Consider the following 144,179-nt stretch of genomic DNA (forward strand, 5'->3'; position numbering starts at 1 on the left):
ATTAACTCATAGGCATCCCGGGGGGGGGGGACATAGAAGAAGGATGCACCAGACAGTTCAAATTATTACTTCCACCTCGACCACCATCTACCTGCTGGAAATTATTATTTTATATTATATTGATAACTCATTTTTTTAAATCCTCATTCAGGGACTAGCCTGTGTAGGTCGGTTGGCCAATTTGTGAAGGACATGGTTGGTAGAAGCAATTGATTGCTCAGAACCTCCAAGTACATGCTCCTAGATCTTGGGCAGGACCTCACCCAATTAAGAGACCTTATTATTATTTTAAATATAAACAGATTCTGTTCTAGACAAATTCTTGTGCTGAAGGAATAAGTTCATGTCCTTGCAACCCTTCTTTGGTGTTCAGGGTGACACAGCTCGTGAGGGAGAAAATAATGGTTCAAATAGAGATGGATTTCCCTATCTTGATAGATAGGGACCTAGATAGATTGAGACCTGAGTCTCAAGGTCAAACCATGTTCCCAGCAGGAGATGCTGAAGATATTTGGCTACCTCCTCATTTAAAGGTGCACCACTCAGGGCTGATTTCTCCTATAAGGGACAATCAAATATTCAAAAAATTTCCAAAAAATTCAAAAAGAAAATTAGTGCATTCAGTATCTCAATTAGGTGTTGTTGTTGTTGTTTTACCAAGAAAAATTACCAACCATCAATTTGTTGAGTATTAATTAGCTTAATTAATAAATTGGGTGTTATTACCCAGAAGCTCTGTCTCTTGGGTTTTTCCATTCATCTCACTTCAAACCCTTAATGGAGATAGTCCAGGCTCTGAGCCCAAGAGCCTTGACAATAGCTACGCTTCCCCTCATGCCCTCAACCATCCTCCTGAGTGGCAGCTCCTGTGGAGATGTAGGCTGCCACTTCAAGCACCTCCACTGAAGATGTGGGCATTTAATGAGCTAAACACAAGAAATGGATATGATTTTATCAGTGAAAATGATGTTCTAGAAAAGGTATTACCAACTTCTTTGCCTTTGTAACTGTCTTGTAACTGAAACCTCCCATATGTTATCTCTTCCATTAGAATATGAGCTTCCTAAGAGCAGAAAATGTCTTCCTTTCCCATTTCCCCCCCAGTGTTTCTCACATACTAAATACTTTTATAATAAATGATTTTTCATTCATTTGTTCATTAATGTTAATGGCTTAATCCCCTATTCTGGCTTGTTCTCCTCTATATCAATTACCACTGATTAGTGCCTCAGTATCATTTAACAAATGAATATCAATTAACTTTTAGAAAAGCGATATTCACTGTGAATATGTAGCAAGAATAGAGACACAATCACATTCTTCCAAAGCAGGACATATAAGCTTTTCTATACCACCTCAGTCTCTGCAGATAATAGGCTCAAATTTGAAGCAAATTGCATAAAACATTTCCTCCCACCAAGGTTACTTCTAAATGTAGAAGAGCAGGGAGATGAGTAAACATTACTCCCCTTTGACAACTTTTCTTTCACTGTCATTCTAGATGAAGCAGATCACCTAATTCAACTGTATTTTGTTTTGTTGGCAATTGGAGTTAAGTGACTTGACTGGGATCACATAGCTAACAAGTGTTCTTAATAGGCAATTGGAATTAAATGGCTTGACCAGTGTCACATAGCTAGGAAGTATTAAATGTTTGAAACTGTATTTGAATTCAGGTCCTCCTGACTCCAAGATAGGTGCTCAATCCACTTCCCCATCTAGCTGCACCCCCTCTATACTCCAGCTCTGGGATCTCTGCAGGCTCCCAAGATACGAGGCTTGCCAAATACTCTTTCACCTATGACTAAGAGAGAACAAAATGCAGAGACAGAAAAATCCACGCCATGTCCATAGTCACGTGTTTGTATAGGGAGAAAAATGTCTAAAATCCTTCTCCCTATCCAGAGGCTTACAGCATTCCTACCTCAAATGCAGCTGGGAAATAGATGAAATCAGTTGGCCAGTTCCTTTTGTTAGCATTTTCAGTTCAAGCACTTACCAGACATCTTTTATGTATCAGGCTTGGTCTTTGGCAATTAGGCTACAAATATCAAAATGAGAATCTCTTTCCTCAAGGAGCTTACATTCTACCCATTGCTCCTCATGGCTATGATCAACTTAATTCTTTTATGTAGGAGTTGGAAGAGCAGATTTGAAATAGAAGTTTCCATATCATTTATACAATAGATATATACCCAAATAAGGCAGACTTGGAGTTGGACCAGAAGTGATGAATTGAAAGCTAGATTTGCCTCATTCCCTGTATGATATTGAATGAGCTACTCTGGGCTTCAGTTTCCTTCTCTGTAAAATGAGAATGCTGGACTTCAAAGATCTCTTCCAAATCTAAATCTAGGCTTGATTTATGGCGGGTGGGAATGGGTATGGCCTAACCTTACCTTGTAAATATTAGATTACAATAACTTCTGCTTTTCCTTATAACTGTTAAATATTGGATTAAAACACTGATTTTCCCAAGTGGTGTAATCAATATCACTAAACTTTCACCACACATGAGCTATTTGAATTTTAATCAGAGGAAAACTGTATTAAAATAATTTTAGAATTCTTTTTGCTACAACACCTTCTTCTGATTTTCCTCCTATGAATACTCTATCTTCTTTGCTGGATCCTCTTCCAGAATAGTTTATTTCATTTGGTGACCACATCAGTTCCCATGATCCTCAGATCTACTTTTCCTGCCTCACTCTTTCTTCTGACCTCCAATTTTGCAGTTCCAACATCCCTTTAGGTATGTCAAACTGGATGACCAATAGATATCTGAAAACACAATAAGAGCAGAGCTCATTATCTTCCCCCCTATATCTTTTTTTTTACATCCTTCACTATTACTATAGAGAGCAACTCCATCCTTCCAGTCCTTCAGGCTCACAATCCAAGAATCATTTTTGATTCTTCACTATCTCTTACCCGCCATATTTAAGCTGTTGCCAAGGCCTGTTGATTTCCTTTACAATATCTCTCCAGTAAGCCTCCTTCTCTCCTCTGACACTATGACCCTACTATTGCAGGCCCTCATTATCTCACACCTTGTTTATTTCAATAGCCTGCTGGAGGATCTACATGCTTCAAGCCCAATCCAATCCATTCTGCCACTAAAGTGACTTTTCCCTAAAGTGCAGGTCCAATCTTGTAATTCTCCTACTCAACAAACTCCAGTGGCTCCTTATTGCCTCCTGGGACAAATACAAATCACTCTGTTTGGCATTCAAACTGCTGTTTTATGAACCGGACACTCCATATTTCAGTTCCAGGTATTTTTTTTTCCAGCTTTCTGTGTTGCCTGGGATATTCTCTTCCCCCCTCCAATGACTGACCTTTCTGGCTTGCCTTCAGTCTTAACCAAAATCCCACTTTCTACAGGAAGTCTTCCACAATCCTTCTTAACTCCAGTGTCTTTCTTCTCTTATTTCCTATTTATCTTGCGTATAATTTCCTTTATACATATTTGTTTGTATAATGTTTTTCCCATTTTATTCTGAGCTCCTCGAAAATAGGGACTATTTTATGCCTCTTTTTGTATCCCCATCACCCAGCATAGTGCCTGGAACATAGCAGCTGCTTAATAAATGTTTATTTATTCATTAATTGATGATGAAGGGGAGTATGAGCCATTAAGAAAAGTACTGAATTCATAGCAAGAACATGGGATTTTCTAATCTTTTCTTATACTGAGCAATGAGAACTTATTGATTCTTTATAATTTATAAAAGAGATTCAGGAGTCATTTTACACAGTGTATACAAAAGTGCCTCTAGCGACTGCACAGAATGAGCTAATATTGTCAGCCATACTTTTATCCCTCCTGAAACTTCCTTTGTAATTAACAGTTGGTGTGTACACAGAAGGCAAGTATACACTGAATTTTGTGTCAGGAAACGCTGGCTTCGACTCCTACCTCTGATATGTTCTAACTGGGTGACCCAATGCACCTATCAATTCCCTCATTTATAAAGTGGGGATAGCAATACATGCAAATTTCTTTTGAGGCCCAATGAGAAAACGAGACACAATATTTTGCTCAAATGAATGAATGTATGACTATGAAGTGCTTTGCAAACCTTAAAGCCACATATAAATGCCTTTTATAATATTATTCAGTAGAGATTCATGTGCAGGTGAAGATGAAGGAAGCAGATTGTGTCTCCCATGGAAAAAAATGTTTTGCTCACACTTTAGTATGAGCACACCCAGCTCTGGGAAAATTCAATCTCCCTCTCAAAGTTCTCTTTTCAATAGGACAATACAGAAGAAAACAATTCTCTGACTGAGGGAAACACAGGGTTATGTGTTATGAGTCATATAAAAAAAAAGCCAATAGCCCCAAACCCCAAATCCTAGTATTCAGTTAAGTAGACATCCAACCAATCCAGAGCTTTATTAAACACAACATTGACACCGGGAGAAAGTGCAAACCTTGCCCAGGAAGGAAAGCTGCCAGGAGCGCAGTAATTTTCTGGCATTTTTCTCTGGTATTTATAAGTTTTCTTCTCCACGAATGTCAGCAAACCTCGGAATGGCTGTCGAAATTCAGAATTGGGAATATTCACAGCTGGGTGGTGAAATAGACTAGGAGATACCAGATGTTGACTAGGCACACTCCATTATAACCCCATTCACATCTGTCGACCTTTTTGGAGGCAAAATGATGCATCGCCCTTTTCTCTCCATCATTTTGTTCAGTTTGTACTGAATCCCCAGTGCAACATTGTGAAAGACTCGGGAACCAAAAATAAAGTGAGAAATAGGTCCTGTCCTCAAGGAACTTATGTTCTTCCAAGGTGGAAAAAGAGTGGGCCAAGTGAAATGTCTTGCCAATGTGGAGAATAATTAAGTGACAAAGGAAGGACTCAAAGCCAGAGTCTCTCACTCTATAATTCCATGTGCTTTCAATCACTCCTTTTTTGCAGGGGGGTTCAGATTTGCAGAGTTTAGTTGTCTATGAAAAGTAAGGGTCCTTTTTGTCCTTTTTTTTGTTTTGTTTTGTTCAAAGCAATAGGGGTTAAATGCTTGCTAAGGGCCACCCAGCAAGTAGGTGTTAGGTGTTAAGTGTCTGAGGCTGTATTTGAACTCAGATCCTCCTGACTTCAGGGCTAGTGCTCTATCCACTTTGCCATCTAACTGCCTGCCTCCCTCCCACCCACCCAATTTAAAAAAGAAAACCAAAACCTGAACCTGAGAATTTTATAAATTTTATTTTCATTCTATATCATCCATTTCCAGATATATCCTCCCCTAGTTAGAGAATCATTTCTTATAGCCAAGAATAAAAAAAAGTAAAAGAAAAAAGTCAGACAAATTCACTGAAAACATTTTTTTTACATGATAGGATATGCAGTCTTTCATACTGGCCTTTATACCATCTCTGCCAAGAATTACATTTTCACCTTTTTTTCTTGTGAAACCTTTGTCATTCTAAATAGAATTTTGAAGGTTTTAAATGTCACTATTGTCATTTCCATTTCCATTGTTATAGTTGTGAATATCATTTTCCAGATTCTGCTGACTTAATTCTGCTTCTGTTCATATAAGTCTTCCCATACTTCTCTGCATTTTTAACCTTTATTGTTTCTCATAGTATGGAAATAAAGGAAGATTTCCATACTATGAGAAACAATAAAGATTAAATATATATATATGTTATCATATTATATATATATGTGTATATATATATAATATATGTATGTATGCATCACAATTAGTTTCAGCATTCTCCATGAATGGGACTCCATTTTGTTTCTAGATTAATTTTATTTCATATATAATCTTAGATTGTGGTGAAGCCTCAACATCAGAATATCTACCCCTCAGCTGGATCCTATGATTATAAAACCCCAACTCCTTCTAGAGAATGAATTCAAGGACAAGATGATGACACAAGAACTTTGGTACCATACCAAAGAACAATAGGCAGAAGTCTCTTTTTCAGTCATTTTCTTTTCTTATATTAAATATTCTTTTCTCCCACGACCCACTTTTTCTGTTTCCTCAAAATCTTCTCAAACCAAGTCCAGCCTTCCCTCTCTGGCATCTATTCTAAGGAAGAAATAAATGATAGGAGATTTTTGTAACTGGGGAATAAAAGTGAAAGAATTCATTTTTACAGAGGCAGGGGACAATGAGTGTGGAACATTGTTTATGCTGTCAGATATGGTTAATAAGCTGGTCAGTTTTTACTGAAGTGTGTTATGTTCACTTTCTGTGTCTTTGTCCATGTCTCTGTTTCTCTGTTTCTCTGTCTGTCTCTTTCTTCAGTACAAAGAATGACTTAGTGTGCAGAGGATAGAAGAGCAATGCATTTAGAAATGAAAAGGATACAAAATTAAAAGATATAAGTATATCATTAAAGGAACAATAAAAAGAAAGTGGAGAGACCCAACAAACCCTTTTGCAAGAGTATCAAATCATATTCCAGTATATTATCTCATGTTATATTACTTTATCTTGTTGTGGTATAGCATAATATATTGTATTAAATTATTTCATTTGTATTACTTTGGATGTTTTATATATAATTTTAAGTTATTATTTTATCAATATATTTTGCTTTTATACCACTTTCATTAAAAAGAAAATCCACACCTCTTCCCTTTTATAAGTTATTGTATAAAATACATTTTTAATGTGGGGAGAATAGTTCAATTATACCAGCCACCCATCAATTAAGCCTAAAGAATTTGTATTATTGCAAATCCATAGTCCCTACCCTGACCAAAAAAAATGTACCTTTACTACATAAAACCAACTCATTGCTGTTGTATCTACTTACATTATTTTAGTCATTGTATACATTGTTTTCCTCCCTCTCCTTATAGTTATTCTATATCAGATTATCTTTCCACTTAGTGTTCTTTTCTTTCATCATTTTTTCATGACAGGAATATTTTGTTACATTCCTACTATACAGAGTGCTACTGTGATTATTTTGGCATATAAGGGACCATTTCCACCCAATTCCTGTCTATGGGATCACTGAATAAAACTTTAAAAATATTTCTTTTCAAAATTCCAAATTGTTTTCCAGAATGATTGAACATTACAACTTCACCAAGAGTGGATTATGGAGCCAGCCTTTCCACAGTGCCTCCAGCATTTACTTTTCCTATCTTTACCAATGTGCTAGGTTTCCCAAGAAACACTTTATTGTGCTTCACTTATTTATGTTGATTTTGTAACAACTGGTTGTTGATAGGATACAACTTTTCCTTTGAGAATTCTCTGTTTATAGTTTTTGATCACTTCTCCATTGGAAAAAAGCAGCCCCAAGATGCTTCTCTGTTGAGATCTCCTCAGTCAGTTAGCAATCCTTGTTGTTGTTATTTCTTGATCCTTGGTCCTTCTGAAAGAGGACCATTACATTACATCAGGGAGGTGATATCATGATATGCAATAAATAGGATTTAAGTGAAGGAGGCTTCTGCAAGGTCACCTGCTTTACTTTCCCCTCCAGAGTCATCTGGGTTCAGTGGTCAGATATAGATCAGGATGACTGGAGATGGCCTTGGATGAAATGGGAGACCTTGGCCTTTTTAAGCTAAACAGGTCTCAATTTGACCGAAGTTGCATTCAATCAGTGATTAATTAATATAGTACAAAAACAACTGTTTGGAATATATACATATATTGGGTTTAACATATACTTTAATATATTTAACATGCATTGGTCTACCCACCATTTGGGGGAGGGGATAGGGGGAAGGAGGGGAAAAATTGGAATAAAAGAGTTTGCAAATGTCAATGCTGAAAAATTACTTATGCATATATCTTGTAAATAAAAAGCTATAAATAATTTTTAAAAGGCTATATAGCACCCAAAGAAAGAACACTGGGAGATGAATATAAACTGCTTGCATTTTTGCTTTTCTTCCCGGATTATTTATACCTTCTGAATTCAATTCTCCCTGTGCAACAAGAAAACTGTTCGGTTCTGCACACGTATATTGTATCCAGGATATACTGTAACCTATTCAACATGTAAAGGATTGCTTGCCATCTGGGGGAGGGGGTGGAGGGAAGGAGGGGAAAAATCAGAACAGAAGTGAATGCAAGGGATAATGTTGTAAAAAATTACCCTGCAAGAGTTCTATCAATAAAAAGTTATTTTAAAAAAAAGGGTACATAGCACAGTATATACCATAGTCTTAACCAAGTGCTGGGAAAACAAAGTCAGGGGGAGGGTGATCTCTGAACTCAAGAAGCTCACATTGAAATGGGGGAAATAACTTACAAACAACTTTGTACGTAAAGATGCAGAAACTGGAAATTAATCTCAGGGGAAAGGTGTTAATAATGGGTGAGATGGAGAAAGACCTCCTGTTGAAGGTAAGATTTGTACTGTCTCAAAAGGAACAAGGAAAGTCAGAAGGGAAATGATTCTAGGCATGAGGAGCAGCCTGTAAAACTGAACAGAATTGGCAGATGAAGTGTCTTGTGCGAGGAACAGCCAGAAGACAATGTCATTGGATCTGAGAGAACATGGAGGGTATCATGATGGAAGATGAATAGAAAGGTAAGAAATGGTCAACTTTTAAAGAATTTTAAATACCAAACAAAGGAATTGATCTTAGAGGTAATAAGGAATCAATGGCATTTATTCAGCAGGGGAGTGACATCGTCAGATCTGTGCTTTAGGAAATTGACTGCTGCTAAAGCAAGATTGGATTGGAAAGACCAGACTTAAAGCCAATCAGCAAGCTAGTCCAACTGGCATAAGGAGATGGGGACCTGGTAGCTGTATTAGGTCAGAGCAAAGGACTGAGAAGAGAAGTGCTGTGGAGATAGAATAGACAAAGTTTGCCATCAAACTGAATATGTGTGCTGAGTGAATCATATTTTAAGCCTGAGTCACTGGGAGGGTGAGGGCATCCTGGGCAGTAACAGGAAAGTTTGGGAGAAAAGAAAATGAATTTTGCTTCAGATGTATTGTGTTCAAGTTGAGTTGTCCAAAAGACAAATGGTGGTACAAGCCAGGACCTCAAGGAAAAATAATAGGGCTGATCTATAGATCTGAGTCCCTCTGCATAGCAATGATCATTTAACTCATGTGAACTGAAACAATTACTGAAAAAGAGAGAGACTTAGAATATAGGAGAGATCCTTAACTTTGGGCAGTGTGGTGAAGTCTGTGGCTATCTTCTCAGAGTCATGTTCATAAATATATAAAATAAAATATATAGGGTTATAAAGAAAATAAATCATATCAAATTAGAGATACCAAAAAATGTTCCCAGATCCCAGGTTGAGAGCTGCTGGTATGGAAGGAAAAGAGGAGAGGAGAAGACTCATAGGACTGAATTTTGGAGAATACCTTAATGAGCCATCTTAATGAAGATATAAGAACGACTGAGAAATAATGGTTAGATAGTAGGAGGAAAAACAGGGGAGAACATTGTCACATAAACCTAGAGAGAAGAGAGTATCCTGGAGGAGGTGATCAACAATATTCATAGTTATAGAGAGATTAAAACAGAGAAAGGCCAAGAAAAGAACATTGAAGTCAGCGATTAAGAGATTGTTAGTAACTTAGAGAGTCATTTTAGTTAAATGAGGAAGATAGGGAGAAGGGAGGAAGCGAAGGTACTAATTGTAGAATATTTTCTTTGTGTTTAGCCAAAAAGAGGAGGAGAAATAGACAGGACCATAGCTGGCCATCTCTGAATTAAGTAAAGGGAACATTTCTAAACTTAATATTAGGAAGCTTTTCTATAGACAGGGTCTTTTTTCATCACCAAATATATATGTTTTTAGAATTGTATCACTACTACTAGAGACAGAAAAGGTGCAGAGGTCTTCTGAGTCCAGAAGACCTGAGTTCAGATTTATCCATTTTGCATGCGTTAATAGAGCATAAAACAAGGCCCTGAGGTTAAAGGTCATTTAGTCCAACCTACACCAAAGGCCATCTAGTCTCTGAAAAAGAAAGCAAATTTCCTGGAAAATAGCCACAAGTTGACCCTATGGCCTCTGGCCCTAAATCTAACATTTTTTTCAATGCTCCATGCTGCTAAGCATGGATGAGTCATGTAACTTCAGTTCTTTCATCTGAGGAATGAGCAGAGAAATATATTTATCATTTACAAGAGATATAGCATTCACAAATCTTGAAGGGTTATGAAGCTGGGAGTTACAATTAATGAATAAAAATATCTTCTAGAAGCAGTGAGGGGATGCAGTGGCTAGAGTGCTGGACCCATAATCAGGAAGATTTGAGTTCAGTTCTGGCCCTAGACAGCTTTATGACCCTGACCAACTTACTTAATGTCATCTCCATTTCCTTAGCTGTTAAATGAAGAATATCATAATGGCCCCTACCTCCTAGAGTTGTCATCAAATAAGATAATATTTGTTACAGTCCTTGGCATATAGTAGGTGCTAAATAAAGGTTTCTTTCCTTCTTTATTTTTTCAACATAGGATTAATAATGTCAATCAACAAGTATTTAGTAAATGCTTATTGCATAAGACCCTCCAGGGATTGGGAATACCAAGCAAAAGTCAAACAGCCTCTGCCATTTAGGCACTTGAATGATGAGAGGAGACCAAATATGTGTTTATAGGAATATTGAAATTGATATAAAATCTATATAAAATAATGGGGTGGAAGCACAAGTAGCTTGAATAATCAAGTAGATTGAGCTTCTTCAATAGATTCTTGAGGGAACCTAGGAGTAATAAGAGTATGGATAGATGCAAATGACTTGTTGGGTTTCTTGGATTTCAGTGGTTGGATTGAATGAGTGAGTCCATATTGGAGAGGTGAATTGATGGATCTGGTGATTAGAAGACCTAGACAGCTGAATTGAATAAATAAGTTGATCAATGGCATAAATGAAGTAGAAGCAGGTCTGAAATCAACTCAAACAAAAAATCTGTTTTGATCACTAAATAAAGACAGATGATGATACATAGGAAATATTATGATTGGTTGAAAGAATCAGACACACCTCTGCATCTATGTACAAGCATAACAAACTGGTCTTTTGTTTGAGGAGATTCAACCAAACCCTGAAAAGAACGCCATAGACAGAGAGACTATGTGATTTTGGAACACTCAACAAAGTCATTGGAAGTCCCACCAGGGACTGGAAAAAATAGCAGTGGCAACCAGAGGGGCAGACGCTGAAAACAGAGATGTCTGTAGATAAATAATGTTCAGAAAGGGAGGACCCTTTTGGCAGGGTAGGGACACTAGAAAGACTAGTTTGGACCCTAACAGAAAGCTACCCTGAGGAAGAGTTTCATGAGGCCTCTCTGTGTGCACGATTCATGTGTACTTCAATATAATCTTATAATAAATTTAATCCCAGTCTCCCTATAATCGCTTTGTGTGGAAAAAGAAGGTATGTCCCTGTTTGGGAAAGTGGAATGGGGGAGAGAATTGTTTCTGTAGCAATTGATATCCTTTCTACAAGCCATAAAAGTCTGATTTATATAATCACTGGGAAGAACACTAGTGGGGACTTATGAACAAAAGTGTGAGAAGTCCCATCTACTCTTGAGATTACTCCAGGAATATCAAGGAGTGGTAGTTATTCACCACCAGGGGACATGGTGCACCAAAGAGAGTGAGTTGTGGAAGTAGCCCTGGGGGACAGGGTCTGTCCAAACTTGTTGCGTCGTCATTACATATGGAATATTTTGGCAGAGGCATTGGAGTGGTTTGCCATTTCCTTCTCAAGCTCATTTTATAGATTCAGAATTTAGGCAAATAGAGGAAAGTGATAAATCAGAGTCAAAACATCTGAAAGTGAATGGCTGAGGAAGAATTTGAACTCTGCTTGCAGTCTCAGTGTTCTATCTAATGACCACCAAGCTACCCATGTTGAAACTGCACTATACCAAGAAACAAGTATAATTTGCTTATTTGCTTTTCAAACTCTTATATTGTATAGTTGTTTTTTTTTTTTTTTTTGAGAGACTAATATGGTTCAAATGATAGAGAGTTGGCCTTTGGTCTTAAGGACCTGACTTCAGGTCACAACTCTGATTCATTCTAGCTGTGGAACCCTATGCAAATCACCATACCTCTCAATGACCCAGACCATTCTAAGAGTAGCTGTTGATATACATAGGTGAAGAGAATTTTCATGCCAGGAGTTCCTTCACTGATGCAATCACAGTCTCAGACTGAAAAAAAAAAAGCAAGAAGTCAAAAAGAAAATCCTTCCAAACAAGCAAAAACCCAACAAAACAAAACAAAATAACCAACGTTTATTTTGCTACAGCTCTGTCTCTCCTTTGATTCTTAACCAGTCCTTTTCAAAGCTCACTCAAAGGGCAAAGTTTACCCTGTCAAAAAATTACAACCATAGTTGATAAAATGATCTTTTTCCCTTTTGAAAACAGAATGAAGACTTCTTTTCAGTGTCACCTTCTCTCACTTTTCAACAATACAGTAGGAAAGATTTAGTTACTGCCCCTTCTGGAAAGAAACTTAGTTGAAGGTGGTGAAAAGTGCTTAACAGCAGAAATGGACACTGTCCCTCTGAGACTTCTGGAGAAGTTGATAAAAAAAAAAAACCCTAAGTTACCAGATAATAAGAAGAATGGATAAGATCTATAGTTTCCATAAGTATTTGATGAAGGGTTTAAGGCAGGATTGAGGGGAAAAAGAAAGGAAAAAAAAAAAAACAAATCCTGAAAGTGATTTTTTTTTTTTTTTTTTTTTTTTTTTTTTGCCATGCTTTGTTTCCCTGAATTGCAGAGTGAAATTCTTTGGCACAAGATACTCTCAGTTTTGGGGGGAAGATCTCAAACCCTCTTTTTTGTTTTATCTCTAACCTTTGAAGAGGGTTGTGGACTTGGGCGTGTATTACCTTTGCTTTCTTTCTCATTCTCATCAAGCCATTTTTTTTTTTTCAAAGATTTGCAAAACCCTGCAGTGGAGTGAAATTCCTTGAAAGCTTCCAAAGAGGATCATAGCACCTTAGAGAACATGAAAGCAAGCCCAATGTTTTAGAGGTCAGGAAAGTGAAACTTCCTAAATCATGGGTATAGAATTGTAAGGCAATCGTGGACAACACCTAACCAGTTCTCTTATTTTTCAAAAAAGAAAGGTCAGACGGGTTAACTGAATGGACTGATTGTCCCATTTGTTGTTCATTTGCTAAGTATCTATTTTGGGACAGAGTCCGGTACTAGGCGCCTGGGGTATAAAAACAGACCTTACCTTTAACGTAATACAATTTGCCAGTAGCATTTCTCCCTCTAACCCCAGCCTCCAGCTGTTACAGCTGTTTCAGTTTTAGTCCCAGCTCCTTTCAATGACTCCAGTTCCTTGCACCGTGCCTGGAACACATATAACAGCACCTTAGTCACTGATTGTTGATTGATTGTGTGTAGTAGCAGATCTGGGATTCCAGTTCCAGTTCTGGGACTTCAAATCCCGCGGTACTTCCCCTATACTCACTCTGTGTAGTTTAGGGAGGAAATAACATCCCAAAGGATCTGAGAGCTGTCGGCTGTGGGACAGTGAAACTCCCCTGGAGACAACTTGTCGTGTCCCAAAGGAAATTTTGAGGTTTTGGACTAAGAGTGAAGGCAGAAGTACTTGGAGCAAACCAAAGCTCGGAGGGCTGGACGACCTCCCCTCTCTCTGTCACTCCCCCTACCCCCCAATTCCCTGTCCAAGCTGATGCTGGGTGTACTACCCTGTGCGGTAAGTGAGTGAATGAATGAATGAGTGTCATGATGGGCTGTGAGAGTTAGAGGGGAAACAAGAAGGGTCCGGGATCCAAACCCATTGCTGGTGGCGGCAGTGTTCTAGATCCCCACTGCTCAGGCTGGTTCCCGGGCTCTGGGATGATCCAGAGCAGCAGCAGCAGCAGCAGCAGCAGCAGCAGCAGCAGCAGCAGCAGCAGCAGCAGCAGCAGCAGCAGCAGCAGCAGCAGCAGTACTAATAGCATCTACAATAGCAGCAGCACTAATAGGATCTATAACAGCAGCAGCAGCAGCAGCTGGCTCTGAGCTCCGGGGTGGGGTACAAGAGCGGGGTGAGCCATCACTCCTCCCTCGCGCCTTGGAAAGGCTCCATTCAGATTGTCCCATGTGTGCATGTGTGTGTGTGCGTGTCTCCGAGCCTCCCTGTGTGTGAGTGTGTGTATTTTACTGGCTCCCAAAGAGTTGTCAGGAAGTTTGGGGGGAGGGGCGAACAGCGCGGATGGGACTTATAACCGGCCGTCGGGGGCGGTGGAGGCGGCTGCGGTGGGGAAGGGGGCTGCTGTCCGGGTCTGGGCCGTGGCATCCCGAGCGTCAGGACCGCCCTCGCGGAAGGCAGGCAGGTAGGTGGCGGGCCCGGGGGCAGCCCTAGGCCTCCGCGGACTGGACCGCCCCGTCGGGGCTCCCACCGGTCTGTCCAGCCCTCTGTCCCCGGGTGAGGAGCGCGTCCGTCGGTAGCGGGCTCCTGGCTTGCCGGGCCATGGAGCCGCTGGTGCTGTTCAATGCTCTGGCCACGCGGCTGCTCTTCGCGCTTCACTCGCTGGTGGGCGTCTGGCGGGTGACCGAGGTGAAGAAGGAGCCCCGCTTCTGGCTGCTGGCGCTGCTGCATCTCCCGCTCGCTCTGGAGACGGTGCTCACTCTGAAGAAGCGCCGCGGCCGAGGCTACCCCGGGTGAGTCCACGCCACCCCCAGCCCCGTACCTCCCGCTGCCCCTCGCAGCTCCCATTGCCCCATAGAAGCCCCCGCCCCGCCACTGGGCCCTGAGGACCATTCCGACCCTCTCGGGTGGAAGCCCCCGTGGTCATTCCGAGAAGACAACGGGGCGCAGAGACGGGGCTGACCCGGGGCTGGTGTTCCGCATCTCTGGCCCCCTCCACACACACACACACACACACACACACACACACACACACACACTTCCCTCTGGCATATCTGCGGGGTGAGAAGTGCTGGCCACCAGGCGCGGGATGGAACTTCTGGTCTCAGGTCTGCGAATGCTCTCAGGAGGCGACAAAGGGGCAGCCGTGACTCTGCTGTGGGGGGAGGGTCTCCTTCTGTCCCGGGTGCATGAAGAGGAGGGGTTGTGTGTGCTTGTTTGTTAAGTTTAGAGCGATGCATTCTAGCTGTCTCTCTCTCTCTCTCTCTCTGTCTCTCTCTCTCTCTCTCTCTCTCTCTCTCTCTCTCTCTCTCTCTCTCTCTCTTTCCTTCTCTTCTCTTTTCTCTTCTCTTCTGTCTCCTTTCTGTCATTAATTTCCGAACTTCCTTTCCCCCTCCTCTCTTTCTCTTCTTTGACTCTTCCTCTTTTCCTCTTCCTTTCTTCCCTCTTTCTCCTCCCCTCTTTTTCTTTTCCTCTTTCCCTTTTCTCTTTCCTTCCCGACTCTCACTTTCTCATTTTCCTTTTAACTTTTTTCACAATCTATTCTTTTTTCCTTTTGCCTTTTTCCTCAAGCTCTTTCTCGAATCCCTCTTCTTTCCCCTTTGAACTCTTGCACATTAGCTTGGTTTCAGGAAAACACAAAAGAAAACCATGTGCTTGGGGGAAATTGCTAGGATTAGGAAGCCCAGTCAGAGCAGAAGCAGACTCTTCTGCGGGGTACTGGGATTCCCTGGCTTTCCTGCAACTTTCTGGGGATCAGTCATCTGGTTCTTGAGGACATTACTCAGGATTTGTATTTGGCTTTCTCCCAGTCAGTCATAGCAGAGTGTGCCAAACCTACCCTTTCCTGTCCTCCCTGGGGAGCTTGTGTCTCCTTCCCTACCATGAGACTTCTTCCCATCATATAGTCTGCTTCTTCCAACTTTACCCAAATGCTTGAATGGCAGTGAATAGGCTAAGAGCAAATTCTGTGGCTATTTGCATGCTCCTTACCCTCAATCTTCATTTTCATCCCAAACATTTTGAGGGTTTAAAGTGGCTACCGTTTCAAAGATTTTTTATTTATATTTTTAAACTTAGAAAAGTCATATAGTTATATGCCTATAATACAGATAATATTTAAGAACTAAAAAATCCAAAAACTAGGGAAGTAGGGAGAAGAGTAAAATAAATTCCCAATTTTGGGAATTCCCTGACAATCCATCTATGACTTTTACATTTGAAATGTTTTGCAAAGTAAATATTTAAAAGTCAATCCATATGACAGAAAGAAAATAGAAGTGAATGACTGGAGCATTTATTCATTTGGTTCATAGGGATAGCAGGCATGATGTGGTGGAAAGCAGGTAGTGGCCGGGATTTGAAATTACAAGACTTGGATTTGAATTCTCTTTTTGCTCCATACTAGTTGTGCTTCTGAGTAGATTCCTGGGTTTTTCTGAACCTCTTATTCCCTTGTGTAAATAGTGGGGCTAGACTGGATAATCTCTCCTGCTGTACCCGGCAGCTTGGAATCAATCATTTTACTTTCTGTGGTCTTATTTTTCACAATGAAGTGCCATCCCAGGCCATTTTCAAGGTTTAAAGTTGACAATACTGTGGTGATTAGAATGTCCTTTCTAAGGGAGATATCATGTTCCCTGTTGGGTGTCCCTGGATGATTGTAAAGGATGTATCACAAGCATAGTTCCCAGAGGAGTCAGAGGATTCATCCAGTTCAGCCTTTACATTTTGTTAGTAAGAAAACTTGGATCTCCAACAGAAAAGTATCTAATCTCAGAATCCTAGCACATTCTAGATTTAGAGCTGGATAGGTCAGTTCTTAAAGCCATCTAATAATATACACCTGCCTCATTTTGTAGATATGAACTCAAAAACATTAAGTGATTTAACCAAAATCACACAAGTATAAGTTGCAGAGTTGAGAGTTGAATTCAGGTTTTTTGATTCCAAATCTAAGATTGTCACTATAACACAAAGTCTTGCAGAACCCACATTTGGAATCCTCAAAGAGAAATGTAATTAGCTGCACAAACAATTTGTAGAATTAAAAAAAAAAACAAAACAAAGGGAAAGGGGTGTGTGTGTGTATGTTTGTGTATGTGTATGTGTGTGTATATATGTGTTCTCACCTGGCTCATGTAATGTTGAATTTGTTTTTGCAAACCAATTGATTAAAAACAGAGGAGAAATATTACCAGCAAGAAGAAAACTAAATCTTTACCAGAAGCCTATACAGTGTAGAAATAATCTATTGACAATAATCAGTTGATATTGGAAGAGGTGAAAAGGACATTCTCAGTGACTGATGGTTCTTTCATGGAAAAGAATTTGAATGCTAATTGATACCACTTACTACCAAGGTGTCCATAGACACATTTCTACAACTACCTGGGTCTCGATTTTCCCTTCTGTAAAAATGCTAGGGCTGGGCTAGTTGATATGTGATGCCCCTTCTAAATCGATGCTCTTGAATGCTGTGTTCTTATCTCATTTACACCTAAAAGTTATCATTCAGGAAAGTCTTTTTGAACTGTTTCCATCCAATGTGTCAATATTGATAGCTCGTTCAGACCAATGTCCCCATTCACAGTCTACCAAGGAGTCAAGGATGGGAGACAGAAGTGGTGACCAAGTTGCTGGCTAGCACTGGGGTGCACTTGAAGGAAGTTTCTATTTCCCCATCTATCACATGTCAATGGTCTGTGAGTTAGGCCACTTTACTTTCATTTTAACATCTACTCATATTTTTCTCTTTATGTATCAAATTTAACACATTGTCTTTTGAAGCAAGTAGAGAAACCTCCTGGAGTCAACAAAAGTCACACACTGGAATAAAGTGGGAAAATGAAGCTAGTCACTTTCACTTGAGTGGAAAGGTTTCTATAGTAGAATTTTATATTGCAGAAATAAAGAGTATAATTTTCTTGTCTTAGGGAGTGTCCAAACTAATTATTCAGAGTGACCAAGCACAACAGATTGAATTAGCACAGATATATAAGCTTTAAGACTCTTTTAAAGTTTTTTAAAATTTGAGGTTTTATTGATATATTTTCTTTTTTAAATTCTTAGTTAATTCTAATTTAGCACAAACCTCCCTCAATCTACACAAAACACACAGAACTTCCCTTTAAAAAAAAAAGGAAAAAATGAAGCAAAACTGCTGATGGGATAAAGATGGTTTTTAGAATCAAAGGTCTCAGATGTAGATCTCAACTGTAACTTCCAATCTTGCTATGTGACATTGGTCAAGTCATAGCTTCCTTGCCCTCAATTTCTTTATCTATAAAATGAGGGGGTGTAGCGATGAATATTTTGCTTCCATTGGTTTACTGTATTTTCCCTGGAAAGATGATTGGTCATTACAATTAATCTGAATTCCAATACCTTTCAATGCCTTTTTTGGTTTGCAATTCATTGTACTGGTGACGTATACTGTGGCCTTCTAGTTAATGGAAGAAGTTTTACAAATAGTTTTAAAATGGCCTGTTTAATGTCTTCTAGTTCTACTCATTTTGATAAGTACAACTAAATCTATAAAAGCAGTACTTTGTTAACTGGAAGTTTATTTCACACTCTGCTAAATTCTTATTAAAAATCATGATGGGGGGGAGGGAAGCATACCTGAGCACATGCTGCAGCAATATGAAAAATCATTGGATAAAAGCCATATCCAAGATTATTTGAATGTGTTTGTTACTTTTATTTAGCTTTTTTTCCATTATATAAGCCCATTCATGTCCTACTTGAATGCATTCTAATGGCTTGGAAGTAACTCTGAGTTTTTGAAGATTGTGCCAGCAGATTACCTGTTTCTAGGAAGGTAGGAAGACTTTGATTATATAACCTGTGATGGACTGTTTGTCTGCTGGGTGGAGATCCACTTGATTAATTTTCTATGGGCTTCTGAGTCAAAGGACAGTCAATAAGCAGGTGGTGAAATTTTGGGGCACAACAATTCATAGAAATTGTCTGCTAAGATCTAAAACATGGGTTATGAACCTGAGATTCAGAGAATATCAACAAATTTATGGACATATTTCAGGAGGACCATGAATTTTGATGGGAAAAATTACATTTTTCTTTTCTTTAATCCCTAACTGAAATTTAGCATCTGCCCAATTTTAAGCAGTACCCAGGACTTTTTTTTTTTAATTAATAAAAATCACAGATATTTTCATATTATATTACAGGTGTTGCAGCTATCTCCAAATATCATTTATGCTCATTTACTTTGAAATTACTATAGATATTTAACCTGCCATTAAATATTATTCTATATTATATTATCTATAATATTTTATAGATAAAATGTTTTGATAGCTATTTCAATATAATTGCTTTCTTCTGTTGCTTTCTGTACTTTATTTTAGTTGGGCTATTGAAAGGATTGTCCACATTTATGAAATTCAAGTTTCTAGAAGGACAAATGTACCAATTTTAAAAGCAAACAAAGAGGGCTATAGAACAAAGTCTGCAAACCAATGACTTTGCTTTTGATCCCTGAGAAAATTTCAGAATAGAATTTTAAAGAGGACGGAAGATGGTGGCATATCAGCTCTCTCCTTATCAAGAACAGATTATTCCAGACTTAATTCATTTCTATTTTTTTGACAGGATTACTACTATACCAAGTAAGAGGACTCCTATGGATAAAGTTTACCTAGATTTTAGCAAAGTTTTTCATAAAGTATTTGATATGGTTCAAATGATGAAGATGGTGAAAGATAGATGAGATGAGAGTCCCATCAGATATATTCCAGAAATGTTAGTTTTTAATGATTCCATGTCAACATATCCAGAAGTCTCTAGTGAATTTCCCCAAGGATCTGTTATTATATAGCCTCATGTGTATTTTAGCTTTTTTTTTAAATCAGCAACTTGGATAAAGGCATAGATGGGGTGCTCTCATATCTGTGGATGACACTAAGTTGGAAGGGTTAGCTAACATAGGACATGACAGTGTCAGGATCTAAAACAATCTTGACAGGCTCAAGTAATGAGCTGAATGTATTAAGATGAAATTCAGCAGAGAAAAATATAGTCTTGTACTTGGAAACAAAAAAAAGCCCTACTTGACAAATATAATATGGCAGAGCCATGGAGAGATAACAGTTGTAGGGGAAACAAAAGGATCTGGGGGTTTGAGTGGACTTCAAGCTCAATATGAGTCAGTAGTACAATGCAGTTGACAGTGGACTTCATGAGATCTTGGACTACATTAGGAGGAACTAAGACAGGGAGAACCTCACCATACTTTGCCTTCATGATACTTTATCTAGGGTCTGGGTTCAGTTTTGAGTTCTACAGTTTGGGAAAGCTACTGAAAAATTGGATGATGGCCAGAGGGGAATAATTAGGTTGGGGAAAAGGATTAAGTCTATGACAAGTGAAAACTGTTTGAAGGAACTGGTATATTTAGTCTGGAGATAAGATGATTCAGGAGGGTCAGGATGGGTTTTTTCAAACATTTGAAGGTCTGTTTTGTGGAAGAGGAGTTGGTTATTGCTGTTGTTGTTTAGTTCATTAGTTATGCCTGACCCTGACCCTATTTGGGATTTTCTTGTCAAAGATCCTGAGGTGGTTTGCTATTTCCTTCTCTAGCTCCTTTTTTTTTTTAATTTCCGAATACATGCAAAGATAGTTTTCAACATTCACCTTTGCAAAATCTTGTGTTCCAATTTTTTTCTTCCTCTCTCCTCCCCTCTTTCCTCCCCAAGACAGCAAATAATCCAATATAGGTTAAACATGCAAGAATTCGAAATATATTTCCATACTCATCATCCTGTGCAAGAAACATCCGATCAAAAATGAAAAAAAAAATAACAAGCAAATAAATAAGTAACAACAAAAGGTGAAAACATTATTCCTTGATGTACATTCAGTCTCCACAGCTCTCTCTCTCTGTAGGCTGATGGCTCTCTCCATCAAAATGCTATTGTAATTGCATCCACTTCATTGTTGAAAAGAGCCATGGCCATCAGAGTTGATCATCACACATTCTTGTTGTTGCCATATACAATATTCTCTTGCTTCTACTTACTTCACTTAATATCAGTTCATGTAAGTCTTTCCAGGTCTTTCTGAAATCCTCCTTGTAATGTCTGGACTAGTTCTCTGGTGGACCTCCGGATCAGCCCGAGTCCTTAGTTTTAGTGGAGCAGTGAAGGAGGCAGGAGCCCCACGAGGCTGGTCAAAGATGTAGTCTAGAATCGGGCATCTTCTTTTGTGTCCATGGCTGAGAGCTGTGGCTGAGAGGGCTGTGGCTAAGAGCTGCTACTAAGAGAGAGTTCTGAATCTGAGAATCCCTTTAAATAGTCCAGAACCATTACATCACTACCTCACACTGAGCATGTGCAATTGTAAGACCATATTACCCTAAGTATATCTCAACTAGATTGATTACATCATTACTATTACATTAAGTATGTGCTTAGAGAACCATTGCCTCACATTGCTTAGGTACTTAACTATAAATACCCTGCTGTCCTAGATTTAAGTACACCTTTTCATAATTCCTGTCCTCTACACTCCTAATGATCATTTTTTAGAGAACAATAATATTCCATTGCATTCGTATTCCACAATTTATTCAACCATTCTCCAACTGATGGGCATCCACTCAATTTCCACTTCTTTAACATTACAAAAGGGCTACTTTTGTACATGTGGGCCCTTTTTAGGATACAGGCCCAGTAGAGACTCTATTCTCCAATTCCTTTTACAGATGAGAAAACTGAAGCAAAAGGAAGAAGTGGTTTGTCCAGGGTGACGCAGCTAGGAACTATCTGAGCCCAAATTTGAACTTTGACTTTTCTGACTCCATGTATCACCTAGTTGTTTTTGAGTTCAAATAGAAGAAGCAATTCCATGCAAATGACTTCATGCTGTTTGGCTCAGTTTCTTTATCTGTAAGAGTTACAGAAAGAAATGGGAAACCCCTTCAGTATTTTTGACCAAAAAACCCCAAAGGGTCACAAAAAGGTGAATTCAGTTGAAATGAAACAATAAAAATTCTAACTCAGAGGGTAGCACCAGGAATTAATAGGCAGAAGTTGACAAAACTTGATTTTAAGAAAATATTCTAACAATTTAAGTAGAATGAGCTGCCTCAAGACATATAAGTTTCTGTCTCCATGATGTCTTGAATTAAAGGCCAGAGGATGACTTGGACTTATTTTATAGAGAAAGTTTTATTGTATCAGTTGAACTACCAATGCCTATTCCAACTCATATTCTGAGTCTGTGGTTCTAAGTATTGATCTACAAGTAAGCAATTTGTCCCAGTAAAATGGACCATCATTTTTATTTACTGCTTGTCAAAAGAAGTTTTGCTTTTTTCTTTTAAAAAAAAATGGACTTATTATAGAGAGAGCTATTTGCATCCAGAGAGAGGACTATGGAGAATGAATGTGGGTCACAATATAGTATTTTCAAAAAACTGTATTATTGTTTGCTTGCTTGTTTTTTTCTTTCTTATTTTTCCTTTTTTGATGTGATTTTTCTTGTACAGGATGATAAATGGCAGAAGAATTGCACATGTTTAACCTAAATTTGCTCCATGGGGGAAGGGAGAGGGAGAAAAATTTGGAATACGAGATTTTGCAAGGATGAATGTTGAAAACTATTTTTGCATGTATTTTGAAAAATAAAAAAGGTATTATTATAAGAATCTAAATGAATCAAAACCATGTACAAACCAAAAAGAATAAATATTACAGCTGCCTTGGTGTGATGTAATATGGTCCTTTGGCAAGACTACAGAATCTGATGTCTGGGTTTGAATTTGAGCTTTGACATTGACTACTTGTGTCATGTGAGGAAAGTCCCTTGATCTCATTCAGTTTCAGTATTCCCACTTCTAAAATGAAAGGGTTGAACTAGATGGCCTTGGAGATTTCTTCTATATCTACAAATATGATTCTATGAAGTATGGGGTCAAAATACTGACAGAGATTATAATAATTGCTAATTGCTGTGATCAGATATAAAAATCTGGCTCTCTCAATTTTTCAAGGCTAAAAGTTTGTTCATCAGCTTTAGCAGAAAAGAATTTCGGTGTACTACAAAATCAAAATGATTTAATTCATAACTTCTCTATACTTGTAAGAATGATATTCCTCACTATTGCTTTTCTATCCTCATTTACCAGCTTGGATGAGATAAATCTAACTTGTTTTAAAGCTACATAAAAATAGCCTTTTTCAGTTCTATGTACCCGAAGAAAAAGAAAAATATCCCCTTCCCTTGATCCAAGAATCCATTGGCTTTCTCCATATAATAAGCATTAAATAAATGTTTCTTAACTTGACTTGACTTCTCTGAATTGCTCCTTTTCATTGAAGACAAAGGGAATTCTGTTGGGTTACTGCTGACCCCTGATCATAGAGCAAGCAAGTATATAAGGAACAGATGAGAGAACTAGAGAGGAAAGTGTTACTGAAATCCCTTGAAACCCCCAAATATATTATAGTCATCCAAGAAAAGTTCCTCCCACTTTTCTTTGGAAAGAAAAAGATGGAACTAAAGATGCTGAGCTCAGCTGGCTGAAGACAGGCCATATTACATCAACCCTACTAACATGCCAGATGGTTGAGATTTAACATGCTGGGATCCTATAATACAGAGAGATTCTGAGTGAATGCCTTACCTGGCTAAGCTCAAGAAATTTATGCGAGGGAATCTTACTTTTGCTTCTGCAGTTTTGTTCGTGGACCCTCATATTTATGAACTGGAAGTTGGTATCTCCCTGCCATATTTTTCTTGTTTTTCCTTTTCTCTTCTCTGGGCAAAAATCCAATGGATCTGTGACATACCATTTGAGTAAAGTCAAATAGAAGACAATATTTCAGTTGTTTCACAGCCAACAGTGGTAAAATATTCCTTGGGGGATAAAAAAATTACCAAGATTTTGACAAGTTTGAAGTGTGTTCTCTTGAAAGTATGTGGGAATGAAGGAGATGCAATAATCTAACCTGACTTTACTGGCAAGAGGAAGGTATTGAGGCCCTGGAGCCTTCTTCACACCCCAGAACTTTCAGAACCTTAAAACCATGGAAAGTGTAGAATTATAACAAGATCCACCCTGTTTTCTCACCTTACTTCATCTTGTATTTCTCTCTCCCTCTCTCCCCATCTCTCTCTACCTCTCTATCTGTCTCTCCCTCTCCCTCTCTCTGTCCCTTTCCCTCTCTCTCTCCCTCTTCCTTTCCTCTCTTTTCCTTTCCCACTCTCCTTTTTCCCCTTCTCTCCCTTTCCCCCATCTCTTTCCTCTCATCTGCCTCTGTTTCTTTCCTCTCTTGTTTATTTGCTGAACAAAAATACTCTGAGTAGGCTTTACAAATTTTGGGGGGGACAAAGTGCAGTACTTTGTTTATAGCTTGAACTCTTCATTTAATTTTTTACCTCTCTAATTTACTCTCCTCTAACTTATTAAGCTTCCTAGTGGTATGAGGCTCATATTAAGTGAGGGAGGGTTTCAATAGTCTTTTTACAATTGACAGCATCAGGGACTAATCTATCTACATCTATAGTTATCTTTCTATCTATCTATCTACTCTCTCTCTCTCTCTCTCTCTCTCTCTCTGTATATATATATATATATATATATATATATATATATATATGTGTGTGTGTGTGTGTGTGTGTGTGTGTGTGTGTGTGTGTGTGTATCTTCATCTACCTATCATCATGCAATAGATAGAGAAGTAAGCTTGGACTCAGGAAGATGCCCCCTTAAATCTAGCCTCAGACACTTAACTAACTGTGTGATCTTGGTTAAGTTACTTAACTCTATTAAGTGACCTTGTTTAGTTTTGCCTCACTTTTCTTATCTGTAAAATGAGCTGGAAAAGCAAATAACAAAAAAATCCAGTATTTTTGCCAAGAAAACCCCAAATAGGGCCAGTTGTTCCTGGCATGTCTAACTCTGTGGCTCCATTTGAAGTTTTCTTGGCCCCATGCATACATACACACAGTACACACACAGATACACATCCACATAAACATATACACATACATTTGTGTGTACACACACACACACACACACACACACACACACATAAACACATATTCCTGGACCTCAAATAATTTACATTTTATGGAGAGGACGCAGCATGTAAATGGCAACAATAAATGGAAGGTAATTACAAAGTAGGAGATCAGCAGCAACAAGGAAAGCTTTGTGGAAGAGGAGGAGGCTCTGAGCTAAGCCTTAAAGAAATACAAGGATTCTGAGAGTTGAAGTTGAAAAGGGAGAGGTCACAGAAGACTTGGAGGGAGGGAGGATAGCTCTGTGCCATTTCAGACATCCATGGATTTGGTGCACTAACATTCATAATGGGGAAAAAGACAATCATGTTATATGAAAAGAGGATGTAAAGGAAGAAGGTGAAAATGAGGGAACTTTAGTTCATGTTGTTTATTTTCAGTTACAGAACACACACACACACACACACAAAAAAACCAGTTTCCTTTCCTAAAAATCAAAGAATATAGGATTTGTTGGTATTGCTGGCTTCCTTCAAATCTCAACTAAAATCTTTCCCTTTATTGAAGGTTTTCCTAATCCTTCTTGATTCTAATGCCTTCTTTCTATTGTTACCTGTTTATTATGTATATAGCTATTTGCATTTGTCTCCATCATTAGAGTGTGAGCTTATTGAGAGCACATAGCATAGTCCCTGAACACACACATCATAGACCCTTAATAAATGTTTATTGCTTGACCTATTAGTGACTTTTTTTTAGTATGATATGGTCTGGTAGCTTTCAAAATTTGGACTGTCCCAATAAAAATGTAGATTTCTTTTTGATATCAGTTTTGTCTTTCCCATGGATATTTCCCCCTTTTTCCTTAAAATCTCTTCCATTAGACTATACCTTCCCACCCTTTGCATTCACTTTCCCCCCAGGAGTTCTGATTCACTTTTTTTTTTTTTTTGAGTCAAGATGAATTTTTTCTTTATGCCTCCAATAGTTATAGACTCTACCTTTTGCAAGTCCTCATCCCCCTTTATAGAATACTTTTCTTCTCCCATGAGAGAAATTTTAAGACATTTTCTCTATTTCTTTAACTTTCTTTCAATCTCCACATTTGTCTTCTTGTCTATACTCCTTTAGACTCTCTTCTTCCTGAAAAATTACAAGAGTAATTTTGCCTTTATTATGATTCTGTTTTCATTAAGATACATCCTTTTTTCCTTTCTATTTTTTTCCTCCTTTCTTATTTTTTATTTCATCTCATTCTGTAATTTACTCCCCAAAAAGTATTGATTCTTCGCTATCAGATATTGTGAAATTTACTGCATACTATTTCAGGTCTGTTTTTCCAACATGATTTCTATTTGACTTCTGCTTTCACGTTTGTCTCCTTGTGTGCCTTTAGAAAGAAATCTTTTCATAATGTCTCTATTGTTATTTTGTTGCTGTTGTCCTTTATTACAGCATTTGTTTACTTTTCATGTATGTCTATTTTATGACGTGTTTTTAAAACAAAAAAAAGTGAGCCAAAATGTTCTTTTTGTGAATTTTTAAATTTGAATATCCATTTTCATTAATGGTTAAACATAGATTTGGGTTGTGTCTTGAGCTCCATAGAGTTTTTTTTTTAATTTAATTTTATTTAATAATAACTTTGTATTGACAGAATCCATGCCAGGATAATTTTTACACAGCATTATCCCTTGCAATCACTTATGTTTCGTTTTTTCCCCTCCCTCCTTCCTCCCCCCCCAAGATGGCAAGCAGTCCTATATATGTTAAATATGTTGCAGTATATCCTAGATACAATACATATTTGCAGAACCGAACAGTTCTCCCGCTGCACAGGGAGAATTGGATTCAGAAGGTAAAAATAACTCGGGAAGAAAATCAAAAATCAAATAGTTCACATTCATTTCCCAGTGTTCCTTCTTTGGGTGTAGCTGTTTCTGTCCATCATTTATCCAATGAAATTCAGTTAAGTCTCTTTGTCAGAGAAATCCACTTCCATCAGAATACATCCTCATACAATATCGTTGTCGAAGTGTATAATGATCTCCTGGTTCTGCTCATCTCACTTAGCATCAGTCCATGTAGGTCTCTCCAAGCCTCTCTGTATTCATCCTGCTGGTCATTCCTTACAGAGCAATACTATTCCATAACATTCATATACCACAATTTACCCAGCCATTCTCCAATTGATGGGCATCCATTCATTTTCCAGTTTCTAGCCACTACAAACAGGGCTGCTACAAACATTTTGGCACATACAGGTCCCTTTCTTTTTTTTAGTATCTCTTTGGGGTATAAGCCCAATAGAAACACTGCTGGATCAAAGGGTATGCACAGTTTGATAACTTTTTGGGCATAATTCCAGATTGCTCTCCAGCATTGGCTGGATTCGTTCACAACTCCACCAACAATGCATCAGTGTCCCTGTTTTCCCGCATCCCCTCCAACATTCATCATTATTTTTTCCTGTCATCTTAGCCAATCTGACAGGTGTGTAGTGATATCTCAGAGTTGTCTTAATCTGCATTTCTCTGATCAATAGTGATTTGGAACACTCTTTCATGTGAGTGGTAATAGTTTCAATTTCTTCATCTGAAAATTGTCTGTTCATATCCTTTGACTATTTATCAATTGGAGATCCATAGAGTTTTGAAGCACATTATTTCATTCCCTTCTGTGGTTTCTAGTGGGTGTGTAATAGTCTTGTTCCCCTCTACCCCTCCAATTTTTCTTTCCTTTATTTTCAAAGGTCTTTCCCTTGGTTACTTATAGAATATATGCCTTGTCATTGAAATGGTTAAATTTAACTACTGTAGTACACCAAAAAGTAGTACTTATAAAAAAATTTGGTCCTAGTTAAAAATTCAAGAAATCAATCCATGAAACAAATCAGGTAACCAGCATACAAAAGCAAATGAACCCTAAATGTCTAATCTTCAATAAACCCCAAACAATTTTTTGTGACCAAAAGTTGCTGGGAAGATTGGAAAACACTCTGTCAGAAACTATGCATGGATCGACATTTCATTCTATTTAGAGATAAGTTCCAAATAAAAGGTGATATGAAAACATTAGAAGAATGAGGAATAAACTGCTTTTCAGGATAATGGATAGAAGAATACTTGATGACCAAACAGGAAGAGGTGATAGACTGTGGGTATAGAATAAAACATACCTTTTCAGACAGGTCCAATACAACACAAATTTGGTTTGTTTAATTATGTCTATTTTATTTTTTTCAAGGAAGAGTTCTTATTTATTTGGGGGAATAGTTCTGGAGACAAAGTGAGAGCGATAATAATAATGAGCAAAAATAAAGAAAACATTATTAAAATAAATAGAAGAGAACAGAAGAGGGTTCAGAAAGACACATCCAGGGAAAATGTGGATTCTCAAGTAATATTTAGTGTCTGTTAAAGGATTATCTGTATAACAGAGTAACTATTTTGTATATAAATTCTCTTTTTTTTGTTTTGTATATGGAGATGGTTATATTTGTGGTTCATAGTTCATATTTTTTAAGAAAAAGCGATGTCACGAAGAGCTAAGTTGTAGCAGAGAAGTGATGAGTTGGATTTTGGACATGTTGAATTCAAAGTGCCAGTAGACCATCCATGTAATGGATATGATAGATTTCTAACATTGTTGGAAATGCTGTTCTGGATTTCATAAGAAATCCTGAGGCTAGGAATATAAATTGGATAGCTTTCCACATGACCCAACATATAGGGGAACCCACGAGTAACAGCTCTGAGGTTCATATTCTCCCTTTGTTGATGCTTAGTTTATGTACATGGCATTCTCTAGATCCCTTGAAAGTAAAGTTAATAGGAAAAACAGGTCAAGCAGATGGCTCTTGCACACTTATTAGTATATGTAGACTCTAATCAAATACACTTTGCAGTTGAGTATGTCTCAGAATTCTTGAGAGATCATGGAATGAGGGCATCCTCTTTAGCATTTCTCCACCTCACAACTGATGTTACCGTTGATTGGCGTTTCCACATTAGCTCCTGCCTGGTCTATTGCCATAGCTTTATAAATGGTCTTTCTAGTCATTCCACTGTGATATACTTAGCTAGTAACAAAAGACACCAGCTGCATGCTAGTTTCTTCATCAGTAAAATAATGTGGTTTTACTTTTAAGATGTTTAAGATTTCTGCCCATAATTAGCATGTTGATTTTAATGATAACATATAGAAGCAAAGATGATTGTGCAAATCATCAGGAAAAAGAGTAAGAACAAATATTAGAAACTTAAGTCAAAGAAGGATTCATTTTCTAGCTCCTTTTCTTGACGATCAATAAAAATGGGGAGAATGATCACTAATTTCCAGGTGATGGTGAAGAAAACTCAATGATTATGAAGGATGGCAGAAATATAGTTGAAATTAAGAGTCTATTGTTGTTTTGAAGTGCCAATCCTGGTTGTGTGGTACAAGGTCACTGAGAAATGAAAAACCATATTGTCAGAAATGGAAAATACATCAAAATATGGAAGACTCATCTGAAACAATACAGAATGACAAGAGTAAAATCAAAACAGTTTACACATTGATTATAATTATCATTAAAATGATGATACACAAAGAATCTGTGATTTTTCTAGCGTGATGAATTTTATCTACTAGGGTAGATTGCAGATGGTCTATGATAGCTAGTAGAACAATTCCAGAACAAGAGTTTCTAATCTGGATCCCAGGAATATGTACATATATGTATGTATATACATGTGTTTTATATGCATATGTATACATCCCCATACATATACATGTATGTGTGTACATATATAATGTGTGTGTGTAAATATATATATATATATATATCCACACATACACATACATACAACTATTTCACTATAATCAGTTTCCTTTGTAGTCCTGTGTATTTTATTTAATGTATTTGATAACATTTCAGAAGGGCTTCACAAAACCATCAAATACATTCAAAATACCCAAAAGGCCAAAGATTTTTGTCCTAAAGGATTATATGGGAGTATATCATAGTTAAATGATTTCCATGGCATGAAACAATTATTGACAGAGGGAGTATGTGAAGCTATATATTCCTGGCTTCAACAGCATCAACAATGGTAGTAAAAACACAAAAATGATTTATTTGGTTTAGACTTTTAGTTTTAGTGGCATAGGAAATTTCATCTACCCATGAAGATCTGCACCTTTTCTACAATTTAGAAACTTAAGAGAGTTCTTAGGCCCAATGAAAGATTTGTCTTGTCTAGCCACCGTTCAGCCACCATGTCTCAAAGGTGAGGCTTGAATATGGGTCTTCATGATGTGCAAGACTGGACAGCTTATCACCATTTCAGGTACCTCTGAGGGGGAAAATACACACAAAGAAAAGAAAGAAAGAAGGCAGAAATAGCAGGGAAAGAAAAAATAGATTAAAAAAAAACATTTTCTTAAAAGACACTTTTTTAAAAAAAAACACATAAAAATGTTAAAAGGCAAATAGTAAATTATTTGGAGTTTCACATTTTTGCATGATCCTTTATAGTTTATGTGAATATTTTGTTGATGGTTACTAGACTTAGAATAGAAATATTTTTAGGGGACAAAAAAGAAATAATTCCTAAACACTTTGTGGCGAGAGGTAGAAAGGTAGCATATGCCTCAAAAATAATTTACTGAGTGTCGTGAGATTCATGTTGGCTAGATTGTAATTTACTGAAATGTTGTTTCATATTATAAATGCATTTTTGCATTTGGTCATAGCCATAATCTAAACTGACAAATTCCCAGATGTCCCCTTTGTTTGATGCAGTTTTGACCAAGAGGGGGCACTGCAGAAAGAAAGCAGAGATTGGTAGGGAGCAGCTTGTGCTAAAGTCTAGTAGCTATAAAGTAGGGAATATCTTTGAATAAAGAGAGGCTGATTTCAATTTATAAAGGGAACATTTCTAAATTATTGAATATTAATGGAGAAATAATTTGGTGTTAGGTCATACTGCTTTGTGACAAGACATCTGTTGTGATTGTGACACAAGGATCAGGCAGCTTTCCCATTTTGATCAGATGATTACAATTGTGATTAAAACACCACTGATGGTCACTTATTCTAAAGGATGATTATTTCTTACACCTCCCCCATAGGACTTAGAGATGCAAGGCTCTTTATTCAACATATAGGCTACTCCTCCCACACTGTGTTACAGAAGGGAAGCATGAAATGAAATGGCCTCTGTGGTTCTTTTTATCTTCTTTTCTCTGGGAGATAATTGGATAATTGGATTGGATTGGATGATCCAATGACTTGTCCAATGTCACACAATCAATAAGAGGCAGAATTTGGCTACAAACCCTATTCATCTGCTTTTACACCTTGTGTTCTTTCTATTTCATAGTGTATACATTAAAAGTGACCTCCTGGCAAGACACACATATACAAACACACAGACACACACACACATATACATTCCACACAATCCCCCAGACACTCATATACCCCCCATACATACACACACCGCAAACTACAAACTTTTACTCAGCTGATCATCATACATTTGATTATGTGATTGCTCTTTGATTTTCATGAATCATAATCGAAAGAGAAGTCAACAGGACCCCGACTCATAGTGTTTTTTTATTTTTTTAAATAATGCCATTGGTATGCATGGCTAGTTAGTTGTTCATCTGAATTTTGAAAAAATCAGTGGGTTTCATTTGATTTCAGAAAATGTAAGTCAAATATATAAGGCAGCAGAAGATGAGCAGTTGGGTGGTATAGTGGAGAGAGTGTGAGACCTGGAGTTAGGATGTCTTAGTTTCTTGAGTTCAAATCTGGCTGCAGATACTTACTAGCTGTGTGACCCAGAATTAGTCACTTAATCCCATTTGCCTCAGTTTCTTCATCTGTAAAATGAGCTAGAGAAGGAAATTGTAAACCAAAACCCCAAATAGAGTCATTAAGACTTGGACATGACTGAAATGACTGAACTACAGCAAAAACGAAAATCTAAAAAAAGTAAATGAGCATTTATTAAGAGCTTACTATGCATCAGGCACTCTACCAAGCAGTAATTTTTTTAAACAAACATTATCTTATTTAATACTCATAACAACCATGAGAAGTGGGTATTATTTTCCCCATTTCACAAATTAAGAAACTTAAACAGATAGATGTTAACTCACCAGCTCAAGGTCACACAGCTAGGAACTGTCTGAGGTAGGATTTGAACTCAAGTCATCTAACTGTAAGCCCAGCACTCTATCCATTGTGGCGCACCTTGCTACCTGGTATATTAGGCTGTATTAAGGGAGGTATGGTACTCACGACTAGTCGGGTGGTAATCTTATTCTCCCTTGCCCTCCCTGGAGAGCACATTGGCTGATTGTGCACAGTGCTGGGTACTATATATTATTAAGGGCTTTGATAAGTGTGAGGGGGCCTAGAGGAGAGCAGTAAGAATGATGAAGAACCTGGTGATCATGTTATACAAAAAAAACACTTAAAATTTTAACTATGAATATTTAGAGCATAAAGAAAAATACTGTATGAGGACAAGGTAGCTTTACATTTTGGGGTTCAGCCTCAGATGCTTACTATCTGTGTGATCCTATGCAAGTCATTTAACCCTATTTGCCTCAGTTTTTTCATCTGTAAAAATGAGCTAGAGAAGGAAATGGCAAACCACTCCGGTATCTCTGCCAAGAAAACCCCAAATGGGATTGTGAAGAGTTGGACACGATTGAAATGACTGAACAACAAAATCCAAAAGAAATAAACGAGCATTTATTAAATGCTTACTATAATCCCACATGGAACTGGAATCAATTTCTTCTTACTTTGCTCTAAAAGAAAGGACTAGGAACAATGAGTGGAAGGTACAGAAAGGTTCACATTCACACCTACCCACCCACCCTCCAAACACAATTATATTATATCTGTATCAAGTCAGAAGTGGATGTCCACTAATAGGAGTTTCTAATGACTTCTTGCTCAGGTAGTGGTTACTCTGGATAGAGTCCGAGCTTCTTTCCATCTCTGAGATTTGGTGACATACTTTTGTGGATTGTCCCCCAGAGAAATTATAAAATTGTAGGTCAGCCAACAGCTGGAATCTTCAAACAAAGCCTCTAATATCCCAACTGTCCCTTGCACTCAAAATTCACTTCCTTTTCCATTAGCACAAGGGAAAGAGTTTCTCCTTATGTTTCCCCTGATACTAGAGGTCAAAGAACCCATAATAACAGCTCCTTTTCTTTTTGATGTGTTATATGAAGCCTCGAAACAGGGGACTTTGATGTCCCCCCAAAAGGTCAGCATGTCCCATGGAGGCTTTCAGCAGTCATTACAAATCATAACCTCATACTTTATTTCAAGTTAGTGATTCCAAGAGATTAAATGCTGAAGCTATTACCGTATGATGTTTATTTGTCCAAGGCAAAAGAGAAGGAACATAGTCTTTGGATATTGAAGGAAAATGTCAGTAGGGGGAGTTCTGGATTCCTACATTTTAAAAACTCATGCAAATTTAACTAAAGCTCCCAGAAACCACCTGACAAGAATGGATTCAGAAAGACTCAGTCCCTTTTCAATTTTTGTTAATTAAACTATATGGACACTTTATTTTTACATTGATTTCTAAATATTTCTTCTTCACTTCCACTGATGGAATAAAAACAGTTAAGTAAATCTACCCAGTTAGTAAACCTGATGGTGCAGGTACCATTTTGCTACCAGAGTCACCCTCTTCTCCTACCCCTCCAATGAAAAGAGATTTGTTCGAGATAATAACCTTTCTTTTTCTTTTTCAAACTGAATACAGAGGATATCCTCTGGAGTTATATCTAATTTTTTAATTGTATGAATATTTTCATTTAAAATTTGTTGCCAAGTATATTAAATTCTTAAATACATGAGAGGTAGTGGCTATCACAACAGCCTTGAGGTCAGGAAAAGTTAAGTTCGATCCTGTCTTTGATTCATATTGGCTGTGTGCTCCTGGCAAGTGACTCAACCTCACAGTACAACTCTCTTAAGATCTCATGTTATAGATGTGTTGTTAATTTATGTTAATGGAAGAAGTTTGAAGCTGGAACAGCTCTTACTGAGTAGAATCATAAGCATGTATATTTGTGTGGATATCTTTATATCTATCTATCCATCTACTTATGATCTATTTATATATCATCTATCTAGCTATTTCTGCATATGTGTATATGTGTATATACATATACACATGTAGGTGTACAAACATGCATGTATACCTATATGTACATATATAATATACGCATGTGTTTGTGTATTGTGTATGTATGCAGATTTATGTGTAGATTCATGTATATAATATGTGTTCACATACACATATGTTGTTGTTGTTTAGTCATTTTCAGTCAAGTCCAACTCTCTACAACCACGTTTGGTTTTTCTCTGATTTGCCATTTCCTTCTCCAGTTCATTTTACAGATGAGGTAACTAGGGAAACAGGGTTAGCTGACTTGCTCAGGGTCACGTAGCTAGTAAGTGTCTGACATCAGAGTTGACTCAGGAAAATAAATCTTCCTGATTCTAGACCTAGCTTTCTATTCACGGTACTTTCTAGCTGTCCCATATTTGTATATAGGTGTATATTTATTTGTGTGTGTAGACCTATATATAATCATGTTTTGTTTGCATTTCTCAAACCTGTATAAATAAAATTATAAATAGATAGCAGCTGGTAAAAGATTAGATTCCGTTCCCCCTTTTCCTATATTATTCATTTATAATGTTAAATTTAATCATCACATGCATCATAGTTTTTTGGGTTTTTTTTTTTTTTAAGAATCTGGTAATAAAAATATCCACCAAATATTTAAGTCAAAGTTAAAAATAAAGAAACTTCCTAATATGTTCTTTTGTCATTTCATTTTCTTTGCTTTTAACTCACACTTTTTGGGATATTTTGAGCTCAAAAGTGTGGAAGTGATTTTAAACAAAGATTGTGTCTAATATATAAATACACACACACATATAGACATCTAAGCAGTATTTAATACATATTTCACGTGGTGCCCAGTAAATATACCTAAATATATGAAAACAGCCTCACTGATTCAAGGCCAGCCTAGAAATCACAAGACGGAGAGTCAATTGATTTTCCAGACACATTCTGACTGTTTGATCTCTGATAAGTCATCTTAGGCAACAAAGAAATTGTCTATAGCAATAACATCAAGGTGTGAAGAATGTATGTGTACATGTGAATATGTGCATAATAAGTAATGGAAATAAAAGCAGACAGTGATATCTGCCTTTGTTCTATATCTCTATCTGTACATACATATATAATATATGCACAAATATATACATGTATACACACATATATATGTTTACACATATGTTGTTGTTGTGTGTTATATATCCATATATTTGCATGTGTGTTTTTATATACAGCCATGTGTGTGTGTGTGTATGTGTGTGTGTGTGTGTGTGTGTGTGTGTAGGAACAGTTCTCCTGACATGGTACTATTTAGGCTTGTAGCTTCTCAGGCTAGATAAGGGAACTGACATCAATTACCAAGCATGGTGTTTCAGGGTAGTTGGTTTTTTTCTTTTTTAATCAAGAAAAGATGGTGATAGCTGGGCTTAGGTGGCATAAAACACTTTTGAATCAAAGTCTAAGTCTTGTTCCTCTAGCTCGTTGGCAGTGTCCCATGACACCATATCAAAGTGAACATTTCTTAGCTTGATTAGAAATTCAGTGAGAATGGCAGCTGCGAGTGTCTTTTGCAGTTACATTGTTTCTCTGGAATCCATATGGCAGAAATCACATAACACAATTTCCCCTAGACCAAGGACAGTTCCTATAGGCAGGTTGTTCGCAAAATGACGCTCTTTCTCTTTGCTTCCACAGGTTTTCGCCCGCCATATTTTTCTATCTGACTAGTATCATGCCATCGCTGTGGCTCCTGGAAATGCATCCTGAGACCCAGGTAATTTCTTTAGATAATTAAGATAGTTAAAAGAAATGCAGCCTTTATCAGACAAACCTCTGAGGTCCATCCCAATCAGATTGCCTATAGAAATATATTTGTCTGGGAATCCCTGGTCATAATCATTGATAATAATGCAGTGATAGTTATTTAATAACTCAATGACAGTCAACAAAAGCAAGTTAGCTCATTCAGAATCTCAGCCCAGAAGAGTGTCACGTTCCTTTCCTGTAACATATTTACAATCCTTCCAATTTTTTGTATATTGTAATAAAAGGAGTACTGGCTCTGCAGTCAAAGTTCAAATCCCACCTTTGAAGATGACTGCCTTTGTGACTGGGAGCATGTTTCTTACATCCCTGAGCCCAGTTCATTCAGGTATAAAAGGAAATCATATGAGAAAGGGACACCAAGCTCCCTTTAAACTCTTTATCTAAGAACATATTATTTTTGGGTAACATGGAATTTATTGATATTCTTCCTGGAAGTCACATATAAGAATTAGGATTACTAATCCTAATATAAACAAATGTTCCTAACTCTCACACTAATCACTTTTCATTTTTAGCAGAGCCGTGATTCTTCTGGACTTCCAGATCTGCTGCTCTTTCCAGTGAACAATGGGAAATAGGATTCTTTTTTAATATAATAATAATAATAATAATAATTAAATGCTGTGCCCCAAACTGCATATGATATCACAAATAAGACTGAACAAAGGCTGAACAAAACAGAAGAGTAAGCATCCTTATTCTGTATGACAGACTAAAGGAAGGAATATACATCCACTCATTACAAATAATAATTCAATTAACAGAAATAATCCTAAATGTCTATGATTAAGAATTATGCCAAAAGTAAGAAAGTGAGAAAAAAAGTAATAACTAGCATTTATATTGAATTTTCAAGTTTGCAAAGAATTTTCCATTTATTATTATTTTGTTTTCTTCTAACAACAACCCTGGGAGATAAGTGTTATTTTAGTTATTCCACTTTTGCAGATAATAAAATTGAGTCTGAGAGAGATTAAGACAGAAACACAGAAGATTAACCCAGAAACACATAGCTAATAAGTATCTAAAGTAGAACACGAATTCAGTATTAATGATAATGACCCAGTCCTAAACCATCCTGGCAGATTGGGATTGCATTGTAAGATATAGTTTCTATAGGCTTAATTGTGTTTCTTTGTACCAATGATGAAGGGCCGGTTGGGAGAAGAACATTATTGTTTTTCTCCCAGAATTGACTGGGAATCAATGAAGCATACCAGATTATATAAGAGAGTTAGGTAAAATTTTTAAGTGGTGAGGAATAAATCTACTTTAAAGGTAAAAATATTGTACATCGAAATCCTGATTTATCTTCGCTTTGAAACTAATTCCCATGAATTTTTTAAAAAATATAATGACCGTAGAGAGGGAAGACAGACAGGGTAACATGTTAATTACCTACATCTGGCAATAGAAATCTATCAATACAAAACTGTGGGTTTCCCCATTTCATTTATACTGGGGATAGAATCAAAGGAATGGGGAAAATGTTAGTAGAGATTGAAAAATCCCACCAGGTTGAGGTTCTGTGGAGAAAATAAATAAATAGGGTCTCTATTGCTTTTATTCCTATCCTCAGAGGGAACTCGGTGGGGAAAAAGAATTTTAAAAAAAACAACTAAATAACTAAAAAATCTGTACTTTGAGAAACTTCATGATGAAAGTTGTTTTCTTTTCTGTTTAATTCTGCATGCAATTCCAAGATCTCTAAATGTGTGAATGCGTGCATGGATGTGTATATGTCACATATAGGTTAGCTTCGCAGAGGAATTTTGAAATTCCTCAATCCCACAAAAGCTGTTGTTTCTTTCTTTCTTTTTTTTTTTTTCAGCAGCTTGTAAAATTTGCATTGGCTGCAACACTGCTCTCAAGCGGCCTGCTGCTATTCGTCTCCAGCCCACGCCTCTCCCCTCTTTCTGCTCCCTCCATCCTGAGCATCTGCCTATATTAAACACACACACACACACACACACACACACACACACACACACACACACACACACGAGTTCTCTCACAAATACAAATTCCTGTGAAAATGGAAACCCAAATATGATTTCACTGCACTTCTGGTGGAGTAAATTTTGGCCTCTAACCAAATGATGGATGGGATACAAGTTTTTCAGGCAGGAGAAAAAAGAACAACACATTAAATTAAGTATTTAACCAAAAAAACCCTCCTTCCTTTTTGTTTTTTTTTTTAAGAAAAAACAATTTTCCTAATAAGAAATGTCATTGGCCATGAGACCATCACATTTAATCTGTCCAATTTTCCATAAGGTTGTCTTAACGCCAGGAACATTTATAATGGACATTTCAAGTAAGATCCGATACAATGATTGCTAGGATTTAGTTCAATTGGATTGGAATTTAGTTCCATTCAGTTCAATTCAATGAATATTATTAAGTACCCAAGATATTCTACTGGGCTCTAGAGAAAATAAGAAAATATAAAAATTTCCTCCCTTTAAGAAGTTTACTTTCTAGTGGTGGTTTCAGGGGTGATGGGAAGTGTAATTGTACACATTGACAGGAAAATACAAAATGTCGTCTAGATTTTTCATGGGCAATATTGTAGGGAACTCCTAGTGTTGTGCTGGTAAATGTTTAATGACTAGCTCTCTGTGGGAGGGAAAAAACCTCCAACTATCTGCAGAACACACTTTAAGTCTAATCTGTTTCATTAACATTCTCTCTATAACTTTCTCAAGTCTAGACAAAGCAATAAATTAAGCCCTGATTTATTAACATTTGTCAGTTTCTGAAAAGTAAATCTTCATAGTGAAAATTTAACAATGGGCTTTTGTGAACTGGTATATACTGGCTCCAGCATATATCTGACACTCTGCTGTGAGGAAACTCCAACTACTGGACCAAATTTTCTCAGCAATTTCTAGTCCTAGAGATTTGGAGACAACATGGAGAGATTAATTGATTTGTCCAGATCACAGAGCCAGGGTGTGTCAGAGGCAGAAATGGAACCCTTTCTGATTCTAAGCTCAGATCTCTACATACTACAACCATCAGAGGTTTCTCAAGGTAAATATAAAGAAAAAAAACAAATACTTTTCTGTGGGAATGGACGAAAGTGCTAAACTCTGGGGCAATTAGGGCAATTAGGAAAGGTCCCTAGAAAGTGAAAACTCTTGAGTTTAGCCTTGGAGGGAGCTGGATGGCTTCTGATTAACGTTTTTGTGGAACTGTTCTCACAGGAAGAGAGATGTCGATTTTTCAACATTTTCAACAGATCTGTGATCTCATCAGGATTGATACTAGTTCAGTGGTTCAGATTGTAGCCCTTCCAGCTGTTCTCATCTTGAACTTCTCTTGTCCATATTATCAAATAATGACCACAGACAATCCATACAACATGGAGACCTCCTACTTCATAGGATTAAAAATCAGTCTCCTCACTCCTCAAAAGGCCACTGCAAGATCAGTCATTACAAATGAAGCAAATGAAGCCCAGAGAAGTCATGTATAAGAATTAGAATCACTAATCCTAATATAATCAAATGTTCCTAAATCTCATGTTAATCACTTTTCATTTTTAACAGAGCCATGAGCCTTCTGGACTTCCAGATCTGCTGCTCTTTCCAATGAACAATGGGAAATAGAATTCTTTTTAATGTAATAATAGCTTTCTTATTTTTTTCAAAATACAAAGATAGTTTTCAGCATCCATTCTTACAAAATCTTGTGTTCCAAATTTTTCTTCCTCCTTCCCCTTTTCCCCCCTCCCCTAAGAGATCAAGTAATTCAATAAAGATTACAAAAATAACATTCTATTGCTTAGGACTCAGACTAACTCTTATCCCTGATTTCACTACACTCTCATTGTTTCCCCCAGAATTTTCTGTTCATTTATTTATATTTTCCAGTTTTACTCATAGAGAGAATGTCAGTCCTGCTATGGCTCAGTCCTTTCAGTAACATATTAGTTTATTAATTGTTGAATAAAGAGCACACATTTAGAGTACCAGTGGTTCAATTAATATTAATAGATGGTTTAAGAGCCATTTGAAAAGACTGCAGCTATTATTCCCTTTTCATGGGCTGAAAAACATTTGTGTTGTTGGCTGCTGTGGCCAAAGTGTGATACAATGGTAAGGTTGCTAGATTTGATGGCAGAGGTCTCATTTTCTCACTGGCTGTGCTCTTTGCTTCTTGTGAGACCTTGGACAAGCAAATTAATCTCTTCAAGATTCAATTTTTAAAAATATAATAATAGCTTTTTATTATAAAAATATATGAAAATATAGTTTTCAGCATTCACCCTTGCAAAACTTTGTGTTCTAAATGTTTCTCCCTCCCTTTTCCCCACTCCCCTTCCATAGACAGGAAGCAATCCAATATATGCTAAACATGTACAGTTTTCCTATGCATATTTGCACAGTTATCACGCTGAACAAGAAAAAAAAAGATCAAAAAGGAAAACAAATGAGAAAGAAAACAAAAAGCAAGGAAACAACAACAAAAAGTGAAAACACTATGTTTTGATTCATATCCAGTCCTCTCTCTGGGTGTAGATAGCTCTCTCCATCACAAGTGTATTGAACACCTCATATTTGAAAAGAGCCACATCCATCAGAATTAATCATCTCATAATCTTGTTGTTGTGTACAACATTCTCTTCTTCTACTCAATTCATTTAGCATCAATTCATGTAAATCTCTCCTGGCCTTTCAGAAATCATCCTGCTGATTGCTTTTTTAAAGAACAATAATATTGCATAACATTCATATACTAGAACTTATTCAGCAACTTCCAACGGATGTGTTTTTACTCTGTTTCCAGTTCCTTGCCACTACAAAAGGGGCTGCCACAAATATTTTTGCACATGTGTCCTTTTCCCTTTTTTGATGATCTCTTTGTGATATAGGCCTGATGGAAACACTGCTGGATCAAAGGGTATGCTCACTTTAATAAACCTTTGGGCATAGTTCCAAATTGCTCTCTACAGTGGTTATATCAGTTCACAACTCCACCAACAATGGATCAATATCCTTGTTTTCCCACTCCCCTCCAAAATCTATCATTCTCTTTTCCTGTCATTTTAGCCTATCTGAAAAGTGCATGGTGGTACCTCACAATTGTCTTAATTCTCATTTTTCTAATCAATAATGATTTAGAGCATTTCTTTCATATGACTAGAAATGGTTTTAATTTCTTCATCTAAAAATTGTCTATTCATATATTTTGATCACTTATCAGTTGGAAAATGGTTTATATTCTTACAAATTCTCCATATATTTTAGAAATGAGGACTTTATCAGAACACTTGGATATAAAATTTTTCCTAGTTTTGTGCTTCTCTTTTAATCTTCTCTGCATTGGTTTTGTTTGAAAAATTTTTTCTTAATTTAATGTAATCAAAATTATCCATTTTGCATTTCATATTGTACACTAGTTTTTCTTTGGTCACCAATTTCTTCCTTCTCCACAAATCCCACAGTTAGACTATCCTTTGCTTTTCAAACTTGTTTATAGTATCACTATGTATAAACTTTGAATCTATTTCAACCTTATCTTGATATAGGGTGTTAAGTGTTGGTCAGTGTGTAATTTCTGCTGTACACGTTTCCGTTTTTCCTGGCAATTTTTATAAATGGTGAATTTTTATTACAGAAGTTGGATTCTTTGACTTTAACACTAGATGAATGTAGTCATTGATTATTGTGTCTTGTGAACCTAACCTATTCCACTAATCAATTATTCTATTTCTTAGCCAGTACCAAATGGATTTAATGACTGTTGCTTTATAAGGTAGCTATAATATAATATATTACGTATTATATATGATATATATGTATAATATCATTATATTAATATATTATAACATATGTTAATATACAATATATTAATACAATGATATATAAATATTATATGTTATATATCATAATATAATAATATTGTATATAAATATAACAATATAACATAATACAGCTAAGCCAACTTCATTTGCATTTTTTTCATTACTCCCATTGAACTTTTGTTCTTCTCTTTGTTATTTTTTCTAGTTTTGTAAAGTAGTTTCTTGGCAGTTTCTTGGTATGGCATTGAATAAGTAGATTAATTTAGGTAGAACTGTCATTTTTATTTTATTAACTCAGCCTATCCATGAGTACTTGGAATGTTCCATTTATTTAGATTTGACTTTATTTGTGTGGAAAGTGTTATGTAGTTGTGTTCATATAGTTCTTGACTTTGTCTTGGCAGGTAGACTCCTAAACATTTTATACTATCTACAGTTATGAAATTTTTCTTTGTATCTCTTCTTGCTGGACCTTGTTGGTAACATATAGAAATGCTGATGATTTCTGTGGATTTATTTTGTACCCTGAAGCTTTGTTAAAGTTGTGAATTTTTTCTAGTAGTTTTTTAAGTTGATTTCCTAAGTATATTATCATATCATCTGCAAAGAGTGATAATTACTATTCTGATTCCCTTATTTTTTTTCTCATTGCTAAAGCCAACATTTCTAATACAATATTAAATAATAATGGTAATAGTGGGCAAACTTGTTTCACCCCAGATGTTATTGAGAATGTTTCTAGTTTATCCCGATTACATATGATGCTTCCTGATGGTTTTAGATAGACGGTATTCATCATTTTAAGGAAAACCCCATTTAACATTATATTCTCTAGTGTTTTCAATATGAATGGGAACTGAATTTTGCCAAATGGCTTTTCTGAATCTATTGAGATAATCATATGATTTCTGTTAGTTACTGACATAATCAATTATGCTAATAGCTTTCCTAATATTAAACCAATCCTGCATTTTTGGTATAAATTCTACTTGGTCATGGTGTATTATCCTGGTGATAAGTGGCTGTAATCTCTTTACTAATATTTCATTTAAGACTTTTGCATCAATATTCATTAGGGAAATTGGACTATAATTTTCTTTTCTGTTTTGACCCTATCTAGTTTGGTACCAGCACCACATCTGTGTCATGAAAGAAATTTGGTAGGACTCCTTCTTTCCCCATTTTTCCAAATAGTTTGCATGCTATTAGAATTAATTGTTATTGAAATGTTTGGTAGAATTCATTTGTAAATTCATCTGGCTCTGGAAATTTTTTCTTAAGGAGCTAATTAATAGCTTGTACAATTTCTTTTTCCAAAATGGGACTATTTAAGTAACATTTCATCCTCTGTTAATTTAGGCAATTTATATTTTTGTAATTATTCATTCTTTTCACTTAATTATCAGATTTATCAGTATACAATTGAGGAATATTTTTCATAATTATTGCTCTAATTGCCTCTTCATTGGTGGAAAATTCTCTCTTTTCATTTTTGATACTGGAAATCTGATTTTCTTCTTTTCCTTTTTTTTTAAAATCAAATTAAAAATTTATCTATTTTGTTGGATTTTTAAAATAAAAACCAACTCAGTTTTGTTTGTTAGTTCCAATAATTTTGTTATTTTCAATTTTATTAATCTCCACTTTTATTTTCAGAATTTCAAATTCGGTATTTAATTGGGAGGGGGTTAATTTGTTCTTTTTCTAATGTTTCTTCATGCCCAATTCATTGATCTTCTCTTTCTCTATTTTATTTAAGTAAATATCTAAAGATATAAAATTGCCACTAAGAACTGCTTTAGCTGTATCCCATAAATTTTGGTATGTTGTCTCACTATTGTCATTCTCTTGGATAAGATTATCACTTGTTTTTATGATTTATTGCTTTACCCACTCCTTCTTTAGGATTAGATTACTTAGTTTCCAATTAATTTTTGATCTATTTGTTCCTGATCCTTTATTACATGTAATTCTTTTACTGCAACATGATCTGGAAAGGATGCATTTATTAATTTCTGCCTTTCTGAATTTTATTTTCAAGTATTTATGCCCTATTACATGGCCAATTTTTGTGTAAGTTCCACATTCTGCCAAGAAAAAAATATATTCCTTTCTGTCCCCATTTAATTTTCTCCAGAGGTCTATCATACCTAACTTTTCTAAAATTCTATTTACCTCCTTATTCTCTTTCTTGTTTATTTTGTGGTTCAATTTATCTAGTTCTGATAGGGCGAGGTTGAGATTCCCCACTTACATATTTTTGCTGTCTTTTTCTTCTTGAAGTTCTCTTAACTTCTCCTGTAGGAATTTGGATGCTACACCACTTGGTGCTTATATGTTTAGTATTAGTATTACTTCATCATTTATGGTATCTTTTAGCAAGATGTAGTTTCCTTCCTTATCTCTTTTAATTAGACCTACTTTTGCTTTTGCTTGATCTGAGATCAGGATCACGACCCCTGCTGTTTCTTACTTCAACTGAAGCATAATAGATTCTGCTCCAGCCTTTTACCTTTATGCTCTATGTATCACTGCTTTAAATGTGTTTCTTTTAAAAATCATATTGTAGGGTTATGACTTTTAATTCATGCTGCTATCTACTTCCATTTTATGGGAGAGTTCATCCTATTTACATTCACCATTAAAATTGCTACGTATTCCCGGCCATCTTATTTTTCCCAAGTTTATACTTTTTTCTTTCCTTTCCCCCTTTCCCTCCTCCCCCATATTTTGCTTCTGACCACCACCTCCCTCATTTGGGCATCTCCCTCCTCCTTTATTTACAGCCTCATTTACAGCCCCTCCTCCTTTATTATCCATTTTCCCTGTACTTTTGTTCTCCCTTCTCTTAGTCTCCCCCCTTTCTTTCCCTGTTGTCCTCTTACTTCCCTATAGGTTGAGAAAAGTTTCTGGATCAAATTAATATTTTTGATAGTCTCTTTTGAGCAAAATCTTATGAGACTAAGTTTCTCACAATGCTCACTTCCCTTCTTTCCTTGAGCTGTAATAGGTCTTTTTTGCCTTTTTATTGATGAAATTTAACTCATTTTACCACCACTTTCCTCTTCTTCCAATACAATTCCTTTTCCACCCCAGTTTCTTTTTTTATTTCATTACAGTAAAGTCAAATTATACTACACCCTCTAAGTAGAATCCTAACAAAGATACAGTTCTTGAGAGTAAGACATATCTTCTTATATAGTGATGTAAAATTTTTAAACTTCAAAAAACATAGTTGTTTTCCTTCTCTTTTTATGCTTCTCTTGAGTTGTGTATTTGAAGATCAAATTTTCTGTTCAGCTCTTGTCTTTTCATCAAAAATAAATAAAAATTCCCTATTTCATTGAATGCTCATGTTTCCCCCTGAAAGATAATCCTTAATTTTTCTGGGTACTTGATTCTTGACTGCAGTCCAAGTTCCTTTGCCTTCCAGAATATCATATTCCAGTACTTTTGATCCTTTAAAGTGGAGCTGCTAGGTCCTGCAGAATCCTGATTATGGGTTCTTGATATTTGAATTCTTTCTTTCTGGCTGCTTGCAGTATTTTTTTCTTGAGCTGACAATTCTAGAATTTAGTTATGTTATTTCTTAGAGTTTTCATTTGGGGTCTTTTTTAGGAGGTGATCCTTGGATTCTTTCAATGGCTATATTACCCTCTGGTTCTAGGACACCAGCACGGTTTCTCTTAATGATTTCTTGAAAGATGTCGCCTAAGATCTTTTTTTTCATCATGGTTTCCAGGTAGTCCAATCATTCTTGGATTGTCTCTGCTGGATCTATTTTCAAGGTCAGTTATTTTTTCCAAAGAGATATTTTACATTTTCTTCTATTTTTTTTATTTTTTTTGGTTTTGTTTGACAGATTCTTGATGTCTTGCTGAATCATTTGCTTCCATTTGTTGAATTCTAATTTTTAATGAGTTATTTTCTTCTGTTAGCTTTTTTATATCCTTTTGCATTTGGTCTATTAAATTTTCATATTAGTTGTTTTGTTCATTGGATTTTTTTTTCCATTTCATAAATTCTGTTTTTCAAAGAGTTGTTTTCTTTTTCTAACTCACCAAAACTATTTTAAGGGCTGATTTTTTTTTCAGACAATTTTTGTGTTTCCTTTTCCAGAGCTCTCATTTCCTTTCCCTATTTTTCTTCTAACTCTCCTTTAGGATCCTTTTTGAATTCTTCCAAGAGAGCCTTATGGGATGGAGACCAACTTATTTCACCCTTTGAGGCTTTATCTGGAGACATTTTGCCTTTAGTGTCCTCAGAGTTTGAGGTCTGTTCTTTCCTGTCTCCATAAGGGCCATCTATGGGCAGAGATCTTTTTTTTTCTTTTTTCCTTATTTTTTACAAGTTGAGGTCTGCTATTAGAGGAAAGGGAGATTGTTCCAAGCTTCCCCTACAAGTGGCAGTTGCTTTATGCTATCCTGGGGTCAGTGCTACTGGCTTTCTTCTTAGTATTGGATAATCATGACCAACTCCTATTTATTATCCTGGAGTTCAGGAGCTTACTATTTGCCTTCTATAATTGTATTGGATGTCTCACAGCTAGTCTGATGACATACAAGCTTCTGAACCAAGACAGAGTAGCAAATGCTGCTGTATTTTGGCTAAGACCCTCCCACTAGATACCCCTGCATGCTGAGGCTCTGCTCTGAGTTTCCCTGTTTCCCTGTGCTGTAGCAGCCTTCCCCCCATCCCACAATTGAGACAGACATTTCCTGAAGTTCCTCCAAAATATCTTTTGCTGGAAATTTGTTACACTCCAAATATTTGTGGGTTCTGTCACTCTAAAACCTGTTCAGATCCTTGATCTGATATTGATCTGAGAGAAGCAAGGAACAGCTCAGACAGATACCTGTCTACTCCCTGCCATATTGTCTCCATCCTTTACCTCAGTTTTTTTTTTTTTTTTAAATCTTACAAAACAAAAGTATTGGAATAGGTGGCTTCTGAAGTCATTTCCATTTCTAAGTCTATAACTTTCAATGGTGAAACCCACTAATGGTGAATTCTTCCCTGTGTACCTCAGCTAGGCCTTAAAGGACACATACATATGTCTAGGAGTGTGTGTGTGTGTGTGTGTGTGTGTGTGTGTGTATTTATATTTATATATTTCATTAGTTTGGGGAATTCTCTGATGAGAAAGCTTTCTTAAACAGTACATATCAACATTTTCTCTGCTATTTAAATTCTCATAGGTTTTGCCAGAGCACTGAGAATTTGTGACTTGCCCAAAATTACAAACCCTCCATGTAGTTTTTATGTAAATTTTTTCTTGTCTTCTTGCCTCTTTCCAGTGACCAAATAAAGCCTTTTTATCATTCTAAACTTGCAATATTTCTTTCTCTGGTGTACTTATGCGCACAAATGAAATCTTACACTTTTGTTGTTGTTGTTGTTATTTTATTTTTTAATTTTTGGATTCAGTGGCCCAAGGTAAGATATTTACCATGACAGAGTGATCAACAGGAACTTCATGGAGAAGCTATCAGATTCAAACATCTTATACAAAATCTGACAAACAAATAAGCTGGGAAACCATTACAATAATTTAGAGGAAGGGTGTCAAGGACATGAACTAAAGTGGTGAGGAATTACATGAGAGAGATATTGGAGTTATGATTGCTTAATATTTGAATTAATATATATATATATAACATGTTTGTAATTATGATATTGTATCTATCTATGTATATTACATGTACACCCATATATGTGTATATACATATATACATATTATGCATATAATATATATAAATGTGTGCATGTATGTATGCATTTCAGTATTGCAGTAACCAAGAAGTGAATACCAGTAGCAAGGAGGACTTCACTCAAACTCATATAATGAACAACTACAACACGGGTACTGAGGACCTCCTCGAGACGGTAAGGGGTTTTTCTCTTTTCTTTATTAAAAGATCTAGTCATCATTATATATATTTATATACGTTATCTTTATATATAAATATTAAAATAGATTTATGATTGAACTAAATAATCAAAAAGTATCTATTAAGCCCCTCTTTTGTGCTAGACATTGTATTAGCTTATGGAGATACAAATAGATAAAATGAAGAAATAATTCCTGTTCTTTGTAAAGCTTACATTTTATTGAGGGAAGCAACAAGGACATAGAGAAACATGTGCAATATAAAGATAAAGTTAATAAGTTAATATACAAAGCAGTTTAATGCAAGAGAATCTGAGAGTGAACACTAGCCCTTGGATAAATGAGAAAGGGTATCATGTAGAAGATAGGGCCCAAACCACTTTTTTTTTTTTTTTTTTTTTTGCTGAGGCAATTGGGGTTAAGTGACTTGCCCAGGGTCACAACTAGGAAGTGTTAAGTGTTTGAGACCAGATTTGAACTCAGGTCCTGACTTCAGTGGTGGTGCTCTACCCACTGCGCCACCTAGCTGCCCCCTAAACCACTTCTTAAAGGAAGAGAGAGATTCTATCAGACTGAGGTAAGGAATGGATGCTTTCCAGGCACAGAGGTGAGAAGAAAATGGGAGAGGAAGCTTGCCAGGTCCCACAGAACAGGAGGGGAAGGTGGTATAAGACATTTAAAGCAGAACAGCTGATACTAGAGGCAAGAGGGAGCCACCAGAGTTGGGGGAGTATGGGAATCAACTGGTGAGGTTATACATAAAAATGTTCCTTGGCAGCAATGTAGAATATGGGATGTCAGCAGTGTGGAATGATGGAGTGGGAAGATCTCTTCCCTTGGGAAGAGGTTCTTTTGAGAGAAATTGCAAGATTACTCAATTGATTGACCACATAGGTGGATGTTGTCTCCGATGAGGTGCCCATCCATACTTGCTCCTCCCAGGTGACCCTTGCCAATGTTCTCTCATAACTTCATCATTGGAGTTCAACCACCATGCTGAATGGGGAGAATCTGTGTGCAAGGTATGGTGCTAGCTACTGGGAAAGATAGAAAGCTTAGATGAGACACAGCCTTTTTCCTTGCAGTGACCAGGGGACCACAAGTGTTTCTACTCCTCTCACAAGCTCATTAATTCTGAGATTTTTTCATCTGGCCATAATCTTGTTATCCCATCTTTCCTCATGCTTTACAATCCTAAACTCTCTTCTTTACTTTGACCCTGACCTCCAGATATCTCACCCTTCTGTTCTTTCCCATACCATCACCACTGCACCAGTTAAGTCTTAAATCTGAATGTCCCATAGGTCTCTTAGACCTGACATGTCGAAAACAGAACAAATTATCTTTCTTCTCAAGCTGCTCCTGCCAACTCTCCTGTTCTGCCAAGGGCACCGAGGCCCTCAACCTCAGGTTATCTTGGACTCATCCTGTATATAGACTCTCTTGTCATCTTCCTGTTTCAACCTTCCACAGTTTTCACATATACCCCATCCTCTGATCCCACACAGCTGCTCCCTGGGACTGGTTCCTCACTACACAGCTGGATTATCCCAAGAGCTCTCTCTGAGTGGTTTCACTGCCTCAGGTCTCAGCCCACTCCCATCCATTCTTCACTCAACTGCTAAAGTGATTTTTTTAAAAGCCCAGTCTGATTGTTGCTCCCTTACTCAATAATCCCTTTGGAGTAGCTAATGCAGCCAAGTGATGCAGTGGATAGAGTGTTGGACCTGGAGTTACAAAGACTTATCTTTCTGAGATCAAATCTGGTGTGACCATGAGCATGTCCCTTGCCTCAGTTTCCTCATCTATAAAATGACCTGGAGAAGGAAATGGCAAAATCCAGTATCTTTGCCAAGAAAATCTTAAATTCGGTCAGTCAGACATGCCTCAAAATAACTAAACTGCAAATGCAAGTGTTATACTAATCGTACAAATGAGGAAACCAAGTCTCAGAAGGCTGAAGAAACTTGAAGAATTTCATCCTGTACCTGGAATGTTGAGTAACAAATATAAGTGGATACAACACAAATTACAGGATTATAGAACTAGAATCAAAGCTTGGCCCTGCTAATGATGACCATAACAACTAATATTTATGTAACTTTTATTATTTGTCAAATACTTTTTAATAATTATCTCACTTGATCCTCATAATAACCCTGGGAGCTAAGGGCTAATATTGTCCCCATTTCACAAATGGAAGGACTGAGACAATCAAAGATTAAATGATTTGTCCAGGGTCACGCAGCTAGTGTCTTAGACCAGATTTGTGCTCAGGTCTCCCTGACTTTTGGTCTGGTGCTAGCCACTCCCTTTACCATCTATGTGACTGGGCAAAATTATTTTACTCTCCTGAGTCTGTTTTTTTTTCCCTTTTAAAAGGTGAGCATTTAACCAGAACAGAGTACTTAAACTTTTTTTTAGATATGTATTTTAAAAATTATATTTTGATAGAATTTGCTTCCTTTATAATCCCATTTTCTGTATTTAAAACATGACTGAAATCTCCATAGGTTAGTCTAGGACACACAAAATATAGAAGTCCAGGATTAGAAAATCTCAAAGGACTCTTCCAGCTGTGGCTTTTATTGTACAACCCACAGCATCTTTGAGGGTCTGTTTGTCCTCTGCCACTGTTGGAGTCAGAGAAGAGGGAGACCAGATCTTTGTGAATTGTGCAGTGCAGAAAATTTTCCCAGGTTGATGCCTTTTAAACTTAGAAAAAAATAACATTCAATTTTCCACAGCAACTCTCACTTGGAATTTGGACTTTGGGGGATGTTATTAATATATTTTATCTAATGTCATGTTATGATGTTATATATAATATAATATTATATATGTAATATGTTCTGGGGGACAATGGGAAATATAGAATGAGTTTTAAGCAGAGATTTGGATATATGATTATGTAATTGGCTGAACAATCACCATGATGTACAGAGCCAACTAGCAAATGAGGGATTTCAGTGACTTGTTGGTCACAAGTTAGGAGAAGAAACCTTTTGTTTTCTTCTTAATTATGTTTTTACTTGTTATCCATTAGTGTCTTCTGAAGTGAGAAACAGAATGCGTTTGTACTTTTAAATGATCACTTTTCATTAAGTAGATTGAAATTAAACAACATACCCCTAAAAAGTACAATTGTCATTCAGTTTTCAATGAAATACTGATGGAAGGCATTGGCAGAGAGCACCTTGGGTGGATGACATCTGTCTGCTGGAATTGTTTGCGACCCTCCTGTTTATATGGTCTTTCTATTAAATAGGCCAAACATTTTGTCAATAATTTATCAACTGTGTGTGAGGAAGTCTGGACGCTGGGACTCCACCAGACCTTCTTGTTATTGCTGATAATTGGAAGATGGCTTCTACCTATTGGTGGTGAAATCACACGAGACCAGCTATCCCAACTTCTCCTCATATTTGTGGGCACTGCGGCTGACATACTTGAATTTACTAGTGAGACCCTGGAAGAACGTAATGTGAGGTAAGGAAGTGGCATTCGTGTGAAGACTTAATGTACGTTGGGAAAGGGGAATCTTATTTTATATCAGGCATAGATATCGTTTTTTCCCATATCAAATGTTATGATCCATATTGCTGTTCCTCATACACAACATTCTATCTGCTCCCTCCATATCTTTGCTCATTCTATCCTGAATGAGTGCCTAGAATCCACTCACTCCTCATAGTCACTTCTTAAAATCTCTAATTTTCATCAAAGCTCAGTTCAAGAGTCACTTTCTGCTAAAGCCATTGGTAATCAGTGTTCACACCCATGCATGGACATTAGAGTGTGGGTATATATATATATATATATAATATATATATATACATATATCTATCCATGTATATTTATTATATATATATATTCACATTATACTTACGTGTGTGCATATCTCCTCTTATAAACTAAAAGCTTATTGAGAGTTGGGTTTATTTTTTTTAGTTATATCCTCTACACCTGAAATACTTTCAAGCACATGATATACTCTCATTGACTGACTTACTGAAAATAGTGACAACTGAGAAAAAAACAAAATTAAATGTTAGAAATAAAATAGTCACATTAGTGAACATTCATATATACATAAAGATGTTATTTAATACTATATAACATTCATACATATATCTAGATGAAAAGAAACCTAGGTTAATGAATAAAAAACATCTTTAAAGTCAAGAAAAGCCCGTTGGAGTCCCTTTTCTCACTCATTATGGCTGCCTGACCTTGAGCAAATCATTAAGACTCAGTATTCTAGACAACTCATTAAGACCTAAGATGCAAAGAAGGTGCTGACCTGAATGAGTAGAGAGACTTTGCTCACTTGAGAGTTCCTTATACTAATGAATTCATAGGTACAGTCCCTATATGATTTTGCATAATATATACACATGTGCAATTTTTTCTATATGTTGTATACATATAGGTAAATATTTACATATATATGTTATATAAAATAATTATAAATGCATGTGTATGGAGAGAGAGAATAACTGTGGGATGTGTGTGTGAGAGAGACAGAGATAGAGAAAGAAGGAGATGAGAGAGAGAAAGAGAGAGAGAGAGAGAGAGAGAGATTAATTCAGACCAGCTTGTAATGATGTCTCTATTCTCAAGCTGGGTAGCTGTCTATTTTAGGTCAGAGTCCTGAGGTGGGGAGAAAGATGGAAAGAAGCATTTCTTTATAGTCATGCACTAAACATTCCCCATTGTGCAGGGAGAATGGGGAAGATAAACTTTGGATTTAATCATTTCTTTAGTGTTTTAGTAATAACAGTTAGTAATAGTAAATTTTGTTTTTAGTCATTTTTGCTCCAGGTGCTCAAAGACTTTTTGGTAGAGAAGCTTATAAATTAAAATGTATTGAGTTGGCAGAATGGTAGATTTCTTTCTTTTTGTCACTAGCAAATAAACTTAGAACCCATGATCACATCTGTTTATGCAACTATTTTCTTACCATTGGGATTTAAGTCTCAGTCCTTGAATTTTTTCTCTTTGAGCTTGGGTTATTTTCCACAATGCTATAAAAATAAATTAGAATGAGGCTGATTTCTAAATGCGTGCTTATTGTATGTTCTGCTTTTGAAAAAAAACAAACAAACATAAAATGACCTTTATACCTTAATTTACTGAATAAACAATAGCATCTCAATTATAATAAAAAGTCACTTAAACTCACATGTATGGAAAACATTTGTTTTCATTTATATGTATTTTTCTACAGCTCATTAAATTGATTTTTTAAAAAAGAAACAAAAATCCTGAATGAAAGTCATATTTTGGCCTTGAAGTGTTAATTTTAGCATTGTTGCTATAGGCCCAAGCATGTCCCCCCAGCTCTCATAGATTGCCCAAAAGATCAGAATGGGAAAGTGATGGAAATTGAATGGACCTGAATCATCTTCCAGTGAGATGTAAGAAAGAGAATTGGATTTAAAGTTAGACAACTTGAATCCAAACCCTAGTCTTGCTATTTACTAGTCTTGCTTATCTTTAAAAAAGTCACTTTAGGGGCCAGCTGAATGGTATAGTGGATGGAGCACTGGCCTTGAAGTCAAGAAGAAACTGAGTTCAAATCCAGATTCAGACACTTAGCACTCACTAGCTGTATGACTCTGGGCAAGTCACTTAATCCCAAATGCCTTACCAGAACAAATGAAATAAAAAAGAAAAACATGTTTCTTCTCTAGGCCTCACTTTATAAAGTAAGAAGATTGGCCTAGATCTGGAATCTCTCCTCTCAGATCCATGTACTTAATTAAAAAAATTTTTTTGATAAGAGTATTCTACCATAGCTTGTTTTCTTTATAACACTCCGTGTTTTATGTTATTTATTTAAATATAGTTGACCAGAATCCAAAGACTTCACTAAGTAGTCCAAGGGGTCATGATAAAAAAAAAAAAAAACAGTAAAAACTCCTGGCCCAAAATATCTCTAATGTCCCTTTTCACTCTACCTCCCAGGAGTCAATCCAGCTCTCCTCTATGCCCAGAGAGGTCAAGCAGTTTGCTTAAGATCACACAGATCGTTAATGGCAGAAGTGTCTAATAGATCTTCCCAGTCCAAATTCAGTGTGCTTTCTTCTAAACTATGAAAATGGGGTTATTTAATCATTTAATTCATGTTGAATTAATCAGTTGTGCAAATGAGAAACCCATTGGAATGGCAGCCAAGAGAAGTGATTTTCAGTCCTAACTTTGACATTAACTAGGTATGAGATCCTAGGTAATTTACTCACATTGGGCTTCAGTTTCCTCATCAATAGAGGTTAACTTAGATATTACAATTCTGCAGTCCGTTAATCAAGAAAAAAAGCTTAAAAAACCTTACTCTGTGCCAGGCACTGTGATTAGCATTGAAGACATAAATATTTCCCCAAAAAATTAAAATAAAAAAAACCTGATTCCTTCCCACAAGAAGCTAACACTTAAATGGGATTATAGTGGAAGTAGAAATGGCAGAAACAGAACTGGGCTAGATGAAATTTACACAGACTAGGTCTATGCTAGGGGATGAGACCATCTAGATCTTCTCAAGGTGTGAATGGAGGAGTGAGGTGAGAAAGAAAGAAGAGAGAGACAGAGACAGAGACAGAGACAGAGAGACCCAAAGATCCAGAAAGGGAATGAAAGAAAGAGCAGGCAGGGGAAAATCTCAGACCTTCTTAAAAATAGAGGCTACCAAGAGAACATTGATAGTTACTCATATGCCTTATTTGACATTTGTATGAATTATTTTAATGAGAATAATCCCCACACAGATCAAGAACAACCTGTCTGAGTGTTTTAGAAGTGAACAAGGAAACTTTCAAAATTGAGAATTCATAGTTGGCCCCATCTTTATCATCACACAATTGATTACAAGATTCTACTGTGTTTATTTTTGGTTGACATTTGAATCTGTAGAGCAAACTCTATCTTAAAAGTTCTTCTCTGCGCTTGCTTCGGCAGCACATATACTAAAATTGGAACGATAGAGAGTAGATTAGCATGGCCCCTGCACAAGGATGACACGCAAATTCAGGAAGCGTTCCATATTTTTTTTGAAAATTGTCCATGCATAAGTGTTGAAAATAAAATTAAAAAAAAGTTTTGATTAAAAAAAAAAGTTCTCCAGCAAAGCCTATCCTTTTCTCCCAATCTCATTCATATATTAAAGCAATGAAATATTTCTGGAAAGGTATCACAACAGATATAACTTGTTGACAAATCTCTAGTCACTAATATCTGGTAATAGGAAGGCATTTGTTTTGTGAGGGAGGTTCCCAGTATCATGGAGCAGTTCCATCAACAGTCCCAGCTGAAGAGTTTTGTTTGTTTTACAAATCAGAGTTTTTTTAAGCTGGAGTCCATGAATTTTGTTCAATATTTTAATAATTGTGTGATGGTATATTTAGTTTCTTTTGTGGTCTTATGAATTTTATTCTATGTATTTAGAAAAACATTTTGACAAAGCTTCAACACACTGCTTCGTGGGTCCATGACAGAAAAAATCAATAATCCCTGCTATGATTGGCAAAGTCATGCAGATTCTATATTTACAAGCGGCACTGTGCTGATTCTGTAAAACCCTGAAACTAATAAACGAGAGTTATAATCAGTTATAATCACTCAGACTTGTTGGGTCATCCACATGGGATAAAATTAAGTGGATGAAGGATGTCTATTGTCTAAATAATGCTGTATTGTCAAATAGACAGTTCATAGAGGTCATCAATCAGTTTGGAGATACTCTGTGAATGGACAATGTGTTGAATTTAGAATTGTCCAGGAAGAGGAGAGTAGACTGCATTGCATTTGGTAGAGTTTGAACTTCCATTAATGACTCAAGTATCAATGTAGACAAAGACCCATCTACTAAATTCATGAATTTAACTGTGAAGTCATGGAATATGTCAGTCTCTGAAGGAATGAAATCAAGAATCACCCAAAGAACAATGGAGAAGTTCATAGTAGGCATGGCCAGGCTCTGAGAAGGTATTACAAAAAAAGAATTACCTAGTATAGCTGGGTAACAGATAAATTAAAGAAATGTATCATTAAAAAACAAAAAGAAAGTGGGTTGGTCATGGCAGGACAGAGTGAAAGCTAATGTATAGACCATATGATGATAACAATAATAATAGCAATATATGGACATACATATATAACAATTTTTTGAATCATTTTACAAATAATATCTCATTTGATCCATTGTTAACTTTCAATATCAAGAGCAAATAAGAAAGATCCTTAACTTGTAGACCCCCTATGATTGTCTTATTGAGGAGCATGGGCAAGTGTCATACCAGTTGGGTAAGAATAGATAGGCTGTGGTTTCTGTCATTAGATAATGCCCATATCAATGAAATAACAGATTTATTGGTATTTTTACATAGACCAAATAATCTTTTTGTTTCTATAACAAATAAATGCAACAGTGATATAGATAAAGAAGATAAGAACGGAGGTAATAGGACAGACAAATTAATAGCACGGGATGAAAGCTTCTAGGAACATGGGTTTAGAACTGATATAGACATTAGATATCATCAAGTGAAACCCCTTCTTTTTAGGAACTAGACTTGAAAATCAGGAAGATTTCTATTTCAGATATTCACTAGCTGGGTGTCTCTGGGAAAGTCACTTAATTACCACAGACTCCCTATTTGCAGTCTATAAAATAGGACTCAATGGCCTCTAAAATTTCTTCCAGTTCTAAATCAATGCTACTGTGAAACTAAGGCCCAGCAAGATGAAGTACTTGGATCACCCAGGTAATATAGGAAAGAACCCAGAATCTGAAGTTGAGTTTCCTAAATCCAAATCAGGTCTTCATTCCACTGTAGTTCATGTGTCTCCAAAACAAATTACTAAATGCCAATGATAAAATTTGGCCATGAAAACATAATCAACCTCAGCTAGAGCAGAACTATGCATATGGCAGAGATGGGGTGAACACATGTGGGACGAGAAGGCAATTACTCATGTCATTGAATATAGTGGTGGAAGGCACAAGGGACTACTCTGAAAAGGCTTCATAATATAAGAATAAAAGTAATTCTCACCTGGATTCCATGTGGTAAAGGAAGAAAAGTTCTGTACTTTGAACTTTTGTACTTCTATTCAAATACTAATTCTTCTACTGTAGGATTTGGAGCAATTCATTTCACTTCTCTGAAGGTCAGTTTTCTAATAGATAAATGAATGTGTGGGATTGTACGATTTCTCAGGTCCTTTCTGGCTCTAAATCTATGCATTAGTGTCTTTGAATCCTTCTAGGTCATTTAGTCCAAACATTTCTACCACAATGGGTATTATATGGCACATTTTGTGTGTTTTCTAAAGCCTACAACTTAAAATATTAAGGAAGTCTCTCTAATTCCATTTATCATCTATGCATTTATATGTACAAGATTATATATAATGCATTACACAATTAATAAATATATAGTTATATACTGTAATTATATAATTATATATCCATACATAGCATATATTTATATAATATATAATAACTTCCATCCTTTTTCATAACTCTGGGTGTTTTCTGTGTCCATTGTGCCTTCATTCTAGTTGTCCTAAAATTTTATCTTTCAATCTTGAAGAAATTCCCCTCCAATAATTTTTGATTTTTTGACTTGCAAAACTAGTTTGTGCTGGCCACATTATCTATCATAATTCTTTGTTTCCTGTAGTCATCACAGGTGTCTTCTTGGAGACTTAGTGGGGTCTAGTAGCACACACACAAACAGTTGATTCACTGATTCCAACATCAGTAATTAGTCATTTCTTCTGAGACAAAATGTATTCCATTTCCCCACTGAATATGTTCTTTGGACATGACATTGAACTTCTCCATGCCCCAGTCTACTATCTAAAAGTAGAACTTACCAGGGACTTTTCAATCTGAGAGAGAATTTTCACACAAGAACTTTCTCACACCTATGAAATCACAAACCTGAGTGGGATAAAACTTTGTCATGTTTATTGAATTTTTACTGAAATCTAGAATAGTTTTTTTTTTAATTCAATAATATTTCATTTTCTAGTTACATGTAAAGATAGTTTTCAACATTCATTTTTCTAAGATTTTAACTTCTAAATTGTTTTTGTCTCCCCTTCTCTTACCTCCCCCTTCCCCAAGACAGCAAGTAATTTGACAGAAGCAATCATTTTAAGCATATTTTCATATTAGTCATGTTATGAAAGAAAAATCAGAACAAAATAGAAAAACCACAAGAAAGAAAAAGTTTTAAAAGGTGAAAATAGTATACTTTAATCCACATTCAGTCTCCATAATTCTCTTTTTGGATCTGGATGTCATTTTCCATCCCAAGTCTACTGGAATTGTCATGAATCACTGTGTTGCTGAGAAGAGCCAAATCTATCATTGTGGATCATCATATAATCTTATTACTGTGTATAATGTTCTTCTAATTTTGCTCACTAGAAGAATGTTCTTGTAGTGAAGTCATTCAGTTGTGGCTGACTCTTTGTGACTCCAAGGACCATAGCACACTAGACCCTTCTGTCCTCCATTGTCTCTCAAAGTCTGTCCAAGCTCATGTCCATCGTTTCTATCATAGTATCTATCGATCTCATCCTCTGTCATCATCTTTTCCTTTTGCCTTCAACTTTTCTCAATATCAAGGTTTTACTGAGTCCCTTCTTACTATCTGGCCAAATTATTTAAGCTTCAGCTTCAGTATTTGACCTTCCAGTGAATAGCCTGAATTATTTTTTTAAATTATTGACTGATTTGAGCTCCTTGCTGCACCTCTTAGCTTTCCCTATTATCCATCTCTCACAGTCAATCAAAAAGCAATCAAGGTAAAAAGGTAGGAGGTCTCAATATCTGTGATAGTTTTGTTACCTTAATCTTAAACCTTATTTTTCATTATAATTTTATTTGCCTTTATCCCTCTTCTTGTCAGGTGTCATGGAAGGGAACCTCATTGAGTTGTGAGATGGGGGCTGGGAAGGAGATAGGCAAGTTGAATGGGAGAGAACTTGAAATAATAGTTAACCTAGGAAAAAATATTTCAGACCCAAGGTTGAGCATAAATGGGTAGGCAGAGGCAAAAATATATATATATTTTAAAGTGCCAGGGGCAATGTTCAAAATATCTTACTGTTAACAGGTCTCCAGGCAGAGAAGTGACTATTCATTAATTAATGTCCCTGATGTAGAACTTATACGAATGTTTATTCACTTCAGGGAAATAGCAAATGGATGGATGTCTAAAGAAATGCTTTACTTATTTGTTAAAAGAATTCTGCTTTTCTTTTCATTTTTTAATTTGAGGAGGAGAAGAGAGAGGTAAGTTAGTAATGTCAAAAAAAGGTCATTTATCCTTTTTTTTAATGCTTAGAAGAAAACAAAAATTTTTCAGAGGAAAAAACAGAGAAGATGGACATCTTTGAAAGTTACTTGGTTACTTTGTTATATAAATAATAAAACACTTGAAAATGTTATAATAAAATAATTAATAAAACCATATTACAATATAAATATGATTATGATATATGACCTTGATAAAGAGGTTGAAAATCTGTTGAAAATTATCTATACATATGTTTTGAAAATAAAAAGCTTTAATTAAAAAAAAAGAAAAGAAGTTGAAAGTCATAACATCCCCAACATTCAGTTTCCTCATTTGTAAATTGAGGAAAAGGATAAAATTTAATCTGCAGAGCTATTTGTGAGGCTAAAATGAGATGTAGATCTGAAAAATAAATAGGTACTCATATAAAACAAGTCCATTCTTTGGGTATAATTTTCTTCTGCAAAAGCTTTGGTGATATTTGATCAATGGATGAAACTGGGGGAAGGGAAAGAGGATCTTCATATTCAGGCATCTGTTATCTATGAACAGTCATTTTTAAATCAATTTTTCTTCCATTTTATCCAATATAAATTTATAATATAATTATATTTATTATAAATATTTATATAAATATAAATAAATAAATATAAATTTAATGGAGTTATTAGCAACCAACCTGTATTGGGTCATTTCCTTCCAAAGTTCCCTCAGAATGATGGGATACTGATTATTGCTTTTTTGAGTAGCTGCCCATCTAGTTTTGATTATTTATTTGTATCCTTTTTATGTTCTTTGGTTTAGAGACCTTTAATTAATTAATTTAATTAATTGTTATTAATTTGCAATTCTTTAAAGAACTAACCTTTTGTGGTTGAATTTGGCTAAGAGGGAAATCATTCTTGCTAAATTCAGAGAGAAGCAGTTAGGTAGCTCAGTGGGATCCGATATCAAATTTGACTTATATTTATTAGCTGTGTGACCCTGGGAAAGTCACTTAACCCTGTTTGCCTCAGTTTCTTCATCTGTAAAATGAGCTGGAAAAGAAAATATTCAATGACTCTAGTATCTTTGCCAAGAAAACCCCAAAGGAAATCATGAAGGGTCAGATACGACTGAAAGGAAGGACCAACAACAAGTTTCAGAGAGGGCTCATCTCAAGACTGATTGTAGGGTAAGGAACTTTTCAGTCTCACTCAATCTCAAAGACCATCTTCCAGACTATAAAGATCTCGTGATCTATAGTGTTAGAAGAAGCACTCACCCTAATGAAATTTAACTTGCCTCTGTCTCTCCCTCTCTCCATCCCTGCCTCCTCTCCCTCTATTTCCCTCTCTCAGCCATTGGGGTTAAGTAACTTGCTCAGGGTCAAACTCAGTTCTTCCCAGCTCCACGTCCTGCACTCTATCTACTGTGCTATCTACTTACCCCTTGCCATCTCTTATATGAGGATTTTCCTAGCTCCCTCCTCCACCAGTTGTTAATGTTCTTCACTGGACAATTCCATTGTACATGTGTTATTTATTTGTTTCCTGTGTAAACACTATAGAATCTAAGTTCCTTAAGGGCAGGGACTATTTCCTTTTTGTCTTTCTTAAAGACATGGCTTACACATTTCTTTGTTTTCATCCAGACTTTTGATATCATTGGTATAGGAAGCTCTTGGTGAGGATCTCGCTACCAACAAAATTGATTTCACCTTCTGTGCAAATTCTCACCTTAGAACTTCCTTGGAGTTTGTTAGAGATGAGGTGACTTATCTAGCAAGTATGTGGCAAAGGCATGGTTTAAATTTGAGTCTTTCTGATCTTGAAGTCAACTCTTTAATCCGCTGTGCCATGTATATAAAATAAACTTACTCAGACACACACCAAGAGCTTTTCAACTATAAGAAATTATAGTTGGCATCAGCCATTATCTGGTTCTTCTTCCTCATTTTATAGGGGAGGAAAACAGAAATCGAGAGAGGAAATTCCTTGGCCAAACTTGACCAATTGCAATGAATTGAATCCTTGAAGCAATGAGGTGGAAGATTATCATTTCATCTTGCTCATGCATATCTTCAGCAACCTGCACATGGATCTTGTAGCTCCAAATGCGTACATCTCCACCACACCCTAAACCCACTAAGAAACTCACAAAGCTGTGTCTGGGTGGGGAAGATTGTGTCTTTTCTGCAGGTATTCTGAAATGTTTTTATGAATATTTTCAAATGTTGTGTTTCTCCCAGAAAGAGCCCTGAACTGGTTTATGCAATCCTTGCCATTTGGAGCTGGAGCATGCTACAGTTTCCACTTGACCTTGCAGGTTCGTATTTGTTTTGCTCTGCAAATAGCATTCTATCTCTTGTCTCCATGCTTTTGCCTGAGTGGACTGCATGCCTGATATGCCCTCCTTTCCTCCTGCCTCATAGATTCCTGAACTTTTTACATAGCTCAGCTCAGTTACCATGTCGTTTTCAACACCCTTCCTGAAATCCCATAATAAACATTTCCTCCCTTTGAAATTGTTTACCTTTCTTTATATAGTTTGAATTTACTTAAGTGTATGCATGTTCTTTCTCTCTATTCCTCTCCCCTTCCCTTTCTCCCTCTTCTCTTATTCTGTCATTCTCTGAATGTAAAGTCCCAGGGTAGAGTATTTTTTATCTTTGAATCTCTATTATCAGAATAATGCCTTGCACATAGTAGGTACTTAATATTTATTTAATTGAATTGGCCAGGAGCCTGAAGCAATAAAAGGGTGTAATAACACTGAGTGCAGTATGGAATCCTTTATTCATTCATTACTGTTACTGAGATCCTGGCTATCAGAGCTGCCATGACAGCCATTATCATGACCCAAACATGGACATTTTGGAAATTGTCAATAACTACTTTTCATGTCTGCATATTGATTTTGAATGGTTTCAAGAAAGAAAATGGGTAAGGGTTAGTGCAGATAGGGAGGATCTTGAATGCGTCCACAATCTAGCAATACTTGGGAAATTTTGCATTGCAAAGAAATAAAGATAATTTCAAAAACGCACTAAAAATTTTAGGGTTTTTTTTGTTTTGTTTTGTTTTTTGGTAATGAACTTCAGAACCCAATTGGAGCTGTTTTAGAATAGATTCAAATTGTCAAACTTTGAACCTAAAATGATCTAAATTTCTCCACTTTATAGATAATGAGCCATGAAAAATCCAATTGATTATCTCATTCCATCCTTACATTTTGCAAAGGAATGCTACAGAGGGGAGAGAACTAAGATTTGAATCTGATTCTTCTGACTCCAAAAATCATTTCTGCTATTCCATGCTGATGACTAAGTGCTGGCCCCACATGTTCAGCATCTCTCTATCTCCCAGTGACCACTTCCCAGGGCCTGCCTGAGTCTTCACTTTAATATTCTCTGCCCAAACCTGTCTGGCTCATTCCCTTTTCCTCATTCACTACATTTTCTCCATCACTAAAATTCCTCTTTCATTCTAACCTAGAGATGACAGATCTTATGTCTTTAAAACAAACTGCTTACTCTCTCCCTCTCCTCCTGCCTCTTCTCTCTCATACATATACACACACACACACACATACACACACACACACACACACACACGGAAAATTTAAGAGAAGGAGACCTAGCATTTATTGAAGTTTTCCAATCAGAGCTTAAATGCCAATCTATTGTCAGATATGTTGTAGTGGGGATTCTTTTTGCATATGGTGCATTAGATGCCCTTCAAGGTACCTTTCAACTCTTCACAAATTTCCTGAGATTCTATCCTTGAATGAAAACTCAGGGTAATTCCCAAACTTCCCATGGACTGCATCTCATATCTATTTCCATTTGTTAAATATTAGTCAATCAAGAGACTTTTATTAAGTGCTTACTCTGTTCCAGAAACTGTGTGAATTTCCAGAGATACAAAGACAAATCAAAATAATTTCTTACTTCAAAGAGTTTACATTCTTTGGGGGTAACAATATATAAACATCAGAACAAAGATATTATATACAGAGTAAATGGAAACCAGCTTTAGAGGAGTTGACACTATAAACTGGGGGTTCCAGGAAAGGCCTTGTGGAAAAGAAAAGACATATATATATATATATATATATATATATATATATATATATATATATATACGTAATTATATATATGTACACACACATGCCAGCATTAAGTAAATAGTTCCACTTTTGTTGAAGCAGCAGTGAAACATAATTTTATACTTGGATGAATCTGTCATCTCCATGAAGCTTCTTCTAACACTGTAGCTCACCATACATCTTAGGACTTTGCTTCAAATCTTGCTCTGATTGCTTACTCCCTACAGGCAAATTATATCTCCAATATCCCTCATTTTTGATTTGAGAAATCTAAGATCCAAATAAGGAAAGGATTTGCCCAAAATACCCTGAATCATGTCTGGATTAGAGCTCAGGTTTCTTAAAATCTACATACTTTCCCCCATCCTAAGGAGTAGGACCCACCCTGCCCAGTTTCCTCATCTCTAAAATGTACTGATGGCATTTGAGATCTCTAGATTTAAAACTAGAAGCTGTTGTTTCTTCTGTGCCATTCTATCCCACATCAGTCATGTCCACTTTCTTCAAAAACATGAGCACTTTTCTCAAGTTCTCTTGGTATTGCCAAGACTTGGCATTTCTTCCTTCATCTCCCTTTCTCTGCCACATAACTCTCATCATGGAACAAGCTCTCATTACTCCATGCCTAGACTGGTGCAATAGCCTTCTAATTGATCTTCCTGACTCAAGCTCTTCCCACTGTTATCCATCCTTCATTCAGTGGCCAAAGTGATCTTTCTAAAGCTCAGAACTAAGCATATCCCCATTGTGATACGAACACTTTGGCTTTTAAATTCCTTCACAACTTGTGTCCTTCCTATCTTGTGAATCTTTTTACATATTATTCCCACTTCTGACTCCTTGCATCTTCACATACAACCCTTTATTTTTCTAATCTCTTCTATTGGTCCTTTTCAAAAAATGAACAAACAACAACAACAGTCTTTTCACTGTCAGTAATCTTCCTCACCTCAACTCACAAGTTTCCTCTCTCAAACTTGAGTTTGAAGTTAATCTTTTGCAAAAAGCCTTTTGTGCTCCTCTCCATTTACATGTATAGATCTTGTCTATACATAGTTATTTGAATGTTGTCTCCTCCCATTAGAATGTAACCTATTTTAGTGGTTTTCTTTGCATCCCTAGAACTTGGCACAATAGTTGGCATATAATAGGTGCTTAATGAATGCTTGTGGGTCGTGTTGAAGACTGAATAGATAGGAAATTTCATAGGTTGTCCATCAATTATCCCTCATGCTTGCTATTTTGACAGACCCATCATTTTTTTAGGTCATCATTCCTTTTGATGACACTTTTTATGCCTTAAATTAATTGTTCATGCCCAAAACAAGCAAAACAAAGTAATAAGCTCACATTCCACACTTGTAGACTGCTAGAGAACCAAGCCACTGGATATGTGCCCATTCAACTGGAGGCTCTCCTGCTTCAGAAGTCAGACCCCATCATCCCCAGATGCCTCTCAAGTGACCATTGCCCAACCAGTTCCTAGGAAGGAACAATGCCAGGCCCCAGCTGGGCTGCCCACAAGCACTTACCCCACTGTTTGCCACATCTTGTGGTGTGGAGGCTGTGAGAAAATTTTTATTTCAAGGAGATTTTATAAATTTTCAGGACAATAATGTCATACAGCTGTGGGAGGCAAGGAGAGTAATGGGACTTTTTTTGGTATTACAAATATGAATCTTTAATTCTAGCCTGAGTTCATTAAAAGTGCTTTATAATTCCCTTCTGGAATTTAAGCAAACTTTGCTACATTTCTATTTTTTTTTAAAGTTTTGAGTTCCAAATTCTATCCTTTCCTTGACCCCTTTTGGTTTTCAATATCTAGCATTCCAGAACCTGTATTTTTTTTTAATTGTAGCTACTGTGAGTCTTTTGTGATTCTAATTATAGCTCCAGCATATTTGAATTGTACTTCTTGTTGTTGTTGTTGCTTGTAATTTTTTTTCTTTGATCTGGGGTTTTAGGCTTTAGCAATTATGTTCCTCCATATTTTCATTGTAGAATCTCAAAAGATGGTAATTGAAAGATTTTTTTTACACTCCAGGAAAAAAATTTCTTTAATTATTTCTTGTATTATTGTATAAAGATTCTTTTTTGTCATACCTTTCATGTAGTTCAATTATTTTCATATTTTCTCTTCTTGATCTACTTTCAAGACTTATTGTTTTTCTTATGGAATGTCTCATATTCTTTTCAATTTTTTTAATTCTTCATATTTTATTTTACTATTTCTTGGTCTTTTATAACTTCACTGGCTTGCCCTAGCCAATTCTAACTTTCAAAGAATCATTTTTTTTTCTTAAGACTCTAGATCTCCTTTTCTAGTTGTTTGATTTTCTTTTAATAATATCAATTTTCTTGGATTGTTTTTTTTTTAGTTTTTCCTCAGTTTCTCTCATTTGATTTTTAGTCTTTTTTTTTAGTTCTTCTAATTCTTTCATCCAGGTAACCATTGAACATTATTCTTTTGGGATAAGAGTTTTTTTTTTGTTTGTTTCAGTATCCTCTTAAGATAAAATCTGGTCTTCCCTATTCCCATAGCATTTTTCTCTATTTGAGTTCTTTCTCCTTTGTCTGATCTTCCTCTCTCCATTCCTCCCTCCCTCCTGCTCTCTCTTCTTTACCTCCTTTCTTTTCTTACTCCCTTCCTCCCTCCCTGCCTTCCTTCTCCCTTCCCCCTCTCTTTTTAAATAAGATGTTGTTAATCTTGGAGTTGGAGTAAAAGTTGCCTCTGGCTTCAGGTTTTTATTTTGTTCTCCCTTCTTACTTGTAAACCCAAACCAAGAACTTAATCCTCTTCTAAATGCCCATAGACAACCACGTCCCTGCCCACTGCTTCTATATATATTAATTCTGTTTGGGGCAGAACAGTAGTTCTCCTGGGACAACTGGAAAAGACCCAAAGAAAGATGCCAAGACAGAGATTTGACCAATGTTGAGTGTAAATACCTTTGATTAACTCTATTGGAATAGAATGAGTGATACCTGGGATGAGCTGGCTTTGGAGTTAGCTTCAGGCCAAACCATAGGAACTTTCACCTCTTGGGCAGTGTGAGGATTTGGGAGTCTGAGTCCAGGAAAATTAAGGAATATCTACTGATAAGGGATCATCAGGTCCAACTGTGCTGCTGAGATGTGGCCTGGGTAAAAATAAACCAGAACAGACTCAGTTATTTTATTTTGTTTGTGAGAGTTTGGAAGTTTCTGGCCTACTCTTTCATCTTCCTAGAATCCTTGCCTCATTCACAGTTCTTCATCATACAATGTTGCTACTACTGTGCACAATGTTCTCCTGGTTCTGTTCATTTCACTATGCACCAATAAGCTTTTTCAAGTTTTTCTGAAATTATCCTGCTTGTTATTTCTTACAACACAATAATATTACATTAAAATCACATAGCACAGTTTGTTTAGTCATTTCTCAATTAATGGATATCCCTTTGATTTACAATTCTTAGCCTCCATAAAAAGAGCTGCTATATTTTTGTACAAATAGATCTCTTTCCATTTGGGGGGGGAGGGGTGGGTCTTTGGAATGAAGACTTAGCAGGAGGATTGTTGAATCATTTTATAGCGCTTTGGACATAGTTCCAGATTATACTCGAGAATGGTTGGATCATTTCACAACTCCACCAACAGTGCATTAGTGTCTCAGATTTCTCATATCTCTTCCAATGCCCAAAGTTTTCTTTCTTATTTTTTTAGTCATATCAGCTACTCTGATGAGTACCACACATTTGTCTGCATTTGCATTTCTCTAATCAACAGTGATTTTGACTGTATTTTTATATGATTGTAGATAGCTGTGATTCCTTAGTTTAAAAACTGTTTTTCATATCCTTTGACTATTTACCAACTGAGGAATAACTTGTATTTCTATAAATTTTGACTTTGTTCTCTATATATTTGAGAATTGAGACTTTTACCAGAGCTAGTTGCAAAATTTACTTCAGTTTTCTGCTTTAATTTAGTTTGTATTCATTTTGTGTGTGCAAAAACTTCTAAATTTTATATGATCAAAATTATCTATTTTGCATTCTATAATGCTCTCTTTGCTTTTAAATTCTTCCTTTACCTATAAATCCAACAGATAAACTATTTCATATTATCTTAATTTGTTTTTGGTATTACCCTTTATGTGTAAAATAATGAATACATTTTGATCTTATCTTGGTATATGATCAATAATTCATTTTTGTTACATTATTTTCCAGTTTTTTCAGCAGTTTTTGTCAAATGAGTTTTGTTACAAAAGCTTGGATCTTTGTGTTTATCATATATTATCATCATTTATATAATGTAATTTGTACCTAATGTCTTCCATTGATGCATCACTCTATTTTATAACCATTTCCAGTTTGTTTTGATAGTTACTTTTATGTATTTTATTTATTAATATATTATTTTATAATACAGTTTTAGATCTGGTATGGCTAAACATTATTATTTTATATTAAAAAAAAAGATTCCATTTATATCCTTGGACTTAGTTCTTCCAGATTCATTTTCTTTTTTATTTCTCTAGCTCTATGAAATATTTTTGATAGTTTGATTGGTATGGCACTAAATAAATAGATTAATCAGGGTGTAATTGCCCTTTTGTACATTGTCTTGGCCTACCCATGAGCAATTGATACTTTTCCAATTGTTTAGATCTGACTTATTTGTGTGAAAAGTGTTTTATACTTACACTTATATAGTTCCTGGGTTGTCTTGGCAGGTAAACTCACAAGTACATCATAGTTCTTTCAAATGGGATTTTTCTTTCTATTTCTTATTGCTGGGCTTTGTTGGTAATATATAGAAATACTAATGATTTCTGCGGGTTTATTTTGTATCCCACAATTTTGTTAACATAGTTAATAATTTCAAGTGATTTTTAATTGATTTTCTAGGATTTTCTGAGTATACTATCATATCATCTGCAAAGAGTGATAGTTTTGTTTCCTCATTGTCTGTTGTAATTTCTTTAATTTTTTCTTCTCTTCTTGCTATATTTAATATTCCTACCTAATACAATATTAAAGATGTGATTATGGACATCCTTGCTTCACCCTGATTGTACTGTAAGGACTTTTAGCTTATTCCCTTTTATATAATGCTTGCTGGTAGATTTATTACTTGCCATTTTAAGGTAAGCTCCATTTATTCCTATGCTCTTAGAGCTTTATTTTGTCAAAAGCTTTTTCTGAATCTATTGACATAATCATATGATTTCTGTTGGTTTTGTTATTGTTATGATACATTATACTAACAGTTTTTCAGATATTGAACCAGTCCTGCATTTCTGATTTAAATCCAATTTAGGCATAATATATGAACCTTATGATATATTGCAATCATCTCTTTGCTTCACAGTTTAAAAAATTTGCATCAATATTCATTAGTGAAATTGGTCTATAATTTTCTTTCTCTGTTTTGACTCTTCCTTATTTGGGCATCAGTCCCATATTTATGTCATATAGAAATCTGGTAGGATTTCTTCTTTGTCTATTTCTCCTAATAGTTTATATAATATTGGAATTCATTTCTGAATGATGAGTAAATTTCACTTGTTAATCCACTAACTCCTGGTGAGGTGGGTTTTTTGGTAAGTTCACTGATGGCTTGTTCAATTACTTTTTTCTAAGATTTGGTTGTTTTGGTATTTTATTTCTTCTATTAATCTGGGTAACACACATATATATACACATACATCTACATATGTATATATATGCATATATGTAGATATTCAACCATCTTATTTAGAACACCAAATTTATTGCCATTTAATTGGACAAAACAGCTTGTAACAATTGTCTTTATTTCCCCTTTATTGGTGGTGAGCTCATCCATTTTATTTTTATTACTAGTGATTTAGTTTCCTTCTTACCTTTTTAAAATGAAATCAAATATTTGACTATTTTTTTCATAAAATCAGTACCAGTTTTATTTATTAATTCGATGTTTTTTTTACTTTGAATTTTATTAATCTATCCTTTGATTTTTAGAATGTAGAATTTGAAATTTAATTAGGGATTATTAATTTGCTCTTTTTCTAATTTTTTTTTACTTACATGTCCAATTTATTGATCTATTTTTTCTCTATTTTATTGATATAAGCAATTAGAAACATGAATTTTCCCCTATGTACCTACCTCTTTGGCTGCATCCCACAAATTAGTTCTTTTAAAAAAAATTAATTAAAGCTTTTTCTTTACCAAACATAATTTTTCAACATTGATCCTTGCAAAGCCTTCTGTTCCAAATTATGTCCTCCTTCCCTGCACCCCCTCCTCTAGATGGCAGGTAGTCCAATACATGTTAAATATATTAAAATATATGTTAAATCCAATATGTATACATATTTATACAGTTATCTTGCTGCAGAAGAAAAATTGGCTCAAGAAGGAAAAAAGAACCAAGAAAGAAAACAAAATGCAAACAAACAACAACAGAAAGAATGAGAATGTTATGTTGTAGTCCAAACTCAGTTCCCATGGTCCTCTCTCTGGGTGTAGATGGCTCTGTGAACAATTGGAATTGGTTTGAATCCTTTCATTGTTGAAGAGAGCCATGTCCATCAGAATTGTTCATTGTATAGTCTTGTTGTTGCTGTGTATAATGCTGTCTCAGTTCTGCTCATTTCACTTTGCATCAGTTCATGTAAGTCTCTACAGACCTCTCTGAAATCATCCTGCTGGTCATTTCTTAAGGAACAATAATAATATTCCATAATATTTCTATACCATAATTTATTCAGCCATTTCCCAATTGATGGGCATCCATTCAATTTCCAGTTTCTTGCCTTTACAAAAAGGACTGCCATAAACATTTTTGCATATGTGGCATCCCATAAATTTGGTTTGTAGTCTTATTGTTGTCATTTTCTTTAATAAAATTATCAATTTTTTTATGATTTGTTCTTTGAATACCTTGTTTTTTTAGGATTAGATTATTTAATCTCCAATTTTAAATCTTTCTTTCCATTGTCCATTATTGAATATAATTTTGATTGCATTATGATATGAAAAAAGATGTGCTTTTCTGCATTTGGTTGTGAGGTTTTTATGTCCTAATACATGGTCAATTTTTGTGTAGGTGCCATATGTTACTAAGAAAAAGTATATTCCTTTCCCTTTTTATTCAGTTTTCTCCAGAGATCTCGTATACCTAACTTTTTTCAAAATTTTAATCACCTCCTTGACTTTTTTCTCATTTATTTTGCAGTCAAATTTATCTAATTCTGAAAAGGGAAAGCTGAGGTCCCTGACTAGTATAGTTTTATTATCATTTTCCTCCTATAACTCATTCAATTTTTTCAAAAATGTTGATTATATACTATTTGGTGCATATATGTTTAGTATTGATATGACTTCAATATCTCTGGTGACTTTCAGAAAGGTATGGTTTCTTTATCTCTTTTAATTAGATTTATTTCTGTTTTTTATTTTGTCTGAGATGATGATTTCTACCCGTTTTCTTTGCTTCATCTTAAGCAAAGTTGATTCTGCTCCAGTCCCTTGCTTTTAGCCTGAATGTGTCTCTGCTTTAGATGTAATTATTTTAAACAATATTCTGTAGGACCTAGCTTTTCTAGTCTATTCTATTCTAATCTATTCTGCTACCTGCTTTCATTTTATGGGTGAATTCTTCCCATTCCCATTTATGGTCATTTCTCTACATTCTATTTTTCTTCCTCCCTCTCTCCCTTACTCCCCACTCTTTTCCTCTTCACAAGCAGTTTTTTTTTTAACATTACCTTCCTTCTGTCAGCCCTCCCCTTCTATTATTTCCATCCCTTTTTACTTCTGTATATGGTAAAATAGATTTATATAATCAAATAGGTATGTATGTTATTCTTCTTTGAGTTAATTTTTATGAAAGTAATGTTTAACTTTGTTCCCCCCAATCTTCCCCTTTGTAATAGTAGCTTTTTTGTGCCTCTTTTATGTGGGATAATTTACCCCATTCAATTTCCTCTCAATTTTTTCTTCCAGCTCAATTATCTTTCTCAATCCTTTATTTTGTTTTTTTGGGGGCATATCATCCCAAGAAAGTTACTATGCATCCATACCCTCTGTCTATATATACTCCTTTTAATTGCTCTTATATTAATAAAGTTAAAAGTTACAAATATCTTGCTATGTAGAAATAGAAATAATTTACCCTTATAGAATTTCTTATGTTTTCTTTTCTTGTTTCTTTTTTACCTTTTTATATTTCCCTTGAAACTTCTATTTTTAGTTCAAGTTTTTTTATTCAGCTCTGGTCTTTTAATTAGGAATGCTTGAAAGTCTTGTATTTCATCAAATTTCATTTTTTCCCCCTGAAACATTATATTAAGTTTTGCTGGGTGATTCTTGGTTGTAATCCTAACTCCTTTGCCTTCTGGTATATCTTATTTAAAGTCCTCCAGTTCTTTAATGTGGAAGCTGCCAGATCTTGTTTAATTCACAATATTTGAATTGTTTCTTTTTGGCTGCTTGAAGTTTTTCTCCTTGATCTGTGAGCTTTACAAGTTGGCTATGATGTTTCCGGGAGTTTTCATTTTGTGATTTCTTTCAGTCAGTGATTATGGATTTTTTTCCATTTTTATTTTACCCACTAATATATTAGGCCAGTCTTCTTTGGTAATTTCTTGAAAGATGTTATCCAGGCCTTTTTTTTTTCCATCATGGCTTTCAGGTAGTCCAATGATTCTTATATTACCTCTCCTGTTTTCTAGTTAGTTGTTTATCCAATGATAATTTTCACATTTTCTTATATCTTTTTTTAAATTTTGTTTTATTGTATCTTGATGTCTCAGAGACTGATTATTATACAAATGTTCAATTCTAATTTTTAAGGATTTTTTTTCAGTGAGATTTTGTACTTCCTTTTCCATTTGTCCAATTCTAGGTTTTAGGGAGTTATTTTCCTTGGTAAAAATTTTTATATCTTTCCCCATGCTATTGACTCATTTCTCATAATTACCTTGTATTATTTTTATTTATTTTCCCATTTTTTCCTACTTCTCTAATTTGCTTTTTAAAATCAATTTAAGGCTATTCCAGGAATTCTTTTTGGCCTGGAGAACAAATTACACCTTTCTTTGAGGCTTCACATTTACCCATTTTGACACTAATGTCCTCATCTTTAGTTTATGCCTCGTTCACTATAACTTTTTATAGCAAGTCTCTCTTTTTTGTTGATTTTTGCTCATTTTCCTGCCTTTTTGCAATTGGAATTTTAAAGTGAGAGTTGAGCTCTGGTTCTGCATTGTCTCAAGCTTTTTGTCCTGGGGCTTTTTTTTTTTTTTTTTTTAATTACTGGTGGCCTTCACTGGGTTCAGCATCTTACTTTCTCTAGAGGGTAGGCTTCCCTTCTGGCTTGCACTGAGGAATGCCTCCCTATTGGCCTCCTCTGGGTGTTGGGGTTAGCTACTGGCCTGATCCAGGGATGATTTCTTTCTGCTGAGTTGCTATGGTAACAGATTTTTGTTTCGTTTTGTTTTTTGATGGCTTGCCCTGGGGGAGAGATCTGTCCTGGGGTAGGGCTCTGCTGCTTAGTTGCCATGGAAACAGGGTTTTTCTGCTGGTAGGTCCCAGCAGTAGGTTTCACTATTGGTGGACCCCAATACTGATCAGCAAGAAGGTCAAGTCCTAGATGATATGTACTAAGGTTGAGATTGCTGGATGGCACCTTGCTGCATTGCACAGACTACTCATTTGCCTAGAGGGTTGGAGGTTTGCAGGAAGGTGCCTTGTTGGTGAATTGTCCCAGTCTGAGTCCTTTTGCAAGCCTCATTTTGGGAGGCTGGCTACTGCTGCTTCTATTGGTCCTCTCTCTCCTCCCAGCCCATTGAGATAGCCCTTTTCTGACATGTGGTAAACGTTTCCCTGCTCCTACACCAATTGTGAGGCAGTTCTCTAGTTGATTTAAGAGGAATTAGGAAGAGCTTCAGAGGGTTCCTTCCTCACTTGGCCATCTTGGCATTTGGGACTTGTGAATCAGCTGCTATTGTGATTCCAGCAAAGGACATGTTCTTTTGGCACTACTTGAAGCCAGTCAAGACTCTTTGCAGACTTGGTTAGGAGGAGTTATTTGCTTTATTCAGGGGGCCCACATGAGAGCCATAATTCTTATGAAAGGGATTATTTTCTCTCCTTGACCCTGAATTCAATTTATATTAGAGAAATTAAAACAAAAAGTTCCAGCTGTTGATGAAATTGCCTTTTGTGTGGTAATTATATCCAGTCTTCCCTTTAAACTGTGAAACATAATAAAAAATGAAGACAAAATAATAAAACAACCATTGTGTTCATCATGAAGAAGTTCTCTTTTTTTACATTAGAAAAACATGTCAACTATGGGCATAAACTTGTTTTTTTTTTTTTTTTTTAATCTCATCGTCTAGACCACTATTGGAGGGTAGACCTTTTTTTTTTTTATATAAAATACAAAATTCTGAAATATCAACACATCCAGAGCTTTATCTCATGTCTCCATTGTAGTTACTTATCCTCCCCCAGAAGGCAGGCAATGTAAGTGTTACATGTAGTTATTATTATCTAAGAGATAAAGGGACTAGATTCTAATCAAATGGTTAGTATGTGCCAGAGGCAGAATTCAAACTACTCCAAAACTAGGGTGATTGTTCTTTCTACTATACCATAGCCCCTCTCCACTGAAGCCTGAAGAGGTAGTTCTTCTTGGTCTTACTGTATTTTAACTGAATGGTGCTGAGTACTCCCCATAACTGAGGTAAAGTACAATGAAATCAGGATGTTGGACTTGGCCAAGTGTTTGAACTTAGTTTCTTCCTTTTACTGACTGTTAAACCTTAGGACCTCCTGAGAGTCTCTTGACTTAACATTCTGTAATTAGCTCTGGTCTCCAAGTCCTTCTATCTTTCCATCTACCCTTTATACTTACATTAGGTCATTGGTATCATGCTAATTATCATTTGCTGATTACTATCTTTCCAAGCATTTTTGAGGATGCTAAAAATAATTACTGATTCATTGAATTGGTACAAAGTAATTATAGATCACTGTTAACCTCCCCCTCCCCCAAGAAACTTGTTGAATGTATAGGAAGTCATGGCCTCAAAAATCCTAGAATTTGAGTGGGAAGTGATGTGGTGCAGTGGAAAGAAGGCCAAGTACAAATCAAAGTTCTCTCTCCCTAGGAGATCAAAAAGATCTCTGGACCTTCAAATTCTTTATCTGTAAAATGAGAGGGTTGGAATAAATGGTCTCAGAGGTTCTTTCCAGTTCTGGAATTTAGATCTTATGAGATGAGATGATCTCAGAGGCCATTTAGACCTACTCTAGAAAATGTTTTTTTCTAGCGTATATGGTGTCACTCTGCTTGGAGATTTCCAATGAGAAGACTGGGATTCCAGTCTGTAGTGTCTATTTCTTTTTCATTCATTCTACAACTCTTTCAAATATAACTTTTATCTTCACCATTGTGCTAAAACTATTTGCTAAAACTGAATGTGCATTGAAGCATAATATATTCACCTTTTGTTGTTGTTGTTGTTTTCTTTCTCATACTTTTTTCCTCTTTTGGTATGTTTTTTTTTTTTTATTTTTTGCACAAGAGGACAAATATGGAAACATATAAAAGGATTATACCTAGTTAACCTATATTAGATTGATTACTGTTGTGGGGAAGTGTGAGGTAAAGGAGGGAAGGAGAAAAATTTAGAACACAAAGTTTTACAAAAATGAATGTTGAAAAATGTCTTTACATGTATTTGGAAAAATGAAATACTATTAAAACTATTCCCTAGATACAAGCTTTGTAGAATGGGGGATGGGAGATGGGGTGGGGGTGGTATCCATTAAGTATGCTCCTGCATCCAACACTCCTTCTCTATTGTGATACTATCTCTACTTTTCGTAATACTTATCACTTAGTCATTCTTTTGTCTCCAGTCACCCATTTTGTCATTAACTGATATCTCATTTATAGTAGTGATGAACTATGGGTGAGCTTTATGTCTTCATCAGAGATTCCCTATACAAATGCCATAGAAATGCCATTTCCTATAGAAGGTAGGCTTCTTGGGCAGGGGAGATTTCATTTTGCTTTATTTCCCTTTGTTTCTATATTCATCCTCAGAAGAGTTATACTGAAAAATCATTGGGAGTACGATCAAAATGGTATCTTCTGTTTCTTTTGAACATTCTAAGGCATTCTACATAAAATAAACACTCAAGCTATTAATATCTAGCTAACATATTATTTTGAAGTTGAAATACATGAGAAAACTGTTTTCTATATACTTTACTAGTTTGGGATTTGAATTAGAGGTTAATATGAGTATCATTTTTGAGTGTGAACTATCTATTTGCTATGAATTGATTCATAATAATTTCCTCCTATATGCTAGGTCAGAAGTTAAATAAATCACATGCATCTCCAACTAATAAATTCACAGGAGCCACCATTAACATTATTTCCCAGAGCTAGGTTCACAGTTGTAAAATACACACAATGTGTAGAACACCTTAAAAAGATTCCAACCCATTCAACTTTTTGCTTACCCTTTCTATCTTTTTCATAGATTCCTCATGGTTTCTCATATATCATAATTGTACCTGCCTCCATAGGCAAAAACATTTCATAGTAAGACAGTTAAAATTTACTCCAAACCACCAGTCCAAAATACACTTTTCACAACATTCTGTTTTCTTTAAAGATACAGCAACAGTAGCAGGAATCTCTGTAAGAGAAGCTAATAAAACACATCTGGTTGGATATTTATTTTCAAAGATACAAAGGCAAATCTGAAATAGTCTTTGTTTTCTAGCAGCTTATATTTTATCATTCTCTGTGCCCTTAGAAAGTATCCTAACAGACCTATCTTGTGTTTACAGTACAACATTTTGTCTGCCCTTCATCTGTGATGTCTAAAGGGTTCATCAGTTTATTCTTCTGCCAGTACAGTGCTGATTTGTGGAACATTGGAATCAGCCTCTTCATCCAGGATGGGCCTTTTCTGGTCCTTCGTCTCATTCTAATGATCTATTTTAAAGTGATCAACCAGATGCTGGTGTTCTTTGCTGCGAAGAACTTCCTTGTCGTGATATTGCAGCTTTATCGTTTAACTGTACTGGTGCTGGAAGTTCAGGCTTCCCTGAGGAAGCAGCAGCAAAGTCTGAAAGGAGCGGACAGCTTGCTGAGTGAACCTAGGAATTGTGAACTTTCATTCAGGATCAGAGACGATGAGGTCACAGAAGAAGCTTCTATTGCTTTAGAGGACTCCCCAGGAACAGGGGAGATTTGTTGAATTCAGAGATTATGTCTTCACAATAATAAGCTATTTTAGCAATCTGCCAAGCATTTATTAAGTACTCTGTGTGTTGGACACTTGGGAAACAGAAAGAATCCCTGACTACAAGGAGTTTATATTCTACTGGAAAATAAACTTCTGCAAAGTTAGATCTTTTAACTTCTGAGACTTTTTATAGATCTGAATGGATACCTGGCTCATTTTTTTCCCCAATCTTAACTTTGTTTAAAGATTAAAAATAGAAGAAGAAAAGATTTTGAAGAATCAGCAAGAGATTTATTTTTAAATGAGAGGATGGATGAAGACTCTTTGGCTGATTGCTATCCTTCTAACTTTCATCTGATGGAATCAGAAAGCACCAGTTTGGAGATACAAAAGCTTTGAATACATGTGAACCATATGTAGAGGTGTTGTCGGAGGTTTTGGTTATATGTCCTTGGAAAATAGTGCATAGAAAGATGAAATATCAAAAAAGATTCAGAGCCTTGGACTTTGTCTCTATCAGCAGACTAAGTCTCCTTTTCCATTTCTACCATGTTCTTGTGATACAAAAGGTTACATTCAGTGAATGCAGAACGGATGAAAGAAAGAAAAAAAATGTTATAAAAATCATCTTATTGTGGGCAAAATGCCCATTTATAGCAGCACAGGTCATCCCAGGAAAAAGAATCTTGCTACTGGACCTGGAAATTCCTTCACAATGCTATATAGATTCTCAAGAAATATTATGATAATAGTTGGACACAATTTAGTGAGGCTCCTTTATTTTACATGCATCCCCATCCTGTTCAATGTTATTTCTTGGTTCCGTAAAAAATGCCATGTCAGGTGAAACGATATTACAGGGGCCGAAATCCCATGGCAACAATATCAGAAATGGATATTTGTCCAGAGAATGTTACAGTGAATTTTCTCTGTGTCATGGCATAATTAGGGTATAAATTATCAATGATATTGTCACCTTACCTGAAATGGGTGTAATTACACCCATTTCAGCATCAGAAGCACTGGTTCTCCTCAGAAAAAAGTGGCTCTTTCTGTTCTCTACACTCTTGGAAGTATACAGCCACGAGGCTTCCTAATTATAGATTATGGTTGGCTTATAAGGGCTGGCTGAGTCCAAGCCACTAATTTTACAGATTAGGAAACTGAATACCTGAAAGATCATAAGATCTCCAGAGAACCTTAAGGTCATCAAGCTTAGGCCCCACATTTTGGGAATGGAAACCAAGAGAAATTAACTGCCCAAGATCACAAACTATAAACATCAGAGTTTAGATTTAAGCTCAAATCTTCAGAATGAAGATCAATACTATAGACCTTGTTTGCCTTACTGAGTTATGACAAAGAATGTTGAATACAAAAGCTAGCTTCGATGTATCATTTTTGTGTTGTCTTAGTTGATCCTCACAATGATCTGTGAGGTAGGTGCTCTAAGTATTTCTTCTCCAGAGGAAGAAACTGAGGCAAACGTTTACCTAATTCACCCTGAATCAGCTAATGAGGCAAGATTTTCAAATCTTGTTCCCTCAGGTCTTCCTGACTCCAAATGCACTGCCTCACCTGACTGACTAGGATTTCACTTTTTTTTTTCTGGAGCCCCTGTGGTCTCCTAGGTCACTCAAACCAGAAGAAAAATAACACTGAAGTTCCTTCTGAACCATCATTTCCAAGTGCTTTTTTATCCTGATGGTAAAGGTAGGTTGGGGCAGATCTTAGCCCAGCCAGCAAATTAGGAAAAGCCAATCAGAACCCAATGCAATGCCATTTCTTCTTCCCCCAATCCCATCCTGGCCAAGAAATGAGTTTCTATTTCTCTAACTTAGAAACATCTGCCTTATTTCTTTCATATACTTGCATACCTTTCTGCATGACCGATCTTGGAGTCTTTTCCAATAATTAGCCTACATTTTAATATGTTGCATTCTTAACAATGAGAGGAAATCGCAGTAAGGGCAGATGTTACTTCAATTTGAGCCTTAACTTCCTAACAATCCTATGTGCCCCAAATCAATATGGATTGCCTTATGGGGTAGCGAACTATCTGCTTTTGTACATAATGAGGGTTTTTGCATTAGGTTATGTTAGTTTCTGGTAATGGAGACACAGGTAATCGAGTCACCGAATCAAAAATGGAGAGCTGGAAGGGAGGCCAGAGTTCATCTTGATTCGATAGAAACAGAAACTGACACCACCAGAGAGGAAGGGATTCCAAATTATAATATTAAAGAGAAGAGTTGATATTCAAACTCAAGTTGTCCAATTCCAAAAACAGACCCTCTTTCTGGGCTGTGTTACTTATCTCCTGAGTGACCTTCCTCAAGAGATTTCACCATCAGCCTCAGTTTCCTCTTTTGGAGTCCGATAAGTCTGGACTAGATGAATCTTAAGCCCCCAGACATAATCTCTGTTCCTATGAATGTAGTGATAACATGTCATGCTTTTGGAAAACTTTTGCTAAAAGTCTAAAGTAATTTGTAATTTTTTTTTGCCTATATTGTCATAGGTTAAGGTGGTTTTTAGAGCTAAGGCATGAGGTGAATTTGAATTGTACAAATCAAGAAGAAGTGGGCTTGAGGACTTTATCTTGAATTCTCCCTACAACATGACATGTGGACATGTTAGAGAAAGTTTTAGAAATTCATGTTTAATCACCTAATTCCTATCCCAAGTCCTTGTTTGCTCTAGGTTATGTTTTTCTTCTCTCTCTGTCTCTGTCTCTCTTTGCTTCTCTCTGTCACTCTCTCTCCCTTCTTTCTCCCTCTTTCCCTCTTCTCCTTCTCTATTTTCTTATTTAAACATGAGGATGTACTTACACACGAAACTAATGGATGCATTTATAATCTTCCATATTAATTTTAGGAGTGGGAATATAATATTTATGTGAATATAAGGAACTCATCAACTTCAAAAAGCAAGATGTTTACAATGACTAGCTAATCACCGAAGGCCAAGTAGTAGCTCTTTTTCTAAAAAAGCCTGTGTGCATTTGGGTTCCACGTTGCATATTTTCCTCCATCTCTTGTAAGCTGGGTGTTATTGTGGATTTGCTCCTGGCATTATTTTCACATTTAAATATTTTCTTCCAGGAAAACAAGCATTGACTCTCCAAAAATAGATTCAGTCTGAAGAAGGGTATGACTGGTGTAAGCATATTTTCAGATGGATCCCAATTGGAGACTTGGCAGGGCTTTCTGAATGGGTTTTTAGAGCTTAAATAAGGCATCTGATCATTGGCCCTCTTCTGGAGGGTTTGCAAGGGCTGGGGGAAGGGGGTGTTGCCCAGGGTGCCGGCTTGTCTGGAGTGCTGGAGGACATACAAGGAAAGAAAATGAGATCAAGTGGGTAAAATATTTTGCAAATTCTAAAAGGGACTTTGTTAATCTCATTCTTAACTTTGCCAATTACCATTATAGTTGTTGTTGTTGCTGGATATTATTATGGTGCCCGGCATCAATCTGGTATTGCACAGTGGTACAGACCTGGAGCAGAATGTACACAGAGACTTGGAGACAGAATGGAAAGGGCACTGGATCGGGAGTCAGAAAGACCTGTTTTCCGATATTGCCTTATTAGCTGTGTGATCCTGGGGGAGTTAGTGAACTTTTCAATCTCAGCTTTCTGATCCACAAAATGGGAATATGATCTTACAGGGTTGTTGTGATATATATGTGTTGTGTGTAAATATATATATATATATATATATACATATATATATATATATATATCACATATTGTGATATGTATATAAATATATATATAACACATATATACATATATGTATATATCTTTTGTAAAATCTTCCAATACTATATAAATTGTTACAATTAATATTACCAGCCTCCTCAAGCCTTAGTTTCATGATCTATTTTAATAAAAAGAAATAGGATTAATAATAGCACTTACTTCACAGGGTTATTGTAAAGCTCAAAGAATATAATTGACATAAGTGTTTTGTACTTAATTAACCAAAGAGCACAGTATGTACTGTGCTATCAATTGGGGATACAGGTAAAAAAAACTCAATTCTTACCCTCTGGGGTCTCAGAAGTTACCAAAGTAAATATATTAATCAACCAACAAACATTTATTGTCTTTGCTATTTGCAGAGACACAAAGAAAAAAAAAACAGTTCCTTGGAAGATTATATAAATATCTGCTATGATTATTATCCTATGGGAAAATCTGAACATGTTATACCGCTTTTGGATGAGTAAGTTCATACCTACATTGGCCATGTTTTTCTTTGGAAATAGAAATAGAAATAATGGGAAAGGGACAAGTAGCATCCATTGGGCATAGATAGACCTGGGAAGGATGGGTAGTTCAGTGAACAGTGCTTAGGATTTTGGAATTAGGAGTTCAAATTCTGCCTTGGATCCTCACTATCTGTGTGCTAATGAGTAAGTCCCCGCCTTCCTTAAGTGTCAGTTTTCTCACTTGTAAGAATACTAGTAATTCTTGACATATGGGTAGTAGTTGCAAGATTCAGAGTTGAAAATGCTTACAAGGCAGTTTTTAAAATTAAATGTATAAATTTTAAATAAAAACCTTTTTTTTTTTTTTACTTTGCCAAATTTAAAGTATAATAAAATGTCTTATTATTTTGTTCCTAAAAAAAAAACACCATGGGACTGATAATTTTGCTTTGTTCTCCCTTCTTGTAAATATATTTCTATATTGGGAGAAAATAAGATAAACACAAGAGGCAGTGGGATGCTATGGATGCAAAGGGGCTGGGAAGACCCGGGTTCAAATTGTATTTCTGAGCTATGGGATGAAGAATAAGTCACTTACTCTCTAAACAGAGAATCAGAGAGGGAGAACTTGAAGGATCTTAGAAGCCATTTAGCCCAACCCGTTCATTTTACTGATGCGGCAATTGAGATTCATAGAAGTTAATTGGCTTTTTCAAGGTCACACTGGGACCTTGTAGAACTGGGAGTCCTGCTCAAGTCCTGGTGCTCCAGTCCTGATGGTCTTTCCACCACACTGCACTACAGTGTCCCAAGCCACTCTCCAGGACCAGAAGTACCATGCCGGTTGCTCATCTGTACTAGTGGAGAAACAGACCACCTGGATGAAATCTCAGATTGGGACCAAAAAAGCAGATAGGCAGTTTCTCAACAATTGGTATTTTTAGTTTTGTTTTTATTTCAACTGTGTTGGGTGCAGAATAAACACAGCAGTGATTTTTATTGGCCTATAACTTTAGGATCATCCTACATAATGGAGTTTTATGCATCAAGTCTTCTCTGCACTTGGGGTTTACCCATCAGTTCAATGTTATGATTAACTGCTGGCTGGTGTTAGCTTTGTAAAAATTAACAGCTGACACTTAGAGAGAGCTTTATTGTTGTAAAGTGCTTTGCATTTGCTTATTTGATCCTCTCCCTGCTCATCTAAGGTAGGTCATGCACATATTATTATTTTTATTTTACATAGAAGTAAACTGAGGCTCAGAGGGAAAGAAGTTTGTGTGGGATCACACAGTTGTGACTTGTTGGGAATGTAACTTGAACTCAAGTTCTTAAACTCTAAGAGCTCTTTCCACTACTTGGGTTGGCAGAGCCCCCAGACATGGTTGATATACAGTAGAATTCAGCATTTAAATATTTATTATCCTTTCCTAACTACTGAAAAGACCCTTGTGGGCAAGTATACAATGGCACTTTCACCATTGGGTCCTAATACAAGTCTATATTTGGGGCCAACACTGGAAAATATATATTTTTTAAACTCCCTTCTCATTTCTAGGTGACTCATTCGCTCCCTGATGGAAGTATTAACAAAGAGCTCATTGACTCATTGGGTCATAGGTTTAGAGAAAGACAGAACCTACCAATCTCCTAACTTTATAGATAAGAAAACTGAGGGACTAAGCGGGGTTACACAGTAAGTTTATGGATACAATATGAATACAGAAAAGCCACACTACTACCACTTCTCTGTCTCTTTCTCTCTGCCTTCTCTTTGTCTCTCTCTCTCCCTCTGTCTTTTTCTCTGTCTCTCTACACCCCGTCTCTGTCTTTCCCTCTGTCTTTCTGTCTCTATCTCTTTCTATCTCTGTGACTCTTTTCTATCTAAATCCAGGAAAACAAGATAGTTCTTCTTTTGATGGATACAATGTCAACCTTGAAACACAACAATTAAAAATTTGAACTTTGAGTCATGAGGAAATTGAGTATCATGGGGTTAGAATTAGAAGCACAAGTACTGGCCTGGTACACAACAAGCATTGAAATACTGTACGTTGATTGGTTGTTTGGAAGGGAACTTAGTTGGTTCAATTCCACTCTTTTCCCAGATGAGTAAACTGAAGGCCTGCCTAATGTCACCTAATGTTTGTTATCCAAGTCGAAGGTGACAAAAATACAATTTGAAGCCAAATTCTTGGACTGCAACTATAGCACAATGGTTAGCACAATGCTGTATACTAGTAGCTTAAAAAATTCTTGTTGACTGACTGACTGACTGACAGTCCTCATTGTACCCATGGTGATAACTCCATTTTTTATTCTGGCTGCTATATTTCACATTCAGAACCATTTAACCATTTAACTCAGGTTAAAGTGGCCTAACAGGGGAGGTTTCTAATTTTTGGTCTTAAATTTCTTTCATCCAATAAATGCCTTAAGAAAACATCCCATGGATATTTGGATAGCGAACTGATCAAGACTGGAATATCATGGATCGGTCATGCCAGGATAATTTTTTCTTTCTGGAATGTTTTAAAAGAAGACAACATCAACAAATCTACTGTCATGTCAGATTAACAAAAACTTATTTTTTTATTCTTTTCAAATTTAAAACAAAAAATGTCCACCCATGGGTGAATGTCCACCCACTTTGAGTTATTTAATAACTCTCCAGGTGACCTTTGTAGTTTGCTACATGCATTAAAATATTTTATATAAAATATTTATCTTAGCATCTTTTTCTGTCTGTCTTCCTTCCTCTGACCTATGTGATAATTCAGCTTCAGTGGGGGTCAGAATGGGGGACTGGGGCTGGGGGTAGACTCTGAGCTCTCCTTAGCCATAACAGAATCATCTGATTGACAAATGGATTTGTTTCTGCTGCAACCTTGACCCTGTTGTTGATATCTATGGCCCGTTTTCAATAGAGGTATAATTTTCTTTGCTTATTGAAAGAAAAACAATAAAGGATGTTTTTCCAGAGGAAAAAAAATGATAGGATTTATGTCCTCCTGCCTTTTAAACCATTTTTTTTTTGTTTCTAAGATGAATCCTAACTGAAAAGTGGCCAAGTTCCATTTCTATTTGAAAGGAAGTGGACTCTCCAGGGAACTATGTTTCACCTTAGGTTGACATTGTTATCAATATCTTGGATAAAACTCATGCTTCTTAAATTTGCAAATGACACGAAACTGGAGAGACAGAGAGAAACAGAGAGAGAGAGAGAGAGAGAGAGAGAGGAGAGAGAGAGAGAGAGAGAGAGAGAGAGACTGAAAATAACCTGACAGGTTTGAACATTGAGATGAATCTTAAAAGATGAAATTTGCTAGGGACAAATGTCATCTTAGTCTTGTATTCAAAAAACCCATCATCACAAAGACAAGATAGTTAAAGCATGGATGGTCAGCAATTGCAAAACAAAAGTGTGTGGATCATGGATGGAAGCTCAACAATGTGAGACAGGGACCAAATCAATTAATGAACTCTCATTCTATGTTATCCATATTGAAGCATTAGCTCTGTTGTACACTGGCCAACTCAGACCACTTGTGAAAAACTGGGTTGTATTCATTAAGGGCATCATGATTTAGGAAGAATATTGCTAAGTTAGAGAGTGTTCAGAAGAGACCACCAAAATGGTGATGGTCCCCAATTTATGTCATATGAGGATTAGCTTTTGGCCTGAAGAAGAGAATATTTAGCAGGATCATGGTACCTATGAGAATCTGCTTTTTCTCCCCCACTTCTAACAGAGCCAAATCTATTCTTAAACTCTATATGCTCCAAATCAGATTCCTCATCTTTTCTCTTTCAATCTTCTCCCCTTCTCTCTTCCCTATTATTGTAGAGGGCGACACCATTCTCCTAACCCTCAGACTCTCAGCCTAGTGGTGATCCTGGATTCCACTATCTCTTGTGGCTAGATCCAATCTATTGCCAAGTCCTGTCAATTTTTACCTTTTCTTACCTCTCAAATATGACTTTTTTTTTCTCTGACACTGCCACCACTTGGCCAAAGACGCCCCCCGCCCTCACCATTCATGCCTAAGCTCTTGCAATGACAGAAGGAGGACCTGCCTGTCTCGAGTCTTTCCCTACTCCAATCCATCCTTCCTTTGTCCATTACCAGTCATCTTCCAACCACTTCAGTCCTCCCATTCAAATAAACTCCAGAGATTTCCTGTGGCCTCCAGGATCAAATATAAAACACTCTATATGATGTTCACATTTGTTTCTAAGCTATCTCCTCCCACTTTTCTGGTCTTCCTGTACTTTCTCCATGACATTTGCTCTTCAATCCTGTGATGCTGATCTCCCGGCAGTCCCACAAAAAAGATTCTTGGGTTTCCATCATTTCTGGAATTATTTCTATCTGTCTGTCTATTCTAAATGCAGGGAGCTATGTATATTTACGTAAACACAGAACAATATTTGGTATTCATTGGTGTGTGCATCCACACACGTGTCATCTGCATATAAGCACATGTATGTGTGTAATATATACACACATACAACAAAACCATTATTTATGTGTATGTAAATAAAACATAAGGCATTTGGGGATTACCTATAATGCAGAGCATCAGGAAATACTTCATGTAGAAGGTGATGTTTGACCTTCAACTTGAAGGGAATAAAGAATTCTGTGAGGTAGAAGTAAAGAGGGAGAGTATGAGGCATGGAATACTGCCAGTGCAAAGACCCAGAAGTGGCCCTTATGGGATCAACAGTTCCTAATTCCCAGAGCCTTGACCAAAATCACATTGGCTTTTTCCTTTTTTCTTCATTCCCTCCTTCTTCCTTCCCTCCCTCTCTCCCTTCCTCTCTCCCTCTTTCTTTCTTTCTTTCTTTCTTTCTTTCTTTCTTTCTTTCTTTCTTTCTTTCTTTCTTTCTTTCTTTCTTTTTTCTTTCTTTCTTTCTTTCTTTCTTTTCTTCCTTCCTTCCTTCCTTCCTTTTTTCCTTCCTTCCTTCCTTCCCTCCTTCCTTCCCTTCTTCCTTCCTTTCTTTCTTTTTTCTTTCTTTCTTTTTCCTTCCTTTCTTTCTTTCTCCTTCCTTCCCTTTCTCTCTCTCCCTTCCTCTTTCCTCCCTTTTTCTCTCTGTCTCTTTCTGTCTCTGTTTCTCTCTTTCTTTTTGTTTGCCACTATATTACCCTTTTGGTCTACTAAAACCACCTGATCTTTATCAGATACCCCACTTTCCACATTTACTTCCTCCAACTTGTACTTGGAAAGTTGATTTCTGAATCCAAGTATAAAGTGTTACATTTAGCTCTTTGAATGGCATCTTGTTAGATTCAGCTCAGTGCTCTAGCCTGTCAAGGGATTTTTGTATCCTGATTCTATGGCTCAGGGTATTCACAATCACTTCCATTTTTGTGTCATCTACAGACTTGATGAGCATGCCATCTATACCTTTATCCAAGTCATTGATTTAAAAATATTAAACAGCATAGAGTCAAGCAGAGATCCCTAATGTTCTCTGCTGGGGACCCTTCACTTCACCATAAACTATCTTCACCATAAATTATTCACAGTTTCTCATAATGTCTGCCCATTCAATTAGCTGCAAATGCCTACAATTATATTATCTTTGAATCCACACTTCTCTACCCTTTCCATAAAGCCTTTATTTATGCTTTATTCAAAACTTACCCAAGGTCAGCCAGGTAATGAGTGAGGAACCCAGAATTTGAATCCAGAATCTTCTCCTTCCAAGTCCATTATTGTTGCCACTTCACCATGATTTCCCTGGGTCACACACATAGGTAAGAGTAGGACCAGGACTTTGACAAGGGTCCTTTTTCCTCTGGACAATCCTGCTTCTAGCCAGTGTTCCCTTTTTATTTCAAGGAAAAGTCATTATCTGCCCAGGGCTAAATGGGTACATTTCAGTGAAAAAGTTGAAAAAAATGAGATTGTGGATAAAAAACAAAATAGTAATACATATTCATATCCCTAGTCTATTTTACTCATTCAGTTTCTAGGCAGTACTTTTTTTTTTTCCTACACTATATTTAATTTGCCTTAGTAACAACATCTATCCATGCCAGAAGGTCACATCCCAGGATCCAGCTTTCCATGTGTTATGGTCTTTATATTCACAAACCAGCAAGCTGAAACTCCCCATGCGCCACTTTTCCTTTTTACTACTACATTTGCTTATTAATATGTGCAAAGGGAGCAATTGATTCATCAATAAATAGATATTAGGATAATTGATCTACATTTTCCCACATAATATTTTAGGAAGGAGAACTGAGGATTAAACACTGGGTGCCCACTTCCATTTGGTATAGTGATTCTGTCATATTTGGAGGAATGCCAGCTTTTCTTATCATTTCTCTGATTGACCAAAATAAGGAAATCAAAGTCTCTCCCTATGTCAATCCACTACCATAAACACTGAGCCCACAATTAGACCAAACATCTGTCTGCTTTACCCAGCACCTCCCAGTTTGAAACTGTCCATTACCACACCTGTAACTAGGCCAGGTGACTGGGACTTTATCCAGGGCCCTGAAATTTAAAGATGGCTGACAACATTTGGACTTTTCAGCAGGTAGAAACATCGGAGCTTAGGACCTAGTTAGCAACATTAATTAGTTAAAATGTGAAGCTGCCAGATGACAAATTTGCTCTCTGCAGTAACTGTACCCTTAAGTATCTCATTCTTCCACACCAACCTATCTTGGTCCCTGTCCCAGTGGTGGCTCTTGTCATTGAGTAAACTCAAGGGTCTTGACCTCTCCCCACAGGAGAGCTTCCCATCATACCTTGTCCTATTGTCCCTTTTGTACTAAGCCATCTCACACCAGCAACTGAATTTATTGTACAGCCCCAGGGGATCATGTTTCCTTAATTGCTTGTCCAACAACCTGGAACTGCTATTTATGCCTGTGCTTTCCACGTTGAAACCCCGTACACTGGAAGAGAAATTTCTGGCAGTGTTTGCACATCAACATTGCAAGTGAAACTTGGTGCCCGGTCTACTCTTTGAGCCTAAAATCCTGCTTACTCAGCACTCTCTGGTCCTAACTTCCAACTTCATGTTTCTTTCATCTGTACTCATACCTTTTGCTCCAGGGATTTATACCTGGACCGTCCCTTCTCTCCTGGACTGTCATTCCTATATGGTTTAGCTATATCAACTGTTATACTCATTCCCTACCTGCCCACTGCATTATTAGTGCTGCATGATAAATCAAATTTCCCCTAGCCTATCCTTAGAGTCCACCCTATTTGAACTTGGCTTTCCAAGCTTGTGTCCACTTTCCTTATGGATATAGTCAATGCTTCTGCCCCACCCCCAAGCTTTCATGGAGAGGAATGAAATCAGGGCCATATTTTAATTCATTTTTCTGCAGCCACCCATTAATATCTATTTTGAAGTCTTCACACATCTGCTTATTTTACTCTCCTTATATCCTATTTGCCAGTGTTTAATATCTTACCAAATGGAACCGGTATTTTCTCTCTCTTTTCTTTATTTGAAAAAATTTCAATAATAGCTTTTTTATTTTCAAAATATATGCAAAGATAGTTTTCATCCTTGCAAAACCTTGTGTTCCAAATTTTTCTTCCTCCCTTTCCCCCACAACTATTCCCAAGACAGTAAGTAGTCCAATATAGGTTAAACAAAAAATATAGGTTAAATACATTTCCACATTTATCATGTTGTACAAGAAAAGTAGATCAAAAAGAAAAAAAAAAGATAAAGATTTAAAAAAGCAAACAACAACAAAAAGATGAAAATACCATGTTGTGATCCATATTCAGTTCCCATGGTCCTCTCTAAATGCACATGGCTCTCTCTATCACAAGTCTACTGGAGTTAGCCTGAACCACCTCATTGATGAAGACACACATCCACCAGAGTTGATCATCACAAGTCTTGTTGTTGCTGCGTTCAATGATTTCCTGGTTCTGCTCATTCACTTAACATCAGTTCTATAAGTTTCCTGAGGCCTCTCTGAAATCATCCTTCTGATCATTTTTTACAAAACAATAATATTCCATAACATTCATATCCCATAACTTATTCAGCCATTCTCCAATTGATGGCCATCCACTCAGCATCCAGTTCTTGCCACAACAAAAAGGGCTATCACAAACATTTTTGTACTTGTGGGTCCTTGTCCCTTTTTTATAACCTTTTTGGGTTAGATACCTAGTAGAGACATTGCTGGATCAAAAGGTGTGCACAGTTTGGGCCTAGTTCCAAATTGTGGAGCTAGTATTTTCAAACAAAAATCAGTAATACAAATAGTGCTCTTTTTCCTTTATCAAGTAAAGAATACCCCGACTGACCAACGAGGGGAGAATCGAAGTATTTCTTGAGATGTGTAGAAAGAATTTAAAAATTAGCCTCAATCTTCTGTCCTGGCAGGAGTATATCTTTAAAAGTATCTAAGATACAACCTAGTTGTGTCCCCTCCACTTCACTGAAATGGTTCACCTTTGTTATCATGATTAGAGTAGTTATTTATTGATTCTTTTATATATATTTAATATGATGAGTTAATGGAGTCTTAATTTCATACTATGCACTGGCATGAACTGCATATGATGGTCACTGGCTAGATGAACAGATCATGTGATACAGAGCAGGGAATGTTTTGCAGAAGATTATGGATTGGGGAAGATGGCCAGAGTAGATTACGTTCTATATGGTGAGGATTGGACATCTATAAGAGGAACTAAAAAAAATCAGTTCAGTCAGGCAGACAGGCAGTCAGGCAATCAGTAAAATCTTATTAAGCATTTACCAGTTGCCAGGCATTAAAGAGACAAAGAAAGATGAACACATAGTTTTAAATCTCAAGTTGCTCATATACGAATGGGGAAAATTATCCAAACAACTGTGTCCACACAAAATAGATATAGGCTTATGATTAGGAAGATCTTAAAGAGTGGACCAAATGGTTTCCTGCATATCACTATCCCCCAAATACTCTGACTGTCATTGCTGCAGAGGCACCCTGGAAAAACTTAAATTACCTTATAGAAATGTCAGCTATTAGAATTACTATTTGAAAATTGCCTTACCATCTAAAATATCATATACTCCTGGGAAAAACTCAGAGAGAAAGCATCACTTTATGACTGGGAAGATAAAAACCATCTAGTTCACAGAATCATTGGGATGGAAGATTTGATTTCATTTATTCATTCATTCAACAATTATTAAACATCTACTGCATACAATATAATATGGGTTTCTAGACAAAAGACAATCCATTTACAATATGTTAAATCTGGTTTGCATATATAGACCATACTCTAAAAGCCCTATTCTCTCCAAAGAGAAAAGTTTCCAGGATTATTTGTCAGATCTCTACACCTGATCCCTATACAGGTATTATCCTTGGCAGCCTAAATATATTTGAACTTTCTGAGAAACGGGGGATTAACAAAAATTTTGCTGCCTTTTTTCTCTCTTTAGAGCAGCACGAGATAGAAACAGCACAGAGAGAACTGTTGATTAAAGGAATGCCAAATGTTTACCTTTAAAATGGTATCTGCTGGCCCATTTTTTCATTTATTTTTGGTATAAGAAAACTTCTGTGAAATATTTTTTCAATATTGAAGATTTTGTTTTAATCATCATTATTTGGATTTGCTTGAAGTTAAGAAATAAGGCATTTTCAGAAATAATATTACTACAGAATTTTAAGTTTACGAAGAACAAAGGATAATGCATTTAAAATAAGGATTTCATCTAATGCAAAACTCTCATATTATTGTTGAGAAAAGTAAGGTGCTAACCCCTAACAGTTTCTGAGTATGGATCACAACACAGAATTCTCACTTCTTTTGTTGTTTGCTTGAATTTTATTTTCTTTCTCATTTTTCTTCCTTTTTGATCAGATTTTTCTTGTGCAGCAGGATGATTTTATAAATATGTATGCATATATTTGATTTACATATATTTTTACCATATTTAACATATATTGGATTACTTGCCATCTAGGGGAGGAAGTGAAGGGAAGGAGGGGAAAAAATTGGAACACAAGATTTTGCAAGGATCTATGTTGAAAAATTATCCTTGCATATGCTTTGAAAATAAGTTCAATAAGAAAATAAAAATAAACAAAGAACTAAGACCAATGAAGAGTAAATTTTCCAATTAGGGAGGAGGTTGAGTCATCTTTGAGTTTTAGCCCTTAGGGAATATGCCATCAAATGGAATAATAGAGGAAAAAAGATTGAAATTATCAATGGTATTAGGAGTAAGGAAATAGTTAAAAACACAGCATGACTCAATAACTCAACAAGGAATAGAAGGAATAGAAAGGAGAGGTAATCAGCAAATAACTAAATAAATCAAAACCTTTATTAATAATATTGAGACACAACAATATTAATACTCAGTGAAGCAAGAAATCCCAAGAGTGAATAAAACAGAAAAATTTTTCTGAATGATTCCAAAGAAAAATAAGAATTATGAAAGATTTATGGCTTGCATAGCAGAAACAATTGGTACAATAGGAAAACCTGATCCCATGTTGTGTGGTAAGACTCTCCAAAAGGAGGGCAGGAAGGAATGAAGAGAGAGGCAGAAAGACAGAGAAGAGGGGGGAGAGACAGAGGGAGACACAGAGACAGAAAGAGACACACAGAGAGACAGAGACAGAGAGACAAAGAGATAACTGATCACAGGTAGAAATGTAGAAAGGTGAAGGACAATTGAAGTGAAACATAATAATGTTAAAAGAAAATGATTTTTATAGAAGAAAAATAGATTGATCTAGAAGACAGGATGAATTCAGAAATATAGACTTTCAAAATGAATGCAAGTTAAAAAAAAATGGGCGCCATAATGCAAGAAATGACACAAGAAAATGACCTAGAACTTCTGAATATGTTAAATAAAATTCCAATTTTGAATTTCTCAGATCACCTCCAAAACAAACAAAACTATCTTCCAAACTCCAAGACACAAATAAAAATTAAAATAAAAAAAATTTATAATGGCAATCAATGAATTCTGAAAGACTCTAGAAGAAAGGTTTTCAAATAAGACAAAGAAAACTAATTCTAATATTACAAGACTACTCTGCATCCACAGAAACTTCATAATGGAATGGAATACCATATTCTGAAAATCAAAAGTAATTCACATAGAATCCAAGGTGTCATACTCAGCAAACCAGAGTCTAATCACTAATAAATAAAGATGGACATTCAAAAAAAAGGGGCATTTGAAGGATTCCCACAAAAATAGAGAGATATAGGTATATTGTTTGATTTGTAAACATACCAGACAACAGAAACAGAAGAAAAATAAACAAATACTACCACTAATAAAAGCAGAAATAAGAAAATAAATTACCTTTTCTCTAGGCACTATATATATATTTGGTTATCTCTGTTTTACCCTACAACAAATGGTAATTTAAAAAATAGAATTTCTTGACAAAAAATATCAGGCTATTTCCTTGATTGCCATAGTCACTAAACAATAATATTACTAGATTTTATCAAACCATAAATTTTATCAATCCACTTGATACATTCTCTCAAAGGAATAAATCTTATGGATGAAGCTATGTGCACTAGATGACATTATAATTAAATGGATTTGGAACTTGTTGGATGATCAGGCACAAGGTGTTGTTTTGTGTCCATCTGAAAGGAAGTCCACAGGAATCTGTTTTTGGTCCTCTTCTATTCAACATTATTTTCAATGTTTTGAATCAAGGCACAAAGGCATTATTGTCAAGTTTACAAATGACACAAATCTAGGAGGAATAGCTATCCTAGTGGATGATACAAAAAGATCTTGGAAGGTTAGAACAGTGAGTTAAATCAAATAAAATGACATTTGGTGAGAAGAAAAGTAAAGTTAACTTGGGATATAAAAATTAAATTCATAAGTACTAGATTTTAGTGCTCATTCCCAGGTCAAATTAATGGGTATTTACTTCTCTGTTTATGTATTATATCTCCATTAGAACATAAGTATTTTTAAGGGTAGGAACTATTTTTCATTTTTGACTTTGTATCGCCAGAAACTAGTGAAAGATCTAACACTTAGAAGTGCTAAAGAAGTATTCATAATAATTGAATGGAAAAGGCAAGACTAGACATCAGTTTATTCGAAAAAAAGATTTGTGAACCTTAGTGGACTACAAATTTACTATACGCTAACACAAACATTTTAATTATGTTAGATGCTGGGAATCCAAAGACAATAACCAAGCAGTCTTTGCCCTGAAAAGTTTTGCCTTCTATTGGAATATGGTGGCCTAAGGCTACATTATTCAAGGTAGGATAAAATGACAGGATTGTTAAAGTTTGCTCTGGCCAGTCACTCCTATAGTTCTGGAGACCATAATGAAGGAAGGACATTGGAAAGTAGGAGAATTTGCAGAGAAAGGCAAATAAGATTGTGAAGACCCTCAAATTTATACCATATGAGAACTGACTGAATGAACTGGAAATGTTTAGCCTAAAGGACAAAAGACTTAAAATAGTTGGAAAATATGTGAAAAACTTTCATTTGGATTTTGCATTAGACTTGTTCTGTTCATCCTCAAAGTAGAAAGCAGTGAATAGAAGTCACAATGAAACAAATTGGGAAGAGGGGGAAAGGAGGGAGCCCTGACTACTAGAGCAGTTCCAAAGTTGAATGGGTTGCTTTGGGAATTGTGGCTTTCTCTTTATATAGTTTTTTTTTTTTTTTAATCTAGCTGACCATTTAATTAGTATACTTTACAGGAATTTTTAAAATTGCTGAATGTGTTAAAGAAGATAGTCTCTGATCTTCTTCAGTGCTGAGATTTGATGATGCTATGAACAGAACACAGTGGGGCCCCCGTTTGAAGATAGCATCCCTTGGACCAAAGATCGTGACCAGTCTACATGTATTAGGCAAATTATCAACAAGATTGGGTGCACATTATACTATTGTGTAACAGTTTCAAAGATAATCAGAATGTTGTTATCCCTACACAATTCTGCATGGCTGAGTGCTTGTGCTAAATCTTTGTTGATATCCGTTCCCTCTCTCCACCCCTAATGAGCCATTGTGTTGCTTCTTTGTGAGTATCCACTAATAATAACAGGCTTAAAAATGTTTATGCCATTACAATGATGTGTATCTTTATACCAGCTCCCTAAAAACCCAAACATTTGGCTTTTGGGATGACATATATTAACTTATAGCATATGTTATGTTTATGAATACAACTTACATACGAAATAAACGGGTTATATTATCCTAATAAAGGTGTTTAAAGATCAAATTATTTTCCATTTAATAGAATAAACTCTTCCTAATTGCTTGGTAACTAACAGGAACTGAGTATATAGAAACAAAATGAAAAATAGCTCCTCCTGTAAGGAGCTGGCTATTATTATTACTGGGATTACCAATATATGTGATAAGGAAATGTAAAACATTTACTATAAAATGAGGGTGACCAGGGCTGACGGGTCTTCTGGAAAGAATCAAGTTTTTGTTAATGTGAAGACTATAGAGTCTCTGTTTCCAAGCTTTGAAAATAGCCTCATTATGACAATTGCTATTTCTGTTTCTGTTCCTTGAAGTTTTCTGGAGTTTTGCTTTGGCCCATTTGGTGGGTTGGCCTGTTGGCTTCCTTGCTGATGCCTAAAATTCTGGCTGCAGGGAAGAGCTTCTGGCTGGCATGTGAGGTTTACTTAAGTGGGACTGCCATCTCCTGTGATTTTCCACACATGTGTGAAGGCTATACTTGCAGCATGGTGCCTGATTTTTTTTGGTACTTTCTGCAAATGGAATTTTATGTCACTGAAATAACTAAGAAATGAAATTAAAAATAACTATCAGCATGCATTATGGAATGAACATATTCCATCACTGGTCACCAAGGAGACTGCAAATGGTTTTAGAAAAAAAAATTCCGAGTAGGATTGGCTTTCCCATAATTCTGATGTAATTGGGATTTGGCTGAATAGGGCTCAGTGATTCTATCTGCCTGTGAGATGGATCTTGAGCCATGTCCAGGACAACTTCACCTCGAGCTATACCTGGGGCAGAATGCATTTATGGCTTAATTTTGTTAGGCTCTGGACCCTGAACTCTGATATACTTGTAATTTTTCCCCCCTTAGGAATATTTTTCTCCCTACACCCATCAGAAAATGTAGTCAGTTTATGTGGCACTTCTCCAAGAGAGGGATTCATAGTCTAGAGAGCCACAAAAAACTAGGTGTTTTTTATATTGGATAGCAAGCTCAATTATCTCTGAACATCTATCTTAGCATTCTCTCCATATTTAATAGGATTGAAAAAATAGTTTCCTTTTCTATTCTTCCCACTGTGGCTCTTGCTACATATTCTAGGTACTAAGATAATAAAAGAAGGCCCCGGGGATGGTGTCTCATGGACCTTATGACTATGCATTTTAGATGTTTGGGGAGCATCTCCTACTTGAGTGGCTTCCAGGGGCAGACAAAAAGCAAAGACAGAGAACATGGGTTCAGATGCTGTTACAACTGTTCATTAGCTCTTTGGCCTTTGGTCAATCGTTTAATGGTTTTGGATTTCAGTTAAATAATAAATGACATTTGAGTTGAATCTCAGTCCTACAATTATTAGACAAAGATATTCTACTACAGAGAATTCTGGAGTCAGAAAGGCCTCAGTTCAAATATGGACCTGGACATTTTTGTCTGTATCCATTTCTTCATCTGAAAAATGGAGATAATAGCACCTACCTACCTGAATTGGTGTGAAGATTCAATAAGATCATATTGTACAAACCTTAAAGTGATTCATAAATACTATTTTTAGCTAATATTTACAACTTATTAAAAATGGACAATCCACCTAACATTTCTGCGTCTCAACTTCCTTATTTGTAATTTGAAAGAGTTAGACTCATGACCTCTGAAATCCCATCTAACATTCCATCAATGATCCTCTTTTAGAGAAGGAGTTAGTTTTCAAAATACTTGATCATTTCACTTGATTTAGCACACTTTTTATAAATTTGACTCAATTCTCTGTACATTTGAGAAATGAGGCCTTCATCAGAGAAACCTGGTCAAAATTATTTTCATAATTATTCTAGCTAACTTTGTTTTCCCATGTTCATTTTATCCATTCTCTCTGTTTATTCTATCCCTCCTCCAAGTTTACTGATGGACACTGGCAGATGAGGAAACTGAGGCTCAGGGAAATGAAGGGATTTGGTCATGGTCACAGAAAAAGTAAGTGTCAGAGGTCCTTTCAGGATCTCAGTTTAGTCTTTTTCCATTGTTCCTACAAAGGACAGTAGACCTAGGGAATACAGAGTTGACTAAAATGTCTTTGAAGGGCTCTTTCAGCTCCTCTGTTCAGCTTTGGCTTCTCGGGACACAGGGGCCTGGTTCAGCAGGTAGAAATACAGCTAGTTCAGCCAGAGTTCAATGTCTCACTTTTTCCCTACAACTTCTCCAAGGGCCCTAACTGAATAAAGAAGAATCATTCTTTTCTTTTCTTTATAAAATAGTTGTATTTTAACCAATTAGAGCTAAAACAATTTTTACATTTGTTTTTCAATTTTGAGTTCCTGATTTTTCCTTTTGTTCTTTACTCTCCCCCTCCCATTGGGAAGATCCATGTGAAGTTCTGCAAAACATTTCTATAAAAGTCACATTGCAAAAGAAAATATAGATCTATCTCCGACCCCCCAAAAAAAAACCATCAAAAAAAGTTAAAAAAGAATGCTTCGGTCTGTATTCAGATATAATCACTTCTTTCTGTAGGTATGGATAACATTTTTCATTATAAGTCCTTTAAAGTAGTCTTAGATCATTGTATTGCTGAGAATAGCAAAATCTTTCACAGCCGATCATCCCACTACTTTGCTATAACTGTACACAGTACATTTCACTTTGTTTGAGCTCATGAAGATTTTCCAGGTTTTTCTGATAACATCCCACTTATCATTGTTTATAGAACAACAATATTCCTTCGTAATCTTATACTACAGTTTAGTCAGCCATTTCCCAATTGAGGGACATCCTCTCAATGTCCAATTCTTTGCCCTGAGAAAAGAGTGGCCATAAATATTTTTAAATGTATAGGTTCTTTTTTTAAAGTCTCTTTGGGGATTAATGCCTAGTAATGTTAAGCAGTATGCATGATTTTATAACCCTTTGGGCACAGATCATATCTTTTGATCACTTATCAATTGGGGAATGGCTTTTATCACTTTTTATATAAATTTGACTCAATTCTTTATACATTTGAGAAAGGAGGCCTTCATCAAAGAAACCTGACTCAAAATTATTTTCATAATTACTATTGCTAACTATATTTCCCCCATGTTTATTTTATTCTCTCTCTCCCTGTTCATTCTGTCCCTTCTCAAAAGTGTTTTGCTTCTGTCCAGCCCCTCCCTCAATGTGCCAACCTTTTTATCACTTTCTCTCCTTCTTGTATACCCTTCCCCTCATTCTTTCCTGCAGAGTAAGATAGATTTCTAAGCTCAATTAAGTGTTTATGTTACTTCCTCTTTGAGCCAATTTTGCTGAGAATAAGATTTACTCCCTCTCCCTCTGCTCCCCTCGAGAAGAGTCATTCTTAAACACTGTGGTGTCCAAGAATGAATGATGAGAAACTGAATCATTCAAGAAGGACTAAACTCCCACACCAACTTCCCCTTCCCACAGTCCATTCTCTGGGGCCAAGCTTTTTTTGTGTCTGGTCTTTCTCCTGGCTCTCTCTCCCAAGACAGAGACATTGTCATAGAGTCAGCCTTCAGCTGCTAACCTTGGTGGTTCCACATCCTGTTCAAAAAGGTTTCATCCTTGCAAGGGGCTGACTAGTGTACCTTGGGAATCATCAGTCATAGAAAAATCACTTATAATCTATTTGAAGGGGGGATGGAGGAAAGAGGAGAGAAGGAGAAAGAAACAATAAAAGGATCTCATGGTAAAGCATCCATCTCACAAATCTAGTTCATGATTTTTCTCTTAGAAAAGAAAGTCTTGGGTCAGAGAGGTGTTTGGGTGCTCCTTAGGGGCTTTCCCTGAAAATGAGATGGATCATGAGCCTATCCTGCTCCCCATTGTTCTACTTCCCTTTAGCCTTTTGTGTTGATCAACACAACAAATTAGGTTTAGAGCTGAAGGAAACCCTGGTCTTGCACTAATCTTTTTACAGATGAAGAAACAAAGGCACAGAAGATGAATCATTTGACCAAGATCATACAGAACATAAGCAGCAGGTCTGAGACTAAAAGCTAGACTCTGAGAAGCAGCATGGTATAGTCGAGAGGGTCTGACCCACGGGGTCCGAGTTCCAATTCTTCTTTAGATGCTAATGAGTTGTGGAATCCTGAGCAAGTCACAACCTCTCCAGTCCTTAGTTTCCTCATCTGCAAAATGAGAAGCTCAATGAGATGATCTCTAAGGTTCCGTTTAGTCTGAGATGTATTTCCCAAGCTGAAAGGTACCTTAGAAGCATGTAGTCCAATCACATTACAGCTGAGAATATTGGAGCAGAAGAAGAACAAATGACTTGGCTTTAATTGACCAAATGAGATAATATTTATAAAGCCTGATAACTAGTATATAGTAAGACTCAACCTTGTGCTTATTTCCTTTTCTTCCCTTCTCCAAAGTGTTAGAGGCAGAATTTGAATCCAGGTTCTCTTACTCCAGAAACAATGTTCTTTTCTTTGTAGTACATAGTCAAGCATAGCAGGATTTATTTATTTATTTATTTTACTTAATAGTAGTTTTTCAGTTACATGTAAAGATATTCTCAACACTCTTTTTTTTTCTTCTCACGTTCTTTCTCCCCCTTCTAAGATAGCATGATATAGGCTGTACATGTGCAATCATGTTAAACATTTCTACAATAGTCATTTTGTGAAAGAAGAGCCAGAACAATATTATGCTTCAATCTACATTTAGACTCCATAGTTCTCTCTCTGGATGTGAATAGCATTTTCCGATCAGTCTTTGGAATTGTCTTGGATCACGTCATTGATAAGAAGAGCTAAGTTTATTATAGTTGATCATTGTACAGTGTTTCTGTTACTGTATATGATGATCTCCTGGTTCTATTTATTTCACTGAGCATCAGTTCATTTTAGTCTTTCTAAGTTTTTCTGAAATCCACCTGCTTGTCATTTCTTATAGAAGAATAATATTCTATTAGATTCATATGCCACAACTCATTTAGCTATTTCCCCATTGATGGGTATACTCACAATTTTCAATTCCTTGCCACCACAAAAAGCTGCTGTAAAAATTTTGCACATGTGCATCCTTTTCCCTTTTTTATGATGTCTTTTGGATATAAACCTAGGAGAGGTATTGCCTGATCAAAGGGTATACAAAGGTTTATAGCCCTTTGGGCATAGTTCCAAATTGCTCTCCAGAGTGGATGGATCAGGGCAAGCTTTCATTTTTATAAAGGATTTTTAGATTCTCTCACTGAGATCCAAATGCCTTAAAAATATAGTAGGAGTGACATGATATAGTTTTTCTTTTGTATGGCCTTTGATCTTGAGGGAACATTTAAATTGCATTGGGAATAGAGAGGGCTCAGTAGGAGAAAAGGATACATTCCCTCAAAGGCATTGCAGCGGAAATGTCTAGGGCAAGTAGTGGAAGTATATACATAAGCAGAAAATGGGCAGGTGTTTTCCCCATCTTCCAGGGTGGTATATTCTAAGCAAACGTTCCTCCCATTGGCCTCACTTGGGTGGAAGCCAACAAGAGCCCTCACTCCCCATTGAGAAGAGAAGGAATTCTCATCATTTCAGAATCATGGATTAAGACTGGGAATGGGTATTCTAAAACATGTCTAGATCTTTCAGAGGGGAAAATTGAGACTTAGAGATGTGGATAGTACCAAAGGAGTATAGCTCTAGGAACAACTTGAGTGACGTATAGTCCCCCCTTTCATCTTATAGATAAAAAGATGAAGAGATTATATGATTAGCCCAAAGTCACACAGTAGGTATATTGCAGAGCCTGGGTACCTAATTCTTCCCCCTAAAACTTCAGTATTCCTTCCACCATTCCATATTGACTCCTTTACAATAAAGGCAACTTGCCTTCCCCCAAATAATGTGCATTTCTATAACTTCTTTAATGAATTTCAGACTAGATTTTTTTAGGGAAAAAGGGGACAATAAGTGCATCCTGGCATTCAAGAGCATCACTTAAAAATAGCATGAGAAGCAGTGGTGGAGGAGGATATAACATCTAAGCCACTGGTGGAATCATTCATAGACCCTTGGATTGGGAGGAGTCTTTTGGGGTGATTTAGGCCAATATTTCATTTCCCATAATTTTTCCACATAGTAAATGCTTAAGAAATGAATTATGTATCTCATTTAAACAGATTCTCTACGAATTGAAGTGATATGATTCCGTTTAAGCAATGGAGAGGGCAGCTAGGTGGCACAGTGGATAGAGAACTAGGCTTGGAATGAAGAAGACTCATTTTTTAAAATTTCAAATCTGGGTCTCAGACACTACTTTTTTTGTAGCTCCAGGAAAATCACTTCACCTTGTTTGCCTCAGTTTCTACTCTGTAAAATGAGCTGGAGAAGGAAATGGAAAATTACTCTAATATCTTTGATAAGAAAACCTCAAAATGGGTCATGAAGAAGTCAATCACTACTGACATGACTCAATAACAAAAAAGCAGCAAAGATGGTTCTTAAGATCTTCAAATGATGATATTGTTGCATTGATTGCTAGCTCCCCCACCAACAAGCCCTGGCTCCTTTGAGTCATGGCATCCTTGGAGAAATTCTTGAGGTCGGGATGGGATCAAAAGATGTGCTCATTCCACAACCACAATGGTTCTACTAGAATCTAAACAATCTCTAGCTTCCCACCTATAAATCTGGGATTGAGTTCATAAAGTTACTAAATAGGAAATGAATGGACAAACATGCACAAACATGGTGTCTCTGTGTCAAAACCACTTAAAGAAATGGATCACAGATGTCATTGAAGAAATCAATTTAAGATGAAAACCCATTTTGAATGTGTTGAAGAACCATCAATGAAGCACTTTCCACTAAAAGACCCATGCATCTATAGTTTGAAAACCACTCTAATGCCATACCTTCTGCTTCTTAGCTATGGAGGCTTAGGTATTTGAGTTCAGCTTATAAAAATGAATGGATTCAAGCCATTCTCCTATTGATAAATGGTCAAAGGCTATAAACAGAAATTTTTCAGATGAAGAAAATGAACCTATTTCTAGTTATATGAAAAAGTGCTCTAAATCATTGTTGATCAGATAAATTCAAATTAAGACAACTCTGAGATACTACTATACACTTCTCAGAATGGCTTAGGTGACAGGAAAAGATAATGATGAATGTTGGAGGGATGTGGGAAAACTGGGACACTGATACATTGTTTGTAGAATTGTGAATGGATCCACCCATTCTAGAAAGCAGTTTGGAACTATGCCCAAAGGGCTCTCAAAATGTGTATACCTTTAGATCCAGAAGTGTTTCTATTGGGCTTATATCCCAAGAGATCTTAAAGGAGGGAAAGAGATCCACATGTGCAAAAATGTTTGCGGCAGCCCTTTTTGTAGTGGCAAGTGGAAATTAAATGGATGTCCATTAGTTGGAGAATGGCTAGGTAAATCATGGTATATGAATGCTATGGAATATTATAGTTCTGTAAGAAATGAACAGCAAATGGTCAGGAGGATGATTTCAGAGAGGCCTAGAAAGACTTACATAAACTGATGCAAAGTGAAATGAGCATCATTATACACGGCAACAGCAAGATTAAACAATGATCAATTCTGATGGACGTGACTCTCTTCAACCATGAGATGATTCAGGCCAGTTCCAATGATGTTGAGATGAAGAGAGCTATCTACACCCAGAGAGAGGACTGTGGGGACTGAGTTTGGATCACAACATAACACTTTCACTCTTTTTGTTGTTTTTTGCTTCCATTTTATTTTCTTTCTCATTTTTTCTAGTTTGATTTGATTATTCTTGTACAGCAAGGTAATTGTATAAATATATAAATAAACAAAATAAATATTGCATAAATATAAATAAATATGTGTGTATATATATACATACATACATACATATATGCATATACATATACATATATATATATCCATATATTGGATTTAACATATTTCTACCATGTTTAACATATGTTGGACTACTTGCCATCTAGAGGAGGGGTGGGGGAAGGAGGGGAAAATTGTTACACAAGGTTTTGCCAGGGTTAATATATCAAAAGATTATCCATGCATTTGTTTTGAAAAATAAAAAGCTTTAATTAAAAAACCGAATGGAAAGTGAGAAAGAAAAACACCATTATGACAAAAAAGCAATAATTTAAAAACAACTGAATTCAGAGCAAATGCAATGAGAAATCTTCATCCTGGAAGACATGATCATACGCATTGTTCCTCTTGGGAGAACTGAATGTTGTATTTACTGTTCCTTCAAAGTCATGGAGCCAGTATATTTTTCCAGAACTTGAGAACTGGAAGCAATCTAGTCTAACATGGACCCAAAAGGAATCCCCACCTATTCCAACATGCCTGATGCTTGTCCAGAATCTAGTGGGCGATCTCCAATGAAGAGCAACCTCTCCAGCAATTCCATTGCACACTCAGACACTTCTAATTGTTAAGAAGTTGTTGTTGTTGCTTTTTCATGATATCAATCCCAAATTTGCCTCTTTATAACTTCCAATCATTGCTCCTAATTTAGTCCTGTGGGGTGGGGGTGGGGAATAGAAATGGAATCTTTTTTTTCTATATGACAGTTCTCCATAGTAATCTCTTTCCAAAGTCTTCTTTTGACTAAACATTGTCAGATCCAGCTAGGTACCCCAGCACTAAAGTTCTGGGCTTGGAGTCTAGAAACCGGAGCTGAAATCTAGATTCAAAAATTTATTAACTGTGTGGTCCTGGATAAGTCACTTAACCTCTCCCTGCCTTGGTTTCCTCATCTGCAAAGTGAAGATACTGACTACACCTGCTTCCCAGAGAGTGGTGAGGATCAACTGGGGTAATCCATGTCAGGTACTTTGCAAACCACCATTCAATCACCATACAAGTACAAGCCTGAGCTCTTAGCCCCTCAGGATCCTGGCAGCCTTCCTCTGCACTGCAGCCTTCTCCAAGTATGGTGCCTACATCTGGATGGAGTACTCCAATTGTGGCCTGACGAGAGCAGAGGACAGTGGGTTTCTCACTTCCTTATTCCTGAAAGTTCTCTCTCTCTCTCTGAATGCAGCTCCAGACCATTTTCTCTTTGGGGGTTGTTTCTGGCTGCCACATCACACTGCTGACTCACAGTGAGTTTGCAGTCTGCTGAAAAATCAGATCTTTTTACAGACAAAATGCTGTCTAAGCAAGCTGCCTCCATCTTTTTGCTTAACTGATTTTTCTTGTTATAAGGGAGGGCTTTCTGGAGCAGTGGGCACAGTGGGAAATTACCGTGATGGAAAAATAAAGGTCACCAACAAGACTTTTAAATGAATGAATGCACTTTTAAGGCTTAACCTTTCTGACTCTCATTGTCATCCACTATATAGAACAGGAAGGTTGAACTAGAGTGTCTCTAATGTCTCTCAGAACTCTTAACCCTACAAGATGGATACTCTATCAAAGCCTTGGGATTGCAGATGCAGTTCTAACAGTGGGACATGCCTTATTGGGTTGGCTTCTACCACCCATTGCTTGCTCTCCTAATGGATGCACACATCTTGCCCTTGCAAGTTGTACATGGACTTAAGAAATGCTCTGGGAGTTCATACTTTTTTTCTGCTGAGCCCTTGTTGGGCTCTTTGTTGACACTCTTGTAAATCCTTGGCCGTTTAGAAAATTGTGCTCCCTATTCCTTCCTAATTCCCCCTTGGTTCCATTTTTCCAGTCTGGTCTTTCACAGAGGCTCAGAGACTCCCTTATTGAGCCATTGCTGGAGCATCACTGATTACTATCTATCTAATTTCATAGTGATCTGCATAACCTGATTTCCTATTTCTAGTCTCCTCCAATGCCAAGGCTCTTATGGCTCAAGGCACTTTGTGAATTAATAATAACCCCCCAAAGCCTGCCCTAATAGTCACAAACTATGCTAACCCAGCTTTGGGCAGATTGCATTCCATCCAGCCTGGCTGCTTCCATTTCATTTGGATTGTACAGTCATAGATCTGAAATTGGAAGGGATCTTGAAGATCATTGGGTCCCCAACCTTCTTGTTTTAAAGGAAAGGAATCTTAGGCACAGGGAGGTGATGTGACAACCTAAGATCATTGGAAGGAGCTAGAAAGGACCTTGGAAGCCATCAAGCCCCAAACCCTTTTTTTTTTTTGGCTGAGGCATTTGGGTCTGACAACAAGGAAATGTTAAGTGTCTGAGGCCAAATTTGAACTCAGGTCCTCCTGACTTCAGGGCTGGTGCTCTATCCACTGCACCAACTAGCTATCCCTGAGGATACCTTTATTTACACATCTTTTGCTTTTTCTATTATTAATAGACTATTAATAATAATAACAATAACTATCAATAAGCTCAATAGATCCTCATTTTACAGATAAGGAAACTGAGGTACAGAGGAGGTCCTACTGACTTACCCAAGTAACTCTCTGAAGTATGATTTGAATCTGGGCTTTCCTGGCCTCAAGTACAGTGCTTCGTCCATAATTCTTTGTGATTAACACAATCAAAAAGCCAAGAGGGTTGCATGAATGAAACACCATTCACAAGGGAGCAAGGAGAGCAGGAAGGAGCTGTAGCTGCACACTCTCTTGTCATCAATGAAGAGTAGTATTAGAAGCAGCAGTATCATCATTATTATAATTATTTGCATTATCTTTTTTCTTTCTTGGGAGTTGAGATAGAAGAAGTCTTGGAGTAAATTCCCATTCTATTCTCTTCTAGGTATAATGATGGGAAGGCTATTCAGAGTGATGACTGCTTTTGGTAATTTAATAAAAGTCTTGAAATACAAGTTATTATTATTATTATTGTCACTGTTGTCGGTGGTGTTGCTATTACTCATCCAATAGAAGAAGCAAAGGATGCATAAATAAAGGTATCCTCAGGGGCAGCCTGAAGCCATGTACCAGCAAATTTCCATGCTAGGTAGCAGCTTAGGAGAATTTTTACCCATTATCAATAAAAAATGAGCTTGGCAGTTGCTAGGGAAGATTCTACCAGGAGGCCCTTTTCTGCTCGTCTGCCTCAGATTTGCTCTCCGCTTTGTCATGCCATCTCCACCTTTCTGACATGGAGTCAGGGCGCGCCGCCTTTACATGGATCACGCTCTCGAAGAAGTCATGCTTCTGTGAGTCTGCAGGAAATCTCTGCAAAGACTGAGCTTAACTGTTGGTGCAAAATACGAACAAAATTCAATTTTGTTTCTTTTACCCAGAGAGCAAGACCGGGGCAATCAGGAGGACCCATAGCAGAGTAGGGAATCTTGGGTCGGCAGCCCCCAAACAGGGTCCATTCGAATCAGCCTCTCCTTGCCCAATCCTCAGGCTGCATTCATTGGAACCATAAAAAAAGGAGAAAAATCAACCTCTTTTTTCATTTCTTGTCTTTTTCTATTACCATCAAAACTTTATTATTGTTCAGAAACTATGACTTCATCAGTGTAGGGAATTTCTGAGTGTAGAGAGCATTAAGGTAAGAAAATCTTGATCAGTGTAATTCATCTGTAATTCCTAGTCATAGGCTCAGTAGAACTAAAGCTGTGTTGGATCTAGTCCGAATTCCTCATTTTAAAAATAAGGAAACTGAGGCACAGGGCAGTGAACAGAATTAATACGTTGCCCTTGGCCACACAACTAATATGTGTCAGAAATAGGACTGGAACATAGATGTCCTCCCAACTCCAGGAGTAGTCCTTCTCTCTCAGCTCTAAGCTATCTTTCTGCATCTAGGCCCATCTGTCCAAGTGCAATATGAAATTCATAAGATTGAGGAGACAAACTGACCCCAGATGATAGAAAGGGATTGTTAAATCCAACACGACTCCTGCCTCCCTTTCCCTCTGTTTTTATAGATGAATCAACTGAGGCTCCTAGAAGTCATAGGATCTTAGCTCTCCTAAGGGACTGAGAGAGATCTCAGAAGCCATCTCAGGTAATCCATTTATTTTACAGATGAAGAAACTGCATCCCACAGAAGTCAATTGCTATAGCTGATATCACACAGAAGATATCCATTCAGAAGATGGATTTGGCTCCAAATCCTTTGACTACAGAGTCAATACTGCCCAAAGAAAAAGGAAAGGAAGGAGCATTTGTTAAGCACCCATTATGAGTCAGGAATGACATTGAGTACTTTACAATCATCTCTATTTTTGTTCTCATAACAATCCTGGGAGGGGGCTGCTATTAATTTCTACAGAAAATTACAGAAAAAGAAGCTGAAACAGACCACACCTAGTGACTTGCCCAGGGTCACACACCCAGTAAGTGTCTGAGGTTGGATTTAAATTCATCTTCCTGACTTCAAGCCCAGTTTTCTGTACATCATGGCACTCCCTAGTGACATACAATTAGTAAGTGACAAAAGCAGAATAAAAGCTCAGGGCTTTGGACACCATTCTTGCTGCTTCTCTACTCCATTTCCCTTTGTCAGGAAATTTTCTTCCTGTTAAGTCACTTTTTTGTTACTGTTACTATGTAACTAATCTCATTTAAAAAAAAATGATATTAAGTGTTCTGTGTCTGACATTTTCAGATGCTTTTCAAACCAAGCCAACAAGCATTTATAAAACAACTTTTGTGTGCCGGGAACTAAGCTGAGAACAGGGGACTCAAAGAAGGGCAAGAACAAACAAAAACAATCATAACTTTCAAAGAACTCTAGGTTTAAAGGAAGAGACAAAATGAATAAGCACAAACAAGGCAGGATAATTGGAGATAATCCATAGAAAGAAGGCCCTCTCTTCCTGAATAAAGTATTACTGACAAAAGCATGAGCCATCCGGGTCATCTGCTAGCCTTTACCCTCTTTTCATTCTTTAATCTAAGCCATATTTTTTAAAACATCTTTCACTGTTCTCCCTATGCTCACCTTCACTCAGATGTCACTGAGTATCTAGATATATGTTAGCGTGCCTTGTTTTAAATTAAATATAATCGCTGTCTTTTTTTTTTTTTCTCTTCCTTGGTACATAAATCCAATTTTCTTCATGGTGCTCATTATGAAGACAAGACAGAATCACCAAAGATTTCAGGGAATTAAGTTTCTTATTGCAGGGTGGGGGGGAGTGCCTTAAAACCAACTTTCCCAACTGCAAAGACAGCAAGGAGCTGTCCCTCCATTTAGCTGCCATTTCTTTCTGTCCCATCATCTGTTTCCATTTATAGCTGGAATGCTATTGTTGAAGCTTTTCATTTCCCAGAGTAATACACCAGCTTGTTGGTCATTGGAGAAGCCATGGTGTAGCTGCCAAGTAAGTTAATGCTATTTACATTAAGAGGGGTAGAGCTTCCAGGAATATGGAACTGATAGCTCATGTACTCTGTCCCAAGAAAACACTCTGCCCTGGTCAAACCATATCTGAGTTTTACGTTGAGTTCTGAGCACCATAGTTTGGGAACAATACTGATAACCCCAGAGGGTGTCAAGAGGATGGTGAATAAATTCTAGTTCATGTCACATGAGAATTGAAGGAAGGAAAGAAGGCCGTTTTGTCTGGAGAAGAAAATAATACTTCAGGGGCAAATGAAGTTTGTCTTCCAGTACTCAAAAGGACAAAGCTTTGAAGAGGGATTGGATTTGAAGGAATGAATAATTGGATTTAGGTGAATAAATAAAGGCAAAGATACTTACTAAGCACTTTCTCTGTGCCAAGCATTGTGCTAAGTTCTGAGGATACCATTGATCCCAAAGGACAGAAAAAACAACAATTGGTTGAAATCAAAAAGAAGCGCATTTAGGATTGGTGTTGGGGGAAATCTTATTCAACATCAGAGTCATTGACAAGTAGAATGGGATACTTCAAGAGATAAGGGTTCCCTTTCCTGGAGATTTTCAAGAAAAAGGTGCAAAAATTGTTGGCTATTTTACAGATCAAATCCCCTTTCACCTGAACTTGAGAACCACTAAAATTCTTTTCATCTTTAAGATTCTATGATCCTTTGAAAGCTTCCATTTTTAGAATGCCTGCAATAATAAGAGATTTAAAACTGGAAGATGACCCATTTATTTTACAGGTAGAGAAACTGAGGTCCAAAGTGAGGTTCAGAAGTGACTTGCTCAGTCACACAGCTAATAAGTGCTTGAGGCAGGGTTTGACTTTAGTTATCGCCCCTTTCTATTCCACACTGCCACATACCGAACCTGAAATTTCAGTCCTTCTTTCCTCCTTTGCCAATTAAGAAGTGGGAAGAGTGGGGGAGGACTCTGCTGCCCTTGATTTCAAAACCCCACGTTTTCTTCCATGACCCCATAGGACATCAGAGGAGGATTTATTTTCTGAAGGTCTGGTTGCAGAAATTTAAAATCCATTGATAAGTTGTTTCTTTCATAGGAATTAAAAGTGGGTCAGTCTCCCACCTTCATTTTTCAATGAGGGAATCTAGACCAGCAGAGAGCAAATGACTTTGACAAGATCACACAGGGAGAAAATAGTCTAGTATGCATCTGAGTCAGGAGCTCGGGTTCCAAGCCCTCCCCACCATGTTCTTCTCTGCATCCCCGGCTGCTTCCCTTTGAGACCTCTGGCTCATTTCCATTTTTAAAAGTCACTCCAAAAATACCATCAGGACTCAAATTGCTGACCAGTATTATTTGAAAACTCTTTCTAGTCTAGGTTGCTTATCATCAGGCTGGATAAAAATAGCCTCACGAATGACATCTGTTCCCTTTTAAGAAATACAGTTCCTGGCTTCCTCTAGCCTCATTAACTGCCTCAACTAGGCTGGTCCCATCCAGCCCTCATCCCTTCAAAGGCCTTTTTTGCCTCTCTGTGAGCTGCTTGCCTTATTTTTTGTTTGTTTGCTTGGTTTTTTTTTTTTTTTTCTTTTTTTCTGGTTTCTCTCTTACCTTTCCCTAGAATTCTTAAAGTGATTATCTTGTGATAATGTTGTTTCTTTTTACCTTTAGGAAATCAGAAACAAGGAGATTTTAATTAAGACCTTAATCTTGAAAGGCTTGCATAAAATCCTAGTTTATGAAACCTTCTCACATATTTCCCTACTTTTCTTTATGTGCTCCTCAGTTCAGAAGAGCACAAGATTGTAGATTTAGATTTAGAAAAGATCTTGGAAGACAATGAATTCAAATCCCTAATGGGTTAGATGAGGAAACTGAGGCACATATTGGTGAAGACTTGCCAGTTTCTATTCTCAGGATTTAGCACAGTGCTTGGCACGGAATTAAGAGTTTAATTGGGAAATATGGGTCCTGACCCTTTATGGGATCATGTAACTGAATGTAGGGGTAAGAAAAATTTTGGCAATAGTAAAAGGTATCAAATATTCTGCCAAGATTTAATTCTTTAAGGAAAAATATACATGTACATTCATCTCATTAGTATTCAAATTTACTTTTGCTTTTAATAATAGGAAAATTATATTTTTATACCAAAGAATTGTCATAAAATAAAATTTCTTTTTTTTAATTTTTCTAATTACGTGCATTTTATTTTTCCAATTACATGTAAAGATAGTTTTCAATATTCATTTTGGTAAGATTTTGAGTTCCAACTTTTTTTCTCCCTCTTTTCCTTAGTTGCCCCTCTCCAAGACAACAAGCAGTCTGATATAGTTTATACATGTACAGTCACTTAAAACATATTTCCATATTAGTCATTTCTTCATGATTTATTATCAATGTTTGGTTTGTATATCAATTTTGTATACCTGTGTACTCAGAGTTGCATAAAAATTTCTCTGGCCAAAAGGAGTTACAAGTGGGAAAAGTTTAAGAAGCCCTGCAGTAGGTAAAACATTGGATATGAAGTCAACTTTCTGAGTTCCAATATGCCCTCAGACATTTCTTAGCTGTGTGACTTAACCTTGTTTGCCTCGGTTTCCTGATGTGCAAAATGAGATGGAGAAGGAAATGGCAAATCACTCCAGTATCTTTGCCAGGAAAAGCCCAAGTAGGTCATAGAATCAGACACAACTGAACAAGTATTTAATAAATACTTTTAGTCATTCATCCAAATTCAATTATTCATTCACTCAAATATACTGAATAAACTACTTCCCTCTGAGCCTAGAATTTCTCCTCTATAAAATGGGAATGTTCATACCAGTAATATCTTCCTTATGGGGTTATTGTGAAAATTGAATGAAATGTGAACGAGGTAAGGTGAGATCTTTCAAGACAGTTGTGAAAATTGAGTAAAGCTTCATCTATTTCAAAGTTTGAGTAGGCCTGAAGGATTTTAAGCATTAAGTCAAGGGCATACTTAAAGTGTCTCCCCCCTGCTATTCTCCTAAGGGCATACTTAAAGTCTCTTCCCTGCCATCCTCCTAAGGACATCCTTAAAGCCCCCTCCCTCTTATTCCCCTAAGGGCATACTTAAGTCCCCTTCTTGCTATCATCCCTATTTCAACCAAATATGGGCAACTATGTACTTATTGGTCAAGTTCAATTTCTTGGGTAGTTCACGAGTTTAGAATGTAAGATCCTCAGCCAATAAGGATGAGGGTCAGTGGTGGGAGGGGGAATTTATGTTAGGGATTAAAAGCATTGACCCTGACCCCTATGGTGCTTCCTCCCTTCAATTATCTGCTCGATGGGTGGGACGCCCAATTCTCACGAGAACTTATAATAAACTTTGCTTTGCTTTGCTTCTAGAGATCTCTACAGTCTTTTTTTATTAATGGTTTCTGACCCACACAAATATATCTTCAGTGTTTGGAAAGACTATGGAACATTAAATAAGTGTTTATCATCATCAGAGTTACCATTTATAAAGGTTCACATATTTGTTAGGAGTAATATCTACACACATTCCCTTCCTTTTATATATGTTAAGTTAGTCCTTGAAAGTCAAGGAAGATGCTGAATGGATTAAAATTTAAGCTCTTGTGGGGCAGCCAGGTGGCACAGTGGATAGAATACTATCCCTGAAGTCAGGAAGACTTGAGTTCAAATCTAGTCTCAGACATTTTGTAGAACTGAGCAAAATAGAGATTAGAGAGTATTTAATAATTTATTAAATGTGAGAGATATGTGGGGCCCAAATGAATCCGAGGCTTGGTCCCAGGGCTGAAAGAGACTATCATCTGAAAGAATCCAGCAGTGAATGTCAGATACAAGGCTCTTTTATAGGGTAACAAGAACAATGACATAATGGGGGAGGTACTTGGATGGGGATGACCTAATGGTGGGGGGGAGGCCCCTAGGATGACACAATGGAAGGAGGTACTGGAGAGGTAACTGATATTCTAATGATGTCTAAAATGGATAAAGACCTTTATCTCATTAAACATTAAGAGGGAATAAGTATAATCTAAGGTCTAAAATATAAGACCTTTATCCTAGCAAACATTAAGAGGGAATGGTTATAACCTGAGGCAAAGTAACTAAATAGGACAATTAGGAAAACTGGGTCAAGACATTTAAAAGAGAACTGTGGCACAACTTCCTAGCTGTGGGACCCTGGGCAAGTCACTTAACCCTAGTTGCCTCAGCCAAAAAAAAAAAAAAAGATTTTTTTTTTTTAAAGCTTAGAAAAAATTAAAGCTTAATGCTACTGATATGGCTACCTGGTTAGCCTCTCATGTGGAATGGAGTTAGGATGTTCAGACTTGGGTGTAATTGGATAAAAACAACCTGCTTTGCTTATCTAATATATTTCTGTATACAAATCAAGGGAACCATGTCTACCTGAGTCAAATGCTATCTCTGCACTGAGATTAAATATGATTAAATAAACCTTTTGTTAACTGTTCAAGGACCTACACATTTCTCCTTCCATTTCAGACCAGCTGTGTTTGGTCTACAACAACACACAGGATGTACTTTGAGGCTCACACCAACCTTTTGAATTAGGAATGACTATTGTTCTCATTTTCCATCTTTCCAGGTCATCTTAGCCTAAGTGGTTCTTTCCATTACATCAAATCTCCACTCAAATTGGAGTTATTGCAATTTTCATAATCAAGGCTTTATAGGTCAGCTCTTATTATCCATATTTTGTTATTTTCTTTCTTTGCTCTTGTTTGTTCTTTTTTTTTTTTTTTTAAAAAGAAGCATTTAAGATACTCATGGTTCCACACTTCATCTGTTCCACTTCAGAACCATTAAGACTTTCCAACCTTACAGAAGCCTCCCCTTTCCTGACCACTGAAGGCTTGTGCTTATTGTTGGGCTCTGTTGATCCATCCGTCAATAGAGTCTTTAAAATTTCCCTTGGCATTTAATCTGATGATCTAGTGATCTATATCATTGCTTGTTTTATGTCACTTTCACCTTAAAGGTAACTATATATTTATAAAAAAATTTCTTAGCCCTCAAGGAGCAGATTACATATAGCCATAAAAGGGAAATAAATGAAAGGAAGCTAAAATTTCCCAACAGGCCTCTAAAAAGAATGATCATTTAATTAATTTCTCCAATTAAATTAACTTTCTGGCTTGAAAGAAATTCAATGCTCCCCTTTAACATGACCTATGGAGACAGAAGAATAAAATGGACTTGTATTTATAATTCATCATGACATTCTTTATTCATTTTCTACGCGAGGAAGTACATTCATCTTGGGTCTTCATGAAATTAGGACAGGGGTAAGGGAAGCATTTTTGGAAAGGGAGCCATTTTTCCCCAATCTGTGATGTCAGTTGAGATATACCTATACTTTTTTGATTTAGTTAAAACTGAGGGTTTACTGTCTCACTGAGCTCTGACGCCTTTGCCCATATCATACGATGGCAGATGATGGCCAGTGAAATAGTCATATTCCTTGAGTTCTTTATATTCTCCTTATCTTATAGTGATAGCATCCTCTTGGGAGCTTGGCTCCCATGCTCACTCATAAGTCAACAAACTATCAAACTATCAAAAGTAGCTACATTTCATTGTCAAAGACATAGAATTTGTTACTGCTAAAGATAATGTTACCCAGAAGAAAAAAAGGAAAAGAATAGCATATATAGGGCAACAAGGGACAATCTACTGTTTCTCTTCTCTCAAGGATCTCATTTCTGACCTTTTCATTTAATAGAGATCTCAACATTTTTATAGCCTGGACCTTTTGCTAGTCATTTTAATAAAACCTATAATAAACATTTGAAAGAAATAGTAAATTTCAATTTGAGATAAATGAAAATTAGGATGCAATTTTTTCTTTATTAGAATTCACAGATTCTTTAAAATCTCTGCATAGATGCTACGGAGGTTTAAAAGTCCTGTGGTGAAGCTTTCCATATACAAGGATTATCCAGTTTCTGTGTCAAAAAGAAAGGCTGTTAGTTTCAGCAATGTCAGCTGTGGCATAAACTCAAGTTTACATGCAGACCTACTTCTGTTTAAAAATAGACCAGTCAGTATTTTATTTAAGCTCTTTCCTTCTTGATTGCTCACCATCATGGGAAACAGTCGTTTCAGGGGCTCATTCTGCCATGATTTTGTAAAATTCCCTGTGGAAATTTGACTATATATCTAGCTTAGGACATTTCAAAGGTATTTTCCATTTGGTGCCTACTAAGTATTATCTATAGTTTCCTTCACCAAGTTAAGAACACAAGGAGATCATGGTTGATGTTCTGGTAGAATGAATGAGACTAGAATTTTGAAAAATATATGTGCAAACAGAACAATTATGAAGATATATTTAAGAGATCTGCACATAGTTTATCTATATAAGATTGTTTGCTATCTTAGGCAGGAGGAGGTAAAGAAAGGAAGGAGAAAAATCTTGAACACAGCATCTGATAAAACTGAATGTTGAAAACTATCTTTAGATGTATTTGAAAAAATAAAATCCTATTGAAAATTTAAAAGAAAAATACATGTGCAGGGGTTAAAGTATTGAATTTGGAGTCAGAAAGTTCTGAATTCAAATCCTGCCTCCTAGCAAATCCTTAACCTCTCTCTACCTCAGTTTTTTGTCTGTCTATATTCCTAATAGCACAATGCCTGACACATAGTAGGTATATTATCAGGATAATGATAGTACCTTCTTCACAGAGAGGTTGTGAGAATCAAGTGAGAGAATAATTCAAAAAACAAACAAAATGGAAAGCAATCTTTGCAGGAATAACAGTATAAAGTAGTTAACAATTTGTTATTTTTAAAAGCTATAAGAACGTGTCCTACAATTTAGAGTAAGACTTAAGGAAATACAAATATATGGGTGCAGAATGGTAGCAATGTTTCTAATATCAATTGTTCACAATCGTGTCTTAAATAAACCAAGTTAAAGGCTATGAAACAATAAAGCTTGAAATGGACTTTATGGATATGCTCTCAATTGCTAAGTATATGATAACCTGTCCACTCCCTTGAGAAAGGGACAGACACAAAGGCAATAGAGATTAAGAAAGATGAAAACATGATTCCTGTCATGAAAACATGATTGTCCTGTTCTTGATGGAGCTCTGTAGTGACACAGTAGATAAAGTTCTGGGCCTGGAGTCAGGAGGACTCATTTTTCTAAGTTCAAATCTGGCCTCGTATTCTTAGTTGCTATGTAACTCTGGGCAAACCATTTAGTCCTGTTGTCCTCAGTTTCCTTATCTGTAAAATGAGCTGAAGAATGAAATGGCAAATCATTCCAATATATCTTTGTCAAGAAAATCCCAAATTGGGTCACAAAGAGTCATACATAACTAAAAATTACTGAACAACATCAAAAAGAGTTAACAAAGAAAGATAAAAACAAAATTCTCATCCTGATGAACTTTACATGCCCACCAATTTGTACAACTAAAATATCAATAGAATAAATGGGAGAGACTCTCCATTGGGAAGATCCTAGCTGTAGAAGCCTGGGAAACACTTCTTACAAGTGAGATTTGTGTTAAATCTGGAAGGATGCCAGGAAAGCTAGGAGCAGAGATGAGGAGGAATAGGGAGTGTTCCTGGAATGGGGAATAGTCAGGGCAGTCAGAAGATGGACTATTCTGTACAAGAAGAATAAGAAGGCTTCTCTAACTGGGCTATAGAGTCCCACACTGGTCATCCAGGTGTTCTTTTACTAGAAAGTTGCTAGGGAGATATACATTGGTAATGATGGACCACTAGTCAATCCAGTAATCAAGCCTGGTGTTAGGAATAATATGCTACAACTCTAGCTCTCTGAAAGGAAGGGAAAGCAGACACGTGCTCGAAAGTCTCCTTTGGGGTCAAGCCTGATCAGTTTCTAGAACTCTTGTTATCACTGACCAAGCCCTCTTCTTCCCTTCGCCACCCTTTCCTTCCTTCTTCCTGCCTCAGACATTTGCTAGCTGTGTGATGTTAGGTAAATCATTTAACCTCTCGGGGGCTCACTTCCTCCTGTGTAACATAGGGGAGTTGGACTCACTGGCCTCTAAGGTCTCGGGCAGCTCTGAATCTCTGCTTTCATACTTGTCTGACATGATGCCCGAATCCAGCATATTTCATTTGAAGCAGCCAATACTAATAGATTGCCTGACACTCAGGGGACCTTGTAGAATAGTGACAGTGAATCAGACAGTCTGGTTCTTTTGTTCCCTTTAAGTTTTGCTGACATTTCTAACTCAAATGAATTCTCCGAGAGCCTCAAAAGTTCTAGCCCTCCCTCTCCCCACTTTAAAAGCTACAAGGCAAAAGCAATGGGATTCTTGCTCAATAAACCAGACAGAATTCCACTAAAACCTCTGTATTTATTTTTCAAGAAGTGTTGCAAATACTAGGACTGAGGAGGGCAAGCGGACCGCGTGGCTTTCATCCCTAACTCCCATATAGCTCTACAGCCAGTATAGAATAACAGACATACTACTCTCTGTCTTTCCTGTGGCCCAGATGCCCACTCATTAAGCTGTCAGTTCTGATGCTGGTTCTTAAAACTACAGAACAATCTTTTAAGGGACAGAATGATTTCCAAGCCAAGACAGCCAACTATACCATATAAGCAAAGCTCTAAATAGGAAAGCACCTATTAAGCACCTACTATGTGCCAGGCATTGTGCTATTAGGAATATAGATTAGAGAGGTTATTTGTAATTAACAGCTCAATCAACAAGCATTTCTCCCTGTATTCTGTTTACCAAGAGTTACCAGGGATGCAAAGACAAAGAATAAAATCCTTGCTATTCTCAAAGACTTTACTATCTAATGAGGGGGGATACCAGATATAAAATAATAGATATTTACATGATGGTTCAAGTTTAAAAAGTCATTTACATGTATGATCCTGTCATGATGGGTTTTTGATCAGGTGAAATAGATTATGTATGATCACATAGCTATAATGGACAGAATTCTGGACTTCCAACCAGGAAAACCTGAGTTTAAACGGATCTTAGACACTAGCTGTTGATTCTGAACAAGTCACTTTACCTCCCTTAGTCTCAGTTTTCTTATTTGTTAAATGGGGATAATAATAGTCATTGTCACTGGGTTGTTGTAAGGATCATATAATACAAAAGACAAAATGCTTTGCAAACCTAGTAAAATGCTATATAAATGCTAATTATCATCACCAGGAACTTCCATATGATTAATCAAGCATTTCCTTACACAAAAGCAAATGGGGAGAATATCTGATTAGTTCTCATAAGAGCAAAAAGAGGAGTTTAAGTTGAATTAAAATCTTATTGTAGTTCCCTATCAATACACAATCTATACTGATTTTCTTTCTGTTAGCTAGAACAAATGGCAGGGATCAAGAGTTTTCATGAATATAAGAGTTACAAGTTCTAAATCCCGCCCCCCCACCCCCTTCACTGAATCTGTGTTTATCAGACTCTACTGAATACAAAATACTTCCATATTTCAAAACAATACCTGTAATTTTTAAATGAGTTTTTATTTTTGCATTATTTCTTGGATCCAGCACAGAAATGATGCTTAATAAATGCTGTTGATTGACCACACAAGCAATCATCATTCAGTGTTTGCCCTTATTGTCTGTATTTCAAAGGGTCTCTTGCTCAAAGGTATTTCAATAACCAGTTCCTCACTCAAGATGAATTTGATAATTTGTAAAATGTTTATTTTCATCCAGAGGATAGCGTATCAAACTGTTTCAAAATTAGTGAACATTCATAAGTTTTTTGTGCTTTTCATTACTGTTCCATCAATGGCCATTGTGATGGACTACTATTGTGCTAGAAGAAATGATGAGCTCAATGATCTTAGAAAAATATGGATAAACTTGCGGGAAATAATGAAGAGCAGAATGAACAGAAACAAAGTATACAGTAAATAATATTGTTTTAAGAGTGCTTTTGAATAAGTAATTTTGACTATTATAAATACCGAATTAACTTCAAAGGACATATAAAAACACTCTCTGCAACCACAGAAAGAACTCATAAATGGTATATGTGTCAAATGGTTTTGATATATATATATATACACATATATATGTATGTGCACACATACATATATACATCTTTGTGGCTAATGTTAGCCATCTCTAGAGTGAGAGAGGGAGGAAAGAGAAAGGGAAAATGAAAAAAAAAAAGAGAACTGCTATATGATTATTTTATTATATATTTAAAAGAAACAGCAAATAATACATAACAGATTTGCAGTTTTATGTATCTTTCTCCCCTTCTACAATGTTATAAAAATGCTTGTTTTATTAAGTTCCAAATAAAATAAATGATCTTTTAGAAAAGTATCAGAGGTAGTATTTAAATTGTTTTCTCCCTATTTTACACCCACTCCTCTTTCTATTACATTCCTCTTCTACCTCTCAAATTATCAACTGATAATGGTTATATATTTTCAAATCAATCAATTTTATTTCCTAACATGTAATTTAGGAAAAGTGATGAAAATTAATAATTCATGGAGTTTTCAAGCTGGCAAAGCATGATATGTCTATGTGTATATAAAATCTCATAACATAACAAAGATTCTTATCTCCATTTTATAAATGGGGAAAATGAGGCTTAGAACTTAATTGATTTGCAAAGAATCATACAACTGCTAAGTATCCATGGCAGAATTTCAGTCTATGTCTTCTTGACTTCATGTCTAACAATTGACATGTAGGGAAACTGAGGTTCAAAGAAATGAAATGAAATGCCTTGTCTAGAGTCACATAGTAAAGCTTTGAACCCATGTCTTCCTGACTCCACACTCAGCATTCTATCCACTAGGACACAGCATTTCATCATTGTATTTCCTGCACCAGTATGGATTGCAAGCTATGCACACCTTCTTAACTTGTATGACTTTTGTCCATGTCCTTTCATGAATTTTTCAATCTTTTGATAATAATTCAGTAGATGAGCTATTCATTGTCCCTCCATCTTATTGGATGACATGTTGACTTATGTTAACCATCATGCATTTCTTTGATGATGTCTTTTGTACTCTTTTGGTGCACAGTTTGATGTTGGTAATATGTAATAAGTCACCAAAACTCCTAGTAGAGCCATCCATTGCCATTTGGGGACAAGAAATTCTTAGTCCTTGGACAATATGGTATTACATGATTATATGTTATCTGTGAAGACCAAGTTAGCACCCTGGATACCTTAGAATCAGCTGGAGTCAAGATAAGCAAAAGTCCTTCTTGGTCTTTATTCTTAGTCTTTAGAGATAGGGATAAATTCGATGGACGCAGAATATCCATGACTTCTCCTCTTTGTCTCCTACTCAGAACTGCCCCTGGCTAGTCTTACTCCACCCCCAGTGCCTCCTACAATTCTCTGTATACACCAGTTATTGAGCCAGCACAGACTAGTGGGAAAGGCCATTCTCCAAGCATATGCTTATGGAATATTGTCCACTTGGTAATTAGCCTTAAGCGCTCCATTGTCCAACCTCATTGCATTAACTCAAGAGTTTCACCCTTTACAGTCATCAAAGGCAGAATATTGTTTAGCAATAACACTGAAAGTTAAAATTGAGGTAATTTTTTTGACCCTGGAGTTTTACTTTCATTTTACAATCTTAGAATTTTAACCCTATAACTGAAGGGACTTCAAAGGTCTTCTAATTCAACCTCTTCATTATCCCAGGTAAAGAATGACTGGCCAAGATCATAAGGAAGTTAGTAGCTTAGTGAAGATTTGAACAAAATTTCTATGACTCCAAGAATAGCTCTCCAAGTTTAGTGCTCTTTCCAATAGATCTCACTATTTCCCGTCCAAAACTGGAACTTTCTTTCAGGAGTTAACTGGGGTCATTGAAAGTACTGCTAAGTTCCCCAAAAGCATTCCAGTCAACTTGATTCTTCCCCTTCATTTCTTGGACTATCTCACTGGCTGTGTTCCATAAATCCATGCAGAACATAGAGGCGGATGTCCTGTTGACCATCCAGCCATATACTATAGTCAGAACAATAGATGTTCTTCAAGCATTTTTTTTTCCTGTAAGAATGGGCAGGCTTTGGCCTCTTTTGATTGGTTATGGATGTCATTAAACATATGCTGAAAGGCTTAGATTCCTGATCCTGATCAGTCCAATATTTTGCCCAAACATGAGTAAAGAAGGATCTCACCAGCCATGTGAATTCTACATCAGACATAATCTCTGAGACTGCAAAACTTTAAAATAATTTGAAAGATCTCTATCTATTGAAAAATTGAAGGAATCTAATATCACACATAGAAAATAGAACATCTTTTAAAAAGAGAGAGTGAATTTTTTTTATTCTATGGTATTAAAATGTTTGTTTTGTTTCATAAATTAATTTTTTTTTCAATTTCACATCAGATTCGCACACAAAGAAATCTCTATAAATGTTTATTTAATTATATATTTAAAAGCATGCAAGCTGAGAGAAATGAAAAAAAAATTGCAATAGGTAGATGAAAATTTCCCAGTATAGACTGACTATGTGTAGATAAAGTATTGACTTTAAAACCTTATGTAAGATTAAAGAATCTGAAATTTGATATTTTTCAAATGTTGTCAATGCTTTTAGAGACCTTTATGGCCCCACTATAATGTTAGTAGAATTGACCTTTCATTACTTTCACAAATAAAATGAAGCATTCAGAAACTGAGTGACTTTGTCCAATGAAAATCTCATAGAATCTTGGGGTAGGAAGGGAAAATGAACCACACTTGTTGATTCCCAGATTAATTTTATACTTTGACCTATTTCTTCCTAGATGTCCAGAACTAGTTTAATTTGCCTTTTCTTCTTTTTCACTCCACCAAAATTGAAAGACCAGAAGCTTGATTTTTATAAAACCCAAGATTTTCCCTGCCCTTTTATAATGTTAATTGAACATGTAGCCATGATTCTGCAAAGGAGCAGATGGGATTATTCTCAACATGATGTAAGGATTGATTTCCTTTAAGGCTGCAGAGAATTCCGTGTTACTAGTATGGCTTTCTTTCGGATCTGACTTTGAGTCCTTAATTGGATTGCTGTTAATCTCTTGATGAACATTAATTCACTGGTCTTCCTTCTCATGTTTTGTTTTAGACAATATCTCTTCCAATCATTCCCTTTGTTCTGGGGTGTTCACTTGGGTATCCTGTATTTAACTCAGCCTTGAAAATAAGTGCAAAATACTTATCAGCCAAATACTTTATCCTTTTTTTTTTCTTTCTTTCCCTGTCAAGTCAACTGCGTTCCTTGAAAGAAAGGAACCAAAATCAGTCTTTTGGTCCTTCAAGGCTCAATCCAAGCGTTACCTTCTACATAAAAATCAACTAAGTGACAAACATTTTTAAAGCACCTACAAGGAGACAGGCACTATTCACTTGGGATACAAAGAAAAAAAAAGAAACAATCCCTAATCTCAAACAGCTCCACATGCAGCTAATACTTCCCCCAGGCAACCATCACTTTTTTGTGTGTCTCTTTTATCCCTGAATCTTTATCTATGGCTATGTTGTGTTGGACCATGAAATTATAAACTTCTTGAAGGAAGCAACTTTTACTTTTGTCATCTTATTCCCAAGTATCTACCACAATATCTCATGCACAGGGAATACTTAAATGCTTGTAGATCAATCACTTGATTGATTCTTACTCCCTGACAGCAATATAACTGACCCTGAGAAAAAGGGCAAGTATATTTTGGTAAGATTTACTTGGGAAAGTAATATTCAAGAAAATGTGAAAATAGGGCAGAATTCACTGCCTCAACTTTCTCTTTCATGTTATTTGCAAATAGGTGATAAAAAAAAAATAGAACCCATTGACATGACAGTTGGAAGAGACAGGAGCTGATTATAGAAGGATATGATAAGTTAGGAATAGGTAGGTTGTATGGTGGATAGAGCACCTGGCCTGGAGTCAAAAAGACCTCTCTTCAAATCTGATTTCAGACATTTTTTAGCTGTATGACCCTGCACAAGTCACTTCTCCATGTTTGTTTCAGTTTCTTCAACTGTAAAATGAGTTGGAGAAGGAAGTGTCAAATCATTCTAATATCTTTGTCAAGAAAATCCCAAGTGGCGTCACCATGAGTCAGATATGATTGAATAAAGTTACAAGAACGGTGACAAAAGATTTGTTAGAGACTTATAAAAAGACAGGGCAGCTCTGCCTTGGGACTCCAATGTAGAGTAGAAAGCCATCATTTAGCTTTCAGAAGGGTCTTTGGTTTTGAGCTGATGGCCTTCCTGATGGTCAAAATAGAGGTTAGAGGAGTACTACTATAACTACTCTATAACCACTAAAGTGGTAATAGAGCAAAGAAGTATGTTTGAATTGAGGTACCATGTTTTAAGCACTAGGGTGATCTATTCTGCCCAAGATTCACTCCAATATTGAATAATCTACTGTGTGACTTTAGGCAAATCATTTCCCCATCCCTATCTGTACTTCCATCTCCTTATGTGTATAGAGAAGGAATTGGCCAAGATAATTGATAAAGTTCCTTCCAACTTTGAAATGCTCTTTTCTTTTGCTCTTAGAGCCACCCCACATGCAGCATTCCCTATTCTAACACCTCTCTTAATTCTGGTATTCAATATTCAAAATGCCTCCCACCTCAAACATTCTAGGTCCTTTCAGGATCTAAAATTCTATGTTGTGAGCCCTTTCCTAGTTATGAAATGTCACATTCTAACATCTTCCAGCTCTGTTATTCTTTGTTTCACATCTTAAGATACTCCCTCCCCTATTATCTTAAAAATTCTTTGGAGTGCTAGAATTCTGTTATTCAATGGTAAAATCTGAAATTGGAGGCTATGGTTTTTCCATGCTTGGTTGTCTGCTATATGACCTTCTTAGCAAGGAGACATTTCCTTGGAAAACTTCCAAAGCAAAGACATCACAGTAACATAGGATCAGTTTTAGATTTATATCAAACATATAGAGTTGGTTCACCTAAGGACAACTTCAAACTTAATAAATGAAATTAAAATAATAATAATAAACAGGATTATATCAAAAGATGCTGAAAAAGCTTTTGACAAAAATCCAACATCCATTTCTATTACAAATACTAAAAATCAAAGGAATAAATGGACCATTTCTTACTATAGTAAATAATATCCATCTAAAACCAAGAGCCAACATTTATGTAATGGAAAAAGGATTTGCCTCATGTTAGAAAGAAGATAGGTTAAATAAATAATGCATTTTGGGACATAACCAATGTGGGAATTTGTTTTGCTTGACTGCTGATATGATACATGTGTTCTGTGTTTCTCTCCTTTTTTTTTTTTTCAAAAGGGAGGAAGTAAATGCTTGATAAATAATAGTAATGATAATAATTAATAATCATTTAAAATGAGATAATAAAGAAATACAAGGATTAGTCATAGGCAAAGAGGAAATGAAACTACCACTTTTGCTGGTGGTGTGATGACCAATTAAGATAATCCCCAAAAAGTCAATGTAAAATTAATTTCAAAAATATTATCAGGGAAACAGGAAAATAATTTAATTGTTATAAAATGTTTATAGCAGCTCTCTTTGTGGTAGCAAAAAGACTGGAAATTGCAGAGATGCCCATCCTTGAATAAGTTGTGATATATGATTGTAATGGAATACTATTACAAGAATACTATTGTTTTATAAGAACAAAGAAGTTCTATCAGTAATGATGAGCTCAATGGTTTTAGAAAAAATTGGGAAAATTTGCACAAAATAATGAAGAGTGAAACGAATAGAACCAAGAGAACATTGTATATGGTAAAATTTTAAGAATGACTGAAAAAAAATCATGTTGATTATCATAAATATTCAAATTGGGGCAGCAAGATGGCACAGTGGATAGAGCACCATTCCTGAAGTAAGGAGGACCTCTGACCTCGATACTTTACACTTCCTAGCTATGTGACTCTGGGCAAGTCACTTAACTCTAATTGCCTTATCAAGAAAAAAAAAGAAAAAAGAAAGAAAATACTCATTAACTAGAAAGACTATGTGCATTTAGAGAAAGCATTGATAAATAGAAGTATATGTAGAATAATTATATATATGTGCATATATACATATAGACATCCACATAAATATACATGCACACTTATACATATACACACATACACACACACACATATACATGTATATATATACAATGGTACAGTGATGTCTTTTGATTGGATCACCTGCAGTATAAAGTACCAGAGACTGAGGTCCTATCTCAAACTATATTGCCAAGCCTTCAAACTCTACTGCAAAGAGCACAAATTCATTCAGCTGGCCACATTGCTAAAGGTACACTTGCCAAAAAGACCATTTTATGAAGAACTCATACAGGGAAAATGCTTATGAAATGGTCCGAAAAACCATAACAAGTTCATTTTCAAGGTTTCTCTTAAGAACTTTAGAATTGATTGAATGACATGGAAAAGCCTAGCCCAGGATCACTCAGCATGGTGTACCCCCATCAGAGGAAGATGCCATGCTCTATGAGGAAAGCAGAATTTAATTAGTTCAGAAGAAAAATGAGATGCACAAAGTTAGAGAACCCACCTCAAATGTTCATAGGTACTATTTGGGTTCAATTTGTGGCAGAACATTCTGAACTTGTATTAGTCTGATCAGCCACAGTAGGACACACTGTAACTCAACTCTAACATAGTGATATCATTTTGGTCTTCTTTGAGAATAAAGGACAAAAACCAATTCTCTCTCTGTGTGTGTGTGTGTGTGTGTGTGTGTGTACACAATTTTGTATCTAATGGTAGTCATTTCTAAGGTAGAAAATTTACATGATAACTGTCATATATTTAAAAGAAATATTAACTTATACATAGTGGATTTACAGTTTAATGTGCAATTATATTTTTGTTATACTATATTATGGAAATTCTTGCTTTATGCCATAAATTTAGAAAAAATCAAAAGGGAAAAATAATTAGAATAATAGCTGTATGAAAATTTTAATATATAAAAATAAATCAACATAAATTATCATTTTTTTTCTATTAAAGGAAAAACAAAAAGGAAAAATTCCATACAAAATAACTATTGAATATGTGAATTATTTGGGATCATACCTAACAAAATATACATAGAAGTATATGAATACAATTGTCAAACTCATCAAGGACATAAAGACAGACAGAAATAAATGGAGAAGTATTAATTCCTCATAGATAGGCTCAATCAATGTAATAAAGTGACACTGCTACCTGAATTAATTCACTTTTCCATTGCTATGCCAATCAACTTTCTCTATAGCTTTAGAAACAAACAATCAAAGAAATAAAAATTCATCTGGGAGAACAAAAGGACAAGAATAGCAAAGGAAATAATCATTTAAAAATTGGGAAGGAAGAGATTCCAGCAAGACCAGATCACAAATTCTACCACAAAGGAGTTATATAAACAATCTGGTTCTGATGAAAACTTGAGGTCTATCAGTAGAACAGATTGCATCTACAACAAGCAGAGGCAAACAGAGTAAAATGATGTTCAAAAAACCCCAGAGATTCTAGTTGGGGTAAATAGTAATTATATGGCAAAAACCACTGTGAAAATTGTTAATGAGTCTAGCATAAATTTGGTATAAAGCAACATCGTGCTCTATATACCAAAATAAACTCCAAATGGCCACAAGGTAGATTTACTTCTAAAATGATGCCATCATCATGGTTGTTGTCATTGTCATCGTCTTCATCATCATCACCACAAATTAGAGGTTCAAGGAAGAAATTATTTTTGGACTTATGGATGGGGGAAAAAGTGTGACCTAATAGAATAGTAAACATTAAAGATCATAAAATGGATATTTTCACTTCTATACTTTTTTTTTTTTTTTTTTTTTGCTGAGGCAATTGGGATTAAGTGACTTGCCCAGAATCACACAGTTAGGAAGTATTAAGTGTTTGGGACCAGATTTAAACTCAGGTCTTCCTGACTTCAGAACTGGTGCTCTATCCACTGTGCCACCTAGCTGCCCCCACTTCTATACATTTTTAAATAGATTTTGTACAAGCAAATGTTTTTTTTTTCCAATTGTTTTCCTCTTCTGATCTTAGCAATGTTGAATTTGCTTGTACAAGCAGATTTTTTCATCATTAGTCCTTCAGGGTAGTCTTAGATCATTGTATTGTTAAGAATAGCAAAGTCATTCACAGGTGATCATCGCAAAACATTGCTACTATTTGTATACAGTACAGATCACTTTGCATGAACTCATAGAGGACTTATTAGATTTTTCTGAGAGTATCATACATCATTCCTTATAAAATTATAGTATTCTATTATAACACTTCACAATTTATTCAGCCATTTCTGCATCTCCTTGACTTCCAACTCTTTGCCCTGAGAAGAGAGATGCTATAAATATTTTTATACATATAGATTCTTTACATTTGAAAAAAAATCTCTTTTGTGATTCATGCCTAGTAGTGGTATTGTTAGGTCAAAGGGTATGCTTGGTTTTACAGTCTTTTGGGCAGAATTCCAAATTGCTCTACAGAATAGTTCAGTTCACAATTCTACCAGCAATACATAAATGTCTCATTTTACTCCCACATCCCCTCCAACATTTGTCATTTTCCTTTTCTGGCCCATTAGTCAATATAAGAGATATAAGGTAGTTTCTCAGAAACATTTTAATTTTAATTTCTCTAATCAACAGATGTTAGATATTTTCTCATATGGCTATAGCTGGCTTTGATTACTTCAGTGGAAAATTTTAATTTTTTTTTTAACATTTATCAATTGAGAAATGGCTCTTATTTTTATAAATTTGACTCAATTCTCTATATATTTGAGAAATGAGGCCCTTATAACACCCATTCCTATTAAAAACACTAGAGATCATAGGAATAAATGGAGTTTCCTTAAAATGATAAATAGCATCTATCTAAAACCATCAGCAAGCTTTTTATGTAATAGAAATAAAGTAGAAGCATTCCCAATAAGATCAAGGATGGAACAAGGTTGTTCATTATCACCACTATTATTTAATATTGTACTAGAAATGCTAGTTTTACCAATAAAAGAAGAAAAACAAATTGAAGGAATTAGAGTAGTTAATGAGGAAACAAAACTAATATTGTTTGCAGATTTTATGATGGTATATTTAGAGAATCTTAGAGAATCAACTATAAAACTACTAGAAACAATTAACAACATAAGCAAATTTGCAGGATATAAAATAAACCCACATAAATCATTAGCATTTCTATACATTACCAAAAAAAGCCCTATAACAAGGTATAGAAAAAGAAATCCCATTTAAAATAACTAGAGGTAATATAAAATATCTGGGAGTCTACTTGCCACAATAAAGCCAGGAATTATATGAACCCAATCACAAAATACTTTTCACACAAATAAAATTATATCTGAACAATTAAAAGAATATCAAGTGGTCATGAGTATGCTGAATTAATATAATAAAAATAACAATTCTGCCTAAATTAATCTTATTCAGTATCATACCAATCAAACTGCCAAGAAATTACTTCATAGAGATAGAAAAAAGTAAAATTCATCTGGAAAAAAGAAAAGGTCAAGAATTTCAAGGGAATTCATGAAAAAAAAATGCAAAGGAAGGTGGCCTATCTCCACCAGATCTAAAACTATATTATAAAGTGATGGTTATCAAAATCATTTGGTACTGCCTAAGAAATGAGAAGTAAATCAGTAGAATAGGTTAGGTTCACAAGACACAATAATCAATGACTATAGTACTTTAGTGTTTGATAAATCCAAAGACTCCAACTTATGGGTTAAGACTTCACTATTTGACAAAAATTTCTGGAAAAACTGGAAAATAGTATGGTAGCATCTAAACATTGACTAACCAATATCTAATAGCCTATATCAAAATAAGGTCAAAATGGATTCATGTTTTTGGCATGAATAGTGATATTATAAACAAATTGAGAGGATGAGAATAGTTTACCTCTCAGATCTGTGGAGAAGGGAGGAATTTAATGTACTAGAGTACATTATGAAATACAAATGGATACTTTTGATTACATCAAATTTAAAAAGGCTTTGCACTAATAAAACCAATGCAGACAAGATTAAAAGGGAATCAAAAAATGTGGAAAACTTTTACATTTAAGAGCTCTGATAAAGGCCTCATTTTTAAAATATATAGAGAATTGATTCAAATTTATAAGAATTAAAGCTATTCTCCAATTAATAAATGGTCAAAAGATATGAACAGACAATTTTTAGATGAAGAAATTAAAACCATTTCTAGTCATATGAAAATGTGCTCTAAATCACTATTGATCAGAGAAATGCAAATTAAGACAACTCTGAGATACCACTACATACCTCTCAGATTGTCTAAGATGACAGAAAAAAATAATGACCAATGTTGGAGGGGATGTGGGAAAAACAAGTGTACTAATACATTGTTGATGGATCTATGAATGGATTCAGACATTCTAAAGAGCAATTTGGAAATATGTTCTAAAAATTATCAAACTATGCACATTCTTTGATTCAGCAGTGTTTCTACTGGCTTATAGGCCAAAAAGATCTTAAAGAAGGGAAAGGGACCCACATGGCAAAAATGTTTGTGGCAGCCCTTTTCATGGTGGCAAGAAACAGGAATCTATTTCCTAAGTGGATGTCCATTAGTTGGAGAATGGTCTAATAAGTTATGGTAAATGAATGTTATGGAATATTATTGTTCTATAAGAAATGATTTGCAGGATGATCTTACAGAGCCCTGGGGAGACTTACAGGAACTGATGCTAAGTGAAATGAGCTGAACTAGGAGATCATTGAACACGGCAACATCAATATTATACAATGATCAATTCTGATGGACATGACTCTTTCCAACAATCAGATGATTGAGGCCAGTTTCAGTGATCTCATGATGAAGAGAGCTTCTACACGCAGAGAGAAGACTGGGGGAATCTGTAGATTGTAACATTCTCACTCTTTTTGTTGTTGTTTATTTGCATTTTGTTTTCTTATTCATTTTCTTTTCTTTTTGATCTGACTTTTTTTGTGCAGTAAGATAATTATACAAATATAGTTCACGTATATTAACATATTTTAACATGTATAACATATACTGCATTATTTGCCATCTAGGAGAAGAGGTGGGAAGAATAAGGGGAAAATATGGAACACAAGGCTATGTAAGGAGAAATGTTGAAAAATTATCTGTGCATATGTTTTGAAAATAAAAAGCTTTAATAACAAAACAAAACAAAACAAAAAGATTAGAAGGGGATCATTAAACTGTGAAACAATTTTTACAGGCAGCTTTTCCAATAAAGTCCTCATCTCTAAAATATATAGAAAAGTGACTTGAATTTATAAAAATACAAATCATTCTTCGATTAATAAGTAGTCAAAAGATATGAATAATTTTCAGACAAAGAAATTAAAATAATTTCTAGTCATATGAAAAAATGATAATGATAAATGTTGGAGAGGGATGAGAAAACTGGGACACCAATGCATTTTTGATGAAGTTGTGAAATGATTCAACTATTCTGGAGAACAATTTGGAATGATGCCCAAAAAGCTATTAAACTGTGTGTACCCTTTAATCTAGCAGTGTCTTCATTGGGTCTCTATTCCAAAGAGGTCATAAAAGAAGGAAAACGACCCACATGTACAAAAATGTTTGTGGCAGCCCTTTTTGTAGTGTCAAGGAAATGGAAATTGAATGGATACCCATCAATGAGGGGAATGGCTGAATAAGTTATGCATATGAATAGTAATATAATATTGTTCTGTGAGAAATGATGATCAAGCTGATTTTAGAAAAGTATGAAAAGATTTACATGAACTGAAGCCAAGTGAAGTGAGAAGAACCAAGAGAACATTATACACAGTAACAACAAGATTATGGGATAATTAACTATGATGGGTGCAGGTCTTTTCAACAATGAAATGATTCAAGGCAATTCTGATGCACTTGTGATGATGGAAAGCACCATCTGAATCTGGAGAAAGAAGTATGGAGGCTGAATGTGGATCAAAACATTGTATTCTCACCTTTTGTTGTTGTTATTGTTTGCTTGTTTTTCTTTCTTGTGTTTTTTTTTCTTTTGATCTGATTTTTCTTGTACAGCATGACAAATATAGAAATATTTTTTGAAGAACTGTACATATTTAACCTATATCAGATTGCTTGCTCTCTTGGGAGGTAGGAAGTGAGGAAAGAGGGAGAAAAATTTGGAATACAAGATTTTGCAAAGGTGAATGCTGAAAACTATCTTTGTATGTATTTGAAAAAATTAAAATATTTCAAAAATAAGTGAGGCCTTTCTCAGTAAAAAAATATTTTTTTTTTACAGTTACTATAAAAAGTAGTTACAACTAACTGTACTTCCTTTTATTCTGTTTACCCCATGCTCATTTATGTCCCCTTTTACCATGACCCTCCTCAAAAGTATGCTGTTATTGAACACTTTCTCCCCAAATAAGCCTTCCCTTTTATCACCTTCTATCAGCTTCCCCTTTTGCCCCTTCTACTTTACTTCAGGATATGATACATTTCTATACCCATATTGAGTGTGTGTTATTTCCTCTTTGAATCAATTCTGATAAGAGTAAGGTTCATTTATGCCTCTTCCCCTCTCCTTCTTCCCCTCCACTGTAAAATCTTTCTTGCCTCTTTTATGGCACATAATTTATTTTTTATTTTTTTAAATAACTTTTTATTGATAGAACGCATGCCAGGGTAATTTTTTACAGCACTATCCTTTGCATTCACTTCTGTTCCGATTTTTCCCCTCCCTCCCTCTCTCCACCCCTTCCCCCAGATGGCAAGCAGTCCTTTACATGTTGAATGGGTTGCAGTATATCCTAGATACAATATATGTGTGCAGAACCGAACAGTTTTCTTGTTGCACAGGGAGAATTGAATTCAGAAGGTATAAATAACCCGGGAAGAAAAACAAAAATGCAAGCAGTTTATATTCATTTCCCAGTGTTCTGTCTCAGGGTGTAGCTGCTTCTGTCCATCTTTGATCAATTAAGGCTCTCTTTATCGAAGAGATCCACTTTATGGCACATAATTTATACCCCACCTCTCCTCTTCCCCTTCTCCCATTAAATTCATCTCTTATTCCTTAATTTCATTTTTATATAGTATTTCTTACATTCAACTCATGCCTGTGCCTTCTGTCTCTATATAGTCCTGATTGCCTTAATAATGAAAAAGTTCTTATGAGTTGCATGTATCATCCTTCCATGTCTGAATACCAACAAATAAACATTGTTAAGTCCCTTGTGATTTTTCTCCTCTGATTATCTTTTTATGTTTCTTCTAAGACCTGTCTTTGGAGGTCAAACTTCCTATTCAGCTCTAGTCTTTTCAGCATGAATGCTTTAAAATCTTCTCCTTTACTGAATGTCCATCTTTGGCCTCAGAGGATCATACTCAGTTTTGTTGGGTAAGTAATTCTTGATTGTAATCCTTAGTCCTTTGCTCTCCTGAATATCACATTCCAAGCCCTCCAATACTTTAATGTAGAATTTGCTAAATATTGTTTTATCCCAAGTATAACTTCACTATGTTTGAACTGTTTCTTTCTGGATGCTTTCAATGTTTTCTCCTTGACCTGGGAGTTCTACAATTTGGCTATGACATTCCTGGGACTTTTCATATTGGGATCACTTTCAAGTGGTAATAGGTGGATTCTTTCAATTTCTATCTTGCCCTCTAATTCTAGAATATCAGAAGTTTCCTTTCATAATTTCTTGAAATATGATGTCTAAGCTCTTTTTTCAATCATAAATTGATTTTATAATCAATAATTTTATAATCATAAATTGGTTTTCAGACAGAACAAAAAAAATAAAATTATCTCTCCCGGATCTATTTTTAGGTCAGTTGTTTTTATAATGAACTTTTTACATTATTTTCTATTTTTTTCTTTCTTTTGGTTTTGCTTGATTGTTTCTTGATTTCTCATAAAGTCATTAGCTTCCATTGGCTCAAATCTAATTTTTAAGGAATTATTTTCTTAAGTGACTTTGTGTACCCTCTTTCCCATTTTACCACATTGTTTTTAAGGCTTCCATTTTCTTATTAGCTTTTTGTACTTAATTTTGCATCACTCTTATTTCTCTTCCCAATTTTCTTCCTACCTCTCTTGATTTTCCAAATTCCTTCCCAGCTCTTCCATGGCCCGAGACTAATTCTTATTTTTCTTGGAGGCTTTGGATGTAGAAGCTTTGACTTTGTTATTGATGGATGTCTTCGACAAAGAGTTCCCTATAACAATAGAAGTGCAAGCCTCAAACTTGTTGCTCTGAATGCTCAGACAGGCAGCATGGTATGCAGATCAAAGAGGCAGCTTCTGATCCATGAAAACCTGGCTTCAAGTTCTGCCTCTGATACATACTGTGAGTTTGATTTTGGTTAAGTCACTTAATCTCTTAGTACAACAACACAATATTATAATAGCTAACATTTATCTACATAAATGTTATGTACTGTTAGGTTTCTAAAATATATTACAAATATAAGGAGTCTCATTTAAGCCTTCACAAACAAGCCTGAGATGTATTGTGCTATTATTAACCCTATTTTACAGATAAAGAAACTAAGATTAAGTGTCCAAGGTCACCTAACTAGTAGGTATCCAAGGGCACATTTGAAGTCAGGTCTTACTGACTCTAGATTTGGTTTTCTATCCACTGTATCCTTTAGCTACACTAGTTGCTCTATGCGACACTCTAAGCCTAAATTACTTAGGTACTATCTGCATTGGTATATAGACTTTCCTCATCAGTGAATGCAATGAAATAATAAGTCAAGTTATCTATTTCTCTCTCTCTCCTTTCCTCTCTCATTTTTTTCTCCCCCCCTCTCTCTTTCTTTCTTTCTCTCTCTCTCTCTTCCTCCTTCCCTGTCTTCCTCCCTTCCTGTATTCTTCTCCCTCTCTGTCTCCCTCTCTATGTTTCTGTTTATCTCTGTATATCTGATTGTCTGTCAGCTCTCTATTTGTATGTCTGTCTATCTACCTGTCAATTTGTGTGTCTCTTTATCCATCCATCTATTCATGTCTCTCTCTATATTCATATATATATATATGTTTTTTTTAGAAAGATTATAGATATATTTGAGTTTTTATTTATACATACATTTATATGTGCACATATATATGAGCATGTATTTGCATGTACATACATATGTACAAACACACATTTTCACTGTATATAAATTTATACCGGGATTTATGCATACACACAAATATGGATGTACGCGCATTCATAGAGACAGACACACAATCATATTTCCAGAGGCTTTCATGGGGGAGCATGTCACATAAAACGCTTCTGCACATTTGCATCTTGGCAAGCTGAGGGGCTTTCTCTCTGCCGCCTTCCTGAATGGCTTTTCCATTGCACAAATGGTCTCTATCATATAAAAAGCAATTCTGTTTTCTGAAAGGCTGTATACTTATGGTGTGTGTCCCGTGGGACTATCAGTGCCTATTGGCTACCAACAATTACCTTTGAAATGAAAAATATTGTTTATATCAAAGAACTGTTTGAGTTTAAAGCACAGTACTGCAGCCCATCAACTGCTCCTATAAAATTTGTAGGATTAGGGTTGTTGGGGGGGGGTGGAGAAGATGCTGGGGGAGGGGATAAGCCATTCACATGCAGAACCTGAAAAAAAAAAACTGACCCCAGTGAATTATGTAACCCCATGGGGTGTTTTCATTTTTGTTTGGTTACATTTCCTGACATTGCTGACATTGGATTCTTTCTCAGGAGGCAGGAGCCAATAGTCTCCTATTTTTAGACATCTGGATGCTGGCCAGCAATTGTCATCATCAGCAATTACTTATAATGCAGTTTTGTCCCCTTTCAGATTAAAAAAAAAATCACCTTTCCCAGTACAGCAGGGGATTGAGTAAAACAGTTATTATAGACATCTCCCCTGATTATGGGTTTACAAAAGCAGCAAATAGAATACTGAGCCTCAGACTAGCAGGTTAGCAGGTTTCTAAAATTCACAATAATGGAAACGGAATAGGATATGTTTGCAAGTCAATGTGTTTGGTTGTCTTTTGTGAAGGTTCTTTTAAAACGGCAATATCATTAGTCCTTGGACGGTAAACTCGGGGTGGAACATCATTCTCCAATTCTTCACTCGTTCAGAAATGCAGCTGCGATTTCCTTTGGAGTGTGTGGATGCCATGGTAGCAGGCTATTAGGAACACATGACAGGACGACGTCATTACACCACGTACGGCTCCGCGGAATATACAGCACCGAGTTATGGCAAAGCACGATAGAAACAGATAAGTTCCCGAGTAAAAATAATAGGCTATTTAGTATCGGCTTGAGTGCTATCAGACCCCATGGGGTCTTGCTGGCAGTTTTCCAAGGAACACCCATCTTAGTCTTGTCTTAGCTGAAACCTACTGTGATTACCAACAGAATAGAACTCTTTCATAATTAAGGACATGTCAAGGCTACATCTTGGATGTTAAGGACCAAAGAAGACTGAGGGAAGAGTGGACATGGCTGATGCAATTATGCATTGGAAGGATAATAGAAATAAGCATAATGGGGAGGATGCTGGACTTGACATCAGGAAGTTCTGAGTTCAAATCCTGCCTCAAATACACATTAGCTGTATGATCCTGGACAAGTCACTTAGCCTCTTAACCTCAGTTTCCTCAATTGTAAAATGGGGACAATATTTGAAGTGATTTCATTGGATTATTGTAGTGTACCAGTCAAGCAATCAATCAGTAAACACCTATCAAGCATATTTTATGTACTAAGCACTGTGCTAAGGACTAGGGATATAAAAAGGAGCAAAAGTGAGCCCTTAATCTCAGAGAGTTTATAATGCAATGGGAGATAACACACAATGTGCTTTGCAAACCATAAGGGGTTCTAGAAATCTTAGCTATGGTATATTATTTATCTATAGTTTTAGTGTGAGTAGATTTGCTAGAGGTTCTTAGATATACACTTGCATACTCACATGTTAGCACACGCATCATGCAAACTGGCCATGTAGCAGCACACGTGTGTGTTCATGCACGTATATGTATTTAATGAACACATGAACCCACACTATCACTATTAGTCCAAGAGGGATTATTTTCTGTTACTGTTGTTCGTCATTTTCATTTGGATCTGACTCTCTATGTCAGCTTAATCTCCCAAAACCTCAGCTTGCTCTTCTGAAAAATGGACATTAATAACGCCTGTTGTACTAGACTTAAGGAACGATCGTGACGTCCACATGGAGAAAGTATGAGAATCACATGCATTGGAAATGTCAGCTATTGCTATTATTGTTTCATCATTTCATAGTTACCAAAGCTAGCCTCGGTGCCCCCCAATTCCTCTTTCCCACTGCTTCAGGATGGACACTTTATTGTATATCTTCAGTGCTTAGTCAATCTTGGCACATAATAAGTGTTTAATAAATTATCTTCCATTCTATTGAAATGACATAATGGTAACAACCCCAATAAGAATAATAGCCAGAGGAACTGAATAGTATAGTGTAAAGATTGTTGTCCTCAGAGCCAAGAATAGCTGGATTCAATCCTGCTTCTGACATCCACCAACTGTTTGTTCCTGGACAAGGCAATTAAGCTCCCGGTGCTCTGGGCAAGCCTTTAAGATGCTAAATTGTACAGAAGGTTGGCAATCTATCTGTGTAGAGGGCATTTTTTCATCTGGGAGTTCCTTCCATCAATGAAATCACAGATCCTGTCCCTCTCTCCATAATAGCTAGCATTTACAGGATGCCTTAAGGTTGGCAGAGTGTTTTTACACATATTATCTGCTTTGATACTTTTTTTCCCGGGTTGACATATCCCTTGAATGTTGTAGGTACTTCAAAACATGCACTGGCTAGTTGCTGGCCCCATCAATCTGTTTTTCCAATATCTCAATCCCTGCTCCCTCAGTTCCCCCATCATTCCTTCTGATTGTCATCCCTATCCACTGCACCGTTCCAGAACTTGGCTCTTCCCACTCTTGTAGATTTCCCTGTTGCTGATTGTGTGAACTTCCCCCATGTCTGCTCTCCGAGCGCCTCTCCCCCCATCATCATCCTGATCTTGATTTTTATTGGTTATCTGGCTTCTCATTCAGTAAAGCCCAGGCTTTTGTGTACTGTATCTGCCCTATTTCTGGGGTTCTGGTGCCTCTTCTGATACCTTTGATCTTCTCTTGGCTATGATTTAGTCTGCTTTTTTACAGAGCTGTCTTAGATATCAGCACCAATATTCCTGGGTCGCAGCCTTCATGATGTGTCAGCTGGTATTATGTTATAAAACAATTCTTTCCCAGGATCCTAAAAATGAAGGAAGTCTCTTACAATCCTCCACATGGGAATGGGGTGGGAGGTGGGGAAGTGACATTTAAAAAAAAATAAAACAAATGAGTCAAACTTTATTTTTTTCCAACCTGGAATATAAAACCAATTATAGCTGCCTCACTTCCTTCCATACCAACATTGCCTCTTTGTGGTCAGAAAATCCTGAGTATAATTAAAAAGAAGAAAAACTTTATCTCCCAGCATCCATGATCTGGGATCTGGAAGAGGAGAAAGAATCATTTCTGGCTTGGTCTTACTGAGCTGAACAAGGAATCCACCTACTGGGATCCATCCACCCAGGTTAAGCTGGGCGTGATTTTCAATCCAGAGCATCCTGAGCAAAGATTTCCCCATTTGAAGCAGGATGAGTGCTTGGATCAGCCATGTGTATGCTGTCTGATTCCTAAGAAATGGATCATGACATACCATGCCATAAATCTAACTCTGAAACAAAGCGAGTGTTTGCCCATGTCCCTTTCTGCACTTTTCCACCATATTTAAAAATAGTCAATCAGTGCTCTTTTTATTATAATTACCCTCCGAAACCCTCCTTATTGATTAGAAGATCTCTCTTATAGCAAAAGACTGGGCAACTGGATGGTCCAGTGGGTAGGGAGTCAGACCTAGTCAGGAAGATTTGATTTTAAATCCAGATACTTAGTAATTAATTGTATAATCTTGAGCAACATCATTTTATCCAGTTTGCCTCAGTTTCCAGTTTGGAAAAGTAGCTGGAAAAGGAAAAGAAAACCACTGGAGTATACCTGCCAAGAAAACTCTAAATGGGGTCACAAAGAAATATACAATCAAAAATAACTGAACTGAACTGAAATGTATTGAATAGGAAGGTGATATGGTCAGATATCCTATTTAGGGAGATATATTTGATAGTTGAGCTAAGGATGACTGAAGGAGAAACTAGAGGTAGGGACGCCAAGCAGCAGGGCATTGTGAGCGTGAACAGTGAGCAATGACAGGACTGCACCAAAGTGGAGATCAAAGGATAGAAGGAGGTGAGTGTATCATCTAGTGAAGAATGGCTTTTATTTTTCTGTATTTGAACCAATTCTTTATATATCATGGGTATTAAACCTTTATCAGATGAATTTGTTGTGAAAAATTTCCCCAATTATTTCTCTTTTAATTGAACTACATTAGCTTGTTGGTGTTATTGGAATGAATGAAAAACATTTATTAGGCACTTACTACATGCAAAACACTGGGCTAAGCTCTGGGGTACAAATAAAAATCAGAGGCAACACTTTTTTCAAGGAATTCACACCTAATAGGGAGAAACAACCTATGTAGTTAAGGTTTAAGGTTCAAGTCAGGTGCAAAGGCTCAGTGAGGAGTAGGTATAGCGCCAAAAGAGATAATGAAGCATCTTAGGGCTTCCAACAAAGGTCAACTACCACTTCTTGGGGGAAGCGACACTTCAAAGAGGATTCCTTTATAAGTACAGGTTGAACTTATACTCTCTGAGATCCCTTTCAATTTTGTGATTGTGTTTCTTCACTTAGTAATAATTAATATCATAATAAATCATGAAATAATAATGATTTTGAGATTTTTGAGACAATTTGGGTTAAGTGACTTGTCCAGAGTCACACAATTAAGAATTGTTAAGTGTCTGAGCTTGGATTTAAACTCAACTCCTCCTGAATTCAGTGCTCAATCCACTGCACCATCTAGCTGCCCCAATAATAACGATAAGGAGCATTTATGTGGCATTTTATGGTATACATAACACTTTACAAATATGATCTCTCTTTTCCTCACAACAACAATGGTAAATATTATTATACACATTTTACAAACGAGGAAACTGAGTCTGAGAGGCAGAAATTGGACTCAGGTTTTCTGATTCCACAACAAAACTCCATCCCCTGTATTCAATAGCTACCCAATTCTCCTCTAGAATGGGATACTCTTCAGGGATCAAAGTAAAAATATGTTCTGAAGACATGAAGGAGGGAGGGAGGGAGGAAGGAAGGGATTGTAACAGAGAAAGAGTGAGAAGGCCCCCTCCTGACGAGATCCAAGCAAGAGTCTGACAGCATGTTTATCTAGCTGTTTTCTGCAGATTGATGGCCAGTGCTTTGTGAAAAGTAATTAATAAAGTGCAGAACTGGGTGTTGAATCTGATATTTGTTGACCTTGTAAGTGTACTGACCTCCCAGACTATAAATGATTCTTCTCTTTTTTCCGCTTGCCAATTTGTTTCTTGCAATTGTCCGTGGCTCCATTCTCACTTTGGACCTGTCTATGTTCTGTCTCTTCCTCGATGAAAGCCCTCATAAATTAAGGGGTTCCTGAATGTCTTTGGATTCATTTTCTTCTTTTGGTTAATGAACAGCCTTTCTGCATCTGCTCCTTCATCTTCATCCATCTGTATAAAGATGCTATTGTTATATACAGCCTTCCATAAATTTCATTATATTGACAAGCTTGGCTTACAAGATTGGTAAGCTTTTTACACAGGCCACGTATAGATGCACATACAAACATGTTCATCAGCAATTAGGGAGGTGCCAGATTGGTGACACAAGGTCAGACAACTTGTGCCTCTTTAGGGTATAGAGTAAATTAAATTCTAATTCTAGTTACGGTAATTCAGGATGCATTATGAATTATCATCATGGGTGCCATTTATCATGTTCTGAGTGCCACTTCTGTTGTTGTTATTACAAAAACAGAGATCGTGCCAAAAGGCAGAATCATGGCTCAAAGGGCTTACCCATTCTGGCTATTGGAGGGATGATGTGATTGCTGATCCTTCATGGCAATGGCATGGCAGCAATGTTGCTCTTTATATCAGGCATGCTTGGTTTATATTTTAATCAAGGAATTGGCAGCCTCTTATTCATGTCTCCCCACCACTGTTGCAGAGTTATAACTGATATTGGGAAATGGAACTTTGTCCCAGATTATCAACATACAAAGTACGGTGAGCACTGTCTTCCCAAAGCAACTCTTCTACAACCACCCCAAATGAATTTACCCCTAGATGTTGTCCTTTATATGTAGGATTTCTTGATTCTTTTGGATGCTAGTGTCTCACCTCACCAAACTTACCTATATGTTATATTATACTATACCTATATACCAATATAGGTACAAGATTTTCTTTCCTACTGGAATAACACTGTCTCGAGGTGAATAAAAGGACTATTTATCTTTGCTTTTTTTAGATCTAATACCTAGAATAATGAGTGGAGCAGAATAGGTGATTAATAAATGTTTTTGATTAGTTGGTTGCTTTGTACATTGAATTGCCACCTGAACTGAAGAGTCCACAATGAGAACACGTTATTAAGTTTCAGAGGGAGGTTTCAACATTCAATGGATATGTGATATCTTGACCTTTTCAATGCTGATGCTCCTTTCGATCCTCCAAATAGCACATTCTCTTCCCTTAGCTTAAATGATTCTTCCCAATGGCTTTGCAACCATTTTCTGTCGATGATCTCCACCATATGCTGGAAGGTTCCTTCTTGTCATTATCATCCTGCAGGGGCAACAGGTAGACTTGGGGCAATCATATGCTGTCTCTCATTTTTATCACATGACTACCTTATCTTTTTCTAATTGTGCTTTTCCACTTGTCCATGAACAGAATGGTCCCTGTTGATAACATGATACATTCTCCTTGAATCCATCATGTATTGAGACACAGCCTGGCACAATAGAAATTTTGAACAGAAAAGCTAGTTTCAAATCTTCTCTCTGTGTGTGATCTTGGGCAAGACATTGACTCAGAAAATCTTTTTTTTTTCTTCCAGGAGGCTGCTGGGAAATAAAATTGGATCTCTCCCCACTGGTGGTTCTAATTCCATCATCTCCTACTTCTGATCCATTCTTCACTCATACAACTTCCATCCTATTCCAGGCTCTCATCACATCTCCTCTTGACAGCTACAATAACCTCCTAATTAGTCTTCTTGTTTTTTTCTCTCTTTTCTTCAATACATCCTTTTCACAGTTGCCAAACTAAGATGCCTGAAGCATAGATATGAGCATGTCACTCCCCTGCCCCTCCTCCAAAAAGTCAAAGCTTCATTTTTCTAAGATAATATAAAACATGCTCAGCTAAATATTAAAAAACTGCCACAATCAGGCTCCTGCTGGTCTTTCTAGACTTATTTCATATCATTCCCCTTCAAGCAAATGCTTTTCAGTCAAACTAGTCTGCTAGTGATTCTCCATACACTCTATCCCATTTCTTGCTTCCATGCTTTTGTATAGATGGTCCCCCATAGCAAATCTTACTTACTTATTTTTCTTAAAAACCTATTTTTTTTCCAAGCTTAGGTCCCCATACCTTTCCCAGTTCCTCTTCCCATAGTTCTGCTGATTTTGCTCTTTTTGCAATGACTTTGATTTTCTTTGAGTATGTCTTTTGTTTCCTTAAATGTATGTATTCCAATTAGAATGTTCCATCCATAACATTCAATTCTTGGAATCCCTGGCTTTCTTCAGTGCTTAGGGAACAAAAGGATTCTGGGTCACTAGCCCAGAGCCAGGCAGTCATTTTCCCTCAAGGTTGCTATTGAGGCTTCACAAGAGATTTGGGAGAATCTCTTTTCTTATGATATCAGTTCAAATACCCACTGATATTAGTTCTCTCCCTTGTTAGGTTCAGTGATTGGTTTCCCAGTTCCATTGGGCCACTTCAACTAACTTTTACAAAGGGATATTTATCTCAAAGAGCAGAATTAGAAACATTTGCCCCTCTATACTTTGAGGGCACACCCTTTTCTGATCCCAATTTACTCTCTGGGGAGGATGGATTCAGAGAGAGTTCAGGTCCTATACAGCATGAGAGCAGCCAGATAGTGCCATAATACACAGAGCTCTGGACCTGGGATTAGGAAGACTCATTTTCCTCAGTTAAAATATGGCCTCAGACACTTACTTTGGTTAAATTATTGAACTCTGTTTGCCCCAGACCCTCACTTGTAAAATGACTGGAGAAAGAAATGACAATCCACTGCAGTTCTTTGCCAAGAAAATCCTAAATGAAGACTTGGACACAATTGAAATACTGAATAATGCATAGCTTATAAACTAACCATAACAACACCTTAGTCCCAGTAGATTCTTATCCAAAAGAAGAATTGCTGGTGGATGGATTAGATTCCAAAGATCACTTCTTTCTCAGGACATTGGTGCTGGGTGGCTGAAAAACCCAAATTCTGGGAGGCCAGAAGGTTCAGAGCTCTGTTTCCTGAACTTTTGAAACATATAAGCTTGGAGTTTCCAATCTCTTGATTTATAATGGAAAATAATAACTACAGACACAATGAACCAAGGTGCATTTCACAGGGCTACATTCTTCCTCAGAGGAGAGCAAGCCCAAGATCCCTCCCCCTACAGTGTGTTCTCTCACTAGATGCTATCAACAAAGAAGTCAAACTCTAGAGAGCAGCTAAAGAGAATAGAACTTGAATCACTGGGCCTTTTGAAGAAACTCCAATTTCAGAAATACATCCTAACCATGCAATGAGCCAACCAGAACTAGTTATAGAATGTCCATGTATGCCTCACATCCTCTCAAAGGCACTCCCATTATTCATCATCGCATCTCTTCTGGAAGCAGACTTCCCAGCTTTTACATCTTCTTTTCTCTTCTCTTCTCTTCTCTTCTCTTCTCTTCTCTTCTCTTCTCTTCTCGTCTCTTCTCGTCTCTTCTCGTCTCTTCTCGTCTCTTCTTGTCTCTTCTCGTCTTCTCTCTCTATATATATGTTTATATCAGTCTCTGTTGCACCCAGCTCAAGCACCCTCTTCCACAGAATCAAATGAGATGTTTGCAATGTGTAATGTAATGCATTTAACACAGTACCTGGCACATAGTAGATGCTATGTTAAAAAAAAAATGTTCCTTCCTTCTTTTTCCTCCCTTATACAAACTGGAACTTTAGTCAAAGTTTATGAATTACCCACATCAGTCATGTTGTTGTTTGGATCCAGAATCCTCCTGAAACATTTTGCTTTCTTGGGCCTCCTAGGTGCCTAGGCCCTCCTCCAAGGCTGTTTTGCATCTGTTTTGTGCATAAATATTTATACACATCCATGTGGGCTCCATATAGGCAGAGTTGATTTTGTTTTTGTTAGCACTTTGCACAATGCTCAGTACTGAGAAGGTACTTAATAAATGTCTGTTCTGTGACTGATTGAGGCTAGAATGAGCTGTATCTTTTTCTTCATTATGTTTGACTCTATATCTCTGGTATAATATAAGCTTCCTGAAGGTCTCCTCAATATGATGTAAGTTTCTTGTGAATGAAACTTGTATCATTCTTTGGACTTGTAGCCCAAAGCCTAGCATGGTGTCTAAAACACATAGTAGATACTTAATAAATTCTTGTTGATTGATTCTTTCCGCTCCTTTTAATCATCATTGAATGCAATATCTTTCTCATAGGGAGAGGATAAGGAATAGACCTATGATTTCACTGATATAAATAACTCCCAAGTAAGGAAACTCCCTCTTTCAATGCAAGGAGGAAACTTCTGTGCAAATTATTGTCTGAGAGAATTGCTCAAAGCCCTGAGAGATCAAGGGACTTGCCAAGGATCCTCCAGCCAGGATATGGTAGTCCCCCTTAAATTAAATGAGTTAACGTTTGCAAGGTATTTAGCATAATGCTTGGCACATAGTAGGTGCTATGTAGAAGCTTATTCCCTCCTTCCTTCCCTTCCCTTCTATAAACTTTAATCAAAATTTATTGAACCACACACACCAGATTGGACCCATAATGTTCCTAAAGTATATTACTAGTATGAATTGAATTTCTTTCCTCAACTATATGACACAGGCCACACTTTTTCCACAAGACATTTTAGGATAGAATTTGTCCAGAAGGCAAATTATTGTTGGACAAATACTTCCTCATCCATTTAAATTTTTCCTTGCTGGGAAGACTAATCTGGTCTCTATTTCATAGCATTTTAAAAACACTTTCACCCCCATCAGGCTCAGCTTCATCTACAGCATGATAGGAAGGGTCATAGCAGGAAATGGAGAACATGGGAGGTAGCAAACAGATAGAAAAACAATTCAATATACAAGATTTTTAAGGGAAACAAATTTGGAGAAAATTAAAATAGATTTCATACCAGATTAATGAAAACACATGCAAAAAATAGAACACTTAAGTTTGGGGAATGCTTTCCTGTTCTTTTCCTCAAAGAAGGATGACTCTTGGAAAGTGTGAACAGGTCTACAAGAACATAGGCAAACAAAATTAAGGCAATTATTCAGCTCATTTAAGGGATAAACCAACCAATCAATCATCTGGTATTAATTATGTACCTTCTCTAGGTCAGACACAGGGTTAATCACAGAGAATACAAATATAAGAAGCAAATCTCAGCCCCCAAGGAGGTTATATAAATATATCTTATATGTATATAAATATACATATGTATATATATATATATATATAGATATAGATATAGATATATGGATGTATGTGTATATATACATATACACATACATACATACATACATGCACACACCTATATGGAGCAGTTAGATGCTACCATACTACAGAGGATTTCAGTTCTGCAGTTAAGAAGCCTCATCTTCTCAAGTTCAAACCCAGGCTCAGATCCTTTTTCAGAGACCAAGTCATCACTTTATGATGTCACCGATCCCCTTCAAAAACAAAGAATGAACAACAACAAAAGCTGTGGGAGCCTGGGCAAGTCACTCAACCTGTTTGCCATGATGTTTGCCTCAGTTTCCTCATCTATAAAATGAGCTGAAGAAGGAAATGGCAAACCACTCCAGTAGCTTTGTCAAATAACTCTCAAATGAGGTCATGAAGTGTTGAACACAAGTGAATCAACTGAACAACACACACACACACACCCACACATATGCACACACATACTCCACAAATTTATACATATTTTTTTTATTTCAGCACCTTACCTTGAGAAGGCCAACAGCATATGAAACAATTCTCCTATGGGGAATAATGGGAAGACCAGGATAAGATATATAGAAGAGCAGGCATGAATGACACTGATATAGTCATAACTAGGATCAAGCCATCAGAGCTTTTGCCCTGGCTGAAAACCTTAGTACTTTCAGTCCTTTAGCAGCTAGAAACTTTACTACTTAATTCCTAGTTAGAAAGACAATTGATTTAAATAAATAATTACTAGATGACCTTCCCCCCCCAAAAAAAAAAAAAAAAAGAAAAAAAGAAAAGAAATTAGTTATGACTCTTGATGGATAGATTGCAATTAGAGTTCTGGGACTGTAATCATGAAAACCTGAGTTCAAATCTTGCCTCAATCACTTCTTAGCAAATCACTTTAACCCTGTTAGTTTCAATTTCCTTATCTGTAAAATGAGTTGGAGAAGGAAATGCAAGCCACTCTGATAACTTGTCAGGAAAACTCTAACTACAGTCACAAAGAATCAGTTACACTATTGGAAAGTATACTCATATTGATTAGATAATATATTTCCCAAAATTTTGAAGTGACATTCATTTAAATATTTAAGGGCTTGATTCCTAATGGATAGGGCTGAGGGAAATCTTGGGGGCAGAATGTTGGTTTGATCAAGGGGTCAAGGATCAAGAAAGGTCAATGATCCAGGGTCATTTCATGGAATTAAAGAGGCTGTAGTGGGTAGAACATAAAGAAACCCCATGAAATCATTCTGGTTCTCACTAGGCTGCCGATGAACTGCCAAGTTTGGACTTTGAAACTTTTATAGCAGAATCCAATCTGCAGAATGCACTCGAGATCTCTCTGTCCAAGAGAACAAGGTAATTCACTCAGGTGTTGCTGGATTGATTTGCTGAGTGAGGGGTTTACCAATCAAGAACAAGTTTTCCTTCTTTAATCTTTATTTTAAATAACAGATTTTGGGGAAAAATAAAAGAGAGGACAAAGATTTCTGCAAAATGGAGACCATAGAGAGCATCAAAAATAGGGATGAGTTCATAGGATTGGACTGGAAAGTATTCAAGATATCATCTAGCCCCTTCCTTTAGAAGTGAAACAATTAAGGCCCTGAAAAATTGTGAATGACCTGATACTACACAGCTCA

General features: G+C 36.2%; 1 protein-coding gene, 1 long non-coding RNA gene and 1 other non-coding gene across 4 annotated transcripts; 2 read left to right on the top strand and 1 right to left on the bottom strand.

Moving 5' to 3' along the window:
• Positions 1–5,728: 5,728 nt before the first annotated feature.
• Positions 5,729–13,843, bottom strand: LOC127552130 (uncharacterized). 2 transcript variants are annotated; one of them, XR_007951268.1, is made up of 4 exons: positions 13,429–13,843; positions 13,189–13,307; positions 12,045–12,146; positions 5,729–7,360 (listed from the first exon to the last, which is right to left on the bottom strand). It is a non-coding gene; the product is annotated as an uncharacterized LOC127552130 (long non-coding RNA). The 2 variants fall into 2 exon arrangements; XR_007951267.1 differs by lacking the exon at positions 5,729–7,360 and adding an exon at positions 10,419–10,813.
• A 53-nt stretch (positions 13,844–13,896) lies between these two features.
• TMEM26 (transmembrane protein 26) lies at positions 13,897–78,642 on the top strand. Its single transcript, XM_051982613.1, has 6 exons — positions 13,897–14,627; positions 35,685–35,763; positions 47,413–47,514; positions 50,787–51,007; positions 61,061–61,137; positions 75,771–78,642. The coding sequence occupies exons 1-6, from the start codon at positions 14,437–14,439 to the stop codon at positions 76,181–76,183; spliced, it is 1,083 nt and encodes a 360-aa protein (XP_051838573.1). The 5' UTR covers positions 13,897–14,436; the 3' UTR covers positions 76,184–78,642.
• On the top strand, positions 54,460–54,566 carry LOC127552536 (U6 spliceosomal RNA). Its single transcript, XR_007951411.1, has one exon. It is a non-coding gene; the product is annotated as a U6 spliceosomal RNA (small nuclear RNA).
• Positions 78,643–144,179: the final 65,537 nt, after the last annotated feature.

This window comes from Antechinus flavipes, chromosome 2, assembly GCF_016432865.1.
Source record: "Antechinus flavipes isolate AdamAnt ecotype Samford, QLD, Australia chromosome 2, AdamAnt_v2, whole genome shotgun sequence".
NCBI classification, from domain to species: Eukaryota; Metazoa; Chordata; class Mammalia; order Dasyuromorphia; family Dasyuridae; genus Antechinus; species Antechinus flavipes.

Excerpts from the sequence above, each read along its gene's own strand:
- TMEM26 (XM_051982613.1), top strand. The coding sequence starts at position 14,437 with ATGGAGCCGCTGGTGCTGTTCAATGCTCTGGCCACGCGGCTGCTCTTC. Across the intron at positions 14,628-35,684 it reads CGCGGCCGAGGCTACCCCGG|GTTTTCGCCCGCCATATTTT; the intron begins GTGAGTCCACGC and ends TTGCTTCCACAG. Across the intron at positions 51,008-61,060 it reads CTGGAAGAACGTAATGTGAG|AAAGAGCCCTGAACTGGTTT; the intron begins GTAAGGAAGTGG and ends TGTTTCTCCCAG.